General features: G+C 45.8%; 1 protein-coding gene across 2 annotated transcripts; it reads right to left on the bottom strand.

Annotated features, from left to right (window-relative positions):
* Positions 1 to 892: 892 nt before the first annotated feature.
* ptpn23a (protein tyrosine phosphatase, non-receptor type 23, a) lies at positions 893 to 118,318 on the bottom strand. Of its 2 annotated transcripts, XM_038808854.1 has the most exons (25): positions 118,167 to 118,311; positions 97,545 to 97,619; positions 89,515 to 89,642; positions 82,106 to 82,182; positions 81,112 to 81,161; positions 80,865 to 80,996; positions 75,950 to 76,030; positions 72,573 to 72,704; positions 71,469 to 71,516; positions 71,275 to 71,331; positions 62,808 to 62,866; positions 55,234 to 55,313; positions 54,759 to 54,873; positions 53,408 to 53,473; positions 52,449 to 52,594; positions 51,806 to 52,102; positions 50,904 to 51,058; positions 50,021 to 50,172; positions 45,039 to 45,218; positions 42,165 to 44,652; positions 22,875 to 23,059; positions 16,770 to 16,874; positions 14,340 to 14,478; positions 5,727 to 5,840; positions 893 to 2,160 (listed from the first exon to the last, which is right to left on the bottom strand). In XM_038808854.1, the coding sequence occupies exons 1-25, from the start codon at positions 118,248 to 118,250 to the stop codon at positions 1,537 to 1,539; spliced, it is 5,769 nt and encodes a 1,922-aa protein (XP_038664782.1). In that variant the 5' UTR covers positions 118,251 to 118,311; the 3' UTR covers positions 893 to 1,536. The 2 variants fall into 2 exon arrangements, with proteins under 2 accessions (XP_038664782.1, XP_038664783.1); XM_038808855.1 differs by lacking the exons at positions 893 to 2,160; positions 5,727 to 5,840; positions 14,340 to 14,478; positions 16,770 to 16,874 and having other exon boundaries at positions 22,881 to 23,031; positions 118,167 to 118,318.
* Positions 118,319 to 121,896: the final 3,578 nt, after the last annotated feature.

The raw sequence follows: 121,896 nt of genomic DNA, 5'->3' as shown, positions 1-121,896 counted from the left end.
TCATACTAATTACCAAACTCACAAATGTAATGCATCTATCATACTGGCTGGGTTGAAAAAGAACAGAAGAGGGGCAGGAGCCATTCATCAGTCAGTGAGCCTCATTGCAAGGGTGACAGGATTGACAAGTGCAGTAGCACCGTCAGTCAGCAAGACTCTGACATTGTTTAGTTCACATCCTGTGTGTTTAAGTGACCTCTTGACACAAGTGGAAAGTGAAATTAAAACTCAGGCTGAGGCAGTGAGAGTTGGTGCTTAAATAACAAGAGATTCTTGGCAGCAACAAATATCGCTACTAAAAGATTATCTGATGGCAGACTAATTATCCACTGGACATTGGAACAAGGCTGGAAGATTCTGCACCTCACAATGGCGTCAGAACACAGATCATTGACCTAAGGAAAGATCAGACAATCCACTCATCTGGGAGAGCTGATCTCTTAGGCCACCTACAAAACATTGAGCTGGTCAGCAAAATGACTGAACTAGTAGCACAAGACAGGTATGAAACTGCAAGCCTGTAAACTGGGAAGCACCACCCCAGCAGAAACGGTCACATTCAACTCCCTCAGTGAAGTAGAATGCAGATACTCACTGTCTGGGTTCAACACAGGAAGGATGCAGATTGAGGGAGGTACTGTAGAATGACCAGAAACCATGGAACCACACCAGAGTACGGGTCAGTGCACTCAGGAAGAGTATTTGAGAAAACAAAAGGATTTTAAATGGAACTGTGTCATCTAATAAAGTCCCCAAATAAAATCAGTTGCTGAAATTCTACTAGAGAGCAGAGTCAACTGGTACTTCAGCTAAAACAACCGTTCAAATAATGGGGAAGGCATTAAGCACGACTGTGGGGACTCGACATTTAAGATGCTTGGGGGGGGGGGGGGGGGGGGGGGGGGGATCTTAGGATCTTAATCAGCAGGGACAAATTCCAGAATGGGCAAAATTGTCACAAAGTTAGGTGTCTGGATTAGGACTATAGGTCAGAGACCACACAAACAACAGGAATAAACACAGTGGGTGGAACAATTTCCCAAGGCCACAAAGGAGGACATGCAAGCTTTTCAGACTATTACATTTTGAGGATCTTTAAAACTCCTGTGCGGGATATCTGAAGCACATCCTGAGCAAGAATCAGTCTCAACACGCCAAAGCTCCTTCTGTGTCAACAGGTAAACAAATGTTGACAGTTGGAAATAATATTTTGGCTCAATTCAGTGGGGAAGGGATGGTTTAAATATACTCAAGCAAGTAAGTATGAATTTATCCACCATCTGCACCAATGCTAGGTTTGAAAGAAATGGGCAATCCTAATCTTTGTACATTCAGCGTTTGGTTATGATACAAGACTGGGCACTGTTCTTTCCAGTTTAAATGCAACTAGCTTGCAATTTACTGTCGCCATTGTGCAGAATTCGAAATGAAGCTGATCAAACTTTGTTGTCCTGCCTTTCTTTCAAGAAATGCATCCTCCAAATCCCAAAGGCTCTGGTCCATTATCCCGGGAGAGGTTTTTCTTAGACCAATTGATCATGTTTTGTTTAGAGTCCACAGTGGATCCAGAAGGCTCAGGGGGTCTTCGCCGGTGTGAGTAGCCTGAAGGCCCTGGCCATCCTGGGGCTGCAAGAAGTTGTGTTTGCTGATTTTCTGCCTGTTCCGAGGATTGGTGTCTAGGGTAAAGGCCTCTGCAGTCAAGGAGGCCAAAAGATCCAGTGAGGTGGCCTTGCTGTCCGTGTCCATAATATGATTGGTGGTGGCTGGTTGAGAGGTGACTGGGTGATTCTCTAGGCTCACTTTCATTTTATCTAGCTCTTGGGTTGAATCACACGTGTCTGAGCTTGTGTAGTCTGTTTCTGCGGCCAGTAGTCGACTTGGTGTCATTTGTGATGGTGTAGGCAGTTCTGTCACGGCACTGGTAACCTCAACCATGAGGTCCTGCTGTAGGAGATTATCTGCAGGCAATGGTACGGTAGCAGTCTGAGAATCAGACCACATACCAAAGCTGGGGTCAACTGAAGGCAATGAGTTCAATTTGCCATCTCCAATGGTCCCAGCAGATGTCTTAATGCTGAGCTTTGCAATGGTGGCCTGGATGGAGCTAATTGGCAAATCGCCTCCAAGTATCAAGTCCTGGGACTCTTGGCGGGTATAAACCTGCAGGGCAGAAAACAAAATTGAATGAAATAAAGAGCAAACACAAAAATCAAAGGATGCTGGCAATCTCAAATAAAATCGGAAAGTACTGAACAAACTCTCCAAATTTGACAGCGCCTGTGCTGAGAGAAATGGAATTAATGTTGAGACTATGATTCTCATATGGAGTTACAAAATTATATTGGAGGTGAAATGTCAACTATTTCTCTCTGCACAGGCGCTGCCAGACCTGAAACTTCCTGGCACTTTCTGTTTTTATTATATTAGAGAGAAACCAGCTCTCTAACAAAACAAATGCACTCTTCTCGTACACACAATCACAATGTTAACACCTTTCTCCCACATAAGCCATGATCTACAGTAACGGCCACTAAAGTAATAGAGGATAGGCAAATTAGGGAACAGTGATACTAAATGTAGGTTTTAGAACCCTGCAGATTGAGGGAAGAAAAGAGAGAAAGCAAGTTTAACAGTTTTAAGATTCAGGAAATGAATCAAGTGCAGAAGACTTCAATAAGGGAGAGCAGGGAATGTGAGGGGAAAATACTTCTCCACTCCCCTGACCTCAAGTAGCTGTGCAATAGCAGTTAACTTGTCTCAAAGCAATTGAATTGGATTTCTTTATTGTCACGTGTACGGAGGTATTTTTGCGTGCAGCTCGAACAGATCATTTAGTACATGGAAAGAAAAGAAAATACATAATAGGGCAACACAAGGTACAATCTTCACCTCCCTTTAGCTGCTAAGTTTCCTGAGGCCTGTGAAACCCAGTCACTCACTATTAAATGGACAGCACAATAGTTAGTACTTTTTCTTCACAGCGCCAGGGACACAGGTTCGATTCCCAGCTTGGGTCACTGTCTTGTGTCGAGTCTGCACATTTTCCCCGTGTCTGCGTGGGTTTCCTCTGGGTGCTCTGGTTTCCTCCCACAAGTCCCAAAAGACACGCTGTTAGGTGAATTCAACACTCTGAATTCTCCGTCAGTGTACCCGAACCGGCACCAGAGTTTGTTGACAAGGGGATTTTCACAGTAACCTCACTGCAGTGTTAATGTAAGCCTACTTGTGACACTAATAAAGATTATTATTATTAAATCTGAAAAGAGAGTTCAATCAAAGGCTGCCAACGCTCATTTAAATGCTTCAAACTACCAACTCTACTGGAAACAGGTTAGTTGCCTGTCACTTGACCCAACTACTTTATCCTTGAAGTGGACAGGGGTCCACCCAACCTGGTAGCCCTAAACTCTGAGAACTCTAAACTCCTCTAATTCTGACCTCTTGCACATCTCTGATCTTCAGCAGTCCATGTTGCCAACGTTGTTCAGTTGTTAGGTCCTATGTTCTGAAATTTCTTCTCTACTAATATCCCTTGACAATGCTGCTTCAAACCAAGTTCTGGTAAAGCTTTTGGTCCACTAGCCTAACAGTTTATGCAGTTTGGTGGCAAAAACATTTTGATAACCATCCTGTGAAGCGCCTTCGGATATTTTACTACGTTACCATTGGTGGCTGGTCTTTCAGTTGCCTAGGCTCTGGAATTCCATCCCTGCACCTTGCTACTTCCCTTTCCTCTCCTTCAACAGGCTCCTCAAAACCTACTTTTGACCAGCATCTTGGACTTCTTGTAAAATATTTTTATTCTCCATTTTCACATTTTCTCCAGAATTTACACCCCACCCACAAGCAGTAAATGGTAACAAATACAAAGTCAATTTCCTTATCAACAACAACGACCCCATCCTCCCACCACCCCAAGCAACGACCCACCTGACAATATAAGCATCAAATAGAACAAACCCTCCCACGGTGGGGACAAACAAAGGCGAAATAAAAGAGAAATGAAATAGGAATCGCCTATGGTCACCATTAACCTATAGAGTCCCCTCCCCCCCCAACATTCAATGCCATCCAATCCCCAAGAGTACCGTAGATGACACCCATGCATTGCAAGCCCCTCCCCTCAACCTCCCCTCCATTTCCTCTTACAAAAATCCTCCCCCCAACCTCTGTTCCTTCCCCCCATCTTTCCACTCCAGCTAGACTTATCAGGACCCATTCTGCCAGGCTCCGATGGCCACAGCCTCTACGCCCACCTCACCCGCATTCACTGGCCGGCTTACACTGGCCAGCGTGGAGGCCCCCGCCCGGGTCTCTTTCCCCCTTGCCTGGCCCCGCATACACCCCCAAGCTCGAAAGAACCATCATTGCAAGTGAAAGTCCCCTCTCTTCCCTTGTCCAAGTATATACTTTGGCCCATTTAGCACATACGCCTGCCACAGTGAAAAAACACAGCTACATGAGGTGACATCGGTACATGACCACGTCTCAATTCAGCTACAGTCCTTCTGGCTTTGCAAACTCCTCCGCTGCTTCCGCCGTCCCAAAATAAAAGTACTTGGATTTGTAGGTCACCCTCAACTTAGCTGGGTATACTATGCCGCACCGCATCTTACTGATGTACAGTGCCTTCTTCACCCAGCTGAAGGCAGCCCGCCTCCTCCACCGTAAAGTCCTGATATATGCGTATACCAGCTCCAGCCCACTGCACCACCCGCTTCTGCTTTGCCCAGCACAGGACCTTCTCCTTCACACTGTACCTATGAGAACACAGAGTCACTACTCTTGGCGGTTCACTCTCCTTTGGTATAGGCCTCCACGACCGATGAGCCCGATCCAGTTCATATCGGGAGGGATCCTCCCCCTCCCCCAATAGTTTCATCAACATCGTGGCAAAATACTCAGTCTGCCTTGGACCTTCCACTCCTTCGGGAAGACCCACAATCCTCAGATTATGTCGCCTGGATCTGTTTTCCAAGTCATCCATTTTGGCTCGCAGGCCCTTGTTGATCTCTATCACCTTCCGCATCCCCTTCCCCATCGAGGTAAATTGATCGCTGTGCTGCAATAATGTCTCTTCCACTTCCTTCAGTGCCTCGCCTTGATCCCGTACCTCCGCCACTGCGCTCAATACCGCCGCCCTCACCGGGGAAATCGCCACCTCCACTAGCACTTTCAATACCATCCCCATCTCCTTCCTCATCGCCTCCATATGTTTTGTGAACTGCCTTTCGAGCTCCGCAGCCATCACCCTAGTCATTTCTTCAGCCGTGGGCAATGCGGCCTCCCCTGATGCTCCAGCCTCCATTTTACTTGCCGTCCCCGCGGTGACCTTTCCACTCCCCGACGGACTTTCAGCTGCTTTTTTCATGGCTGTTTTTTTTTTTTACTTGTTCTCGACATCTTCCTTCACTGTGCCTTCTCCCTGCTTTTGCCACCTCTGTTACCCCTGGGACCGGGCGTTACACCCCAAAAATGATATTCCTGAGTGGGAGCCCTCCGTCACCGGAAGTCCCAAATTCTTGGATTTCTGATCTAATATCGCCCATGTGGTTCAATGTCATTTGGTAGTTTATAATGTTCCTGGCAATCACTGTAGGATGTTTTTGTACATTAAAAGTGTTAAATAAATATGAATTGTTAAAGACAACATATAAATGCAAGACATCACTGCAGTAGTTTCAATAATATAATGAAGCACCACAAATATAAGTATGCTTGTGTACCTTTTGAGATGAACTGCTGGGTGCTTTGTTGGAAAAGTTAGTGATAACTCCATGCCTCAGTAAGACCAACTCGACATGATTGAGGATGGCTTCAAAGCAGAACTTCAGGTTGAGCTAAAATGATAAACCACAATGTAGATCATAAAAGCAATGGTCTCCAATGGTTGCATTTTTAAAAAAATCATACTTTCAAGATATGTGGGCTTTCACTGGCTAAGCCAGCATTCATTGCCCATCCCTAATTGCCCAAGGTGGTGGTGAGCTGTCTTCTTGAACCACTGCAGTCCATGTGGTGTAGCTACACAGTACTGTTAGGGAATGTTCCAGGATTTTGACCTAGCAATGGTGAGAGAATGGCAATATATTTCCAAGTCAGGATGGTGAGTGGCTTGGAAGGCAATTCCAAGGTGGTGGTGTTCCTATGTATCTGCTGCCCTTGTCCTTCTAAATGGAAGCTGTCACGGATTGTGATGGTGCTGGATATTTATACATTGACATCCCTTCCGCTAACCACAGAAATACAAAAAGAAAGTGTACTTCAACAAACCATACGGTAAATTATACGAGTACACAAGGTTTCTATGGAGCATAATATTTCCCTGCATGGATGAGGTGTTCAGGCAGCTTCAAAGTGTGTAAGTGTGTGTGTGTGTGTGTGTGTGTGTGGGGGGGGGGGGGGGGGGGGGGGGGCGCAATGTAGACAGTGTATGTAGAAAAGCAGGTTAAAATAGTTTTAACGGGTACATCACTCGAGTGACTATGGTGAGCTGGCGCAGTGAATGCATGCAGACAATTTGATCACGTTCGGGGCCATAGCCAAACCAATCCTGCCGTTCTCCAAAATCCATTCATGTATACCTTCCAGAAGTATCTATTTGTTAGAAAATGCCAAGGGGGTGGGGTGATAAGAAAGAAGGGGTGATAATAGAACTTTAATTAAATTGTTTATATTAAGATACACAAGTAATGGAAATTGCTTAATTATATACTTTGATGACATATAAATAGGGTGCAGCTAGGTCACGGGGGGTGGAAGGTGGGTAAGATACTGAACAAAATCAAGAAACTTTCTCAGTAAAGAAAAACTGGCTGTTCTGGTTTTGACTTCCCCAACTGATTTGGATTCTGTAAAAAAAAAGGAGATTTGGGGGGAATAGAAGGGAGATATCAACTCCGAACGTAGTCCACAGCAGCAATCACTGACTGCCATGGACAGTGGCTTTCATGAATAAATAGTGAGTCATCAGTTTGTAAAAACAAACTTAATTTTAGATTATTTGGCACAACAGATAGAAATAAAGTTTCCTGATCAATGGATAATTTGAATGGGAAATTAGTGAGGTCATTTGCAGGATGGGACATGATGCAATATATTTGGTAAACTACACCTGCACACATTTTACAGATTATATACAAGTCTAATCAAAAAATTTAAATAAACGTAGTCGAATGAGGTATTTTGTCAAGATTGGCGTCACATTCAAACGAAAGCCCTTAAAAATTTACCGACAATGTCATTTAGATGTCACAAGGTGGCTGAAGCGTTGGAAAATCAGGAAAAATCCTCACAAAGAACAAAGAAAAGTACAGCACAGGAACAGGCCCTTCGGCCCTCCAAGCCTGCGCCGACCATGCTGCCCGTCTAAACTAAAATCTTCTACACTTCCGGGGTCCATATCCCTCTATTCCCATCCTATTCATTATTTGTCAAGATGCCCCTTAAACGTCACTATCGTCCCTGCTTCCACCATCTCCTCCGGCAGCGAGTTCCAGGCACCCACTACCCTCAGTGTACAAAACGTGCCTCGTACATTTCCTCTAAACCTTGCCACTCGCACCTTAAACCTATGCCCTCTAGTAATTGACCCCTCTGCCCTGGGAAAAAGTCTGACTATCCACTCTGTCTATGCCCCTCCTAATTTTGTAGACCTCTATCAGATCGCCCCTCAACCTCCGTCGTTCCAGTGAGAACAAACCAAGTTTATTCAACCGCTCCTCATAGCTAATGCCCTCCATACCAGGCAACATCCTGGTAAATCTCTTCTGCACCCTCTCTAAAGCCACCACATTCTTCTGGTAGTGTGGCGACCAGAATTGAACACTATACTCCAAATGTGGTCTAACTAAGGTTCTATACAGCTGCAACATGACTTGCCAACTGTTATACTCAATGCCCCGGCCAATGAAGGCAAACATTCTGTATGCCTTCTTGACTACCTTCTCCAACTGTGTTGCCCCTTTCAGCGACCTGTGGACCTGTACACCTAGATCTCCCTGACTGTCAATCCTCTTGAGGGTTCGACCATTCACTGCTGGGACGTTTTGGGGCCTCCAGTGTGTGTACTTGTATATTTTTAGGGCTACACCCGATTGGAAAATGGAAAGCAAATATGTTGGGATTTAGAGTCTTAGATTATGATTAGCCAGTTGCACATCTAACAAATTACACATCTATTAGTTCCAAACGAATTACAGCACTTGCAAAATCTTAGTTAATGATTTGGGTTTGTGAGATTGGAAAATGAAAATATGCATATGGTTTTCAGACAGATTGTCAACCTCAATTTCCTGGCACCACATTTCGGTTCTGCTGATTACACCTCCTTTTGGCTATCGCCACAACAGCATTAGAATAGTTTTAGTTAGTTGCAGTAGATTTTTTTCCCCAATGGGTGCAATACTAATCCATCCGGATTAGAAGATCCCAGGCATAGTCTCAGTTTTATGCTGTTAATTTGAGGATGGTATTGGTAAGGCCCACAAACAACTGGCTATTTGGCCAAGGTATCAGAGGTCTGCTGCAACTCATGTCACACTCACGCAATATAGATTCATGTACAATGGACACTATTTGTATCAAAATGGAGGTTGGGCAAAAAGGAGTCAAGATGTCAGGTAACCTTTTCCCTTTGCTGTCAATATACAGGAACTACAAAAGGCCCTGGAAGATAGGCAGCATGTCTGAACATAACATTAAAATGCAAATAACCTTTCAGGACAGGTCACTAAGAAGGCATCAAAATGCAGCAAACTTTTCCTGTCGATTAATGGCTGTCAATATCCAAATAGTTACAGAAATTTATTCATAATGGAATTGCAGACGTCTTGGCTTTAGAGTGGAATTCCAAACAACGGGTGTGAGAAGAATCCCATTCAGTATCAAGGATACCTAAGTGGGTGAATGTCAAACACTGCCAATGGATTAGGTGTCAGGGACAGGGTTTGACCACACTTAAACTGGAATGAAACCAGAGAAATCTGCTACTGCAAGCAGTAAGCCACTATGAATCTGTCTTCATAAACCTGCAACCACTGTTTCGACAGTGGACAAAAATGGGATCACAGGCTTGCAATGTTTCATATTTTCATTTCGAGAAGATCATGGGGTGACAATGAATTTTGGACCTTTACGAACCCAATGCACGTTAACTCTTTGCAGTTGCCTTGTGTGTTTGCATACGTTTATGACTGTGAGCTGACGCTACAGCAAAAACACTGGGTGTTGAGTAATAAATATGGATTCCTCCTATTTAAAACCCCATCAGAAAATCTGTCATTTGCCTGTTCTTAAGAGTAAAAGCACTCAGGGGGTTAAACACTTTTCTTTTAAAACACCTATAGAGATAGAGAAATACAGCACAGAACAGGCCCTTCGGCCCACGATGTTGCGCCGAACTTTTGTCCTAGGTTAATCATAGAATTTTGGACAATTTGTCATGGCCAATCCACCCAACCTGCACATCTTTGGACTGTGGGAGGAAACCGGAGCACCCGGAGGAAACCCACGCAGTCACGGGGAGGATGTGCAGACTCCACACAGACAGTGACCCAAGTCGAAATCGAACTTGGGACCCTGGAGCTGTGAAGCAATTGTGCTATCCACAATGCTACTGTGCTGCCCTTAAGAAGTTAACCTACACTCCCTTATTCTACCCTAATCCAAGTACCTATCCAATAGCCGCTTGAAGGTCCATAAATTTTCCGACTCAACTACTACCACAGGCAGTGCATTCCATGCCCCCACTACTCTCTGGGTAAAGAACCTACCTCTGACATCCCCTCTATATCTTCCACCATTTATCTTAAATTTATGTCCCCTTGTAATGGTGTGTTCCACCCGGGGAAAAAGTCTCTGACTGTCTACTCTATCTATTCCCCTGATCATCTTATAAACCTCTATCAAGTCGCCCCTCATCCTTCTCCGTTCTAATGAGAAAAGGCCTAACACCCTCAATCTTTCCTCGTATGACCTACTCTCCATTCCAGGCAACATCCTGGTAAATCTCCTTTGCACCTTTTCCAAAGCTTCCACATCCTTCCTAAAATGAGGTGACCAGAACTGCACACAGTACTCCAAATGTGGCCTGACCAAGGTTTTGTACAGCTGCATCATCACCTCACGGCTCTTAAATTCAATCCCTCTGCTAATGAACGCTAGCACACCATAGGCCTTCTTCACAGCTCTATCCACTTGAGTGGCAACTTTCAAAGAACAATGAACATAGACCCCAAGATCTCTCTGCTCCTCCACATTGCCAAGAACCCTACCATTAACCCTGTATTCCGCATTCAGATTTGTCCTTCCAAAATGGACAACCTCACACTTGTCAGGGTTAAACTCCATCTGCCACTTCTCAGCCCAGCTCTGCATTCTATCTATGTCTCTTTGAAGCCGACAACAGCCCTCCTCACTATCCACAACTCCACCAATCTTCGTATCATCTGCAAATTTACTGACCCACCCTTCAACTCCCTCATCCAAGTCGTTAATGAAAATCACAAACAGCAGAGGACCCAGAACTGATCCCTGCGGTACGCCACTGATAACTGGGCTCCAGGCTGAATATTTGCCATCCACCACAACTCTCTGTCTTCTATCGGTTAGCCAGTTTGTTATCCAACTGGCCAAATTTCCCACTATCCCATGCCTCCTTACTTTCTGCATAAGCCTACCATGGGGAACCTTATCAAATGCCTTACTAAAATCCATGTACACTACATCCACTGCTTTACCTTCATCCACATGCTTGGTCACCTCCTCAAAGAATTCAATAAGACTTGTAAGGCAAGACCTACCCCTCACAAATCCGTGCTGACTATCCCTAATCAAGCAATGCCTTTCCAGATGCTCAGAAATCCTATCCCTCAGTACCCTTTCCATTACTTTGCCTACCACCGAAGTAAGACTAACTGGCCTGTAATTCCCAGGGTTATCCCTATTCCCTTTTTTGAACAGGGGCACGACATTCGCCACTCTCCAATCCTCTGGTACCACCCCTGTTGACAGCGAGGACGAAAAGATCATTGCCAACGGCTCTGCAATTTCATTTCTTGCTTCCCAGAGAATCCTTGGATATATCCCGTCAGGCCCGGGGGACTTGTCTATCCTCAAGTTTTTCAAAACGCGCAACACATCTTCCTTCCTGACAAGTATCTCCTCAAGCTTATCAGTCTGCTTCACGCTGTCCTCTCCAACAATATGGCCCCTCTCATTTGTAAATACTGAAGAAAAATACTTGTTCAAGACCTCTCCTATCTCTTCAGACTCAATACACAATCTCCCGCTACTGTCCTTAATCGGACCTACTCTCACTCTAGTCATTCTCATATTTCTCACGTATGTGTAAAAGGCCTTGGGGTTTTCCTTGATCCTACCCGCCAAAGATTTTTCATGCCCTCTCTTAGCTCTCCTAATCCCTTTCTTCAGTTCCCTCCTGGCTATCTTGTATCCCTCCAGCGCACTGTCTGAACCTTGTTTCTTCAGCCTTACATAAGTCTCCTTCTTCCTCTTAACAAGACATTCAACCTCTCTTGTCAACCATGGTTCCCTCACTCGACCATCTCTTCCCTGCCTGACAGGGACATACATATCAAAGACACGCAGTACCTGATCCTTGAACAAGTTCCACATTTCACTTGTGTCCTTCCCTGACAGCCTATGTTCCCAACTTCTGCACTTCAATTCTTGTCTGACAGCATTGTATTTACCCTTCCCCCAATTATAAACCTTGCCCTGTTGCTCGCACCTATCCCTCTCCATTACTAAAGTGAAAGTCAGAGAATTGTGGTCACTACCTCCAAAATGCTCCCCCACTAACAAATCTATCACCTGCCCTGGTTCATTACCAAGTACTAAATCCAATATGGCCTCCCCTCTGGTCGGACAATCTACATACTGTGTTAGAAAAGCTTCCTGGACACACTGCACAAACACTACCCCATCCAAACTATTTGATCTAAAGAGTTTCCACTCAATGTTTGGGAAGTTGAAGTCGCCCATGACTACTACCCTGTGACTTCTGCACCTTTCCAGAATCTGTTTCCCAATCTGTTCCTCCACATCTCTGCTGCTATTGGGGGGCCTATAGAACACTCCCAACAAGGTGACTGCTCCTTTCCTATTTCTAACTTCAACCCATATTACCTCAGTAGGCAGATCCCCCTCGAACTGCCTTTCTGCAGCTGTTATACTATCTCTAATTAACAATGCCACCCCCCCACCTCTTTTACCATCCTCCCTAATCTTGTTGAAACATCTATAACCAGGGACCTCCAACAACCATTTCTGCCCCTCTTCTATCCAAGTTTCCGTGATGGCCACCACATCGTAGTCCCAAGTACCGATCCATGCATTAAGTTCACCCACCTTATTCCTGATGCTTCTTGCATTAAAGTATACACACTTCAACCCATCTCCTTGCCTGCAAGTACTCTCCTTTGTCATTGTTACCTTCCCCACTGCATCACTACGTGCTTTGGCGTCCTGACTATCGTCTACCTTAGTTGCTGGACTACAGATCCGGTTCCCATTCCCCTGCCAAATTAGTTTAAACCCTCCCGAAGAGTACTAGAAAACCTCCCCCCCAGGATATTGGTGCCCCTCTGGTTCAGATGCAACCCGTCCTGCTTGTACAGGTCCCACCTTCCCCAGAATGCGCTCCAATTATCCAAATACCTGAAGCCCTCCCTCCTACACCATTCCTGCAGCCACGTGTTCAACTGCACTCTCTCCCTATTCCTAGCCTCGCTATCACGTGGCACCGGCAACAAACCAGAGATGACAACTCTGTCTGTCCTGGCCCTTAACTTCCAGCCTAACTCCCTAAACTTGTTTATTACCTCCACACCCTTTTTCCTACCTACATCGTTGGTACCAATGTGCACCACGACTTCTGGCTGCTCACCCTCCCCCTTCAGGATCCTGAAGACACGATCAGAGACATCCCTGGCCCTGGCACCCGGGAGGCAACATACCTTACGGGAGTCTCGCTCGCGACCACAGAATCTCCTATCTATTCCCCTAACCATTGAATCTCCTATTACTATTGCTTTTCTATGCTCCCCCCTTCCCTTCTGAGCCCCAGAGCCAGACTCAGTGCCAGAGACCTGGCCGCTGGGGCCTTCCCCCGGTAGGTCATCCCCCCCAACAGCATCCAAAACGGTATACTTGTTTTGAAGGGGAATGGCCACGAGGGATCCCTGCACTGTCTGCCTGTTAGTTTTCTTTCCCCTGACTGTAACCCAGCTACTCTTGTCCAGTATCTTTGGTGTGGCTACCTCCCTGTAACTCTTCTCTATGACCCCCTCTGCCTCCCGGATGATCCGAAGTTCATCCAGCTCCAGCTCCAGTACCTTAACACGGTCTCTGAGGAGCTGGAGTTGGGTGCACTTCCCGCAGGTATAGTCAGCGGGGACACCAGTGGTATCCCTCACCACCCACATCCTACAGGAGGAGCATGCAACTGCCCTAGCCTCCATCCCCTCTTACTTTACAGAATTAGCTGCCCTGTGGACCAACTGGACCTCCGCCCTCCGACTCTGCTCCCAGTCAGCTGTACTCTAAACTCCTGGTTCCCTTCACGCTCTTTGATAAATATAGGAAATTAAATGAAAGGAGTACCTTACTCCCTCCTCACCTAACTCCCTCAGTCACCAAACTCTCACTGTAGCACTCAAATGCCACAAGCTCAGCACTCAGTGCAAACAAAGTCTGCACTGTATCTAGCCCCTATTTATACTGTGACTCTAGCTTCTAAAAACTGGCCTAATGCAATTAACTAATTAACAAGCTCCAGCTGCAAGTAAGTCCAAGTAGAACCTTGTTTAAAGCTGATTCAAAATTCACCTTCTTATAGACCAAACAGCAACTTTTAAGTTAATTAACTAAATAAAAGAAATACTAGACTTTAAATAACCCTTTTACTCCCTCAGTCACCAAACTCTCACTGTAGCACTCAAATGCCACAAGCTCAGCACTCAGTGCAAAACCTATGTCTTTGGTCAGTTGAAAGGTGGAAAAGGGAGGACCATCCGACCATTGCTCCCCTATCTATGACACTCAGCAAACGGAATTTCTTCAGAACGGAATGAAAAAGAAGGAAAAGATGAGGGGAAAGGCGTGGAGGCAAAATAAATACATAAAAGTGGAGAACTTTATAAAAGCACACAATCTTGATTTAGGTGTTTCACACTCTCCAATATGTAGCATTCTCGTTTAACTTTGGATATTCAACAGAAGGCTTTGGAATCTTGTTAGAGGAAAGAGATTGAAAGAATTTCGTATTCTCTTCTCAAGAAGCTTGATTCACAGGAAAATGCTCCTCACTTGCTCACCTTGTCTTGAAGCATGTGTTTCCTCTGCTGCCTCATTTTCCGAACAATTTGAGATAGGTCAGGGATCCCGTTACCAGCCTCTACTTCCTGTACAGCTGCGTAGACAAGACAGAAAGCACCAGTTCTTCTAACTCCGGAGCTGAAAGAGTCAGTATCAGACAACACTTATTTTTAGTGAGTCAGGTATCTGACAAACATGGAAAGCCAGCACCACATTTAAGACATAGGAACAGGAGTAGGCCATAGAGCCCCACGAGCCTGCTCCACCATTCAATAGGATCATGGCTGATCCAACATTCCTCATGTCCACAGAAGGAGCTAAGAAAGCTACATCCTAAGCTGCACATCCCTAGATACTAAGGGGCAATTTAGCATAACCAATCCCTGTAGGCTGAACACCTTTGGACTGTGGGAGGAAACCAAAGCACTGGAGGAAACCCACAAAACACGGGGAAAAACTTCAAACTCCATAGTCACCCAAGGCGGAATTGAACCCGGCTCTCTGACGTGATGAAGCAGTAGTGCTGCCCATAACCTGTGTGTGCTAATTAGTTGCTGGATTTAGCTCGTAGAGTTATATAGTATTGGATGTTGTTTGGGAAGAAAGGGGCATCTCAGAGTTTAGGAAACATAGGTAGTTGGAACCAAGGGATAATTTCCTATAATACTGTGTGTATAACCATTAGTGTATGTACGTGTTGTAGTCAATTATAGTCCTTGTAGTGTGTTTTTTGTCTTTTAAATTAACAAATATTCTTTATTAATTGTTCGCACAACGACTGGGCTATCCTCCCTGGTTCATATGTCTTCTCACAATAAACCAAATTTGAAATTTACATCATTAAGAACCGATGTTCCAAGGTGCCCTTCTGAACTTTGGGACACTCTCACATTTAGCAACTGTGGGGTTCTTAAAAGTGCCACTGCCTGGCATGGTGGGTATGAGGGGGCATGGAGAGTGGATAGAGGGGCATAGTTTGGCATGAGTATGACCTTTTAATCTTGCCTTTCAAAAGGTTCACCCATTCAGATCATGGTTCATGAAACCCCTGAGGTGCAGTGAACAATAGTCCTGTAAAAGCTGGCCTAACCTCACAAAAATTGGGAGGGCTAGGTCATGCCAATCCCCATAATGGCATTGGAGGGCAGAGTGTGGACTCACAATCTGCACCAGCCCACATCTTTAACCTGCGGCGCTTAAAATTTGGGGCATCCAGAATGGGGTCCTAGCTACCATTTTTATACCTCCATGAAAATCCAGTACACTGAGGAAATGTTGCACTGCACTGCTGGTGATGCCGTCTTTTGAAGAGATGTTAACCCAGGACCCTACCCCCTCGGATTGTTGCAAAAGATCCCATGACACTATCTGATCCAGTGGTTGAGACAACTAGTTATAGTCCACAAAGGACCATTGGCATCTCTCTCCATTAGAGATATAATTGGTTATATTTCACTTGAGAGGCAATACTCTGCAAGCGTGGCAAGCCCAGGTGCAGGCCTCCACAAACACAGCCGATATGGGGATTGAATCCACACTTTTGGGGACATTTTGCATCACACTCTCACAACCTAACCAACTAAGCTAATTGTCACCTAGTTACAGTGATCAGGAGAGGAACTTGGAGAGGAACTTTGAAAGGAACTTGCAGGCAGAGGTGTCCCCCTGAACCTGCTACTATTGTTCTTCTAGGTGGCAGAGGTCAAGGTAGCTGTCAAAGGTGCCGTGGCAAGTTGGAGTGAAAATTCTAAATAATGCACATTGAAGCCACAGTGGGGTGATGGTGGGAGTTCATGTTTGAGGTGGTATCATGAGGCGCCAATCAAGTGGTACGCTTTGTCCTAAATGGTGTTAAACTTCTCAAGTTGTTGGAGCCACATTCATCCAGGCAAGCGGAAAGTATTCCAGCACACTACCCTGACGAGTGCCTTGAAGATAGTGAACAGACATTGAGAGAGCCAGGAGGGGAGTTACTCTGCAGAATTCCCAGCCTCTGATCTGCTCTTGTAGTCACAGCATTTATATAGCAAGGCTAATTCCATTTCTGGCCAATGGAAGTGCATGTTGATTGTGGGGATTCAGCAATGGTAATGCCTCAGCACTACTTTGCTTCAGACTTTTCTTCCTCTTATAAAAATCCAAGTCAGTCATGTAATCGGTAGTTCTGACTAAGTGCATTCACTTTCTTTTTTCAACTTCCTTGGATGTCATCCCATTTTAAGAGGGCAGGGAAATGAGATTAACCTGATAGTTCTTGCAGAGAACCTGTATATGACATACAGGCTGTATAGGCTTCTTCTGTGCTGCAAATCCCCAATATTCATCAAGATTTTTCAATTCAAAAAAATTAAGTTGAGGCATTTAAATTCTTCAACACAATATTCCACACAACCATTCTTATTCTCGATGAGGTCAGAAAAAAGGGCTACCTGCAGTGAACAACAATGGGTGTATGAAGTGGACGCTGATGTAGATAGTGTCCATGTACCTCCTGAATGAAACGCAGCAAGTTACTTTTACTGTCTGGCAAACCCCTACGGAGAAAATAAAAATAATTTCAGATCTTTATTTATACTTTTAAGTACATATTTCATATAAGTTATGTAGCATAACTACAGGTCAGACCCTCATAACAATGCATGTTACACTCAAAATGACTGCACCGACTTCCGGTGGCGGCAATGACGTAGGAAGCCGCACATTTGGGAGCTCCCGATTCAAACAGACTTTTCGGCTCTTTTTAGAGCCCAAAACGGAATTTTTTCGACGTCTCCCAGTGGGAGAAGGTGTGGTGATCAACTTTCTCCACATTTAACGCCTCGAACTCGGAGCGGAAAGCGGGAAAAAACGGCAGCAGCTCCCTAGAAAAAACGGGGGAAGGATTCCAAAATGGCGGCCGGCGGAGCACCAGAGGAGTGGAGGCTGTGGGCGCAGGAGCAGCAAGCTGCTCTCCTGCGCTGTTTTGCAGATTTTAAGGCTGAGGTGCTGAGCTCTCTGCAGGAAACGAATAAAAAGCTTTTGGAGATTCAGACGACCCAGGGTGCTGCCATCCAGGCATTGCAGAAGCAGGCCGCTGAACGAGAGGAGGAGGCCGTGGTCCTCGTGAGTAAGGTGGAGGGGCACGAGGCACTCCATAAGAAGTGGCAAGACAGCTTCGAGGAGCTTGATCTCCGCATGAGGCAGAAGAATCTGAGGATCTTGGGCCTTGCGGAGGGGCTGGAGGGGTCGGATCTGACAACCTACGTGGCCACGATGCTGAACTCGCTAGTGGGGGCAGGATCTTTCCATCTGCCCCTGGAGCTGGGGGGAGCCCACTGAGTACTGGCCAGGAGGCCTAAGGAGAATGAACCCCCGCGTGCAGTGCTGGTGAGGTTCCACCGGTTCAGTGATCGGGAGTGTGTGCTGCGCTGGGCCAAGAGGGTGAAGAGCAGCAATTGAGAGAATGGGGTAGTACAGATCTACCAGGATTGGAGTGCGGAGGTGGCTAAGCGGCGGTCTGGGTTTAATCGGACGAAGGAGGTGCTCTATAAGAAAATAAAGTTTGGAATGTTGCAGCCTGCGCGCTTGTGGGTAACTTATTTGGAGCGGCATTATTATTTTGATTCCCCGGAGGAGGCGAGGGCCTTTGTGCGGACGGAGAAGCTGGACTCGAACTAGGGGTTGGGGGTTGCGGGGTTGGTTGTAATGCTTTATTGCTGGTTTCTGCTGCTGCTGTGTTTTTTCTGTACTTTTGTAATTTTGATATGGTTATTTATTGGGGTGTTGTTCTGTTTTTTGTTGGGGGGCATTGTTTGAGTTTTGTATTTTGCGGGGGGGGTGTTGGGGGGTTTGTTGTATTCTGTATAGGGTTGGGGGTATGGAGTGGTGCTGGTATTTGGGAGCTGCGTCAGAAGGGTGTGGTGGGGCAGTGCGAAAGCACGGGCTTTCCTCTGGTTTCCCGCGTTGCGGGGCTGGGGGGGTGGAGATGATGACAGGGGGGGGGGGGGGGGCCTTAACTGGTTCCTCCCCGCGCTGGAGCGGTGCCTTGAGGAGTGACAGGATGGGGAACGATCCCACTTTGGAAGAGGTCGGGTTTTTGGTGGGAGTTTCCGGGGTCAGCAGAAGTTAGCTGACCCACGGAAGTACAATGGAGGACGGGTCGCGGCTAGGAGGGTTCCTAGCCGGGGGGGGGGGGACTGGGGACACGCCCTCTGATCCAGTTGGTCACCTGGAATGCGAGAGGACTGAATGGGCCGGTGAAGCGGTCTAGGGTACTTGCTCATCTGAAGGGGCTAAAGGCAGATATGGCAATGCTTCAGGAGACCCACCTGAAGGTGGCGGACCAGGTCCGTCTGAGGAAGGGGTGGGTGGGGCAGGTTTTCCACTCCGGGTTGGATGTGAAGAACCGGGGAGTGGCGATTCTGGTGGAGAAAATTGTGTCGTTTGAGGCATCCGAGGTGGTGGCGGATAAGGGGGGTAGGTTTGTTATGGTAAGGGGCAGGCTACAGGGAGAGAAGGTGGTACTTGCTAGTGTGTATGCCCCAAATTGGGATGATGCGGGCTTTATGAGGCGTATGCTGGGACGGGTCCCGGATCTAGAGGCGGGAGGTCTGATTATGGGGGGGGGGGGGGGGGGGGGGGGGGACTTCAATACGGCGTTGGATCCTTCACTGGATCGGTCCAGTTCAAGGACGGGTAGGAGGCCGGCGGCGGCCAAGGTGCTGAGGGGGTTTATGGACCAGATGGGAGGGGTGGACCCATGGAGGTTTGTGAGGCCGATGGCACGGGAGTACTCTTTCTTCTCCCATGTACATAGGGTTTATTCTCGGATAGACTTCTTCGTGGTGAGTAGGGGACTGATTCCGAGAGTGGAGGAGGCCGAATATTCGGCCATTGCAATCTCCGACCAAGCTCCGCATTGGATGGAGTTGGAGATGGGGGAGGTGCGGGACCAGCGCCCGTTGTGGCGGTTGGATGTGGGGTTGTTGGCGGAGGAGGAGGTGTGCAGGAGGGTCTGGGAAAGTATTGAGGGGTACCTCGAGGTGAATGATACGGGGGAGGTCCGGGTGGGGATGGTCTGGGAAGCCCTGAAGGCAGTGATTCGTGGGGAGCTGATATCCATCCGGGCACACGGGGAGAGGAGCGAGAGGGATAGACTGGTGGGGAAGATCCTGGAGGTAGATAGGAGGTACGCGGAGGCACCAGAGGAGGGATTGTTGGGGGAGAGGCGCAGCCTACAGGCTAAATTTGATTTGTTGACCACTAGAAAGGCGGAGGCACAGTGGAGGAAGGCTCAAGGGGCAGTGTATGAACATGGTGAAAAGGCGAGTAGGATGCTGGCTCATCAGCTCCGCAAGCAGGATGCGGCTAGGGAAATTGCTGGAGTGAGAGATAAGAGTGGGAATGTGGTACGGAAGGGGGTAGAGGTGAATGAGGCACTTTTACGGGGAACTGTACCGGTCGGAGCCAACGGTGGAGAGGAGGGGAATGGAGAGTTTTCTCGATGGGCTATCTTTCCCGAAGGTGCAGGGAGGAGCAGGTGGAGAGGTTGGGGGCGCCGATTGAGCTGGTTAAGGGGATCGGGCAGATGCAGTCAGGGAAGGCACCGGGGCCGGATGGGTTCCCGGTGGAGTTTTATAAAACGTTTGTGGACCTAGTGGGCCTCCTGCTGGTGCGGACACTTAATGAGGCGTGGGAAGGGGGGGACTTTGCCCCCGACGATGTCGCGGGCGCTGATTTCTTTCATCTTAAAGAGGGACAAGGACCCCCAGCAGTGTGGTTCATACAGGCCCATATGTCTCCTAATGTGGATGCCAAGGTGCTGGCAAAGATCCTGGCCACCAGGACTGTGTGCCAGGGGTTGTACACGAGGACCAGACAGGTTTTGTTAAGGGAAGGCAGTTAAACATGAATGTGCGGTGATTGTTGAATGTCATCATGATGCCGGCGATTGAGGGGGAGGCAGAGATAGTGGTGGCGCTGGATGCGGAGAAGGCCTTCGATAGAGTGGAGTGGGGGTACTTATGGGAGGTGTTGGGGAGGTTTGGATTGGTGAAGGGTTTATTAGATGGGTGAGGCTGCTATATGAGGCCCCAATGGCGTGTGCGGCCACGAATGGGAGGAGGTCGGTGTACTTCCGGCTTTACTGAGGGACCAGGCAGGGTTGCCCCCTGTCCCCCCCTGTTGTTTACAATGGCAAACGAACCGTTGGCGATGGCGTTGAGGGATTCAGGAAGGTGGAGGGGTTTGGTGCGGGGTGGGGAGGAACATAGGGTGTCGTTGTATGCCGATGACCTGCTACTGTATGTGGCGGACCCGGTGGGAGGGATGCCGGGGGTGATGGAGCTGCTAGCTGAGTTTGGGACCTTTTCAGGCTATAAACTAAATCTAGGCAAGAGTGAGGTGTTTGTGGTGCACCCTGGGGACCAGGAGGAGGGAATTGGTAGGCTCCTGCTTAGGAGGGCAGGGGAGAGTTTTAGGTACCTGGGGGTGCAGGTGGCCAGGGAGACTCTTCACAAGCATAATTTCACCAGGCTTGTGGATCAGATGGAGGAGGAGTTCAAGAGGTGGGACATGCTGCCATTGTCGTTGGCGGAGAGGGTGCAGTCCGTCAAAATGACGGTGCTTCCGAGGTTCTTGTTCCTCTTTCAGTGCCTGCCCATCTTCATCCCCAGGGCCTTCTTTAGGAGGGTGACTAGCAGTATTTTGAGCTTTGTGTGGGCACATGGGACTCCGAGAGTGAAGAGGGTTTTCCTGGAGCGAGGGAGAGATAGAGGCGGGCTGGCGTTGCCCAACCTCTTGGGGTACTATTGGGCGGCCAATGTGTCAATGGTGCGTAAATGGGTGATGGGGGGGGGGGGGCGTGGAAAAGAATGGAGATGGCGTCTTGTAGAGGTACGAGCCTGGGTGCCCTGGTAACGGCGCCGTTGCCGCTCTCTCCGAAGAGGTATACCACGAGCCCGGTGGTGGCGGCGACCCTAAGAATCTGGAGACAGTGGAGACGGCATAGGGGGAAAACAGGGGGCTCGATGGCGGCTCCATTAGGTGGAAATCATCGGTTCATCCCGGGGAACACTGATGGGGGATTTAGGGGGTGGTATAGGGTGGGCATCAGTAAATTGAGGGACCTGTTTATTGGCGGGAGGTTTGCGGGCATGGGGGAACTGGAAGATAAATTTGGGCTCCCCCAAGGGAACATGTTCAGATACTTGCAAGTAAAGGCGTTTGCTAGGCAACAGGTGGAGGAATTTCCTTTGCTGCCCTCGCGGGGGGCGATGGACAGAGTGCTTTCGTGGGTGTGGGTCGGAGAGGGGAAGGTGTCTGACATTTATAAGGTAATGCAGGAGGTGGAGGAGTCGTCAGTGGATGAGCTGAAGGCTAAATGGGAGGGGGAACTAGGGGAGCAGATAGAGGACGGGACTTGGGCGGATGCCTTGAAGAGAGTCAACTCTTCCTCTTCATGTGCGAGGCTTAGTCTCATCCAATTTAAGGTGCTGCATCGGGCCCAAATGTCTGTGACTCGGATGAGTAGGTTCTTTAGGGGTGAGGACAGATGCACCAGGCGTTCGGGGAGTCCAGCGAATCATGCCCATATGTTCTGGGCATGCCCAGCACTGGAAGAATTCTGGAAGGGGGTGGCGGGGACGGTGTCGAGGGTGGTTGGATCCAGGGTCAAACCAGGGTGGGGACTCGATTTTTGGAGTTGCGGCGGAGCCGGGAGTGCAGGAGGCGAAAGAGGCCGGTGTCCTGGCCTTTGCGTCCCTAGTAGCCCGGCGGAGGATCTTGATGCAGTGGAAAGATGCGAGGCCCCCAAGTGTGGAGACCTGGATCAGTGACATGGCGGGATTTATAAAATTGGAGAGGGTCAAATTTGCTCAGAGGATCAGTACAAGGGTTCTATAAAAGGTGGCAGCCTTTTCCTGACTTCCTGGCTCAAAGATAGGTATCTTGGTCAATAGCAGCAGCAACCGGGGGGGGGGGGGGGGGGGGGGGGTATTGTTGGTATTTTATTGCGGTTCGTTGTTATATAAATACAAAATTTTTCAATAAAAGTTATTTTTTTTTAAAATGACTGCACCAAAAGGGATGCAATGCAGGTGAAGCCCGGTTTCATGGATGCCAGCAGTCCGCCTATATATTACATGGTGCTGTTTAGCTCACTGTGCTAAATCAAAGCAGATTTGGCTTTGAAAGCAGACCAAGGCAAGCCAGCAGCACGGTTCGATTCCCATAACAGCCTCCCCGAACAGGTGCCGGAATGTGGCGACTAGGGGCTTTTCACAGTAACTTCATTGGAAGCCTACTCGTGACAATAAGTGATTTTCATTTTTCATTTCATTTTTCATATTATCCAAATTTCAAGACAAGTTGGTGAGCATTGATAGTCCATTGACAAATGCAGTAAAGAAATTGCTGCTCCAGCTTAAGACCAAGCAACTCACCACAGATTGGGAGTCAAACTTGGGACTTTCCCCAATCGGTGTAATTTAGTGGATCTAGATATTTTCAACATTAGATTAGCGTATGGAGTATGAACGAACAAATAGTTAACTTACAGCTCAGGCCATGTTGTAAACTGCAAGTGAATGATTGTTCGTTTCAGGCTCTGATCTCGATACTGCAGCCCAATCATCCGCTCCACGTGAGTCTGTGTTATTTTCTGTGTTGTCAGAGTCAAAGTGATTGGTCCGTGTACTATCTGTTGGCCTCGCTCTGTTGGGAAGTAACGGATTACCTTTTGCTGTAACAGGAGGAGATTAAATAACTGATGAGAGAAATGTTGCCCTGCTCAAGATAAATTTATTTCACAAAGTGAATCCTCCTCAGTACCATTTCTATTTTTCAAGCACTGCTAACCTGTAATTTCTGGTTGAGGGCCACAATCCAAGATGTTTTGGACAAAAGCTTCTCTGAAAAATATCCCAAGGCACTACAGATCAGATAGTTAGATCTGGATCCAATGACCCACAGTAAGCTCCTAATTTCAATCATCCCATCATGGGTAGTTGCTGAGGAGATACCAGATAGTCAGCCAAAGAAAGAATAAAGGCAGAATATCCAAAACCGTGATAGCGGCAGTTCTCCTGGTATGGCTGAATTAATCACTTGGACCAGTTAAGAGGTAATCATGTTGGTGTGGAACTGAAGTCACATATAGATCACACGAGCTATGGACAGGTTTTCTTTATTCTTTAGAAATAGAAAACCAAATGGGTTTTGCAACCTTCTGACAACTTCATGGCCATTTTTACTGATACTGTATAAACTGCTTTCATACAATCTTCAAATGTTCTCAAATTTTAATATTCACTTTGAGGGACTCAAACTGTCCTTCAACTCTTGTTCTGGGATTGAACCCATCCTCAGACTACAACCCCACCCATGAAGATTCTCTCCCCTGCCTTGTCTGAATAGCATTGTTGCTGAGCAACAGGAGTATTGGTTTTGGTTGCTCAAGTAACTATGCTTCATGTGAAGATCAAAAGCTATTTGATCACAGCATATCAGTTTATGAAAAGGCCACTAAATAATGAGTAGGAACTGGGATCGATTTCACCTTCCCTAATCCAAGGATTGTCAATTGTAAAACTCATCAATACTAGCCCAGCTAAGATAAGCTACGCCTTAAGAGTGGAGATGAAACCGGTCAATTTTATTTGGTTCACATAGCATACCTAATACCCAAATGTGGAGCTGAAAGGTGAACACCAAAATCATTTTTAATGTGCAAGTACTCTACAGTACAACACTGCCCACAATTTATATTATTCAGCATGGCCACAATATTAGTTAATTGAAACAATGCCATTGTCATACTAAAGCAATGGAAGATGTTTTTCTGAAAATGCCATTAAGGTAAAGTCTTGATCGACTTCCGGTGCCGGTCATGGTGCGAGCGGTCACACATTTGGCTGCTCCCTCTTAAGACTTTTTATTTCAGACCTTTTCCCCTTTCGGAGGATGGAGGCGTGGTTGAAAAAGGTTTAGGGCTGGCCAGAGGGAAGTCTGACTCCACTGGTGGGACTAGTGGATGGATTCACGGACCAGAAGTGGGTCGAGAAGGGAGCAGGAGAATCATCGTGCGCCACAGCTTAAGATGGCAGAGTGTAAAGGACCTGCGCTGCCTACCCAATGGTCGATAATCCAACTAGTGGACTTCCTAAACGAGAAGAGGAGAAAGGCCCATGAGGACCTAGCCAAGGCTATAGATCTGAAGTTGGGAATCAATTGAGTGGAGCAGAGGCTGGAGTCCCAGGGCCAAGCTATCGGGAATGTGGAGGAGGTGGTGGGGGAGCACGAGGAGCAGTTGGCGGCTGAGGTAGAAGTAATGCGGGAGACCCAGAAGCGGCTACAGTAGAAGGTTGAGGACTTTGACAACCGCACCGCTCCAGTAGGCAGAACGTGAGAATTGTAGGGATGCCTGAAGGCACCGAGGGAGCGGGCGCTGCCATATATGTGGCCAAAATGCTGGAAAAACTAATAGAACAGAGGGCCTTTGACCGGCCCCTGGAGGTCGACCGAGCACACAGGGCACTGATGAGGACAAGGAAAAGATTCTGAGATGGGCGAGGCAGACGAAGAGATGCACCTGGGAGGGGAGTGAGCTGCGATTGTATCATGACCTGGGCCCGGATCTAGTGAAAAGGAGGGCCGGGTTTAACCGGGTGAAGGCTGCCCTCTTTAAAAAGGGGGTGAAGTTCGTGATGTTGTACCCAGTTCGCCTCTGGGTGACTTTTAACAACAGAGAGAACTACTTTGGAATGCCAGGGGAGGCAATGGAGTTTTTGAGAGACAATGGACTGGCAGGTGAAGGAGGACATTGAACTGTGGAGATGAATGTTGGGTGTCCCCCCCACCGTTTTTTGGTAGTCCCTGTATCTTTTGTTCTGTTGGTGCTTGGGGGGGGGGGGGGAGAAGAAGGTGAGTGCACCGTTTGTGCTTTCTTTCTCTTTTGTTTTTTCTTGTTGCATGTTGGTTGCGAGGAGTGCGAGCCGGGGGAGAGGAATCAGTGGGGGTAAGAGGTTGAGGCGCCTTGGGCGGGGGCTGCCAGGTTAGCTGGGTGGGCTAGTTAATGGGAACGCAGTGCGGGGTGAGCGGTTGGTAGTGAAGTAGAGGGGGATACGGGTGTTGTTGCTGTGGCATTATATGGGAGTGGTGACAGTGGACAATCGGTGGTGGGCCTTGAGGGTCGTATGGCACAGTTGGTTGGGGGGGGGGGTTCCCTCTGACCAGATTGGTCATGTGGAACGTGAGGGGCCTGAATGGGCAAGTCAAACGGTCGTGTGTTTTCGTGCACCTGAGGGAACTGAAAGCAGATGTGGCCTCTTTACAAGAAACACATTTGAAGATTGGGGACCAGACAAGGCTAACAAAAGGGTGGTTAGGGCACAGTTTCCATTCGTGGTTAAATATGAAGACGTGTGGGGTGGCAGTGCTGGTCAATAAGTGTGTGCCATCTGAGGTGGGAATATAGTAGTGAATACCAGGGGGTTCGCGATGGTAAGTTGGAGGGAATGCCAGTGGTCCTGGTAAATGTTTGTGCCCCAAACTGGGATGATGCGGAGTTCATGAGGCGAATTTCGGGGAAGATTCCGGACTTGGACTCACACCGGCTGATTATGGTTGGGGACTTTAACACGGTCATTGATCCAAAGTTGGACCGGTTGAGCCCGAGGTCGGGGAGAGTATCGGTGGTGGCGAACGAGCTGAAGGGGTTTATGGGGCGCATGGGAGGAGTGGACCCATGGAGAGGTTTGGGAAAGCTGAGGGAGTTTTCATACTTCTCCCATTTGCACAGGGTTACGGGGGAGGGGGGGGGGGGTGTCTCCCATTTGCACAGGATTACGAGGGGGGGGGGGGATGTGAACGCAGGATACTCAGCAATCGTGGTCTCAGACCACGTGGTGCATTGGGTGAACTTGCGAGTGGATTGGGGTGGGATCTAGCGTTGACAGTGGAGGCTGGATGTAGGATTACTAGTGGAGGAGGAGGTTTATGAGCGGTTGAGGGCCACCATCTGGGGGTACATGGAACTAAACGGCAGGTGAGGTCTCGGCCACTGCACTGTGGGAAGCATTCAAGGCAGTGATGAGGGAGGAATTTATTCGGGCGCACAGGTAGAAGGAGGAGAGAGGAGAGAGCAGAGATTGCAAGGTTGGTGGACAAGATCTTGGGGGTGGAAAGGAGGTACTCGAAGGCAGGATTGTTGGAGGAAAGGCAGAAGCTCCAGAAGGTATCCACAAGGCAGGCAGTGGGGCAGTTGGGGAGGGCCAAGGGGGCAGTGTAGGAGTATGGTGAGAAGGCCGGCCCACCAGATCAGGAAGCAAAAGGTGGTGAGGGAGATTGGTAGGGTGAAGGATGACAAGGGTGGAGTGGTATTAGACTCGGTGGAGGTGAATGGGGTATTTGAGGAGTTCTCCAGAAGGCTTTATGAATCGGAACCCTCAAGCCTTTTGGGGGGCGGGGGCGGTATTTTTTGGATGGACTGGATTACCCCGGGTGGAGTAGGGCCTGGAAACACACACTGGACTGGTGGTGGTGACGGAGGTCACAAGGGCAATGCAGGCAGGGAAGGCCACGGGAAGGCTTCCCAATAGAATTTTATATAAGGTTTTCAGGAGATCTGGGGCCAATGCTGGCCAGGGCATTTAATGAGGCGAGGGAGTAGGGGGAGCTCCCCTATGTTATCGCAGGCCTCAATATCTCTGATCCTGAAGAAAGATAAGGACCCGGAGCAGGGTGGGTTCTACCGCCCAAAATCACAACTGAATAAATGTAGATGCCAAGTTGTTGGCTAAGATTTTGATCTCGCGGAGTGAGGACTGTGTGCGGGGGTGTTATGAGAGGACCAGTCAGGATTTGTAAGAGGGTGATATATGTCGGCTAACATAAGGCACCTGTTCAACATCATGATGATGCCCTCGGAGGGACGGAATGTGGAGGTGGTTGTCACAATGGATGCGGAGAAGGCCTTCGATCGGGTAGAGATGGAGTATTTGTGGGAAGTATGTGGCGGTTCGGGTTTGGGCAAGGGTTTGTGTATTGGATTTGATTGTTGTACCAGGTGCCGGTGGCAGGTGCAACAAAGAATCGGGTGGGTTTGGGGTATTTTAGGCTGTATCGTAGGATGAGGCAGGGATGCTCACTCTTCCCGTTGCTCTTCGCCTTGGTGTTGGAGCCACTGGCAATGGCACTGTAAGCATCAAGGGGTTGGAGAGGCATTGTGCCGGGTGGTGGGGGTGGAAGCATAGGGTTCCGCTATATGCGGACGACTATTGCTGTATATATCGGACCCACTGGAAAGCATAGGGGATATTATGGACATCTTGGTGGAGGGCCAAGGGGATAGTGTAGGAGTATTTTGTGCGGCAACTTGTTGAATGCCTTCTGGAAATTCAGATACACCACATTCACGGTTCCCCATTATCCACGTGCTCATAATGTCCTCAAAGAATTCCAGTACATTAATCAAACATGGCCTGCCTTTCATGAACCCATGCTGCGTCTGTCCAATGGGACAATTTCTATCCAGATGTCTCGCAATTTCTTCCTTGATGATAGATTCAAGCATTTTCCCCACTACACAAGTTATGCTAATGGGCCAACAGTTACCTGCCTTTTGTCTCCCTCCTTTTGTAAACAGTGGTGTCACATTTGCTGTTTTCCAATTTGCCGGGACCGCCCAGAGCCAAGCAAATTTTGGTAAATTACCACGAGCGCATTTACTATTTCCCCCACCAACTCTTTTAGTCCCCTGGGATGCATTCCATCAGGGTTAGGGTTAGGGCTAGGAGACTTGTCTACCTTTAGCCCCATTAGCTTGCCCAACACTACATCCTTACTGACAACCATAGACTGATCCAGAGGGCAACGAAACGCACATAGTCAGTTAAACAAAGGACAAACTAAACATCTATGTATAACAAAGGAAATTAGCGCGGCGAGAAAAAATGTGACGTGTATATATACACAACTGTTTATAAATATGGGAAATGCCAATTAAAAGATTGCCTGTCTAAGAGTCGCTTAAATGTCCCCAATGACTCTGACCCACCCTGGGGGCCCTGGTAACGGCGCCGTGGCCGCTCCCTCCCACGAGGTATACCACGAGTCCGGTGGTGGCGGCTACCCTCAAGATTTGGGGGCAGTGGAGGCGACATAGGGGAGAAGTGGGGGGCTCGATGGAGGCTCCGTTAAGGGGGAACCATAGGTTCGTCCCGGGGAACATGGATGGGGGATTTCGGGGATGGTATAGAGCGGGCATTAGACAGCTGAAGGACCTGTTTATCGACGGAAGGTTTGCGAGCCTGGGGGAGTTGGAAGAGAAATTTGGGCTCCCGCCGGGAAACATGTTTAGATATCTGCAGGTAAAGGCATTTGCTAGACGGCAGGTGGAGGGATTCCCTGCGCTCCCCGCGAAGGGGGTGAGTGACAGGGTGCTCTCGGGGGTCTGGTCGGGGAGGGGAAGATATCCGATATCTACAAGCTTATGCAGGAGAAGGAAGAGGCGTCAGTAGAGGAGCTGAAAACGAAGTGGGAGGGGGAACTGGGGGAACAGATCGAAGACGGGACATGGGCTGATGCCCTGGAGAGGGTAAATTCTTCCTCCTCGTGTGCGCGGCTTAGCCTCATCCAATTCAAGGTGCTGCATAGGGCCCACATGACTGGGACGAGGATGAATAGGTTCTTTGGGGGTGAAGATAGGTGTGCCAGGTGCTCGGGGAGTCCAGCGAACATGCCCATATGTTCTGGGCATGCCCGGCATTGGAGGAGTTCTGGAAGGGGGTGGCGAGGACGGTGTCAAGGGTGGTGGGATCCAGGGTCAAGCCAGGATGGGGACTCGCGATCTTTGGGGTTGGGGTAGAGCCGGGAGTGCAGGAGGCGGAAAGAGGCCGGTGTGCTGGCCTTTGCGTCCCTAGTAGCCCGGCGAAGGATTTTGCTACAGTGGAAGGACGCGAGGCCCCCAAGCGTGGAGACCTGGATCAATGACATGGCGGGCTTTATTAAGCTTGAGAAGGTTAAATTCGCCCTGAGAGGATCGGTGCAAGGGTTCTTTAAACGGTGGCAACCTTTCCTCGACTTTCTGGCTCAACGATAGGGTACTGGGACAGTAGCAGCAGCAACCCGGGGGGGGGGGGGGGGGGGTGGGTGGGTGGGTGGGTGGGTGGGGGGGGGGGGGGGGCGTTGATTATGTTAGCTTATTTTATTTAAATTTGATTTATCTAATTTTAATTTATGGTTAAGTTCTCTTGTTTGGGGGGGGGGGGTGGGGGAATGTGATACATGTGATGTTACGGTATGGGGGGAATTGTGGGTGTTATGGGACTGTTAGTTGCATATTACTGCTTTTTGCTATACTTTTTGTTATATTTTCTGCAAAAAATTCCAATAAAAAAATTTAAAAAAAAAAAAAAAAAAAAAAATGACTCTGACCCACCACTTCTGCTGGCAGTGCATTCCACACACCCACCACTCTCTGTGTAAAGAACCGACCTCTGACATCTCCCCGATATCTTCCTTCAATCACCTTAAAATTATGTCCCTCGTGACAGCCATTTCCACCCTGGCTATCCACTCTATCCATGCCTCTCATCACTTTGTGCACCTCTATCAAGTCACCTCTCTGCCTTCTTCGCTCCAGTTAGAAAAGCCCTAGCTCCCTCAACCTTTCTTCATAAGACATGCTCTCCATTCCAGGCAGCATCCTGGTAAATCTCCTCTGCATCCTCTCCAAAGCATCCACATCCTTCCTATGATGAGGCGACCAGAACTGGACACAATATTCCAAGTGTGGTCTAACTAGAGTTTTATAAAGCTGCAGCAAAACCTTGCGGCTCTTAAACTCAATCCCCCTGTTAATGAAAGCCAACACACCATACGCCTTCTAACAACTCTATCAACCTGGGTGGCAACTTTGAGGGATCTATGTACGTGGACTCCAAGATCCCTCTGTTCCTCCACACTTCCAAGAATCCTGCCTTTAAACCTGTATTCTGCATTCAACTTCGACTTTCCAAAATTAATCATTTTACATTTATCTAGGTTGAACTCCATCTGCCACTTCTCAGCCCAGCTCTGCATCCTGTCAATGTCCTGTTGTAACCTGCAACAACCCTCAACACTATCTACAACTCCCCCAACCTTTGTGTCATCAGCAAACTTACTAACCCACCCTTCCACTTCCTCATCCAAGTCATTTATAAAAACCACAAAGAGCAGAGGTCCCAGAACAGATCCTTGCAGGACACCACTGGTCACCCGCACCCAGGTGGAATACTTTCCATCCACTACCACTCGCTGTCTTCTTTCGGCCAGCCAATTCTGTATCCAGACAGCCAAATTTCCCTGTATCCCATGCCCCCTAACTTTCTGAATGAGCCTAGCATGGGGAACCTTATCAAATGCCTTACTGAAATCCATATACACCACATCCATTGCCCAACCTTCATCAACGTGTCTCGTCACATCCTCAAAGAATTCAATGAAGCTTGTGAGGTATGACCTGCCCCTCACAAAGCCATGCTGACTATCTTTAATCAAACTGTGTTTTTCTAAATAATCATAAATCCTGTCTTTCAGAATCCTTTCCAATATTTTGCTCACCACAGACGCAAGACTTGAACAGGGGAACAACATTCACCTCCCTCCAATCATCTGGTACTACTCCATGGAGAGTGAGGACGCAAAGATCATCGCCAACAGCGCAGCAATCTCTCCCTCGCCTCCCGTAGTAACCTTGGGTATATCCTGTCAGGCCCAGGGGACTTATCTATCCTGATGCTTTTCAAAATATCCGGCACATCCTCCTTCTTAATATCAACCTGTTTGAGTCTATTAACCTGATTCACACTGTTCTCATGGGCAACAAGGTCCCTCTCTAGTGAATACTGAAGTAAAGTATTCATTTAGGGCCTCCCCCATCTCCTCAGACTCTAGGCACAAGTTCCCTCCACTATCCCTGATCGGCCCAACTCTCATTCTGATCATCCTCTTACTTTTCACAAGTGTAGAACACCTTGGGGTTTTCCCTAATCCTTCCCGCCAGGGCTTTTTCATGCCGCCTTCTAGCTCTCCTCAGTCCATTTTGGAGTTCCTTCCTGGCTACCTTGTAATCCTCTAGAGCCGAGTCAGATCCTTACTTCTTCAACCGTATGCAAGTTTCCTTCTTCCTCTTGACTAGAAGCTCCAGTTCTCGTCATCCAAGGCTCCTTCACCTTACCATTCCTTCCTCGTCTCAGTGGGAGAAAACTATTCAGCACTCGCAGCAAGCGCTCCTTAAACAATCCCCACATTACTGTTGTGCATTTCCCCAAGAACAATTGTTCCCATTTTATGCTCCTCAGCTCCTGTCTAATAGCAGTATAATTTCCCCTCCCCCAATTAAATACCTTCCCATACTGTGTGTTCCTATCGCTCTCCATGACTATGGTAAAGGTCAAGGAGTTGTGGTCAATGTCACCGAAATGCTCTCCAACTGAGACATCTGACACCTGGCCTGGTTCGTTGCCGAGCACTAAGTCCAATATGGCCTCCCCCCTAGTCGGCCTATCTACATATTGAGTCAGGAATCCTTCCTGTACAACCTGACAAAAACTGCTCCATCCAAACCATTTGCACCAAGGAGTTTCCAGTCAATATTAGGGAAGTCGGTCACCAATGACAACTCTGTTACTTCTGCACTTTTCCAAGATCTGCCGTCCAATCTGTTCCTCTATCTCTCTGCTGCTATTGGGGGTCTATAGAAAACTCCCAATAAAGTGACTGCTCCTTTCTTGTTTCTGACTTGCATCCAAATTGACTCAGTAGACAAACCATCCTCAACTACCTCCTTTTCTGCAGCTGTGGTGCACTCCCTAATTAACAGTGCCACTCCCCCTCCTATTTTACCACCCTCCCTATTCTTCTGAAAACATCTAAACCCCGGAACATCTAACAACCATTCCTGCCCCTGTGAATTCCATGTCTCCGTAATAGCCACAACATCGTAGTTCCAAGTACTGATCCATGCATAAGTTCATCTCCCTTATTCCTGACACTCCTTGCATTGAGGAGTTTGTTCCCTAGCCGATATTTATCCTCAATTAAAATCATATCAGAGGGGTGGCACAGTGGCGCACGACACCGAGAACCCTTGTTTGATCCCAGCCCCGGGTCACTATCTATGTGGAGTTTGCACATTCTCCCCGTGTCTGCGTGGACCTCACCTCCACAACCCAAAGATATGCAGGGTACGTGGATTGGCCATGCTAAATTGCTCCTAATTGTAAAAAGAATCACATCATAGAAACAGATTATCTGGACATTTATCATATTGCTATTTATGAGAATTTGCCATACATAAAATGGCTGCTGCTTTTCCTCCAGTACAATGATAGGCTGTAAAGCACTTTGGGTCATCGGGTGGTTATGAAAATTCATGATCTCTTGTTGAGTGGTACTAAGAAAATTGGATAATTTAAAAAAGGTCAATCTAAACTAAACCTGCCCATACAATTCAGTAAATTTGAAAAAAAGTGAAATTTAAGGAAACAATAAATCGCAGCCAATTAAAATCTCATTGTACCTACCAGTTAGAGCAATGAAGAATTTTTCAGGAATATTTATTTTTATTCATTTGTGGGATGTGGATGTCACTGGCTGAGCCAGCATGTGTTTCCCACCCCTAATTGCCCTCGAGAAGGTGGTGAGGAGCTATTTCCTGAATCACTGCAGTCCATGTGGTGTAGGTACACCCACAGTGATCGAGTGGAAGTTTCAGAAAGTTAACCCAGTGACAGTGAAGGAACGGTAATATGTTGCCGTTGCGGGACACTGTGCTGCAGGTAGGACAGCTGGAAAATTGAAAAAAATACCCGGTAAAGTGACGTCACAAGAGACTGTGACCTGATTGGCTGAAAGGTAGACCGGGCTACATTTCAATATTTGTGGAGTTACTAGTTTTAATTTGATTCAAATTACTATTTTTAAGTTGATTTGAATTACTATTTCTTAAATTTTAAATCTCACTTAAATAAATATTTTGGGTTGATTTAAGTAGTTATTTAATTGAAATTTAAAAAGTTATTTAATGAAAATTTAAAAAATTATTTAAATCAACTTAAAAAAACTTTTTAAATTTCAATTAAATAACTATTTAATTTGTTGTAAGATCAAACAAGATAAATACTCAGGGATAAAGCTAATTAAATAGTACACGGGGATTGGATTTAATCTGACACAAAAACATCTTAAGTTTAATTTTAAAGGTTTAATTTAAAGGAAAAATTCATGGCACGACTGCTCCAAGGCGCGGACTGCTCCTCTTGCTCCATGTGATAGGCTGGGGACAGTTCCAGTCCCCAAGGTCAGCATGTGTGCAGGAAGCGTCTCCAGTTACAGCTCCTGGAAGCTCGAGTTTCAGAGCCGGAGCGGCGGCTGGAGACACTGTGGAGCATCCGCGAGTCGGAGAGCATCGTGGATACCACGTACAGAGAGGTGGTCACATCGTAGGTTCAGGCTCCGCAGGCAGGAACGGAAAGGGTGACCACTAGACGGAGCAAGAGAGCGAGGCAGGTAGTGCAGGAATCTCCTGTGGCCATTCCCCTGCAGAACAGATATACCGCTTTGGATACTGTTGAGGGGAATGGCCTCAGGGGAAAACAGCAACAGCCAAACTTGTGGCACCACGGTTGGTTCTGCTGCAGGGGGGGGGGGGAGATAAGTGTGACAGTGCAATAGTTACAGGGGATTCAATTGTAAAGGGAATAGACAGGCGTTTCTGTGGCCCCAAACGAGACTCCAGGATGGTATGTTGCCTCCCTGGTGCTAGGGTCAAGGATGTCTCGGAGCTGCTAAAGGAGCGGTGGAGACTGCAGGCGGAGTTTGATCTGTTGACCACAGGGAAGGCGGAGGTGCAGCTGAGGAAGGTGAAAGGGACAGTCTACGAGTATGGGGAAAAAGCTAGGAGGATGCTGGCGCACCAACTTCGCAGGAGAGAGGCGGCCAGGGAAATTGGGGGAGTTAGGGATAAGGCAGGTAACACGGTCTTGGGCCCAGAGAAGATCAACAAAGTCTTCAAGGAGTTTTATTGTAAGCTGTACGAGTCAGATTCATAGGGTGGGCCCGTATCAGGCCCCTGTATCAGGCCCCCGTAGAAAGTGCGTCTACGAACTGGCTGAGGTTGGAGTATTTTAGGTTACACGGGGGACGAGACAGGGGTGCCCCCTATCCCCGCTGCTATTTGCCCTTACAATTGAGCCGTTGGCCATAGCGCTGAGGACTTCTAGGAACTGGGAGGGGCTGGTTGTTAGGGGGGGGGGGGGGGAAGAGAGAGAGAACGAGAGAGAGAGCGAGAGAGAGCGAGAGAGAGCGAGAGAGAGCGAGAGAGAGCGAGAGAGAGCGAGCGGAGAGCGAGAGCGAGAGCGAGAGCGAGAGCGAGAGCGAGAGCGAGAGAGAGCGAGCGAGAGCGAGAGCGAGAGAGCGAGAGCGAGAGCGAGAGCGAGAGCGAGAGCGAGAGAGCGAGAGCGAGAGAGAGAGAGAGAGAGAGAGAGAGAGAGAGGAGCACTGGGTTTCGCTCTATGCAGACGACCTGCTCCTGTATATTTTGGACCCGCTAGAGGGGATGGGGGAAGTCATGCAGATCTTAATGGACGTCGGGAGTTTCTCGGGGTACAAGTTGAACGTGGGGAAAAGTGAGCTTTTCGTGATTCACGCTAGGGGTCAGAAGAGACTGGGAGAACTCCCGCTCAAGATGGTGGAGAGGAGCTTTCGGTACCTGGGCATACAGGTGGCTAGGAATTGGGATGCCCTACACAGGCTCAATCTACCTCGGCTTGTAGAGCAGATGGAGGGAGACTTTAAAAGGTGGGACATGCTCCCGCTTTTACTGGCGGGAAGAGTGAAGACTGTGAAGATGACGGTTCTTCCCAGATTCCTGTTCGTTTTTAAGTACCTCCCCAAATCCTTCTTTAAGCGGGTGAACAGGATTATCACGGGATTTGCGTGGGCAAACAAGACCCCGCGAGTTAAAAGACTGTTTTTGGACTGCAGTCGGGGAGGGGGAGGGTTGGCGCTACCGAACGTCTGTAGCTACTACTGGGCGGCAAATGTAGCAATGATTAGGAAATGGGTAATGGAGGTGTCGGCGTGGGGGCGGCATCATGCAAAGGCACCAGCGTAGAGGCACTGGTAATGGCACCGCTGCTGTTCTCACTGGCACGAGTTGGTACAGGGCATGGGAGACGTGTTCATAGATGGGACTTTCCCTAGCTTGAAGGCGCTAGAGGAGAAATACAGTCTGCCCCCTGGAAATGCTTTCGGATATCTCCAAATCCAAGTCTTTCTCAAAAAGCAGATGGGGACATTCCCGTTGCTACCCCCTCGCAGGATACAGGACAGGGTGGTCTCTGGCATCTGGTAGGGATGGGGAAGTGTCGGACATCTACCAAGAACTGCAGGAGGCGGAGGACGCCCCAGTGGAGGAACTGAAAGGAGGAGCAGCTGGATGAGGGTCTGTGGGCTGATGCGCTAGGCAGGGTGAATTCCTCCTCATCGTGTGCCAGGCTCAGCTTAATTCAGTTTAAGGTGGTACATCGGGCACACATGACGACGACGAGAATGAGCAAGCTCTTTGGGGTTGAGGACAGATGTGCGAGAGGTTCAGGAAGCCCAGCAAGCCATGTCCATCTGTTCTGGGTATGCCCGGCGCTTAAATAATTCTGGCAGGGCTTTGCAAAGGCTATGTCCAAGGTCTTGGACGCTCGGGTAAAGCCAAGTCCAGAGATAGCGATATTTGGGGTGTCAGAAAATCAGGGAGTGCAGGAAGCGAAGGAGGCCGACATCCTGGCCTTTGCCTCCCTGATAGCCTGGAGACGGATCTTGTTAATGTGGAGAGACGAAAAATAACTTAGGAGAGGTTACTGATCGGGCATCACGGTGGCGCAGTGGGTTAGCCCTGCGGCCTCACGGCGCCGAGGTCCCAGGTTTGATCCCGGCTCTGGGTCACTGTCTGTGTGGAGTTTGCACATTCTCCCCGTGTTTGCGTGGGTTTCGCCCCCACAACCCAAAAACGTGCAAGCTAGGTGGATTGGCCATTCTAAATTGCCCCTTAATTGGAAAAAAAAACATTTTTTCTTTTTTTTTTATAAATTTAGATTACCCAATTATTTTTTCTATTAAGGGGCAATTTAGCATGGCCAATCCACCTACTCTGCACATTTTTGGGTTGTGGGGGCGAAACCCACGCAGACACGGGGAGAATGTGCAAACTCCACACGGACAGTGACCCAGAGCCGGGATCGAACCTGGGACCTCAGCGCCGTGAGGTGGTTGTGCTAACCACTAGGCCACCGTGCTGCCCCTTAATTGGAAAAATGATTGGGAACCCTAAATTTATTTTTTAAAAAGGAGGTTACTGATCAAGGTGTTAAGATTCAAAACAGAGGTATAAAAGCAAACACAAGTTTACTTTACCTGAATGCTCGTAGTATTCGGAATAAGGTAAATGAGTTGATGCCGCAAACCCTCGTGAATGAATATGATTTAGTGGCCATTACTGAAACATGGTTAAAGGGTGGTCACGACTGGGAGTTAAATATCCGACGGTATCAAACTATTCAGGACAGAGTGGATGGTAAGGGAGGTGGTGTAGCTCTGTTATTTAAGGATGACATCCGGGCAATAGTAAGGGATGACATCCGTGCTATGGAAGATAAGGTTGTATCCATTTGGGTGGAAATCAGGAATAGCAAGGCGAAAAAGTCATTGATAGGAGTAGTCTATAGGCCACCAAATAGTAACATTATGGTGGGGCAGGCAATAAACAAAGAAATAACTGACTCATGTAGAAATGGTGCAGCAGTTATCATGGGGGATTTTAATCTACATGTCGATTGGTTTAACCAGGTTGGTCAAGGCAGCCTTGAGGTGGTGTTTATAGAATGTATCTGCGATAGTTTCCTAGAACAGGATGTAATGGAATCTACGAGGGAACAAGCGGTCCTAGATCTGGTCCTGTGTAATGAGACAGGGTTGATTAATGATCTCATAGTTAGGGATCCTCTCGGAAGGAGCGATCACAATATGGTGGAATTTAAAATACAGATGGAGGGTGAGAAGGTAAAATCAGAGCTAGCTAAGGTAGACTGGGAGCAAAGACTTTATGGTGAAACAGTTGAGGAACAGTGGAGAACCTTCCAAACGATTTTTCACAGTGCTCAGCAAAGGTTTATACCAACAAAAAGGAAGGACGGTAGAAAGAGGGCAAATCGACCGTGGATATCTGAGGAAATAAGAGAGTATCAAATTGAAGGAAAAAGCATACAAAGTGACAAAGATTAGTGGGAGACTAGAGGACTGGGAAATCTTTAGGGGGCAACAGAAAGCTGCTAAAAGAGCTGTAAAGAAGAGTAAGATAGATTATGAGAGTAAACTTGCTCAGAATATAAAAACAGACAGTAAAAGATTCTACAAATATATCAAACAAAAAAAGTGTGGCTACGGTAAATATTGGTCCTTTAGAGGATGAGGAGGGAGATTTAATAATGGGAGATGAGGAAATGGCTGACGAACTGAACAGGATTTTGGGGTCGGTCTTCACAGTGGAAGACAAATAACATGCCAGTGACTGATGGAAATGAGGCTATGACAGCTGAGGACCTTGAGATGATTGTTATCACTAAGGAAGTAGTGATGGGCAAGCTGATGGGGCTAAAGGTAGACGAGTCTCCTGGCCCTGATGGAATGCATCCCAGAGTGCTAAAAGAGATGGCTAGGGAAATTGCAAATGCACTCATGATAATTTACCAAGATTCACTAGACTCTGGGGTGGTCCCGGCGAATTGGAAATTAGCAAACGTGACATCACTGTTTAAAAAAGGAGGTAGGCATAGAGCAGGAAATTATAGGCCAGTTAGCTTAACGTCGGTAGTAGGGAAGATGCTGGAATCTATCATCAAGGAAGAAATAACGAGGCATCTGGATAGAAACTGTCCCATTGGGCAGACGCAGCATGGGTTCATAAAGGGCAGGTCGTGCCTAACTAATTTAGTGGAATTTTTTTGAGGGCATTACCAGTGCAGTAGATAACAGGGAGCCAATGGATGTGGAGCTGAGTCCACAAAAGATCAACCATGATCTAATTGAATGGTGGAGCAGGCCCGAGGGGACAGATGGCCTACTCCTGCTCCTAGTTCTTATGTATATCTGGATTTCCAGAAAGCTTTTGACAAGGTGCCACACAAAAGATTGCTGCATAGGATAAAGATGCATGGCATGATGGGTAAAGTAGTAGCATGGGGATAGAGGATTGGTTAATTAATAGAAAGCAAAGAATGGGGATTAATGGGTGTTTCTCTGGTTGGCAATCAGTTTCTAGTGGTGTCTCTCAGGGTTCAGTGTTGGGCCCACAATTCATTTCACAATTGTTCACAATTTACATAGATGATTTGGAGTTGGGGACCAAGTTCAATGGGCGCGATTCTCCGATGCCACGTGGCATTGGGTAAGCCGTTGTGAACTCGGCCGAGTTTCACGACGGCGTCGGAGGCCGTCCCCCCCCCCCCCTAGAGGGCTAGGAGTGGTGTTGCGAAAAACTCAGCCGCCGGGCCTTGACGCTTGCGTCAAAGCGGCGCGCCGAGAATGACGTGATGGCAGCGCCTAAGTGACGTCAGCCGCGCATGCGCAGGTTGGCAGGCTCCAACCCACGCATGCGTGGTTGCCGTCTTCCCCTCCGCTGCCCTGCAAGACATGGCTGCTTAATCCTGCGGGGCGGCGGAGGGGAAAGAGTGCGTCTCTTAGAGACGCCGGCCCGACGATCGGTGGGCATCGATCGCGGGCCAGTCACCTCCTGAGCACGCCCGTGGTGCTCGATCCTCCCTCCGCCCCCCACAGGCCCCACACTTATCTGTCGCGCGATGTTCACGCCGTCAGCGACCAAGTGTGGTTGGCACCGGCGTGAACCGGTAGGGTTCGTCAGGCCGCTCGGCCCATCCGGGCTGGAGATGCGGCAGTCGCCGTGAAAAGCGGCAAGCGGCGATTCCGCGACACGCCATTTTGGGGGGGGGGGGGGGGGGGGGAGGTGGGAGAACCGCGGGGGGTGCCAGGGCGGCGTGTCGTGATTCGCCCGGCCCTCCCGCTTTTCTCCCACCCGGCGTAGGGAGCGGAGAATCGCGCCCAATGTGTCTCACGTTTGCAGACAACACTACGATGAGTGGCAAAGCAAAAAGTGCAGAGGATACCAGAAGGGATTTGGATAGGTTAAGTGAATGGGCTAGGGTCTGGCAGAATGTTGACAAATGTGAGGTTATCCATTTTGGTAGGAATAATAGCAAACGGGATTATTATTTAAATGATAAAATATTAAAACATGCCGCTGTGCAGAGACCTGGGTGTGCTTGTGCAGGAATCACAAAAAGTTGGTTTACAGGTGCAACAGGTGATTAAGGCGGCAAATGGAATTTTGTCCTTCATTGCTAGAGGGATGGAGTTTAAGACTAGTGAGGTTATGCTGCAATTGTATAAGGTGTTAGTGAGGCCACACCTGGAGTATTGTATTCAGTTTTGCTCTCCTTACCTGAGAAAGGACGTACTGGCGCTGGAGGGTGTGCAGAGGAAGTTCACTAGGTTAATCCCACAGCTGAAGGGGTTGGATTATGAGAGGTTGAGTAGACTGTGACTGTACTCGTTGGAATTTGACACAATCAAGGACAAAGATGCCCACTTGATTCCTACCCCTTCCACAGACATTCAATCTCCCCACCATGACGCATTGTGGCAGCAGTGTGTACCACCCATTAAATGCACTGTAGGAATCCGGCAAGCCTCCTTCAACAGCACCTTCCAAACCCACAACCAGTACCATCTGGAAGGACAAGGGCAGCAGACATATGGAAACACTACCGCTAGGAAGATACCCTCTAAGCCACTCACCATCCTGATTTACATAAGAACTAGGAGCAGGAGTAGGCCATCTGGCCCCTCGAGCCTGCTCCACCATTCAATGAGATCATGGCTGATCTTTTTTGGACTCAGCTCCACTTTCCGGCCCGAACACCATAACCCTTAATCCCTTTATTCTTCAAAAAACTATCTTTATCTTAAAAACATTTAATGAAGGAGCCTCAACTGCTTCACTGGGCAAGGAATTCCATAGATTCACAACCCTTTGGGTGAAAAAGTTCCTCTTAAACTCAGTCCTAAATCTACTTCCCCTTATTTTGAGGCTATGCCCCTTAGTTCTGCTTTCACCCACCAGTGGAAACAAGCTGCCCACATCGATCCTATCTATTCCCTTCATAATTTTCTAAGTTTCTATAAGATCCCCTCGCATCCTTCTAAATTCCAACGAGTACAGTCCCAGTCTACTCAACCTCTCCTCGTAATCCAACCCCTTCAGCTATGGGATTAACCTAGTGAATATCCTCTGCACACCCTCCAGCGCCAGTACGTCCTTTCTCAGGTAAGGAGAGCAAAACTGAATACAATACTCCAGGTGTGGCCTCACTAACACCTTATACAATTGCAGCATGACCTCACTAGTCTTAAACTCCATTCCTCTAGCAATGAAGTTGTTGGAGCTGCACTCATCCAGGCAAGAGAAGGGTATTCCATTATACTTCTGACTTGTAGGTGGTGGGCAGGCTTTGGAAAGTCAGGAGGTGAGGTACATGCTGCAGGATTCCTAACCTCTGACCTACTCTTACAGCCACAGTATTTATATGACTAGCCCCGATCAATTTCTGGACAATGGTAACTCCCAGCAGGTTGATGGAGAGGGGTTCAGAGGTGATAATGATGTTGAATGTCAAGGGGCAATGATTGGATTCTCTCTTATTGGAGATGGTCATTGCCTGGCACTTGTGTGGTGCGAATGCCACTTGCCCCATGTCAGTCCAGGCCTGGGTATTGTCCAGGTCTTGTTGCATTTGGGCATGGACTGCTTTAATATCGGAGTCATCGTGAATGTGCTGAACACTGTGCAGTCATCAGTTAACATCCCCACTCAGACCTCATGACGAAAGGAAGGTAATTGAAGAAGCAGCTGAAGGTGGTTAGGCCTAGGCATGACCGCAAGGACCTCCTGCAGTGATCTCCTAGAACTGAGCTGATTGACCGCTAACAACGACAACCATCTTCCTATGTGCTAGGTATGACTCCAACCAGCGGAAAGTTTGCCCAAGATTCCCATGGACTCTAGTTTTGCTCAGTTTCCTTTATGCCATATTCAATCAATTGCTGCATTGGTGTCAAGGGCATTCACTCTGACCTCTCATTGTTTATGTATTTGCAGATTCTATTTAAAATAAGACGGATTAAATTAATTAAATATATGAAGGAGCAACAAACAATTCAGACATGAAAGGATCTGGAAAGGATAATAAAGTGGCACCGTGATAGTTCCCCAATTAAACCATAGGATCCATCTATAGTTGGCTATAGTATTGCCAAGGTACAAGTAACTGCAGGGCATTAACTGCTGTTGTGATTGGAGGTCAAGTTTGGACCCTGGGATTTCACCAACTGGGAAAAGTATAACAGTTATTGCTTAAAGTTGGGATAGGTACAGGGGCAAATAAAATTGAACACGTGCCTGAGGCAAACAATTGGGATGACCACCTACCCCTGAATTGTGTTTTTGAATCAAATATGTCCTCCACAGACTTTTGGGCCACAATAGTATAGGCCCACAGCACTCACTGGAGGATGCTGAGAGTGAAGGAAAGTTAACATTGAGCTTCAGCTAGTTGGTGCTTACGCAAGGTATAAAAAGTGAAAATTGCTCATTTCCCAAACACTGGTGTTTTCCTCAATGAGTACACACTTAATAACCTTGTTCCGTATCTAACCAAATATTCATCATCATAACATACCTTCTCTACTTCCTGTTCAGAAACGAGCATAACCACAAGTGACACCTTTTGCTCATAAATCATTAGCCAAAAGTCTGCTGCAGTTCCCACCAATGGAGCTTGTGTAGCTATGATTCTCGGACAGTAAGAGGACAAGTCCTCAATCATACTGGCATTGATGTAGTCATCTTTTCCTGACTGGATTATAATTCTATTTTTGTCATAAGGCATGATATCTTGATGACGGTTTTTCATGGTGTAGCAGCGGGCAACGGCAATTGATAGTTGTCTGACATCTTTTTCTTGAGCATCCTGCAAGTCCTTCCATTTACAATCTAACTCAGTCAAGGTTCCATATGATGGCCTGTCCATGGAGTCAACAATAGTTTTAAAGTTTTCCAACTCATTTAGCAACATTTTCACATGTTCTGGTTTCTCATATGGATCTTTCTCTATGATTTGAATTCCCTTTGGTTTTTGCCCTTCCTTTGAGTCGACTTTGGTAGGCAAAAGGAGGGGCTGAGTCACAGTTGTCTGGGGCCCTCCATGCTGGCTCTCTGGACTGGATGACAGGAGATCATCAGTTGAAGAGTTTTGTCTCTGAAAAGGTACGTCTGAGACAGATTGGGTTGCAGCAGTTGCTCCAGGTGTAAGAGATGGCGGTGGTCTCTGTAAGATGGTGGTGGATCCAGGCATTGCAGAGGGCAAGATTGCAGCAGGAAGAGTACCAACCTGCCCTTGGGGAGGCTGTGGAGAAGGAGCTGGTGGAGGTGGCAATGGAGATCCAGGTACAACCGCATTTGGTTGTATTTGGCCAACAGCTGAACTTGGCACAGGTTGGACGGGATGCACAACATGATGTCCTGTCGAGACAGGCTGAAGTGCTCCAATTTGATTCGGCAAAACTGCAGGTTGTGGTCCAGCATGCAGGTGAGGCGGTGTAGATGTGAATGGCATGGGTGAGACCCCTTGAGCCGATGAACCAGGCAGCAATGTCACTGGATGTGATTCTGTGGCAGATGGTAGCGTATGACATTGTGGAAGCATTGCAGCAGGAATGTTCTGTCCTAGTTGTTGAATGTTACTTGGAGAAGCTGGAAAAACATTGCCTGAATGAGCTGGAATCCCTGGTGCAGCCACTTTATCTTGAGAAGGATGCTGATACAGATGGGGTCTTAAATGTGGCTGCATCGGAGGCTGAACCTGAAGCTGAGGTGGGACGGGAAGTGGGATTGGGGAATGGGGTGGGATTTGTGCTGCATTTTGAGGTCTTGGTTGAGTCTGCTGTGGTCTTGTCGGAGGAAAAAAATGAGTTGGATAAGGCTGTTGGGTGTGCATTTGAGGCCTAATGTGAAGTTCAGGATTTGGATGCACCTGATTAGGATGCTGGAACATATGTCGAGGTCCTGGAGCAGGATGAACAAATGAAGGCGGCACATTAGTGAATTGCGATTGGGATGGCTGGCTGAATGGTTGACCACCAGAATGATATGGATATTGACCAACTGCAGGTCCAGGAGGAACTCCAATTCCACCTGGTAAAGGGACACTGGGCTGCGGTCTCATTCTTGTATCATAGATTGGCTGCCTATTCATGTGCCCACTTACTGATTGTGGATCTGGTGTAAAGCTAGAAATTGGAGTCTGAATACTGTCCACAGTTGTGGTTGAAGTGTTTGGTTGTGGAACAATATTTCCTCCTGGCATCTGACCACAGAACTGACCAGGATAGGCAAGTGTAGGACCAACACTTGGAGCAGGTGTATGCAAACCAGTGTTAACAGGTACAGGCACAGTTGAGGAAATTTGATGCCTCATTCCATAAGAAGTGGGAATGGGCACAGAATTTGGCATGTGTTGTGGTGAAGCCCCTCTTGGAGGCAAGTGACCAGGTGTAAAACGGGGCTGACCTGGATTGGGATCTCGAATCATGCTAACAGCAGGATAGGCTGGAGGAGGTGAAGAGGCAGATATGTGTCGAGGGAGTACCGGGCAGGATACAGATGGACCCATTCCGTGAGTAGGGAATCCGGATGAACCACTAACTGACGGAGGCCCTGAATGGCTGATTCCCACATAAGGTCCTTGTGCAATACCACCAGATGGGCCTGGTGGTGGAATTGCTCCTCCATGAAAATACGGATGTATGAAACGAGATGTTGAAGCAGGGTCTGGGAACTGTTGAACATGCAATGGTGGTTGTAGCTGTGCACCGGTAGAACTAGCAGATATAAAACCCTCAGGTTCTGAATGTCTCATCCTCGGAAAACCAGCAGGCTCCATGGGATATGGTCCAATGCCATCTACAGACATCCCACTTATGTGTGCAGCTAAATTGTTTGGGGGCAAGCTTTTCAATTCATTGGGAAGATCATTAAAATTAAGTGCTGCATTAAATATCTGCATATCTAGATCTTCGACACTGGACAAGGATTCACGGTCTGCATCAGATGTTTTACGCAGCGGTTTTGGTGCAGTAGGTCTTGGTGGCGGTTTCTTTTTCAATTCCCTGAAAAATATAAAGTACGTTGCACGATGTTTTACAGCAGTATAGTGAAAATTGTGCTTTTCCCAAGTGCATTATGTACATCCTCATTATAATCTTTGAATATTGCTGAAAATGTCAACAGGTGAAGCTGTTTCACGCTGCCCGCCGCCCACGCCAGGGCCAGCCACCCACGCCACGGCTGGTTACTATTGCGGCTACACCAAAGCAAGGCTGTAAAAGCAGCTTAGAATGCCCTCAGGTCACAAAAAGCAAAATAAAATATTTCTACTTTAACTCGTTCTTTCCCAGGAACTTAAAACTGTGTGTGGTTTCTTCACTGATGGTTCTAATTACAGATTTTAACAATTTAAAAATCAGTTTCTCAGTTAAAAATCAAACAAACTTACTGTTCTAGCATTAGGTGTCTTTGGTCTTCCTGAGATTTACAGATGTCTTTCATTTTATCCAGCAGCCTTGTTACTTTGTTTTCTAGGTCTGCATAGAACTCTTTTCCTTCCTGAGACTTCTTCATCAGGTCTTCATACGCTTCATACGAAGCTACTAGCATCTGGATGGTCATGTTCCATCTATTGAAAAAGAGATAGAAGAAATATCCCCTTTCTTCAACTGGCACAAAATCTTAAGTAACATCACCCAAATGCACAAAAATCAGCAAATGAAACTGAACAAGAACAGACAAAAAGAGAAGATGCCTGGAAATAGGCTTCATCTGTGGAGACAAAGTTAATATTCCAGAATGACAATTTTTCAACAGTTCTGCCTGACCTTCTGAGTACTTGCAGCATTGGTTTTTATTTCAGATTGCTAGCATCATAGTATTTTGTTTTTGTATAAGGATAACAAAGGCTCAGTGCCAAAAAATTTGGCCAAACTTACAATTTGTGGATTTATTTGCACAAGAGGTACAATAACATGGTGGTTATATTACTCGAGTAGTACACTACAGGCCTGGCCTATTAATCTGAAGGCGCAAGTTCAAATCCCACCTGGCGGCCAGGGAATTTAAATCAAGTTAATTAAATCTTGAACAAAAGTAAGTTTTCAGTAATTGTAATCACGAAACTACCAGATTGTCATTAAAAGCCAACCTGGCCCAATTGGGCAGCACGGTAGCCCAGTGGTTAGCACTGTTGCTTAACAGCGCCAGGGCCCCAGGTTCGATTCCCGGCTTGGGTCACTGCCTGTGTGGAATCTGCTCATTCTCCCCGTGTCTGCATGGGTTTACTCTGGGTGCTCCGGTTTCCTCCCACAAGTCCCGAAAGACGTGCTGTTAATCTGGACATTCTAAATTTTCTCTCAGGTGCCGGAATGTGGTGACTAGGGGATTTTCACAGTTACATCATTGCAGCGTTAATGTAAGCCTACTTGTGACAATAATAAAGATTATTATCCTTGAAGGAAGAAAATCCCATTTTTTATAGTCTGGCTGGCCTATATGTGACTGCAGACACATAGTAACATGGTCAATTCTTTTTTTATTTTTTATTTATTTTATTTTTTTTCCCTCCCTAAACCCCCCTCCCCTGGCCCCTAACCCCCCCCCCGCGACTGACCGCAGCCCCTCCCCCCTCCGGGCCCCTCCCCCCCCCCCCCCGGGACTGACCGCGGCCCCTCCCCCTCCCCCCCCGGGACTGACTGCAGCCCCTCCCCCCGGGACTGACTGCAGCCCCTCCCCCCGGGACTGAACGCGACCCCTCCCCCCTCCCAGGCCCCACCCTAACCCCCCCCCCCGTGACTGACCTCGGCCCCTCCCCCGGGCTCCTCCCCCAGGGACTGACCGCGGCCCCTCCCCCCCGGGACTGACCGCGGCCCCTCCCCCCCGGGACTGACCGCGACCCCTCCCCCCTCCCAGGCCCCACCCTAACCCCCCCCCCGTGACTGACCTCGGCCCCTCCCCCGGGCTCCTCCCCCCCGGGACTGACCGTGGCCCCTCCCCCCCGGGACTGACCGCGGCCCCTCCCCCTCCCCCCCGGGACTGACCGCGGCCCCTCCCCCCCGGGACTGACCGCGGCCCCTCCCCCCCGGGACTGACCGCGGCCCCTCCACCTCCCCTCCGGGACTGACCGCGGCCCCTCCCCACTCCCCGAGCCCCTCCCTAAACCCCCCTCCCCTGGCCCCTAACCCTCCCCGGGACTGACCGCAGCCCCTCCCCCCTCCGGGCCCCTCCCCCACCCGGGACTGACCGTGGCCCCTCCCCCTCCCCCCCGGGACTGACCGCAGCCCCTCCCCCCTCCGGGCCCCTCCCCCCCCCGGGACTGACCGCGGCCCCTCCCCCTCCCCCCCGGGACTGACCGCAGCCCCTCCCCCCCGGGACTGACCGCAGCCCCTCCCCCCTCCGGGCCCCTCCCCCCCCCGGGACTGACCGCGGCCCATCCCCCTCCCCCCCGGGACTGACCGCAGCCCCTCCCCCCGGGACTGACCGCGACCCCTCCCCCCTCCCAGGCCCCACCCTAACCCCCCCCGTGACTGACCTCGGCCCCTCCCTCGGGCTCCTCACCCCCGGGACTGACCGCGGCCCCTCCCCCCCGGGACTGACCGCGGCCCCTCCCCACTCCCCGAGCCCCTCCCTAACCCCCCCTCTCCAGGCCCCTAACCCCCCCTCCCCTCCCCGGGACTGACCGCGGCCCCTCCCCACTCCCCGAGCCCTCCCTAAACCCCCCTCCCCTGGCCCCTAACCCCCCCCGGGACTGACCGCAGCCCCTCCCCCCTCCGGGCCCCTCCCCCCCGGGACAGACCGCAGCCCCTCCCCCCTCCGGGCCCCTCCCCCCCGGGACAGACCGCAGCCCCTCCCCCCTCCGGGCCCCTCCCCCCCGGGACAGACCGCAGCCCCTCCCCCCTCCGGGCCCCTCCCCCCTGGGACAGACCGCAGCCCCTCCCCCCTCCGGGCCCCTCCCCCCTCCGGGCCCCTCCCCCCGGGACAGACCGCAGCCCCTCCCCCCTCCGGGTCCCTCCCCCCGGGGACAGACCGCAGCCCCTCCCCCCTCCGGGCCCCTCCCCCCCGGGACTGACCGCAGCCCCTCCCCCCTCCCTAACCCCCCCCCTGTCCCCTCCCCCCCCGGGACTGACCGCAGCCCCTCCCCCCTCCGGCCGCGCTCTCTCTCCGGGACTTCCCGCCAGCGGCGCGCACACCACGCGCTCCAACCGCCCTCCATCCGGGCCTCTGCCACATGGTCAATTCTTAACTGGCTTCGGAAATGGCCAAGCAAGCCACTTGGTATATTAAAGAAGGTGACTCACCACAAGCAATACAAGGAGCAATTAGGGATAGGCAATAAATGCTGACCTTGACAGCAATGCCCACTTCCTGCAAGTCAATAAACTAAAACCCTGCAAACTATTAATGTTCTGCAAATACAATGAATCAATCCTGTGATTACTCAATTACTCAACTAATATTGGGCTTCATCATTCTAATTTGCCCTGTGTTTAAAGGAATGGGATTCTGATTATTTTGAAATGCTAATTTTGACTGTGTCCACTACATAAGCATGATACATTTCATACCGTTATCATTCTCCATTCAAATCACTATCAATTAAAAACTTTTCAGAAAAGTAACACTTAGAATGATTTCTCAGAATAACACCTACAATCTTTGCAATATCCACTACATTTGAAAAACTATTTAATGAACTAATAAAGTAATGTTATTTCTATGAAATTATAAATAAGACAGGTTTTCTATTTCATTCAACTTTATCTTTAACCAGGTTGGGCCTATACCCATTGGTGTTTAGAAGAATGAGAGGTGACTTTATTGAAACACAGATAATGTTGAGGGGACTTGACAAGGTGGATGTGGGAAGAATGTTTCCTCTGCTGGTGGAATCTAGAACTATGGTACACAGATTATTAATTAGGGGTCTCCAAAGTTAAGACTGATTAAGGATTCCTTTTTTCCTCAATAAGGTCTTTAGTTTGTAGAATTCTCTTCTCCAAAGAGTAGTGAAGGCTGTGCCATTGAATATGTTCAATGCAGAATTACAGTTTCTTGATTGACAAGGGAGTCAAAGGTTATAGAGAGTAGACAGTAGAGTTGAGGTCACAATCAGATGATTAAAGATCTTATCAAGTAGTGGAGCAGGCTCGAGGGGTTGAATGTCCTAATCCTGTTCCCAATTTATATGTACGTTAACACAATTAAATTCCTCAATTGTTTGCCAATATTCCTTTTTCATGGTTCACTTCTGTGGCGCCATGCAATTATGTTTCCATTCCTTTCTACCCAAGAGATTAAGTACATCCACTTCAACAGCTTGCCTGTCCTCCCCAGCAATTTTTAAAACTTCATTCATGGGATCTGGGCATAGCTGGCCAGGCCAGCATTTGCTGCCTATCCCCAATTGTCCTCGAGAAGGTAGCGGTGAGCTGCCTTCTTGAACTTCTGTAGCTCATCCATGGTGTTGTTAGGGAGGGAGTTCCAGGATTTTGACCCAATGCCCCTTCGCTCTACAATTTTCACAGTCCTACATGTTGTTATTCAACGTCTGCTCTTCCAAGTCTAGTTAGTGCCCTCCCTTCTGATGCAGATTCATCAACAGCAAAGCCTCAGAAATCATGCCCATGAAGTCCAGAACTTCTTTCCTGAACCTCCTTTCCCAAACTCATTGGGACACATCATTTCGCTCCTCACCTTAAAATGTCTCCTTAGAGCCCACATCTTTTTAAAAAATATATAAATTGAGTATCCGATTACCTTTTTCCAATTAAGGGGCAATTTAGCGTGGTCAATCCACTTACCCTGCACAGTTTGGGTTGTGGGGGCGAAACCCACGCAAACACGGTGAGAATGTGCAAACTCCAGACGGACTGTGACCCAGGGCCGGGATCGAACCTGGCAACTCGGCACTGTGAGGCAGCAATGCTAACCACTGTGCCACCGTGCTGCCCCTTAAAGCCTACCTCTGACCTTAAGCTTGTTCTACCAGATTCCCCCAACCCCGTAATTTGCTGCTCAATGTCCTCCGATTTCCTGTATAGAGCTGACAGATATTTCTTGCATGATAGGCACCAAGTGAATGCAATTGTTACTTCACTTTCATATCATACAGAAAATAAATAACTTATGGGCTCAACTATTTGAAACGTGAGTTACAAATGTTATTTTTAAAAATGGTATTAATTGTTTTACTTGTAATTATAAGAGTAAATTTCAGTTGGTAGCTTACAATCTCTTTGGTTTCCCTTAATTGGTAGTTTTGTTTTATCGTTGCTTTGTGTTCACTCATGAGCTCTCCAAGGAGCTGAAGTTCATAACCATTGCACAAACTGGGGATTAAACATGGTTTGTATGCTGCACCACCTGGTACATTTTGCAAAGAAACTGTTTCAATAAACACAAACACCTCTACCTTGATCAGCTACTTACTTATGTTCTGCTTCAGTGAGAGTCTTCCTAACTGCAGCATACTTGACATTAGCATCTGTCAAGGCCTTCAAGATGTTTTCCTGGGCAGCAAGGTTTTGATCAATGTACACTTTTAGTTGATCATATTTCTTTAGCTGTTCTTCAAAAAGTTTCTGAAATTACATTTTTCGAAGAAAATGATACATGATGTACTGAATACATCATTATGAATATTGTGTATTGCCATGCCTGATATCAAAAGTAAATTATCTTTCAACCACAAACCAACTATCCTAAAATCAGTCTTCATACAACTGAAGTATTCAATTAAGCAGCAATCAGCTCTCTTAGGCAAGTCTTTGCTAACTTCGGAGCAAGGGCCAAGAGACTGAACGAGGAGAAATATAAAAACAGAATTACTACAATAAAACACGCATGCATGAAAATGAAATGAAATGAAATGAAAATTAAAATCGCTTATCGTCAAGAGTAGGCTTCAATGAAGTTACTGTGAAAAGCCCCTAGTCGCCACATTCCGGCGCCTGTCCAGGGAAGCTGGTACGGGAATCGAACCGTGCTGCTGGCCTGCTTGGTCTCCTATAAAAGCCAGCAATTTAGCCCAGTGAGCTAAACCAGCCCCTCCAGTGAGCTAAACCAGCCTCTGGTGCATTAAACATAATAATGTTGCTAATATTTAGACCAAGCAGCCACTGGACTGTACAGCAAAACACTTACAGTCCCAGTTTTTGATCTGACATAAGCAATTTGGTCAGAGGTTAGAGTGTAAGCTGCAGGATCCTGTTATCATTTGTTGGACTCGTGAAGGTTGTTTACAACATTGTTTTGAAACTGCCCTGAACTTCACTATTCATTACACATTTATGTGCTGCAGTTGTTAATCAACCTTCATTTCTGAATGGTCTGTTGTCACTAGGGTTGTAGTGATGTCATCCTTCTGAATGGTATCTCTGAGCTGCTGGATGAGTGAGGAGCGCTGGTCTCTCATTTCCTCAACTTTCAACAGAATTCGCTTCATATTCTGGAGAATGCCCTTTTCCTCTGAAAAACATGGGACCAAAAGCACTGTGCATTACTGTACATTAAGGTAAGGGTGCTGAAAACTATGCAATGCCACTGGTCACTGCCAGCATTCCCAACTAACATGTAGCAAAAATTTAACCCAGGACTGAGGATAGTGCAAGACAAGCCAAAGAATTACACAAAAACAGAAGATTGGAAATTTCTGATCTGGAACAGCTTTACTTTTGAATACTGAGTACTGCAGATGATACAAATAAAGAAAAGAACGAGGAGAGCAACTACAGTGTCTGTTAGGAATAAATGTAACAGATACGGTGTGGATTACTCTTTTGAGAATGGGTTGGTAAGGAAGGGTGAAGTAAAAATTAAATAGGAAAGCATGTTTCCAAATTGTCTGGAAGCTATTTGACCTGAAAGAATTTAAAGCCAGGTGGCATGCGTAGAATATCCCATGTTTCTTTACAGTTTAACATCATGTACATTTTCTGCAGGAAAGAGGCTGGGGGTGTGGGGCATAGAGGTACCCTGTGTCCCGTGTATGGAAACCAGACTAGCTCAAACATGTCTATGAAGTCCTGCAGTGGAATAGCCGAGCAACACCCCAGCGAAAGTGAGCACATAATAAATGACTGTACGATCTAAAAGGTGAAGGGCAAGTGAAACAATAACTCAACAGGCTGACAGTGACTCCAAGGCATAAAACTTGTAAAAACGTATCTTTTACACAAATGATATACTCAAATAGATAGGAAATAACTTCAATACCATCAGAGACAGTAGGAGTTGGCAAAGCAGCACGAAGATCTTCCAAGGGTCCACTTAGCAGCCGTAAGTTACTGATGTGTAAATTCATTGCTTTGTGCAGCTCAGTATTGGTGAAGCTGGCTTTCTCGTGTACTTCCATGTACTTAGACCATTCCTTGCTGAGTTCAGTCATTCCACTTGGTGCGGTCCTTTTTCCAATGGCCTCTTGAAATTTCTGCTCTGTTAATTCATCCTGGTCTATAAGATCCTTAAACTCTCGCAGTGATGCTTCAACATCAGTGTATACTCCAGATAGAACTGGAGGGGGAAATCAACCAGTTAAACAAATGTCATCAATATGCACAACTCAATGAACCTCAATCAACAATTTGTGCTGAATTGGCCATTCTCAGCTCGACAGTTGGCCAATAGAAATTGCTGACTAGCTATAAATGTGATAACAGTGACATTGTTTTAGTCATATATACTCCTTTGTTTCTGATAAAAATACACTATATGCATAAACACAAACAACAGAGGTTACATTAGGTTACATTATTGAATATATGCCACGAAAAGCAAACCATGTGAACTTTGGAGAAAATAGGAATTTCAATAGCACCTGAGATTCACTGGAAAGTGAAAGGTTTACATTGGAGCATACCTTGCATAGATTGAACCAAATTTTTCACAGTATCTGGGCGGACGCTCAGCGCTGCACACTTTTCCATTAGGGCTGGCGGGATATGATTATACATATCTAAATTATCTATCGACTCTGGGTCTATCCTCAAAGAATCCATGAACTGCCTGTTTTAAAAGAAAATAAGACAAATCAGATTTCAAAACAGTCCAAATTCGCTTCTTCCCATTAGACAATCTGCTCAATTCACAATATTAAGATGGGTACTATCAAAATGCGTTTTCACCTCAAAATTGAGGCCGTGCGGGAAGCAGCCTTTAACGACCTCAACGGGGGCAAGGGCCATCTAAAGCCAAGTTCGTCCCATGAAAAATTGCTGACAATCAGGGTCAAGAGCAAGGGTGGCGGGAAGATCCTTCCCAACATCCATTCGCAAGTTCCTGCCTTTTATCAGCTGGATCAGCGTTTAGCTTTTAACATAATTTTAACAATATGGGTTTTCTAGTGACATATTCCAATTTCTCAAAACCCTTCATACAATAAATTACGTTTTAAACTAGGGTAGCAATTGTGCAAGTAAACACAAAAGGTATATGAACATACAAACAAGGAGTCGGCCATTCAGCCCCTCAAGCTTGTTCCTCCATTAAACATTATGGCTGATCGGTTGGTAACTTCAAATCCCGCCTACCCCTGATAACCTCCTTGCTTGAATCTATCCATCACTGCCTTAAAAATATTCAAAGACCCTGTTTCTACCACCTGTGCAGGGAGAGTTCCAAAGTCTCATAACCCTCAAAAGAATAAAATACGCCTCATCCCTATTTGAAATGGGTGGTCCCTTATTTTTAAAGTGTCCCCCTAGTTCTAGACTCGCTCACCAGAGGAAACATTCTCACACATCCACCCTGTCAACAGTGGATCCACAGGATCTCGTATGTTTCAATCATCTATTTCAATCATTTTGTCACAATACTTACTCTAATACTTCATTTTTGCCATCTATTTTAGCCATCACATCTCGTAACAATTTTGCCTTTTCTTCACTAGAAAACCAGAATGAGAAAATTGGTGTGACATGGCAGAGGATACAGTTTCAAAGATTATAATGTTTCAAAATATTTACAACATTTATTCTGTGCAAAACTATAACACACAAGGTAGAACAAAGTGCTTCCAAAGCTATAGAGCTAAAAAGAAAATCTGCAACTACAGCAGATAATTCAAATAGGTTTGTTCACAAAATTTAGATTAAATTACAAGTTAAAATCATTGCATAATAAAAATAGGACAAGCATTTTTTGGCACAATTTTAATTCAAATAACGGAACAAAGAGCAGACTGCATTATAAACTTGAATTAACAGAACATAAACAATATCAGTGTCGTGAAAGAGGACATAGAAAGAAAGGTTAACATCCCACAGAGGAGAACATTGCCAGACAAAACCCGAAACCCTAATTCGTCCTTTTCTCGTTTTAAAGTTAAAATACTGATAGAAATTGTTTTGGTAAGCAGTTCACTAAGAGTCTTGATCATTCATTATTTTTCCAATAGATAGAGGTCTACATGGTGCCAAGCTCTGTTCTCCAATCACAAGTTAATTGAATCTTGAATATATTTTTATCACATTCATATCAATTTGCTGGTAACTTATTCAACAGCTCTCACTATGGAAAGTAGTTTTATTTACCTATTTATCTGCCTCAGTTTCAATCGGAGATCCCTGGTATTTGATCCCTCAGCCCGTATCAGCTTTGGGAACCCCCTTCAACCTTGCAAGCCTGTGATTTCCACTATCTAGAAGGAGAAAAATAGCGGGTGCTTGAAAACACCATCACCTCCAAGTCACACACCATCCTGACTTGGACGTATACTGTTGCTCCTTCATTGGCACTGGGTCAAAATCAAAGAATTCTCTAACAGCATTGTGGGAGTACCTTCACCTTATGGTCTGCAGCATTTCAAGGCGGTGGATCACCACCACCGTTTCACGGACAATTGGGGATGGATAATACATTTGTGCCTTGCCAGCAGCACACTTATCTCAAGAATGAAAAAAACAAGTATGAAAAACTTCAATTTGGTCATCTCAAAGTCTTCCCTTTTCCAAAGAGAACAAGGTCAAATTTCTATAACTTCTCTCGTGACATACATACTGTATCTACGAATTATTGTGTGTAACCAGCAAAATGGCCCTTTTCTTTTTGTTTTAGAAAGAAGCAAAGAAACCCCTTGCTGGTGGTGCATTAATGTTGAAAAGGACTAATTTGAAAGATCCTGTGCTTTGCAGAAATGAAGCTTCCCAGAAGCTGCAAGCCTCAGACTCACCTGTACAGGGACGAGGCCTCATGGGCTTCCATAGGCACCAATTTGGCAAAAATGTCAGGACCAGTCACATTTGGATCAGTTGGGTTGACAGGAAGGGCTTTTACTAGAGATGCTCCTATTAAAAAATAGGTTAGCAGAAGAGTTAAAATGTACGCACTTCCTTCCAGAAATAAAATTGCACTTAACGAACTTGAACATGCACAAAAATACCCTAAAATTGTATTGTACTTTTATTAAATTAAGCAGCCGAGTTGATGGGCCAAAGGCCATACTGGATGCCAGAAAGTTGTATTTGAGCAGGGGAGATAAGATTAGGGCTGCAGGAAACAAAACTGAAGGAAACAAGGATTCTAGAGTTTTGAATTCTGGAACAAAGGGGTTAGGTTATAAGCCAGTATTAGTTATAGGCAATATCCCATACAGCAATAAAGGAACAAATAGATCAAATAAATGCTCAAAATCTTTGAAAACCTGCCTTTTACAGATGAAAGCGAATCCAGAGGCGGCACAGCTTCATGGTAGATGAAGTCATTATCCTTCTTGGCAGAATTATACCTAAATGTAAGATAGATCAGGACTGTAGAATAAATGTAAACATTTTATTGTAAGTTCATCTCACAGTGATCCTGTCTGAATTGTTTCAGCTGAGCTAAGGTGGAACACAAAGGGAAGAAATTGTGCTTCAGATGTACAGAAACCCTTGGTTGGATCTAATTTGAAATACTGCTTTTAGTTTTCAGCACCGTATATAAGGATATTAATAATCTTTATTGTGACAAGTAGGCTTACATTAACACTGCAATGAAGTTACTGTGAAAAGTCCCTAGTCACCACATTCCGACACCTGTTTGGGTACACAGAGGGAGAATTCAGAATGTCCAATTCACCTAACAGCACGTCTTTCAGGACTTGTGGGAGGAAACTGGAGCACCTGGAGGAAACCCATGCAGACACAGGGAGAACGTGCAAACTTCGCACAGACAGTGACCCAAGCCGGGAATCGAACCTGGGACTCTGGTGCCGAGAAGCAACAGTGCTAACCGCTCTGTGGCCGTGATATTGGCCTTGGAGAGAGTGTAATGCAAATGTACCAGAAAATAATTCAATTATGAGATTAGGTTGTTTTAGGTTTGCATTCACTTTAGTTTAGATTGCTGAGGGATAATCTAATATGATTAAAATATGGTGTGTGATGTTATCCTTGGATTTTGTGGAACAAAGGTTTGCCTGAATGGCCAGAAACCACACTATGTCCCTGGAAGGATGTCTTTGCTAACGGTAGGAGGCGGGTCAAGCAGATTTGTGAGAGAATTATCCCCACAGTGGACGGAAGGGATATGCCATTCAGGTTCCCACAAATCAAATTATAATGTTCCTTGAAGAGTGAAACAATGATGGCACTGCAGAAATTCATAGAGTCACTGCAGTGCAGAAGGAGGCCATTCAGCCCATTGTGTCTGCACCAGCCACCAAAGAGCATTCCACCAGGTGGGGTTATCCTCATAACCCCACGTTGGGATAATTTAGCATAACCAATCCACCTAACCTGCACATCTTTGGACTGTGGGAGGAAACTGGAGCACCCGGAGCAAACCCCACACAGACACGGGGAGAACGTGAAAATTCCACACACAGTCACCTGAGATCGGAATCAAACCCCGGTCTCTGGTGCTCTGACGCTGCAGTACCAACCACTGTGCCACCCTGGGGGAGGTACGGGAAGATAGTCATTTTTCTCAGGTTTTTGTAAAAAGATCTGAGAGTTTGAGTGAAAGTTCAGGACCACAAGCTTTTTAGTTCCCGGCAGGAAACGTTACCTGGACTACCAAGCTACTCATACTCCCTCAGCAGAACATCTTTCCTTGTTCTACCTATATCATTGATACCTACTTGGATCACAATCACTAGATCTTCCCCTCCCACTGCAAGTTCCCCTCCAGCCCAGAGCAGATGCCATGAAGCCTGGCACCAGCTAGACAACACAGCTATTGGGACGCCCCCTCTCAACTGTTTCTATCCCCTTAACTATACAATCCCCGATTACCACTACATTTCTATTAACTCCACCTGCTTGAATGGTCTCCTGTACCGTCAGTTTGTTCATCCAGTCTGAAGCTACGCTTTCATTCAAACAGATTGCAAGACTCTCAAACCTGTTGGGACAATTGAAAAGACTGAGGCTCCTCACTTCTACCTCTGAGTCCCCATACCTGCCTCACTCGTTATCACATTCTTTTATCCCTGTCTAAATCAGAAGACCCTATCCTAAGAGATGTGACTACCACCTGGTACAAAGTGTCCAGGCAACTTTCCCCCTCCTAGATGCATCGCAGTGTCTGCAAATTGGCCTCCAATTCAATAACTGAGCCAAAGCCCCTCAAGCCACTCTTACCTACTGCAGACCTGCTTGCCCTGGATCACAACAGCATCCAGGAGCCCCCACATTCTGCAACACATCTGCTCTGTCATCTTTATTATGTGTTAATTCATTTATTTTTCTTAATTTATAAATAGTAAACACTAACTCCCAGTAACTTTACTACTGCTAGTTAACCTTACTGCAACTAATAACACCGTACAATTAGTAATTAATTACGAGTTATGAAGATAAACCAGCAAAATATTCACCAACCAATCATTGACCTGTTTTCCTCTGTTGTCACACTTCAAATTCCCTCAGAACCCAACCACTATGCTCTGGAACCACAGATTGGACTGGATAGTTCTTCAAGATGCTGCTGTCTGTCGCCTGGTCCTCTTTTAACCTGCTCTTCAAGGTGCTGCTGTCTGTCTCCTGGTCCTCTTTTAACCTGCTCTTCAAGGTGCTGCTGTCTGTCTCCTGGTCCTCTTTTAACCTGCTCTTCAAGGTGCTGCTGTCTGTCTCCTGGTCCTCTTTTAACCTGCTCTTCAAGGTGCTGCTGTCTGTCTCCTGGTCCTCTTTTAACCTGCTCTTCAAGGTGCTGCTGTCTGTCTCCTGGTCCTCTTTTAACCTGCTCTTCAAGGTGCTGCTGTCTGTCTCCTGGTCCTCTTTTAACCTGCTCTTCAAGGTGCTGCTGTCTGTCTCCTGGTCCTCTTTTAACCTGCTCTTCAAGGTGCTGCTATATGTCTCCTGGTCCTCTTTTAACCTGCTCTTCAAGGTGCTGCTGTCTGTCTCCTGGTCCTGCTCTTCAAGGTAATAATAATGATAATCGCTTATTGTCGCAAGTAAGTTTCAATGAAGTTACTGTGCTCTTTAAGGTGCTGCTTGCTGTCTGTCTCCTGGTCCTCTTTTAATCTGCTCTTCTAGGTGCTGTTGTCTGTCTCAGAGTCTTCTTTGCCCACTATTGTTATTGATTGAGGGGATTTTAGATGTCGCAACATTTCCCAGATCTCAGCAGCTACCTCTCTCGAAAGGTTGCCATCGAAGAGAGGATTCAGCACAGAACCAGCAGTGCAGCGCAGCATTCCAAAAATTGCTCAACCAGGGGCGGAATTCTCTCTGATGCCGGCTGCCCTATTCTCCGGCAGGGGCGGGGAACACGCCAAGCCGGTCGGGGGCCGTTGGCAGTGCCCCCCCTCCACCCCCCCCAAAGCAATTCTCCAGGCCCCGATGGGCCGAGCGGCCGTTGGTTTCTGGCCAGTCCCGCCAGTGCGGATTGGACATGGTCCCACATGGCGGGACATGGCTGGTAGGCTGGCTGGTGCAGTCCTCCGGGGGGGGGTTCTGGCCCACAATCGGGGCCCACCGATCTGCGGGCGGACCTGTGCCGTGGGGGCACTCCTACCTTCCGCGCCAGCCCCTGTAGGGCTCCGCCATTGCCGGCGCAGAGAAGACAACCCCTGCGCATGCGGCAGAATATGACGGCTGGTCTGCGCATGCGCTAACTCGCGCAGTCCCTTCGGCACCGGTTGGCGCGGCACCAACCGCTCGGTCACCGGCCTGGCCGCCGGAAGTGCAGAGAATTTCTCAACCTCCGGTTGGCCCGACGCCGGAGTGGTTTGTGCAGTTCTTAGCGCCGATGTCGGGCCAATTCGCTGATTGCGGTGAATACCGCCCCAGATCTCCATACCAGGGCGAAGGCTTTTGTCTACAAAGCTGTTGTTTCCACCACCACTACTATGGCAGCGAGATTATCAAAAACACTTTGGAGACTTTTCATCAGTGGTGTCTCTGCAGGATATTTAAAATCAACTGGGAAGACAGGCGAACAAACTCCAGCAAGCCTCAATGTAGTCAATTCCTCAAGCATCGTAACCATGACCATCCGAAAACAGTTCCACGGGCCTTGACACTGCATCTGTGTTCAACAGCATAAGCATGGCACCCAATCTCAAGGAAAATAGACAAAATGCTTTAAGGACACTGAAGGCTTCATTAAAAAAGGGATAAATTGACATTAGTACATGGGAGGAACCTACCACAAATTGTACCATGTGGCAGCATCTCATCCAGCAAGCCACAACGTAGTCAGAACTGACCACAAACTCTGCTGCAAAGAAGCAACAAAAGTAGGAGAGAGAGAGAGAGAGCGCCCCCCCTTCCTCCAGTGCACCTCCAGCCCTCTCTGCTCAAAGACCTGTGGCTCCAGGATTGACCTGACCGAAGGACAAATAATCATGAAGCCTGGCAGTTGTTACCTTCGTTTCAAGGGACCGATGCCTATGCGTGACGGCATTAAAGTAAATATATTCAAAGAGGATTTCAGTGGTTTTTTGATGTGGAGTAATCCAATGTGGCCAGTTGTGTTGAGACACTCAAAACTCAATGCATGAGAATGTCAGACTATTCTGAGATTGGAGTTAAGGCACATTCTTGGGTCAGAATTGCAGGACCCACATTCTGTAACAAGCCCTGGTAGAACTGACCGAGGAGTGCTCAACACTGGGTACGAATCACTAAGGGTGGTGAGAACGGGCATCCAGCTCCATATGGGAGTGTGAGTAAATTAACACAAATGGATTCAGTTGGCAGTTAGAAAGGCAAATGCAATGTTAGCATTCATTTCGAGAGGGCTAGGATACAAGAGCAGGGATGTTCTGCTCAGGCTGTGGTCAGACCCCAATTGGAACATTGCGAGCAGCTTTGGGCCCTGTATCGAAGGATGTGCCCACCTTGGAGGGGGTCCCGAGGAGGTTCACAAGAATGATCACAGAAATGAAGAGCTTGTCCTATGAGGAGCGGTTGAGGACTCTGGGTCTGTACACGATGGAGTTTAGAAGGATGACGGGGGAAATCTCATTAAAACTTACAGAATACTGAGGCGCCAAATAGGGTGGGTGCGGAGAGGATGTTTCCATTAGTAGGAGAGGCTAGAACCAGAGGACACAGCCTTAGACAGAAGGGACAATCTTTTAAAACTGAGATGAGGAATTTCTTCAGCCAGAATCTGTGGGACGCATTTCCGCAGAAGGCTGTGGAGACCAAGTCACTGAATGTCTTTAAGACATAGATAGATAGATTCTTGATTAATAAGGAGATCAGTGGTTATAGAGAAAAGGCAAGAGAAGGGGAATGAAAAACATATCAGCCATGATTGAATGGCGGAACAGACTTGATGGGCTGAATGGCCAAATTCTGATCCAATATCTTCTGGTCTATGGAAACAAAAGTTATAAAGAAAATTATGTCTGATCAAGATCCTTATTCATGAGTTTGCAGTGCAATCCAAGATAATAGATGAGCATAGTCATTCATCCAGAAAGAAGTTACAGGCAGCTTCTTAAATCATTTTGATGACACTTCCACTACTGTACCCACTGGAAAACATCCCAACAGCAGTCGCGGAACTGTAAGCGACCATGTTTCCAAGAACTTTTGGCCCAAGACATTTGTTGACGAACTAGTACCTTCCGAAGTAAATTCGCTGCCTAAGTTGTTGACAGAAAACAGTTTAATTTTTAACCAAGAGGCAGAGTGGTCCACATTCCAGTACCAGACCTTTGTCTGGTTGTGCCTGGAATAACCAGGTCGAATTTCTGACGCCGTTTGCTGGAAGACATTTGCTGTTTGCCTACATCTACTAAAACACGACATCTTATAAAGAGCACAGTAACACTCAAGTTCTACTCACAGCAACTTTATTGTAATAAAACATCCCAAGGAGCAAATAGGGGCATTATAAAACAAAATATGGCACCGCGACAAATATGACAAGACGGTATTCAGGCAAATGACTAACAGCTTGGTTGAAAAGGTTAGTTTTCAGGAGCATCTTATAGAAGGAAAATATGGTAGAGAGGCAGAGGGGTTTAGGGAGGAAATTCCAGAACTTAAGAGCCCAAACACAAAGACATGGCCACAAAAGTTGGAATGATGATTACTAACCAATGTATAAAGGGAAAGAATATTGTAAAAACATTCAAGAAAGTGAACAACCACCAGATGAAGTAGTGGTTTATAATACAGACCGTATACCTTTGAGACCCTGAATCAACTGTCGTCCAGATAATAAAATGAAAGATTTCTCTCTTCCAGCTACCAGTAGCTTTGCTCAGTGCATAGTGTTAACCCAATTTGCAGCAAGTACACGCTCATGGTACAAGACTGCCAATTAGTCTTAATCTGTCAAGTAGCAAAGCATGAGAAAATAGGAATGTAACACTGCTGTGGCTGCATGCACTTCTGAGGCTGCACTCTTTTGGGGCAGTACACAGGGTTACAGCTCTGCATTTGACCAATGAATACTAAACTTGGCGATCCACAATGCTAAAGACACAAAAGGAAAAAAATCTTGCCATTCCCTTGCTAATGTCTGCTATGTATAAAATTGATTCAACTATCTGGATATTTAACTTTAAAAGGAACTTACTTTCACATAATGCAATTACAAGCCAAAAACACATTAATTAAACCAAGCAATTTCATAAATCATGGTAGCCATGATGTGGAGATGCCGGCGTTGGACTGGGGTGAGCACAGTAAGAAGTCTTACAACACCAGGTTAAAGTCCAACAGGTTTGTTTCAAACACGAGCTTTCGGAGCACGGCTCCTTCATTCACCTGAAGAAGGAGCCGTGCTCCGAAAGCTCGTGTTTGAAACAAACCTGTTGGACTTTAACCTGGTGTTGTAAGACTTCTAACTGTACATAAATCATGGTGACATGTGCAAAGTGGCAGATGAAATTAAATGCAAAGCTGTGTGGAGTGATTAATTTTGGTATGAAAATTGACTGGCAATATCAAATAAAATGTACAATTCTAAAGGGACAAGGGAGCAGAGGGACTTGTGGGGTATATATGTGCACCAATCATTGAAGGTGGCAGAGCAGGTTGAGAAAGCAGTTAATAATGCGTATGAGGGCAGCACGGTGGCCTAGTGGTTAGCATAACCGCCTCACGGCGCTGAGGTCCCAGGTTCGATCCCGGCTCTGGGTCACTGTCCGTGTGGAGTTTGCACATTCTCCCCGTGTCTGCGTGGGTTTCGCCCCCACAACCCAAAAAATGTGCAGAGTAGGTGGATTGGCCACGCTAAATTGCCCCTTAATAGAAAAAATAATTGGGTAATCTAAATTTATAAAAAAAAAAAAAAATAATGCGTATGACATGCTGGACTTTATAAATAAGGACACAGAATTCAAAAAAATGTTATGATAAACTTGTATAAAACAAAGGTTAGCCTCAACTGGAGTATTATGACCAGTCCAGGGACCACACTTTAGGAAGGATATAAAGAGCCATCAAAGAGAGTGTAGAAAAATATCATGAGAATGGTTCCGGAAATGAGGAACTTCAGTTACCTCGATAGATCGAAGAAGCTGAGGTTGTTCTCCATGGAAGAGAGAAAATTAAGAGGAGATCTAACAGGGGTGTTCAAATCATGCGCCTTGACAGAATAGATAGGGAGAAACTGTTTCCGTTGGCAGAATGAGAACCAGAGGACACTGAATTAAGGTGATTGCCAAAAGAAGCAACAGCATAATGTGGAAAAATTATTTTACACCGAGTGATTCAGATCTGGAATGCACTGCCTGGGAGTGTGGCAGAGGCAGGTTCAAAAGGGCTTTCAAAAGGAAATTGGATACAAAAGGGCAAATGGGCCCTCTGATTCAAAATCTCTTTTGATTACTTACTTTCCTCCAATTACATCCATAGTAAATCGCAGGGCTTCTTGAACAGTCTCAGGCTGACCCTAAAGAAAACAAAAATTGTGAGTCCACAATCTCCTTTGGTACTGGATACGCCACACACAGGTAAAATAATCGACAATTACTTCTCCCTCTCACCTAGCTTAAGCATACTTTCGAGTTGTCACATTTACTCAAGTCTTTCTTCCCATTTTCTCATACCAGGCAACATCCTAGTAAATAGATTCTTGTTAATGCCACCAGATCCTCCTATAGTATGAAGCCTAATAATGTAACTGTGGTCTTAACACTTTACACATACTTGCCATTACCTTTCAACTTTTATATTCCACAATATCCAGTATTCCATTAGATTATTCAATTGGCCCCAAGATGCTAATTTTGTTATTGTTGTTATTGATGTTATTTACAGCACAGAAGGAGGCCATTTGGCCAATCGTGTCTGCACCAGCACCCAAAAGAGCAAACTATTCCCCAGCCCCATCTCCGTAGCCCTCTAAATTCGTCACTATCAAACATATATTCAGCTCTCTTTTAAAACCACCTATGGAATCCACCTCCACCACTTTCCCAGGCAGCGCATTCCAAACCCCAACAACTCTGAGTAAAGGAGTTTCTCCTCATCTCACTCCGAGCTCTCTTGCTGACCATCTTGAAATTGTGACCCCCTAGTCACTGACATACCAACTAGTGGAAACAGAATATCCTTCTTTACCCTGTCAAAATTGGTCAATAAGGTCGCCTTTTAATCTTCTCTGCTCCAAGGATAGCAAACCCAATTTCTCCAATCTTTCCTTGCATCTACAATTCCTCATTCCTTTTTTTCATAAATTTAGAGCACCCAATTATTATCTTTTTCCCCAATTCGGGAACAATTTAATGTGGCCCATCCACCTACCCTGCACATCTTTGGGTTGTGTAGGTGAAACCCACGCAACACGGGAAGAATGTGCAAACTCTACAAGGACAGTGACCCAGGGCCAGGATTCGAACCCGGGTCCTCAGGACCGTAGGCAGCATTGCTAACCACTACTCCACATGCTGCCCTACAATTCCTCATTCCTGATATAATAGTAGTAAATCTCCTCTGTACTCTCTCCAGGGCTTTAACATGCTTCCTTAAATAAAGTGCCAAGAACTGAACAAAATACTCCAAATTTGGTCTGACCAATGATTTGTGGAGGTGTAGAATCACTTCTTTGCTTTTATACGCTATGCCTCTACTTATAAACCCAAGGATGCTATAAGCCTTGTTTTGTCAGAAACTGGAAATAAAAATTGCTCTGCTCTTCCACATCATCCAACCTTCCATAAAGTAGAAGTACACCAGCTGTCCAGAAATGGTTTGAGTATCCCTAGTGTATTTGGATTAGCGCCTTAGTTTTATTACTATTGTTTCACGTAAAGAGTTATTTAATGCAGAGAAGTGAAGTGAAACAGGAAATTCCATTTGACAAATGTGTAAGAGTTTCTTGAAGATGTAAATGTTGGGTAGGTAAACCTGGATTTCCAAAAGGCTTTCAATAAGGTGCCAAACAAAAGGTTAGGCAAGACAAGGACTCATACATAGAACATAGAACAGTACAGCACAGAACAGGCCCTTCGGCCCTCGATGTTGTGCCGAGCAATGATCACCCTACTCAAACCCACGTATCAACCCTATACCCGTAACCCAACCCCCCCCCCCCCCCCCCCCCCCCCCCCCCCCCCATAACCTTACTTTTTAGGACACTACGGGCAATTTAGCATGGCCAATCCACCTAACCCGCACATCTTTGGACTGTGGGAGGAAACTGGAGCACCCGGAGGAAACCCACGCACACACGGGGAGGACGTGCAGACAGTTGACGGTAATACATTAACATTGATACCGGATCAGTTAATAGACAGGAAGCAGAGTGGGCATAAGCAGGGCATTTTGAAGTTGATACGCTGTGACTTGTGGAGTGTCCAAAGGATCAGCGCTGGTGCCTCACTGATGGCTTAGTTGAGAGACAGATAGTAATGGGCCTAATTTTGACGTTACAAGGCTACGTAGAAAGGTAATCTGTGGTGAACTGCAAGAGATATGGACAGGTTAGGTGACATCATCGTGGGTTTCCAATGCATCCTACCTTGCATTATCAAAAATAAACAGGGACCTGCTTCCTGACCATCACAATATCTAGCTCTTCCTTTAATGAATCCAAGTTTTCTCATTCACTACTCTGCCCAGAAGTCCTTCCAGCAATGACGAATCCTCTAATGAAGTCACACTTCCTGATTTCTGCGATTCAAGTCTGAACTAAAAATAAGCCTATGTATTTCCCTTTCCCAGACTGCAATGGACAAATTCCTTGTGCTTGACAAATAATCCAAACTCAATGCTTCAGTCGATGCTATTTTTAAGTACTGCAAGAGGCCAGTTCAATCTTGCTTCAGTTAGAGGTTTAAAGATGTACAATGACATCAAATATTACATGATTTATAAAAATGGATATTTTGTTTCTCTTAACTTGCAGTGAAACCATGTCCTCAGGAACAAAAATAGTAACACTTACCAAAACAAAAAATATTAATCTCGGAGTACATCCAGTGTTTACACAGAAGAGGAAATATAACAAATAAATCATTCTCTATTCCCCTATAAACTTCTCCAAGTATAATTTGTCTAATGCAGCACGACAAACCCCATAACCTGATTACATGATCAATACACTTGGGAGCAGATTTGTTTATTTTTTTAATCTTCTGATTAATTAGAAGCTACGTTTAAAGGCCTAAGTGTTTGACTTTCTGTTTCAAAGGAAAATCAAACATATTCAGTCATTTAACCTTAGCCAGAGAAATGGAAGCAATTGTCCTCTCTACGACTTAATTCAGGGCAAGAAAGAATGCACGATGAAAAAGAAAATTGAGCTAAGCCCGATAATTCATACCATCAGGTGGCCTGTCAAAACCCACTGTTACAATTTCCGAATGATGAACAGATAATTAGTTGGATGGTTTGGAGAGATTGAACAGCTTAGGCCTATACTCTCTAGAGTTTAGAAGAATGACGGGAGATGTAATTGAGGTGTAAAAGATGCTAAAAGGTATGGATAAAGTGACGTGGAGCTGATGCTTCCTCTTGTGGGGCATTCTAAAACGAGAGTTCATAATCTTAGAATAAGAGGTAGCAAATTTAAAACAGATTTGAGGAAAAATTACTTCTCCCAAAGGGTTGTGAATCTGTGGAATTCGCTCTCCCAGAGTGTGGTGGATGCAGGGACAGTGAGTAAATTTAAGATGTTAGATAGATTTTTAATTGTTAATGGGTTGAAGGGTTATGGAGAAGGGGTAGGACAGTGGAGTATAGGCCAGGATGGGATCAGCCATGATCACATTGAGGGTGTTAGGCTCAGGAGGCTAAATTGCCACTCCCACTCCTTGGTCATGTGTTCTAGGGAGGAGATGCTCTGGCTGATTCCACAATCCAGCTCTTGGTCTGTAACATTGCAGGTAGCAGATGACGAATATATCAGCCATCATAAAATGGCAGAGCAGACCCGATGGGCCGAATGGCCCAATTCTGCTCCGATATCTTCTGAAATTAGGGCGGCATGGTAGCAGTGGTTAGCACTGTTGCTTCACAGAGCCAGGGTCCCGGGTTTGAATCCAGAGGGTCACTGTCTGTGCGGAGTCTGCACGTTCTCCCAGTGTCTGCGTGGGTTTTCTCCGGGTGGTCCGGTTTCCTCCCACAATTCCCTTAAGACGTGCTTGTTAGCTGAATTGGACATTCTGAATTCTCCCTCCGTGTACCTGAACAGGCACCGGAATGTGGCGACTATGGGAATTTCACAGTGGCTTCATTGAAGTGTTAATGTAAGCCTACTTGTGACACTAATAAAGATCATTATTATTAATCAGAAGGGGCAGCACGGTGACGCAGTGGGTTAACCCTGTTGCCTCACGGCGCCGAGGTCCCAGGTTCGATCCCAGATCTGGGTCACGGTCTGTGTGGAGTTTGCACATTCTCCCCGTGTTTGTATGGGTTTCGCCCCCACAACCTAAAGATGTGCAAGGTAGGTGGATTGAACACGTTAAATTGCCCCTTAATTGGAAATAAATGAATTGGGTACACAAAATTTATTTTTAAAAACATTGTTAATCAGAAGACAAAAAGAAAATAATTGGGAAACAAAAGATAGTATGTATAATCAAGGTAACTGGAGCATATGTAGGTTTTTCAGGCCAGTAGGATGTGAGCAGCAGCATGCCCTAAGTATGTGAACTGGGTGCAATCAAGAAATATGTTGGTATCAAATTTTAAGGAATTGAAATTAACAAGGAAGTATGCAGATTGGGATGCTGCTCAATACAGAGAAATAGTATTTTGGAAGAGAAAACAATGATAGATAAATCTTGAATAGTTGAGTTACCATGGTGGACAGAAGGTCATAAATTTAGCGGTGCAGATGCATAGATCTTCAGAAGGTAAAATCACAGGCACAAAAGGCATTTTAAAAAGGTAAGCAGGATTCTATATTTCGCCTATGGTAGAAGATAAATATAAAAGTCATCAGCTGACTTTGAAAAGAACAAATGTTATGGCAGATTTGGAGTTTCGTATGTCTTTCTGGGTAGCCCATTATAGAAAGGGCAGTAAGAGCCATGGGAGAAGGACAGTGAAGGTTTACTGGAATCATATGAGGAAGCAGTTGTTACAATATAGAAAGATTTGAATATGGAGGCGGGCAGAAGAACCATTGCTGTAGTTGCATTGGCTATGTTCACACAGGTGACAACAGGACAATACAACAACTCCAGAGATCTGAAGAAGTGAAGAGGAGGGACATGACAAGTTGCAGAGGTGGAGAGGGCCATATGGGGCACAGAGGAAGGATTCAGTTGTCCCAGATAATAAAGAACATAAGGACTTGGTGAAAAAGATCTTGGGCTGGATTCTCCGCTCCCCGACATCGAAATCGTGTTCGGCGACGGGCGGAAAATCCGTTTTGGCCCCAAAATTGGGAGCGGCGCCAGTTTTTCAATTCTCTGCCCGCTGAAAATCAGCATGCACCGAGTATCTACAGCGTCAGGCCATTGCCTGAAGCCTGCCCTGCGATGCTCTGTTGCAAACCAGCCGAATTCCCAACGTTGTGGCTTACGTGTGCTCACACCGTCCGGGATCCTCGTGTGGCGGCTGTGGACTCAGCTCAGATGCTGCCACAGTCAGGGGAGGGCCGATCAGCGGGCAAGCGGTCCGGGGCAAGTGCGTGGCTGATGCGGGGAACTACTTTGGTGTCCAGGTTCACGGGCTGAGTCCGCCATGGAGCATGGCACGGCCACTGCAGGCCGCCGCCCTGCACATGCGTGGCTTCTGAACCGGAAGTGCTGGGGGCTGTATTGGCAGCTAGAGCTGCGAGCTCTATGATGGCTCCCTGCTAGCCCCCAGCAAAACAGGGAATCGGTGGCCTTTTGACGCCAGTAGTCCTGCCGTAAAAGACCACAGTTTTCACAACGGTGTCAGTGCTAAGTCTCAAAATCGAAGAATCCAGCCTCTTGTCTCACAAGATCAGGAGGTCGCATCAATGTGGGTGGAGATTAGGAAAAAAAAAGTCAGAAAATGCTGGTGGCAGTAGTTTATAGACCCCAGAAATAATCATACCATTGGACAGCGCTTTTAGCAAAAAATAATTGGAGACTGTATCAAAGTCAATATAATAATTGGAGGAGACTTCAGTCTTCATATAGACTGGACAACTGAAATTGGCAATTAGTCTGGAAGGTAAGTTTGCAGAAAGCTTTTGTGGCATTTTCCTACAATATATCATGGAACCAACGAGGCACAACGCTACCTTAGGTCCAGCATTGTATAATGAGACAGGTTTAAATAGTAATCTCATAGTAAAAGATCCTCGGCGGGGGGGCTCCAGTTCCAAACTAGAATTTTAAGCTTAGAGAGAGAGAGAGAGAGAGAGAGAGAGTGTCCTGGTTAATAGACTACAATGAATGGCGGTAAATGGCCAGAGGAAACATTTAAAGAAAGAATACAAAACGTTCAACTAAAATAGATTCCATTATAAAAAAAAATCCACAAGATCCATCCAAAGCTTACTGTGAAGTTAGGATTGTAAGAATGAAAAAGAGGCGTATAATATTGTAAAGAATAATAATAAACTGGAGGATTGGTAATGCTTTAGAAAACAGTAAAGGGTGATCAATAAGTTTTAAAATGGGAAAAAATATAATTGGCATAAATGAGCTAGGAATAGGTCACAGTAGTAGAATAGCTAAAGACAACAGCAGACGAAATCAAGGGAATGAAGAAATGGGAGGGATGTTAAACAGTTGAAGACATTGTTGCATATCAGACATTGCTGGTAGCTAAAGGGCTAATAACAGTGAGGAATGTAAAGTAATTAATATCAGCAGAGAAAAAGTAGTGGAGAAACACAAGGGTCTGAAAGCTGACAAATCCTCAGGTTCTGATGACCTGCAACCTCAGGCTCTAAAGGAGTTGGCTGAGAGATAGTAGATGCACTGGTTGTTATTTTCCTACATTCCCTATTCTAGAATGGTGCAAGTTGGTCAGAAGTTAGCAAATATAACTTTGTTGCTCAAGAAAGGAAGGAAAGAGAGAACAGGGAACTACAGGCCAGTTAGCCTGACATCAGTTGTGGTGAAAAAGCTGGAATCTATTATTAAGGAAGACTTAACAATACACTTGGAAAAACATAGTACACTCAGACAAAGTCAACATGGTTTTACGAAAGGGAAATTGTGTTTGCTAAATTTATCAGAGTTTCTTTGAGGATGTAACTGGTAGGTAGGTAAAAGAGAATCAATAAGTATAGTATACTTGGATTTCTAAAAGGTATTCAGTAACATGCCATACAAGATTAATAAGCAAGGTAAAGGTTCATAAAACTGGAGGAACACATTGGAATGGACAGAGGTTTGGTTATTTGGCAGGAAGCAAAGAGTGCAGATAAAGAGGACATTTTCAAGTTGGCAGGTTGTAACTAGTGGAGCTCCACAAGATTAGAGCTGGGGCCTCAGCTGTTTAAAAATCTATATATTGTGTGCTTAAGACAACCAGACCAAGAGTAGCCAGTTTGCTGGCAATACAAAGCTGTGTGAGGACATAGCGTATGGGAGGATGCAAAGGGGCTGCAATGATGGAGACACGGTGGCACAGTGTTTAACACTGTTGCCTCACAGCGTCAGGGACATGAGTTTGATTCAGAACTCGGGTGACTGTCTGCGTGGAGTTTGCAGTCTCTCCTCGTCTGCGTGGGTTTCCTCCGGATGCTCCGGTTTTCTCCGACAATCCAAAGACGTGCTGGTTAGATCGATTGGCCATGCTAAATTGCCCCTCAGGATTGAGTTGCGGGGTAGGACAGAGTTTGGGCCTAGGTAGAGTGGTCTTTCAGAGGCTCTGTGCAGACTCAATGGACCGAATGGCATTCTTCTGCGCTGTAGGGATTCTAGGAGATATGGGCATGTTAAATGAATGGGCAATAAGGTGACAGATGGAGGATAATTTGGGGAAGCATGTGGTAATTCACTTTGACCCTAATAATTCTAAGAGGAGACAAACCAAATTTATTTTTAAAAGATACGCAACATCATTCAGAGAAACTTGAGTGTACTTATACAAGGACACAGAAACTTAGCATACAGGTACAGTAAGCAATTAGGAAGGCAAGTGGCATGTTGGCCTTTATTGCAAGGGGACTGTAATGCAAAAACAAAGAAGTCTTGTTATAATTGTACATGGTTTTATTTAGACCATATTTTAGGAAAGATATGGGCATTGGATGTGGTACATCAAAGGTTTATTATATGGTTCCAGGATGAGAGGATTGTCCTACTAGGAAAGGATTAGAGGCTAAATAAATTGGACATATAAAATACAAGATTCTGAAGACAGGGAGACACAGAGGTCGTTTCCTGGAACACAGTCTCAGGGTAAGAGTCAATCATTTTAGGACAGAGATGGGGAGAAATTTCTTCACTATTGTAATTCTTTGGAATTGTCTATCCCAAAGAGTTGTGGATGATAGCTCATTACGTTTATTTAATGTAGGAGATGGACAGATTTTTGGTCTCTAAGAGAATCATGGGACTTCAAGAGCAGATGGGGAAGTGAGCTGAGGTCAAAGAAGGCAAGCAGGCTCGGGTGGGGGGCAATGGGCTACTCCTGTTCTGATTTCTTCTGTTCCGATGAAAACAACATTTGAGTCACAACCCTTCATTGTACTTAAAAAGGATAAAGTAAAACCATGTCGACTTTGTCTGAGTGTACTATGTTTTTCTAAGTGTATTGTTAAGTCTTCCTTCATAATAGATTCCAGCTTTTTCACCACAACTGATGCCAGGGAACTAACTCATACTTTTATATAATCTGTACATGTGATTTTTAAACATCCTTCAATTGCTTTATGTTACACTAAAGTGGAAAAATTCTGCATAAATCAAAACTCACCTTTGCATACTTGATCGCTTCGTTCAACTTGTCCAATGAACTTTGAAAGTAAGCAAGCTGCAATAATAGAAAATCCACATGATTTTATCATACCGCAGCCCAGACAGACAAACAATACACTAATTTAAACCCAAATACAAGCTCACTTCACAAATTCAAGGTGAAAATAATGAAGAAGAATACTTTCTACTCACTCTTTCTCCATATTTCTGTTGTTCTTCCGATTGCTTACCCATATGAAGCTGCAATAAAGTATAAAGAAAAGTCTTGAGACTGGCAATTACCAGGTGGAGCTAGAAAGCTCTGGCAACTAGAAACAAACAATAATTGTCAGAACTTCTGCGAAAAAACTATAATGCTAGACAACGACACTGATGTTTTTTTTTAAATCAGGTACTTCTTTCAGGTTTGGTGCCAAAGTGCATTTTGCCAGAGAAAACTTTCAACTGCACAAGATCTAAGTTACTATAGCCAGTACAGGAGTTCAACAGAAATGCCACGTGCAAACACTGTGACTTTGGAAAGATACAAAACAAACACATTCAGCTAGAGTTACAAAGGACAGAAAAATTCAGTAAGTAAGAGAATGGCACCAAAAGTACCAATTCATTCCTCCTTTGTGCCTGGAAGAGTTCAATTGAAACATTCAAGAGGACATTTGATGATTACTTGAACAGAAACATTATGCAGGGGTCCAGGGAAAATTCAGGGGAATGTCACCAAGTCATAATACTCATTTGGAGAGCCAGTGCAGGCATGATGGGCCAAATGGTCTCCTTCAGCATCTAACAATTCTTTGATTCTGTGAAGAACACAATACCTTCTGGTCCTAAGTTGGAGCGTGACAGTTGAATAGATATACAGAGACAAGTCTCATATTTTCATACATCGCTTAAAAGAATTTAGTATAATTATCTTTCACAGAAGTTCTCTCTTTACTTCCAACATATATATTGCAGAAATTTGAAGACACTCATTCAAAAACAGTGCCTTTTGAGTTCAATTGTCCGGTAGTTAAAGCACTAATTGTGTTATTCCACACAGACCAAAAAAGATTCCCCTACATTGATCCACAATTTGGCTCAGGCCAAGATGTCATTCATGACAGAATAACGCATTTTGACTGCTTGGGTGTACTCTTCAAAAACTGGTACTTCACTGAAGTGCAAGAGGCAGCAGGTCTTTTGGAATGAAATAGAAGAAAACTCAGAGGTGAGGATTGAACAGGAAAAGGGAAGCGTGTTCTTGGAGAACACCAGAAATTCAGAGTCTTACATTTTCCACAAGATTCTACTTACATGTGCGACTGCAGCATAGTAATAAATCTTCATTTGCACCAGCTTCTTCCAGTCTTTCTGAAATTTCCCAATAAGTGAAGCAGTCTCTGAGTTTTCCAGGGCACGACACGCTTCTTTATAATAATCAACCACCTGGCAACAATGCAAACTATAAATCTCTCATCCAGTCAGTATAATACCAAGATGCAACCTTTTCCTTGTCTTGTCAAATTTAAAACAAGTGAAATTTCTAAGAATGAAAACAAATACTTGTACATGCAGCCAAACTTGTTAGTTTTCCCTTCCTCCTTTAAGTCTGGACCAAACTGTTCTGAAGGTAGTTTTTAAACTCTTTAAAAAAAATAAAGTATCCAATTCTTTTTTGTTTCAATAAAGGACAATTTAGCGTGGCCAATCCACCTACCCTGCACATCTTTGGGTTGTGGGGGGTGAGAGCCATGCAGACACGTGAATGTGCAAACTTCACACGGTGACCCAGGGCTGGAATCGAAGCTGGGGTCCTTGGCGCCGCGAGGTAGCAGTGCTAACCACTGCGCCACCATGCCTCCGCAGGTACTTGTTAACTCAATAAACTAAAAGTAAGCTGTAGACTAAAGAAACTGGTGATGGGAGAAATTTTGGAGAAGATTCAAAGGCACTTACTCATCATGTCTTTTCAGAATTAAAATGAAGTTACTTGCTCCAGGTATTATCAAGACATCATTTGAAATAATTGTGAATAAGGCAAATCCAGAAATGTAGTATATCTGGAGTGCACCAGTCTGATCAAGATACAACATATAGGTCACATTCCCATAAAAAGGATGATGTACCGTGTCTGCATAGGTCTCACTCCCACAACCCAAAGATGTGCAGGCTAGGTGGATTGGCTACACTAAATTGCCCCTTAATTGGAAAAATTTATAACTGGATACACTAAATTTTTTTTATTTTTAAAAGGATGATGTTAAAGATTGCAGGCATCTCTATTATTAGTACTCAGTCTACTGAACTCATTGTGACTGGAAAAAAGACAACGGTGACACAACATGGTCATTACAACAAGAACAATACTGAGGTCGAAGTCGGAAATTTAATTGAGAATACAATTTCAAAAGTCACAAGTCTCAAACTGAAACGGTAGAGTAAGTTTTTAACACAATAGTTAAAAGAAAGGTTGTGGATCAGAAGATGGGAAAACTGACAATTTAGTGGAAGAGTCAAGAACAGCTCTCCTTGGAACTAGATTAAAAGATTTTTTTCACTACCCCTCTGAGATGTGGAACAGATTAACAGAAAAACTTCATCTCTAGGCAATCAACATCTTTAATAAAGAAGTTCCGTCAAAACTGCTGTGAGATAGATGAACAAATAGATTTGAGAGGTAACAAGATGTTTGGTTGGGATGAAAGAAATCCAAATTAGCAAATTTGGTTACAGGAGTGGGCTTTATGTATCCAATATTTCTTTAACTCTATGTTCTTGGAATAATGTAGAAATTGTTCCTCATCACAAAATTTATTCATTTTTTTTTAAACAAACAATTTTATTGAGGTATTTTAGGCATATAGAAACAGTGACATTGTACAGTACAAAAAAAAACTCAAGACACAAATTAAACATAGTGCAAACCACGGCTGTTGACGCAGGGACCTGCCTCAATATCCCCCTCCTCTATTCTCCCCCCCCTGCTGACGCTTACACCTCTGTGAAGAAGTCAATAAATGGTTGCCACCTTCGGGCAAACCCTGGTAGCGAACCTGTCAAGGCGAACTTGACGTCTCTAGGCCAAGAAAGCTCGCCATGTCCGATAGCCATACCTCAGCCCTCGGGGGCTTTGAGTCCCTCCATGCTAACAGTATTCGTCGCCGGGCTACCAGGGAAGCAAAGGCCAGAACGTCGGCCTCTCTCTCTTCCTCGACTCCCGGGTCCCCCGAACCCCCAAAGATTGCCACCTCAGAGCTCTTTACCACCCCAGTTTTCAATACCCGGGACACGACATCAGCGAATCCCTGCCAATACCCCCCGGGTTTAGGGCACGACCAGAACATATGTACATGGTTAGCCGGCCCTCCGGCGCATCTAGCACACTTGTCCTCCAGCCCGAAGAATTCGCTCAACCGGTCCACCGTCATGTGGGCCCGGTGGACGACCTTAAACTGGATCAGGCTGAGTCTGGCGCATGTTGCAGTCGTGTTTACTCTGCTCAGGGCTTCTGCCCAGACGCCATCCTCCATCATCATCCCCCCCTCGTCGCTGCTGCCTCGGTGTGCCCTGTCCACCACCGGCGGGTGCTGGAACACCTCATTCCCCAGCAACTTCTCAAAACATACCTTCCACATATACGGCAGCGTCTAGCCCAGGGGTGGGCAAACTTTTCCGTGCAAGGGCCACATTCAGAAATTCACAATTCACAAAGGGCCGCATAGTATATTAAGTAAAATAATTACTTCACCCGGTTATGATTCTGGGCGCCTCATATAGAACATAGAACAGCACAGAACAGGCCCTTCGGCCCTCGACGTTGTGCCAAGCAATGATCACCCTACTCAATTCAACGTATCCACCCTATACCAGTAAGTAACCCAACAGCCCCCCCGCATTAACCTTAAAAAAAATTTAAAAAAAAAAATTAAAAAAAATTTAAAAAAAAATTTTTTTTTTTTTTTTTTTTAATGACTTGGTGGGCCGCAGAAATACCTTTGGCGGGCCGCATGCGGCCCGCGGGCCGTAGTTTGCCCACCCCTGGTCTAGCCCCTCTGCCCCCTCCGGGAGGCCCACGATTCTCACGTTCTGCCGGCGAGATCTGTTGTCCAGGTCCTGCAGCCTTTCCAGAAGCACTTTTTGCTGGTCCCTCAGCCTCTGAATCTCCACATCTGCTACCGTTTGAAAGTCAGCCTGCTCCTCCACGGACTTCTCCAACTGCTGGAGCTTCTCAGCCTGATCATCCAGTCTTTTTTCCATCCAGTCAATCGACTTCTGTAGCGGCTCCAAGTTCTCGCTTCAGAGCCAAAAAGCCCTCCTGCATAGTCTGCAGCAGCTGCTCCATTGTGGGCTGGGCTGTCGGCTCGTTGCTCTGAACACCAGTCATGCTGGTCTCTCTCACAGCTTCCACTGTACCCTTACTCAACCACTTCTGCTGTTTACGGTCTCTCCGGCTTCTTAGATCCATACAATTCTGTATGGGTTCTGTGCACGAGTACTATTGCTTTCCAGTTCCAAACTCAAAAGCGCAAAAAAAGTCGGGGGAAAAGGTCCAAAAGTCCGACCTAAGCGGAAGCCACCAAATGTGCGACCTATTCCCTCATAGACGCCTCCGGAAGTGATCACAAAATTTTTCATAAAGAAACAACACTCAGTCCAATAAACATACAATATTAAGGCACATGGTTACACACCTGGGCACTGATTCTTGCTACTAGAAAACTTTTTCGATTGTCCAACATGGATTTTTCCAGCAGACACTCCTGAGCTTGTCCCTAAAGTAATGAAACAGCAGACAAGTGTGATCATTAAAAAATGTGGCATCTGTTCTGACATAAACCATTACATGAGCCATTAAGAAGTAATCCATTAATATAACTAAAAACAAGAATCATTTTGCAATTTGTCATTTGGGAATGCAGTTGATGAGGTGATTTCTTTAATTAATGCTATGTCTCTTAAATATGTACGGTATCAACACAATAAATCCATTTTCATCCATACCAGAGGGCAGCATGGTGGCACAGTGGTTAGCATTGCTGCCTATGGCGCTGAGGACCCGGGTTCGAATCCTGGTCCTGGGTCACTGTCCATGTGGAGTTTGCACATTCTCCCCGTATCTGCGTGGGTTTCACCCCCACAACCCAAAGATGTGCAGGTTAGGTGGATTGGCCACGCTAAAGGGGGCCTCACGGTAGCATGGTGGTTAGCATCAATGCTTCACAGCTCCAGGGTCCCAGGTTCGATTCCCGGCTGGGTCACTGTCTGTGTGGAGTCTACACATCCTCCCCGTGTGTGCGTGGGTTTCCTCCGGGTGCTCCGGTTTCCTCCCACAGTCCAAAGATGTGCGGGTTAGGTGGATTGGCCATGCTAAATTGCCCGTAGTGTAAGGTTAATGGGGGGATTGTTGGGATACGGGTTACGTGGGTTTAAGTAGGGTGATCATTGTTCGGCACAACATCGAGGGCCGAAGGGCCTGTTCTGTGCTGTACTGTTCTGTGCTTCTGTGCAGAGAGCGATATAATGGCTTTCAACAGGGGAAGTCCCTCTGCCAAACTTCACTGGTTGCCTGAGTTTCAGCAGTAACATCTTTGAAGAAAGATGGTCACTTCTTTATCATTGTTTGAGTCTAACTCTGTAGGCTTCTCCAGCCCTATGGCAACATCAGTTTCCTATTCAACATGCAGCTGAAGATCAATTCTGTATGGTCTCCATCACTAAAATAGCTTGCATAACAAATTACCCACCTTTGCCCCCCAATGCCTTTTACCTATAATTATTTTGTTTCCATCACTCCAAATAGTGTAGTTTTCCTCAGCGGTACTATCTTACTCGCCGCTCAGACTCTTGACCTCTTGTGCATTTCTACGCCCTTCACCAGACCACAGGTGGTCCTACATTCTTAAATTTCCTAGTTCTCCAGTGATTTTTTGTTTGTACTCATCTGCTTTGGGACATTGTTAGGCATGAAGACATTGCTTAATTACAAGTTACTTTTGTCACATGCACAGGGTTTACTCTCCATGATCTGGCTCAAATGTCTCTCACCATCACAACTGCCGGTATAGCCATCAAACTACTATGCCCCTGCATTCTAGAATTTGTTTGCAGCATCTGTATCGACATTCTGAAAGTTTACCATTTTGGCTGTTTATGATCACATTAACTAATCTCTCTCTTGCAGTTTAGTGGCCAGCAGTCTCCCTACAAAGAACTTTAAGACATTTGACTGCATGAAAGACACTTAAAAACTGTGCTCTGTTAATGAGACAGAATTTTAAATAAATCAGATGCAGCATTATGCCATTCAACGAGCTGAATTATTTTCAGATTCTGGCCAGATGTCCAACTAGAAACTGAAAATAAAATCCAGTTCCTTTTTCTAAATGGAGGTATTTTGCCAGCTAATGCACTTTGGCCAGGGTGAACTTGGATACCTTCTGCTTCCTCATAAAAAAACTTGAATAATCAAAGTGCAAATTCCTCCTGAACTTGTGCCTCATTAACATTGTCATTGCTGCAGGAACACCTCAACGAAAGTCAGCTGATGGGGTTGGTCACTTTCGTCACCTTCTCAGTGCTGGCATGTGCAATAACATAAATTCTCCTTTATAATTTCCTTCAATAGCCAGACATATACCATGATGGTTCAGTGACTTAACCACCTTCAGTTCCACTAAATTTTCCAGAATAAATTATTTTTCACAGCAACTTCATTGCAGTGTTAATATAAGCCTACTTGTGACAATAATAAAGATTATTATAATATCTCTTCATAATTGAGCATAGACTGTTTAACAAAAATAAAGGAAAGCCATGAGGCAAATCCAGATATAGGTATGAACAGATGTGATATTACGGCTCAAATGTGGCACTCCTCTCTATATTGTCAAATATTTACTCTAAGCATGTTGACACCTATTAAACAGTAGAATGTTCAACACAGTCAGCATTTTTATGATTATATTGCAGTCGCTAGTTGGTTTATATTTTTTGTAAGACCCAAACTCATAATTAAGATACCTAGGTTTTGTACAGCATCATTAAAAGAACACATCAAACCTCTGTTTACACAACATTGTATCTGTCTCGGACCTTTACTAGCATTGCCAACTTGCCGTGGAGGAAAGGCTCGAATGGTCTGTTGTTCGCAAGAGCAATGCCTTTGGGAGTCTTACAGGGTCACCCATGACAGAGGAGAGGAACCAAGACGCAATCCAAAACAACAGCGGATCAGGAAGATGATACATTTATGGTGTCAACGGTTGCAAAAGGGGATGAAGGCTGCAGCAGTAGCGGGATTCCCCCAGTCGCCAAGGAACCTATGCCACTGGAACTAGATCTACCCTCTGTCAAAGACCATGTCTGCTGATGTGCAATGGTATACCCACATTAAAAGATGCCGTGTCTGAAGAAATCCCAACTCGCCGTCAAAGATGATCTTGGACTCCCATCAAGCATGGATGAAGTCGAAGTCACCATTAAACACATGAAGAATGGAAAAGCCGCAGAAGTGGATGGGATCCTAGCAGAGATTTTCAAACTTTGAGAAGAGTTTCCCCATCATCTCCATCAGCTGTTGCTGAAACTCTGGGATGGAGAAGAAATTCTTACCGACCTCAGGAATGCCGTCATCATCACTATCTTCAAGGAAAGAGAAAGCGGACTGTGGGAACTACCGAGCAACCTCCCTACTCTCCATCGCCGGGAAAATCGTTGCCTGAATCCTCATTAGCTGCCTTCTCCCGGTCTCTGAAAAAATCCTTCCGAAAAGCCATTATAGCTTCTAACCGAACCATGGAACAATGGACATGATTCTGCACTGCTTAGCAACAAGAGAAATGCCAGGAGCATCATCAACCATGCCACATGGCCTTCATCGAACTGACCAAGGATTTTGATTCATTTGTCAGGAAGTGCTGAGGAAGACCTTGTCAAAGGCCAGCTGTCAAGAGAAACTCATCACCACCTTCCGACTCTTCCATGACATGATGCCAGCTACAGTCCTCACAGAGAGAAATAAGACTGCAACCTTAGAAGTCAATGCTGGAGTCAAGCAGGGATGAGTCATCGCCCCCACACTTTTCTCCATCTTCATCGCCACAATCCTTCACCTTGCCAAGAACAAGCTTCCTAGTGGAGTGGACATTGTCTACAGGGTGGATGGAAAACATTTCAACCTCAACCAGTTGATATCCAAAATGAAATTACACTGACATCGCTCGTGGAACTTCAGTATGTGGATGACATCATCATTTCCACTCTCTCACAAAGGAATGCCCAAGCCATGTTTGACACATTCGTGGAAGCATACCAAGGATCTGTCTCAGCCTCAACCTCTAGAAGACTCAAGTCCTTTACCAACCGGCTCCAGAGCAAGATCCAGTCTCTCCCTCCATCAAGATCAAAGGAGCAACCCTACCAAATGTGGAACATTTCCCATGCCTGGGGTGCCACCTCTCCTCCAAGGCTGATATCGATGCGGAGATCCAACATCGTAGCGAATCTGCGAGCGCCTCCTTTAGACGCCCAAGGGCGAGAGTCTTTGATGCCTGCAACATCCATGCTGACACACCAAGATCCTAGTGTACAAGGTGGTGACCCTCCCAACCCTTGAATCTGTCTTAGATACTTGGACTATGTACAAACGCCACCACAAGGCCCTGGAGAGGTACCATCAACGCTGTCTGAGACAGATTCACCAAATCAGCTGGGGGGAAACGTGTTACCAACATCAGTGTCCTTGAAGGAGGCAAGAGCACCAGCATCGAGGCCTTGATCATCCGAAACCAACATGGGTTGGCCATGTGCATAGGATGTCATAGTCCTGATTGCCAAAGCAAATCTTCTTTGCCCAGCTCAAGAGAGGCTTCCGAACAAGAGGATGGCAGAAGCAGTTCAAAGATACCCTAAGGCATACCTCAACATAGATGACAACACCTGGGAGACCCTAGCTCAGAAGAGACCTACTTGGAGGAATCTCCTAATTGAAGGGACACAATTCTTCGAGGACACCTGATGGCAGAGGAGGCTCAGCGATCTAGAGTCCAAGGACCAATGGGAAACACGTGCCACGGTACGGTCAAAGATGTGACTCTAGGATCTGGCTCATCAGCCATGCAAGTACCCATGACCAGTAATACTGAGTTTCTTAGGTGGATAATCGTACTAGATAACGAGTGATCAACGAAGAAAGCGATGATGACAACTGCCTGGTTAATTAGTTCCTTTCCATCAACACATTTTGCCCTGGCCCCAAATCTGCTTTTCTGCTGTGGAAAGGAGAATACAGGACCAATAGGCAGATAAAACATGATAGCACTAATTGCAAAACGCATAATTTTCCAAGGTTCTATACATTGTAAGAGACAAAATAATCATATATTATGTGACATACCACAATAGTGTGACACAAACTCCCCCCCCGCGCCAACCATCTCTCCAGCAGGTGCCAACTAAGATAAGCTAATGCAATGCAGACTTAGAAAGAAACCTCCAGCATCTGGACTGCATGGTTTAGTTCCACATTGCATTACCAGTTCAGCAACGGGGAGGTGGTAGAAGGCAGCTTTGCAAAACTTTAATCGGCAACTTGAATCGTGCCCTTACCAGCATGAGGTTAATGTTTAGATTGAGGATTTGATGGCTCATGTCTACACTGTAAGAGTGACTGAAGTGATCCCGTAGGTAGGAGAATGCTCCCGCTGAACACTGAAAGTGTGTACAAGAAACCTTCATTCCCTGCAAAGAAGGAACAGATATACAGTGACTGGATTGTCTTTAAACAAAAAATCATCAACGGCAAAAATGGTGAGAATAGCTCATTTTGCAGCTACTTTATTATATTATTACCCACCTCCTCAGTCACCCTGTTATCCACAGCTCCAAGCATTGAATGAAGGGCCCCTGGGAGAATAAAAAGCATCAACAATTCAATAATCTACTAATGCAGAGAATTGGCTTTTGCAGGTGCAAGCCACAGAATGATTCATGTTGGAATTTGAAAAGGGCTCCATCAAGCCAAATGGTAAAATGCAGTTAACTGTTCCCAAAATGAATGGTTTGGAATATAATTATGGAGCTTAGCCTAAATCACTTGTATATACTTTGTGACGTCCTAATTTCTTTTTAAAAGTCTGCATCAGTCATTTTTGGGAGGGACAAGGTGGATAGTACAAAGAACACTCAGGATCGATGACACAGCGATTCTATGCCGGTGTTTATACACCACACGAGCCTCCTCCCATTTTTTCTCATAGAGGCGATTCAGACTGAATATGATAATCTAGCACCACAAGCATGAAGTTATCAATCCACTGTTCATTTGACATTTATCTATAGCAGCAAACTACTTAATCAATTAGACTAATAATGAAGAGGAGTCTGGTCTAGTAATTCAACAAATGTGACTTCAAAATTCCCAATTGGTTTTTAAAAAGTTTTGAACTTAAAACAAAAGCTAGACCGTTAAGTAGCGATAAAGCTATTGAATTGTCGTAAAAACCAAACTACTTTATTAATGTCCTATATATGATTCTAATTACATACATGATTGACTCTTACCTCCCCTTAAAAGTGGCCAAGTACGACACAGTTTATTAAACTATATGCTACTTTCTCAAAGGCAAGAAATCCCAGGCTCGCAAGTGATGTTAAGATTATAAAAGTTAATTTAAAAAGCAAGATGTAGGAATTTAAAAGTAACACTTATTTAACAAGTGAAAGTAGAAGCTAAAAAGTTATTGTTGCAAATGCAATTTTTAAAAATGTTTTCAGGGGCGAGAATAAAAGATTATCGCCTCAGGCATTTTGTTGTACAAGCCTATAACTGAATAATTATAACTACTTACCCAGATTATATAGAATACAGGCCTGTTCATAGCAAATCTCATCAATAGTTACTGTCTTGCCAGAAAAAATCTCGGTCCTGTAATTTCAGCAAACACACCAGGTTGTCACTACATACATCCCATTAATTCTAACTGATTAATACAGCACAGCAGACTGAAGATCAATGTGAACTGAGAAGGCTTGAATAGTTCATACTTAAGATGATTAGTGCTTATAGTGGGCGTGCTGTTCCTAGATGGGCAGTTTACCACTCGAGAGGAAAAGTCAAGTTCATTCAGATATCTCCAAGTTGGTAACTTTGCGAGACGGATTTTCCTGACATTCCCCATGGCACCGCCAACATCTCTAATGGAAGGGGTCCTTTCGTTCGCGGGGTCAGAGGAAGGGGGCACTTCTGGTATTTATGGATGGATGTCAGAAGATTCGGTGTCAGTGGAGAGGGTTACGGTTAGGTGGGAGGAGTTGGGGTCCATATTGGATGATGATGCGTGGAGTGAGGCCCTTCACAGAGTGAACGTCATATCCTCGTGCACAAGGCTTGGTTTGATCCAACTTAAGTAGTTTTTAGGGTGTACATGGCCAACTTCAGAATGAGTCGCTTCTTTTTCAGGGTGGAGAACAGGCGCGAGCGCTGCTCAGGAGGTCTGGCTAACCACGTGCACATGTTCTGGTCTTGTCCCAAGCTAGTGGGTTTTTGGGTCTCCTTCTTTAGCATCATGTCAGCGATTCTGAAGATTGAGCTATATATATTTATTAGGTTTTTTTCCCCCCATTTCGCGACAAATAACAATGATGCAAAATGGGTACAGACAGAACTCAAGTTATTGCCAGTGTAAATACAAGCAAAACAATAAATAACAGATTCAGAACTTCAGAAGATGTCAGTTGAGGAACCAGAACATCTAATTTAAATAGAAGATACCACAGTGAGGAGGGCAGCATGGTGGCGCAGTGGGTTAGCACTGCGGCCTCACAGCGCCGAGGTCCCAGGTTCGATCCTGGCTCTGGGTCACTGTCCGTGTGGAGTTTGCACATTCTCCCCGTGTTTGTGTGGGTTTCGCCCCCACAACCCAAAAAAAGATGTGCAAGCTAGGTGGATTGGCCACGCTGAATTGCACCTTAATTGGAAAAAAAATGAATTGGGTACTCTAAATTTATATTGAAAAAAATATACTGATACAGAAGGATAACATGACAGGTTGCACACCCCAAAGTATAGCGATTTATAATAATAAGAATCTTTATTGTCACACATTAACACTGCAATGAAGTTACTGTAAAAAGCCCCTAGTCAGCACATTCTGGCGCCTGTTCGGGTACACAGAGGGCGAATTCAGAATGTCCAAATTACCTAACAGCACATCTTTTGGGACTTGTGGGAGGAAACCGGAGCACCCGGAGGAAACCCACACAGACACAGGGAGAACGTGCAGACTCCGAATAGACAGTGATCCAAGTCGGGAATTGAACCTGGGATCCAGTGCTAACCACTGTGCTACCGTGCCACCCATTTAGACCATTTAAGATTAATTAAGTTGAAATAAGAGGAATTCACTCATGGAAAGCCCAGCAAAAGCAAGTCAGCCAAAGTGGCGCCTATCAATTTAAGATAGGAGTCCTATACTTTATAGAACAGATGTCAAAGGTTCCATGGGGATGCATTCCATAATCAGCCAATGGCAGTGTTGGATAGAAGGACATGTCACTAATCCAGGAGCATAGTCTTATGAGTAGCAACGGTCAGAATATTATATAGCCTTATTTCATTAGAAGCCGTGATTCTTCCGTCTGGGAGACTCAACGAGAAATAGGCTTTCTCAAAAATCCTCTCCAGTTCCCAGACCATACCTGACCAATAGGATTGAATCTTGACATAGGCCCGTAGATAATGTGTATCGTCGCCATCGACTACCATGCACTTTAGGCACGATGGGGTAAATCAGGAAGACTAGGCGTAATATAAATACAGTGTAGTACCTTAAACTTCATCTTATTGCAAAGTAAATTTACCTCTATAGTCCCATATGTTACCCCACGTTTCTTCATCAATCTTGATAGCCAAGTCCTTTTCCCCGCTAGGCATGGAACATGGTGATGCAGGCCTTGGAGTTCAAAACATTATAGAACTTGCTAATCAATTGTTTCGGCTTCACAGAATTCAGGATTTGTTCCACCAGAGAAATTGAGGAGTCAAACCACAGAAGTCTTGTGAAGGATAAAGTCTCTAAGCTGTTAATACTTAAAAAAGGATCGTCTTAGGATGCCAAATTGCTGACATAGCTACTGAAAGGATGACAAGGTGGCATCTCTGAGCATGCCTCCACCTCTCACGGTCAATTAGACAGGGTGGAAAGTCTGGACTGCCCTTGATAGGCGAGAAAGCGGAAGTCAGTTTAGATCTCCCTTTTAGTTGGTGTACCAACCTCCAAGAGTATTATTAATAATAGGATTATCACACTTAGGAGAGCCTGCCTTAATATCACCATAAAACAACAAGGGGCGAAATTCTCCGGTGACTGTCGCAATGCCCGGGACCTGGCGCCAAAAACGGCGCTTATGACTCTGGTGTCGGGCCCCGCGAAACATTGCGTATTCTCCGGGCCCGAATGGACCAGCAGCAGCGTTACGCCATTCACATCGGTGTCACCTGATGACGTCGGGCGACGTAATCAACGTCTCACTCTGTGATCTCTCTCCCAACCCACCGGCACTCGCACTCTGTGATCTCTCTCTCCCTCTCCCCCCCAACCCACCGGCACTCACACTCTGTGATCTCTCCCTCCCCCCCCCCCCCCCCCCCCCCCTTCGGGCCTGTCACCCACCTCCACGATGAACGGCGTCAACCATCAGCACTGGTTGACACCGTTAAATACCTGTTGTGATTAACGCCGACGTGACCAGTGGCCAGAAACCCGTAGCCTCCCGCCGGCCCCCGCCATTCTCCGAGGCGGGCGGCGGGATTGGCAGCACGCCGACGTTGTGCGGGCGGGAGAATTCTGGACATGGCGGGGGCGGGATTTCCGGCGGCCCCAGGCGGTTCTCCAACCCTGCTGGGGGTTGGAGAATTTCGCCCAAGACCTGTAGATGGAAAATGGACTTATTCTGCTTCAATTTAAAGCACCTAAACTAGTCTTTGATGAGTCTTAGGTGAGAGGCCTCTTTTTGTTCCAAATAAATGCACTAATCATTCCATTAATTTCTAGCTGACAAAGTAATCAGCTTTTGCAAATGATATAACGATCTGGGCAATACGTTCATTTTAATTAGAGCAATTCTCCCAAGCCATGAAATTGGGAGTGCCGACCACCAAGCAAGATCCCATCTTATAGCCACAATCTGGGCAGCACGGTAGCATGGTGGTTAGCATAAATGCTTCACAGCTCCAGGGTCCCAGGTTCGATTCCCGGCTGGGTCACTGTCTGTGTGGAGTCTGCACGTCCTCCCCGTGTGTGCGTGGGTTTCCTCCGGGTGCTCCGGTTTCCTCCCACAGTCCAAAGATGTGCGGGTTAGGTGGATTGGCCATGCTAAATTGCCCATAGTGTCCTATAAAGTAAGGTTTAAGGGGGGGGGGGGGGGTTGTTGGGTTACGGGTATAGGGTGGATATATGGATTTGAGTGGGGTGATCATTGCTCGGCACAACATCGAGGGCCGAAGGGCCTGTTCTGTGCTGTACTGTTCTATGTTCTATCAATTGGGGAATTTGGCCCCATATAACTGTCTGAAAGAATGAGTAATGGAGACCTCACGATATTTAAATCCCATGGGGACCATTTAATGGGGAAATTAGCAAAGGTTTAGACCCCAGTCCCCCCACTGGCCTGGCCTCAGACTTAGCAAAAAAATGTTTTGTTTTCAATTTAGAGTACCCAATTCATTTTTTCCAATTAAGGGGCAATCTAGTGTGTTCAATCCACCTACCCGACACATCTTTTTGGGTTGTGGGTGCGAAACACACGCAAACAGGGGAGAATGTGCAAACTCCACATGGATAGTGACCCAGAGCCAGGATTGAACCTGGGACCTCAGCGCCGTGAGGCAGTAATGCTAACCACTGCGCCAAAGTGCTGCCCTAGACTTATCAAAATTAATCTTGTAACCAGAAAGGCACTAAAACTTTTCACCAATCCAATAATGGCAGGGACCAAGGCACCAGAATTCAACACGAACTAAAAAAAAAAATTGGTACTCTAAATTTATTTTTAAAAATAATTCAACACGAACAGCAGCACAGCGTCCTCATTAAGCATGATCTTGTGTTACTTCATCCCACTCAATGGCCAGTGCAAGCAACAAGAGGGACAGAAGGCGGCCCGGCCAATCCCCCTCTGAAGCCCAATGTTTGACAACCTTAAACCAATTGTGAGCACTGTTACTATAGGTCTATGATTCAATAATTGAATTCACTTAACATAATCCTCCCCAATCCAAAACCTCACAATGTATAAACCAGTCATTTCCACTCAACTCGGTCAAAAGCTTTCTCTGCATCTAAAGAAATAATGATCCCATCAAGTGTACGCTTCTGAAAAGCCTACATCACTTCAACTGCCTTCTGATGTTATTACTCAAAAATCTTCCCCTAATAAACCCAGTTTGGTCCTCTCGCATATTTGTTGGAAGGATGTCCTCCAGCCTTTCGGCCAGAACCTTAGATAGCAGTTTCAAGTGAACATTTAGAAGAACTATTGGCTTATAGGAGGCACACTCCGCTGGGATCTTGCCCACCTTCAAAATCAAAGAAATATTAGCCTCACGTAGAGTCAGTGGCGATATCCTCGACTCAAGAGTGACAATACATACCCACCCAAGGATTGAACAGCAAATTCTTAAACGCCCTATAAATCTCACAGCCAAAGCCACTCGGTCCAGTGCTTTACCTGGCTGAAGCTCTTCCTAAGAAAGAGCATTGGCTTTCCAGGATCTCCGGGAGGTTCAAGAAAAGAAATGCTTCATACCCACCAATTCATCACCAGATACCCGCCAACTCATCACCAGATTGCCCAGACATGTATAATCCTGCATAGAATTCCTTAAAAGCCCCATTTATCTCCACTGTCTTCATAATCCTTGCTCTTCCCTTTTGAGAGAGCTGACTGGTGGTGATTTAACCCAGCATTATTACCACAGCTGAATTTCCCAGCATCAACATCTGATCAGTAATTTAACTGGACCAACCATATAAATGCTATAGCTACAAAAGTAGACCAGAGGCTGGGTATTTTCCAATATGTAACTCACCTCCTGACTCCCCAATACCTGCCCTCCATCTAAAAGATACAAGTCAGGAAATTGATGGAATATTCCCCATTTTCCTGAATGAGCACAGCTCCAAAAACACTCAAGCAGTTTGAGACCATCCAGGACAAAACATCTCACTTGATTGGCACCTCATTCATCACCTTAAACATTCACTTCATCCATCAATGGTCTTCAGTGGCAGCAGTGCACCATCTACAAGATAAAATGCAGCAACTTGCCAAGGCTCCTTTGACAGCACCTCCCAAACCCACAACTGCTATCGACTAGGGCGACAGGCACACACTCATCCTGACTTGGAATTTCTTTTTTTTTCCAAATATATCGTCATTCTTTCAGTGTTGCTGTGTCAAAATTCTTGACTGTCCATGACATCAAGGCAGCTGTTACCTAAATGTGACATCAAGGAGCCCTAGCAAAACTGAATTCAATTCAAGGGCCAAACCTTCCACAGGTTGGAGTCATCCCTGCACAAAGAAAGACGATTGTGGTTGTTGGAGGTCAAACATCTCAGTTCCAGGACATTGCTGCAGAGATCCTTAAGGTGGCACCCTAGACCCAACCATCTTCAGCTGCTTCATCAATGACCTTCCCTGTATCATATGGTCAAAAGTGGGAATGTACACTGATAATTGCGCCATATGCAGTACCATTCGCAAGTCCTCATATGTTGAATCAGTACATGCCCATATGTAGGGAGACTTGGACAACATTCAGACTTGGAACGATAAGTGGCAAGTAACGTTTACAACACACACGTGCCAGGCAATGACCATCGCCAACAAGAGTGAATCGAACCATCATCCCTTGACATTCAATGGTGTTACTATTGCTGAATCGTCTAAATCGCTGGCTTTGAAAGCAGACCAAGGCAGGCCAGCAGCACGGTTCAATTCCCGAACCAGCCTCCCCGAACAGGTGCTGGAATGTGGCGACTAGGGGCTTTTCACAGTAACTTTGTTTGAAGCCTACTCGTGATAATAAGCGATTTTCATTTCATTTTCATTTCATTACCATCCTGAGGGTTACCATTGACCAGAAACTGACTGGACAAGGCAGACAATATTGTGGCTACATAAGATGATCAAAAGCTGGGAACTCTGCAGCAAGTAACCTAATACTTGGCTGCCCAAAGCCAGTTCACTATTACCAAGGCATAAGTCAAAAGTACGATGTGCGGAATCTGCATGTTCTCCCAGTGTCTGTGTGGGTTTCCTCCGGGTGCTCCGGTTTCCTCCCACACGTCCTGCAAGACATGCTATTAGGTAATCTGGACATTCTGAATTCTCCCTCTGTGTACCCGAACAGGCACCGGAATGTGGCAACTAGGGGCTTTCCACAGTAACTTCATTGCAGTGTTAATGTAAACCTACTTGTGACAATAAAGATTATATCCTCCACTTGCCTGGATGAGTGCAGTTCCAGCAAGACTTAAGAAGCTCAACATATAAAGGACCCGGCAGTCCGGACAATCAGCACCCATTCTTCAGGTTGTGCATTCTCCCCCTCCAGTATTGGCACATAGTGACAACATTGAGTATAGTCTACAGGCTGCACTGCAGCAACTTGACAAGGCTCCTATGACAGCACCTTCCAAAACCATGACCTCTATCACCTAGAAGGGCACACTAACACCTTCAAGTTCTCCTCCAAGCCACGCATCATCCTGATTTGGAATTATAGCACCATTTCCACTGTAACTGGGTGAAAAATATAGAATTCGCCCCCTAACAGCTTTGAGGGTGTAGATACACTAGATCGACTTTAGCAATTTAAGATGGCAGCTTACCATCATCTTCTATCAAACAATTCTTTCAGGCATTAAAGTCCTGGCCTTGCCAATGATCGTCAAATTTCAGAAAAATCAAACAAACAAAAAGTCCGCGAGCTAATCTAAGAGCAAGACAGCAAAAGAGCAAAAATTAGCTACAGCATATTTGGGCTACAGACGTTTTTTATTTAAATTAATCAAGGTTGCCACTTCTAAACTTTATCTGCTGATCCTTGCTGAAAAGTGGAAGTGAGTATAGGACTGGACATGGCTATGAGAGTCTCCATTCAACGGGGAACTAGATCCCAGCAGAAGGCAGGGCCTTCAAGCGCAGAGAAATCAAAAGAAACAAAAGTCCTGGAAGGAAAAACTAATCTTACCATGTAACCGGGGCAGCTGCCTCTTCTCCTGACCCCATGGGAATGCGACTCTGCAGATAGTGAAGCTGGCCAAAGTACTTCCTCAATGTACTGCATCCTTCAAAGTCTCTTGTAACATTCACAGCACTCTGCAATAGAATATCATTGGTTCAATTACCACCGGACAATTTTTTTTTGAAAAACATTTTATTGAGGCATTCCTATATACACATCAAACACACCCACCCCACCGCCCCGGGCCATCTCCAGGCAAACCTCTCCATAGACCCTCTTAAAGCGAACTTCATCTTCTCCAGCCTGAGGAACCAAGTTGCTCACCCAAACCCCCGGTTTCAGTGGCCACGATTCCCACCATTCCAATAAGATCTGTCTACGGGCTACCAAGGAGGCAATGGCCAAGACATCGGCCTCTCTCGCCCCCTGGATTCCCAGGTCTTCTGAGACGCCAAAGATCACCACTTCTGAACTCAGGACCACCTTCACCCTCAAGACTTCCAACACATCAGCAAATCCCTGCCAGAATCCCCCAAGCTTTGGACAGGTCCAAAACATGTGGACATGATTTGTGGGCCCACCCACACACTGCTCCCACCTATCCTCCACCCCTTCAAAAAACCTGCTTATCCTAGCCACAGTCATGTGTGCCCTACAAACAATGAATACGGCTAAGCCTAGCACATGAAGAGGATACATTCACCCTCTTCAAATCCTCCTCCCATAGCTCAGCCTCCACCTCCCTCTAACTCTTCCTCCCACTTCTGCTCCACTACCCCAATCGGGACTCTCTCCCAGTCCATCAACTCCTTATAAATTTACGAAACTCTACAACTCTACCCTCATTTGATTTGATTTGTTTATTGTCACATGTACCGAAGTACAGTGAAAGGTACTTTTTTTTCATCTACCCCTGTTTTTGACACCACCTTGTCCTGCAGACCCTGGGACAGCAGGTAGGAAAAGGTCGGCACCTGGTTCCTGACAAAACCCTTCACCTGTAATTACTGGAACCCATTCCCGGCGGGCAGCTCAAATTCCTCCACCAATCCCTCCAAGCTCAAAAAGCTGCCTCCCACGAATAGATCCCCAAACCTCTCAAACCCTGCCCGTTGCCAGCCCCAAAACCCTCCTTCCAGGCCCTGCCCCCCACCCCCGCATCCCCCTCCCCAGGGCAAACGTATGATTCCCACAGAGGCCCAAACCTAGGCCTCCCTCAAGTCTCAGGTGCTGCTGCCACTGTCCCCACACCCTCAGGGTCGCCATCACTGCCGGGCTTATGGAGTAGCTGGCCGGCGAGAACAGTAGAGGCGCCATCAACCACGAGTCCTTGCAAGAGGCTGCTTCCATCCACTCCCATACCGACCACTCCCCCACAACCCACCCTGACCATGCCTATATTCGCCACCCAGTAATAATTCAATAAGTTTGGGAGAGCTAGCCCCCCCTCCTCTCGATCCCACTCAAGCAGCACTTTCTTCACCCACAGGGCTTTACCTGCTCAAACAAACCCCAATATCAGTGCATTCACCCTGCTAAAAAACGCCTTTGGAATGGAGTTCGGGAGATCCTGGAACAGAAATAAGAACCTCGGGAGAACCATCATCTGAACCGATTGCACCGACTCGCCAACGACAGCAGGAGCACATCTCACCTCCTAAAATCCCTCTTCGTCTGTTCCACCAACTGAGCCAGATTCAACCTATGCAGCTGCTCCCACCCCCATGCCACCTGAATGCCCAAATATTGAAACCTCGCCCCCACTACTGTAAAAGGCAACTCCCCCAACCTCCTCTCCTGCACCCTCACTTGGATCGGATAAATCTCGCTCTTCCCCATATTCAATTTGTACCCCGGGAACTGACCAAATTCTTCCAATATGTCCATAATCCCCCCCCCCCCCCGGCCAACAACTTCCAAAATATTTGATATATAGAGCAATAAATCATCCGCTTACAACAAGACCCTATGCTTAACGCCAACCACCCCCCCCCCCCCCAAACTTTTAAAGCTCTCAACAGCATTGCCAATGGCTCTATAGCCAAGGCAAAGAGCAATGGGGAGAGTGGGCATCCTGCCTTGTACCCTGATGCTACTGGAAATACTCTGAACTCACCCGGTTCGTTTGCACACGCACAATCGGCGCCCTGTACATTTTTTGTAAAGAGACAGGTTTGTCACCTGTACAGCACATCTTGCTTTACCCTAGCTTCTCTTTCCTTGTTGTATCTTGTACCATGACACCTCATCTAAGATTCTCAATCTCGGTGGGGTGGGGGGGACGTACTTCAATTATAATTTGAGGTGTTGTGGGCATCACAGAGGCATGGCTGCAAGGGGATCAGGGCTGTGTTCTAAATATCAAGGATATGTATACTATCGAAAGGACAGGCAGATGGGCAAAGGAGCTGGGTTGCATTGTTCGTAAAGAATGAAGTTAAATCGATAGCAAGGAGCGATATAGAATCAGAAGGTATAGAATCTCTGTGGGTAGAGTTGGGGAATCGCAATGGTAAAAAAAACTGATGGGAGTTATGTACAGGCCCCCTAACAGTAGTCAGGATGTAGAGCAGAAAATAAATCGGGAGCAGTGACCACAATATGATAGCATTTACCCTGCAATTTGAGAGGGAGAAGCTGCACTCAGATGTAACGGTATTGCAATTAAATAAAGGTAACTACAAAGACATGAGGGAGGAGCTGGCCAGAGTTGATTGGAAAGGGAGCCTGGCACAGAAAACAGTGGAACAGCAATGGCAGGATTTTTTGGGGAGTTATTTGGGAGGCACAGCAAAAATTGAAATGAAAATCGCTTGTCACAAGTAGGCTTCAAATGAAGTTACTGTGAAAAGTCCCGAGTCGCCACATTCCGTCGCCTGTTCGGGGAGGCTGGTACGAGAATTGAACCGTGCTGCTGGCCTGCCTTGGTCTGCTTTAAAAGCCAGCTATTTAGCCTGTGCTAAACCAGCCCATTATAATTCATCCCAAAGAGGACGAAACATGCCAAGAGGAAGACGAGGCATCCATGGCTGACGAGGGAAGTCAAAGACAGCATAAAAGCAAAAGAAAAAGCATACAAAGTTGCGAGGATTAGTGGGAAGCCAGAGGTTTGGGAAGCCTTTAAACGCAAGCAGAGGACAACTAAAAAGGTAATAAGGGGGAAGAAGATGAAATAGGAGTGTAAGCTAGGTAGTAATATAAAAGGAGAGGAAGAGTTTTTTCAATACATAAAAGGTAAGAGAGGCAAAAATAGACATTGGACCATTGGAAAATGAGGCTGGTGAATTAATAATAAGAAACAAAGAAATGGCAGTGGAACTGGATAGTTACTTTGCATCAGTCTTCACGGTGGAAGACACCAGTGGGATACCAGGCTTCAGGAGAATCAGAGGGCGCAGGTGAGTGTAGTGACCATGACTAAGGAGAAAGTTCTGGGGAAACAAAGGTTTGAAGGTGGATAAATCAGCTGGACCAGATGGACGACACCCCCAGGGTCCTAAAAGAGATAGCTGAGGAAATGTGGAGGCATTGGTGGTGATCTTTCAGGAATCTCTGGAGGCAGGAAGGGTCCCAGGGGACTGGAAAGGGGCTAACGTAACACCACTGAGGGAGGCAGAAGACAGGAAATTATAGGCCTGTTAGCCTGACTTTGGTCATTGGTAAGATTTTAAGAGTCGATTATTAAAGAATAGATTGCAGAGTACGTGGGGCAGCATGGTAGCACAAGTGATTAGCATTGTGGCTTCACAGCGCCAGGGTCCCAGGTTCCATTCCCTGCTGGGTCACTGTCTGTGTGGAGTCTGCACGTTCTCCCAGTGTCTGCGTGGGTTTCCTCCAGGTGCTCCGGTTTCCTCCCACAAGTCCAAAGACGTGCAGGTTAGGTGGATTGGCCATGATAAATTGGCCTTAGTGACCAAAAAAAGTTAGGAGTGGTTATTGGGTTACGGGGATAGGGCTTAAGTGGGTCGGTGCAGACTCGATGGGCCGAATTGTCTCCTTCTGCACTGTATTTTCTATGTTCTAAGTGCATGATGAAATAGGACTGAGTCAGCACGGCTTTGTCAAGGGGAGATCATGTCTGACAAATCTGTTAGAGTTCTTTAAGGAGGCAACAAGGAAGTTAGACAAAGGAGAACCAGTGGACACGATTTATTTAGATTTCCAGAAGACCTCTGACAAGGTGCCACATAGGAGACTGTTCAATAAGTTAAGAGCCCATGGTGTTCAGGACAAGATCCTGGCATGGATAGAGGATTAGCTGACTGGCAGAAATAACGGGGTCTTTTTCAGGATGGCAGTCAGTGACTAGTGATGTACCTCAGGGGTCGGTGCTGGGACCACAACTTTTCACAATATACATTAACGATCTCGAAGAAGGAACTGAAGGCACTATTACTACGTTTGCAGATGATACAAAGCTATGTAGAGGGACTGGTAGTATTGAGTAAACAGGGGGCTGCGGCGTGGGCAAAGTGGCAGATGGAATACAATGTGGAAAAGTGTGAGGTTATGCACTTCGGAAGGAGGAATGGAGTCATAGACTATTTTCTAAATGGGGAAATGCTTAGGAAATCAGAAGCACAAAAGGACTTGGGAATCTTTGTTCAAGATTCTCTTCAGGTTAACTTGCAGGTTCAGACGGCAGTTAGGAAGGCAAATGCAACGCTGGCATTCATGTCGAGAGGGCTAAAATACAAGAGCAGGGATGTACTTCCGAGGCTATATAAGGCTTTGGTAAAACCCCATTTGGAGTATCGTGAACAGTTTTGGGCCCCGTATCTAAGGAAGGACATGCTGGCCTTGGAAAGGGTCCAGAGGAGGTTCACAAAATTGATCCCTGGAATGTCGTATGGGGAAAAGTTGAGGACTCTGGGTCTGTTGTACTCGTTGGGAGTTTAGAAGGATATGGGGGAGGAATCTTATTGAAACTTACAGGATACCGCGAGGCCTGGATAGAATGCACGTGGAGAGGATGTTTCCACTTGTAAGAAAAACTAGAACCAGAGGACCCAATCTCAAACGAAGGGACGATCCTTTCAAACAGAGAGATGGAGGAATTTCTTCACCCAGAGAGTGGTGAATCTGTGGCACTCTTTGCTGCAGTAGGCTGTGGAGGCCAAATCACTAAGTGTCTTTAAGACAGAGATAGATAGATTCTTGATTAATAAGGGGGTCAGGGGTTATAGGGAGAAGGCAGGAGAATGGCGATAAGAAAAACATCAGTCATGATTGAATGGCGGAGCAGACTCGATGGGCCGAGTGCTCTAATTCTGCTTCTATGTCTTATGATTAAGGCCCCTCCCCGGAAGTCCTCATGCAAGGGCTGCATGGGAATTGTCAGAAAGTTCAAACGTCTGGCAGGCAATTAGCCTGCACCTAAATCATCCAATACTCCAATTTAAATTGAAGACTTTGGGTGCTTCTGACTGTCTTGACAGAATAGTTACCCAGGAAAGGTTACAAAAATTAAAATTATTTCTAACTCCTGGGTATGTATAGTACTGACCCCCATGATACCTGTCGACTACCCTCCCAACCCCCTGACTACCCTCCCCCAACCCCTGACTACCCTCAAAAATCCCTCACTGAGCACTTGACCCCATCCCCCACTCAGCACCCATCACATTCTTCACAGTGCCATAAAAACGGGTCTGCTTCCTTTCTCTCCCGGCTCTGTTGCACTCGACTGAAGGATTCGGGAACCTGCTGCACTGCACTCTTATCATTAAGCCTGAGTCAGAAGGTCATACATGAAAGGTGCAGTTGTTTTCCAGTTTAAGTAAATAGGAGCGGAGTGGCAATCCAATTTTTATTTCTGCTCCTTGGGAGTTCTGGCCCATTAATTATTTTGATTGATAGGCAAATTGAACCAGTCAAACCTATTACTTCAAGATAAGAAAATAAATGAGAAGCAAAGTTTTGTGCAGTTTTTGGAATGAAGAAAGAATGCCTCAAGTGCCTCTATTGACTATAGCATTCAAAGTGATACTGGATAATTTAGAAATAGAGACGGAAGAAAGAAAAATAGGATTACTTGTGAAGAAAACATGCAAAGACAAAACATGTGTAAATTATTCCCCAGATTTCCTAAATTTGGTGCAATCAAGAAATGTTGAATGGCCTATATCTTGTTAAAATATCTTGAGTTTCCACAGCAGTCACTAATCCTCTCAAGTGCTCCCAACCACACCACGCCACACAAGTTTAAAAATTAATAAAGAAACAGAAATAACATTGCAATGCATTTAACTAACACAACCACATCAAGCAGTGCTCCGGTGATGACAGTATTCTGCTGATTTGAAACACAATCCGAATTCTGTAGCACTGCAACTGATAAACTCTACAGTAGTTTCGACACTGTGATTCGTGACTTTGTTTCTGCCAGATCAATTAGGGAAAGTACCTATGTAGACAGTGAGAACAATATCCACTTCAATGGCTTTTAACAGTTGAGTTACCACCACTGTTGAACCTTTTTCTATCAGAACTGCATTTGAAGCTGCTCTGGAAAACAAATCACCTCTCTTAGGATGGGCCACACCTGCTGAAGGCAGCTATGCCACCTTGTTTACTGCTTGGCAAAGGTGGCTGGCAACATAACAGCGAATGAAAAATTGCACTAGATACAAAACATAATTTATTTTAATCCAGTTTAGTGTAGATTACTAATTTAGGGTTGCGACCACAGCTAGTGCTCTTAGCTGAGCAACTCAAATCCCAGAGAACATTATATAATTTTGTAACATTTTGTATTCTGAGAACTAGAAGAAACCCAAGCCCAGAAGCTTAGAATTCCAGTAACTCTTTTGGGATTTTAAAAATGAAAAGATATATTCACAAGAAGAAAATGTAAGTACACAAAATTAAAGGTACGCAGTTAAAACAAAACCTCACCAGAAGAAACCACATGGTCAGGACGCACAAACAAACACTTTCTTTATCCAAAACAAAACTGCTGTCGCTATAGTAAAGGTATGTCAGAAGACTTCTCAAACCTTCCCACTTTTGCTGTGGGAATCCCAAGAAAATTGAGACACAAATCTGCTTTCTGAAACAAAGACTTTCCTGGTTTCGGGGGCAGCTGCTTCAGATTTCACACGTTCCCTCAGCACAAAGCTGGTCTCTGGACATCTTCTCCACACAGCCAACACAACTCAGCTCAATATCTTTTCTTAAATATCCTTTATTCCTCTCATCTTCAATCCATTTTCCTCAACACACCTTTGAATTCAATTTTTCGAAAATATAAAAATATTTCATGTTTTCGTGTTGTTTCCCCATTGATGACATATTTAATAATCTTCCTTTGTTTACTTATAAAACCTTTGAGTTGTAAAAGTCCCTTACTCTCCTTTGAAATTTAATAATTGAAAAGCCAAGTATTTATCTACTTCCTAATGCAAATTTCTAAACCTAACCTATTTACTTATAAATCCACTTCACCATGGCCTCTTATTAGTTTGGCAACTTTACCCCTTTATTTCTCAATTCTCCAAACCAAGTTGTCTCTATTAACCTATCCCCAGTTTAATTCAATCTTTTATGCTCACTCACTCGGCCTTCTTTACAGAATAACACTATATTCCCAAAAAGTATAATAATAATCGCTTATTGTCACGAGTAGGCTTCAATGAAGTTAGTGTGAGAAGCCCCTAGTCGCCACATTCCAGCGCCTCTTCGGGGAGGCTGGTACAGGAATTGAACCCTCACTGCTGGCATTGTTCTGTATTATAAGCCAATGATTTAGCCCACTGTGCTAAACCAGCCCCTATATGTTATATAAATAACATCTATCGACACAATAGTTGAAACTATGGTCACAGATTCCATTTTCTACCTTTGGCAAGAAGGCCAAAGAAGTGTATTTGAGTTTCTACTGTATCATTAATGTGAATTAAACTAAAAGTAGTTACACAGGCAGGAGCATAATATGCACAAAACTGTCCTGAGTATACAAACATTGGGTTTTTGAGCTTCAACGGTCAAAAGAAGTACTTTAAAGCTCCAGCAGCAATCTGGTTTTAGGTACCTACCTGTCTGAGCTGTTCGAGTTTCTTCAGTTCCTCACTGTAGTTGTCAGGATTTTCACCATAATGCTTCAAAATATACTGAGAAATAAGTAATAACAATTTTAGAGCACAACAAAATAATCTTTCTTAATAACAATATAATACTGTTGCTTTTTAATTACAATATAATGTTAGCTGTGGCGCATACAAATCCCCAAAGGTCACCATAGCCCCAGTAACACAACTTTCAGAACCTTTTTCTTACGCACATTAGATTTAAAGAAAAACGGAAGGTTATGTAAATAGGATTATGAAAGATTGAGCATCTGGTTTCCTGTTCTATAGAACTGACATTGCATGTTTCCTTTCCTATCTATTTGATTGCAGCAAAAACACCTCCTGTTATCATGTGGGAAGGAAAGAGAAGCTATCAGCTCCATAGTCCACCCCTGCGAGGAATCTTCCTCTGAACCCCGCTCCAGGTGTGATGAAGTTAATAAAGGATGATCTTTTCAATACAATCACTACTTTAAAAAATATATAACCACACAACAGCTTGCTAATCTATTTGGGATACAGGCCTGCTTCCTTTGGAGCTCCCCAATAATTCTCACAATCCCTCTCCACCATTGAAATCTCAACTCATTGCTGACCAAATAATTGGTCACTTTTAATCTCTCCCTTCTAGCTCAGTATTTATTTTCCTCACCTCCACTTTTGGAAATGATGTATCTTACATTAAAGACATCATGCAAAATGGAAGCTGCCACTGCTTTGTAGTGGACCGGTGTTGATGAATCAGTGCACAAGCCACAAAAGAGTGGGAAGTTGGAAAATTCCATCCATGGCCCACAACATCGCATTCTGAGGGTCTGATCACAGTTTTACCAGAATAATAATGGATGGGGGAAATATTTTTAGCTTCTAAAAGGTTACAGTGTCACTGTTCAGTGTCAGCTATGGCTCTTTCCTTGCTTGCACTGTTTCCTCTATGCTTTGACAACAGGGAAACGTTGGACGGATGATATGCTGGATACTCAATATGTAATTATTGCAGATTCTATGATTATGAAGAAATGTTCTCTAATCCAGTTATTTATTCCAATGAGAATTTAACATGAAAGCAATGAACTTGGAAAGATACCCACATCCACAATTTTCAAATCTTCATCTTAAGTGCACAGTGAACTGCCACCTTCTCAATTAGGGAGGAGTAACAATTGCCATCTTTGCCAGAGATATCCATATTCATGAAATAATACAAAAAAATTGCAATAGGCTGGTCAATCTAACCAGCAATTTTAGGTGAATGTTTAATTTGCCCGCATGTGGGCTATATTCTGGACATTTTACACTAGAGGTGATAGCAATCATGCAGTATGATCATCAGTCACATCATTAGCATCTCTAGCTGAGCCACATTGTCAGATACAAAATGTCATCTAATCCTTTACATCAGAAAATGTTGAAACCACTCGCACACTACACCTCCCGAAGGTCCCCACCAGCAATTTTAAATAGCAACCCAAGTTTCAGATACTTTAAAGGAAAATAGCAAAATATATAGCAAATAATATTAGGCCCATTAGTGAATGAAACAAAATTTTAGGCTCCAGTAACTAAATATGGTACACATTCAAAATAAAAACCTGAAGGGTGTATGCGTGGGATGGGGTATGAACATCTGTAAGTACTTTTGCCATTAAATAGAAAAGTATTAATTATACTGACTTAAACTTGCATGAAAACATAAGGCAACCTGCTAGCTATACAATTCCACCACACCTGAGCTTTTACCAAGCAAGTGGAGTTGCTTTGTCAATCTTAGTGACATTGGGTAGGGGGTTCGATGATATAGGGAAGAAAATGAAAATGTGTATAATTCGAAATCTGTGCTTACGAGACTCCAAGCTATCTTTCTATTAGGGTTGATCTAAGCCAGTCATTTTCAAACTCAAGGTCGTGACCTGCGGGTGGGTCATGAGCGGGTGACCGGGAGGATCGTTGGGCCATTGGTCACGGCATCCCCTATTGCAGAAAGTGCCCAATGGCCACGACAAGCTTTTAAAAATGCCGGCCATGACTGGCCTCCAGAATGATGGCAGTCCTGCGCATGCATGCTCCCGTAGCAGTGCGCTGGCCTGGAGCCCAGCGAGTCAGACCGCCTCCTCCTGAAGTCAGCGGGGTGACCCAGGTGCAGATTCTTTTTTTTTTTTAAATTGAGGAAGTCTTCTCGCCAGAAGCAGTGGCAGACAGTAGGTCACGTACTCCGTACACTGATGGCACATGCTCAGGAAGCGAGAGATTCCTCCATTTTGCAGCTGGAATAATGCTGGTGGACCTCCAGATCCTCTGGTGAACAACCCATTAAGAAGCTGAAATCAGGAGACGGGAGAAAGCAGACGGGGATACACAACCCTATGGGGAAGGGGAGAGAAAGAGAGGAGGAAACTCAGGGGAACTACAGGGAGAAGCATGGGGAGGGGAGGAGGCAGAAAGGCCCCTCCCCCGAACCCACAAGGCCGGCAACAGAAAACATAAAGGGGGGGGGGGGGGGGAGAATAATAGCTAGAGGACAGAACACCAAGAACGATTGTATGTACATAAGAACTGCATGTGCTGTAAATATTTATTTTTTTTAAAACATTTTTAGATTACCCAATTATATTTTTTCCAATTAAGGTGCAATTTAGCGTGGCCAATCTACCTTACTTGCCCATCTTTGGGTCGTGGGGGTGAAACCCACGCAGACATGGGGAGAATGTGCAAACTCCACACGGACAGTAACCCAGGGCCGGGATTTGAACCCGGGTCCTCAGCGCCGTCGTCCCAGCACTAACCACTGTGCCACATGCCACCCCTCCGTGCTGTTAATATTGAACATAAAGTTTCACTGTGTATAATTGAAAATGCCAAAAAAAAAAAATTCTTTTAAAAGTTGAAATCAGGAACAAAGCAGTATAAAAATGATTTTCATGGGGTATGGGTTCATTAATTGTGCCAATGCAAATCAGGATTCAACGCTCATGTGTATTATATGCACAGAAGTACTGGCAAATGAAAGATTTAAACTCTCAACACTTCAAAGGCATTTGAAGACTAAGCATGGTGAATTCGAGGATAAACCTCTTGATTTATTTCAAAGGATGTAATGAGAACCTAAAACATCAGCTGAAGTCACTATCAGAAATGTAACATTGAATAACAAAGCAAGTGAAATCATGAGGACCAAGCAGGCTCACCTGTCACATTAAAGGTAAGTGAAAATGGTGGGTCGCGAAGGTCGGCTGGCGTGGGTCGCAAAGGTTGGTAAAAATGGGTCACGGGCAAAAAACTTTGAAAAACACTGATTTAAGCAATGTAACTAACTGTGGCTAATGGAAAGAGTCTTTAATGTCTGTGGGAGTGTGGTTTGACCATCAGCACCAGGAAGAAAAATATTATGGTCCAGCATGTGGCCAGACCGCCATCTATCGACACTGACAATGGAACACTGGAGGTTGTTGATAATTTCACATATCTAGATTTCACCATCTGTCATTTGATGATGAAATCAACAGGCTCATCACAAGCTGAATACGAGTATGGAACAAGAGCCTGGCTTAGAACACCAAACTGCCATGTCCGCATCTTCAGTGCACTCTTCTACAGACAAGAGTCACAAAATATCTCCTTAAATGTCAGCCACCGTTTCTCCACCATCTTACATTTTAACCTATTTTCCTAGTCCTCTTGGTGATTGGTTGGAAAGTCTAACTGGCCGATGCACTACCACGAAGAAACGAACGAGAAACCATATCCTACCCAGGCTCCCAGGTATGCCGTATCTCTAAAGCATAAGAGCTCAAGTGATTTTTAAAAATTATTTCAAGTGGTGTAGCCGCTGGCGAGAGCAGTATTTACTGTCCATCCCTAATTGCCCTCAAGAAAGTGGTGTGAGCACCCTTCTTGAACCACTGCAGTCCATGTGGTGTAAGTACAGCTGTGGTGGGCTGAACATCTTTTTGGACTGAAAACAACGCAGCATTCGCCACTGTAAAATATCAGCGTGAAACAGCTCCCTTAACCTGTTAAAATTTGAGATACTTTAAGTCTTTCCATGTAGATCAGGCACTTTTCAGGTGTGAAAGTGGCAGCCTTGGGCTTTGGGTTGAAAGTTTGCACGATACACAGCATCAGGACAGTCATTGTCTCAGGACAGTCATTGTCTCAAGACATTCTCCCTACCACACAACTGAGCAACATTGCGTTATGAATTTCAGTGCCAGTGTGATACCATATACATAGCCCACACGTCCCGCAGTTGGCTGATAGGAACATGCTATTTGATTCTTTGGAAGTTCATAATAGGCAGAGTACACACCATACTCAATCAGTCTGAGTTTGCAAAATCTGGAACAACATGTCTACTGTTGGATGTGATTTCACTATTAGGTAATACTGCAGATTGCAATTTCTGGATTGACATGCCTACCTCTCCCACAGTCACACCTTCTTGTCTCTGAACATGGACCAAATCTGAGGCATTTAGCCTAAGGGATATGGTTGCCTCCTGGAACAAGTGTCCAAGTAACTTTCACCCCCCCCCCCCCCCCCCCCCCCACCCCCCCCCCCCACCCCCTTAGTGCATCACAATGTCTGAAGCTGCGACTCATCAACTCAGAGCCAAAGTTCCTCGAGCTGCAGACACTTCTTGCAGATGTGGTTGCCATGGATAACTATTTAAACATTTTCCTTGTGTCTTATCTTTCAATTCCACAGTTCTTTTCCTCTCCATATTTCTCCCTTTATACTTGAATCGACATTGAATTAAATATTCGACCTGACACGTCCTGGTTCAAACGCTGCATTGCACATTGACACTTCTTAAATCAAATTGGTTTGGTAGAACCAAAGGTTCAGCCAAGTCCCAGATCTCTTCTAAGGGGTGCTGCACCATTTTGGCTCTCTGAACCAAAATATGTTACATTGCAAAATTCCATAGGTCTGTGGGCAAGTACAGAAAGAGGCCTTTTGAAAAAAGTGGTCGAACACTGGTGTTTATGTTCAAATTGAATTACATCATCCCACTCTTTCCTATTAACTCCTCCCTCATATACAGGTCAAAGTCTCCTTCTAAATGCATCAATGTCATCTGAGTTCCAAATTCTCACCAGTGTTGCTTTAACAAAATTATTCCTAAATTCTTGATTTACGAACATAAGAACAAAGAGCACAGAACAAGAATAGGGCATTCAGCCCCTCGAGCCTACTCCGCCATGTGATTGGATCGCAGTTGATCCGACAATCTCAAATCCGCACTCCATCTACATCCAATAACCTATCACAACCTTGCTTACCAAGAATCTATCCACCACTGCCATAAAACTTGATCTGTCTAACACAGGGGTGGGCAAACTTTTCGGTGCAAAGGCCACATTCAGAAATTCACAATTTTAAAGGGCCGCATAGTATATTAAGTAAAATAATTACTTCACCCGGTTATGATTCTGGGCGCCTCATATAGAACATAGAACAGTACAGCACAGAACAAACCCTTCGGCCCTCGACGTTGTGCCGAGCAATGATCACCCTACTCAAGTCAACGTATCCACCCTATACCAGTAAGTAACCCAACAGCCACCCCCCCCATTAACCTTAAAAAAATAATTTTAAAAATTTAAAAAAAAAATTTTTTTTTTTTTAATGACTTGGTGGGCCGCATTAAGACCTTTGGCGGGCCGCATGCGGCCCGCGGGCCGTAGTTTGCCACCCCTAGTCTAACATTTAGGCCCATTGCTCTGCAGTCACTCGAGTGGAAACAGTTTACCTCATCCACGATTGAACTCTATCCTAATTTTAAAACTTGTACCAGGACTAATTTCCAGAAAAAGGAGCCCTCGCCTTCTCAGGTTTTACTGATAGTTCACCCTTTCAATTATGGCAACCATATAAATCTTCTCCTTAACTTCCCCTAATGCTAAAATATCACTGTTGTAGAATGAAGACTAGTACAATCCCCAATGCTCCAAGCATCGACTAATTTAGACAAGGCAAAATACCGCAGATTCTGGAAATCTGAAATAGCGGCAGAAAATGCAGGATAAACTCAGCAGTTCTGACAGAATCGGTGAAGACAGAAACAGGGTTAACGTTTTAAGTCTGTAATACTCTTCATCAGATCAAAGAGAGGGAGAAACGTGGTGGATTTTAAATCATAAGAGAGAGGAGGTGGACCAAATTGGTCAGTGAAAGGGGTGAGCTAGTTGAGATTGCACAAAGGTGTTTAGGGCATAAGACAAAGGAAGTGTTAATGGCAGTGTTAAGGACTATAGAGGGTGCTGATAGTGGCACAAAGGCAAGATAAGAAACAGTATGTGAAAATAGCAGAACAAAGGTCAGTACTCCGTGAAAGCAAAACCGAAGAACAAGTGATAGATGGCCCTGTGGGGGTTGCATTGGGACACAAGAAAAATCTAGTTTAAAAAAAAGATGGAGGAGAAATGTTCACAATCTCAAAACATTGTAAGGTGCCCAATCAGAAGATGAGGTGCTGTTCCTCCAGTTTGTCTGGGGTTCCCCAGGACATTGCAGCATTCCAAGGACAGACACATTTGCAAGGGAGCAAGTTGCCCAGTTGAAATGGCAAGTGACAGGAAGGTTGGGGTCTTGCTTGCGGATTGAGCAAAGTGCTCCACAAAGCAGTCATCTAGTCTGTGTTTAGTCTCCCCAGTGAAGAGATGATCGCATTGGGAGCAGCGAATACAGTAGACCAAATTGAAGAAGTGTATGTGAAATGTTGCTTTAAGTGAAAGAAGTGTTTGGGGCCTTGGACAATGAGGAGGGAGGTAAAGGAGCAGGTATTGCACCTATAGTGATTGCATGGAATGGTGCTGTGGGAAGGGGATCAGAGGTTGGGGGTGATGGAAGAATGGACCAGGGTGTCATGGAGGGAGAGCTCCCTGCCAAATTCTGACAAGGGGAGGCGAGGGAAAGGTGTGCTTCATGGTGGCATCATGCTGGAATTGGGGGAAATGGCGGAGGATGATTCTCTGAATGCGGAGGCTGGTGGGGTGAAAATTAAGGACCCTATCATGGTGCTAGGAGGGAGGGGAGAAAGCCACATCTCTGCGTGGGTTTCCTCCAGGTGCTCCGGTTTCCTCCCACAGTCCAAAGATGTGCAGGTTAGGTGGATTGGACATGCTAAATTGCCCTTAGTGTCCAAAAAGGTTAGGTGGGGTTACAGGGATAGGGTGGAGGCGTGGGACTTAAGTGGGGTGCTCTTTCCAAGGGCCGGTGTAGACTCGATAGGATGAATGGCTTATTTCTGCACTGTAAATTCTATGTTCTGTCACTTGTTCTTTGGTTTAGGTTTCACTGAGCACTGACCTTTTTTTTTCTATTAACACACATCTTACCTTTATGTCACTATCAGCACCTTCTATAGTCCTTAACACTGCCATTAACACTTGCTTTGTCTTGTGCCATGAACATCTTTGTGCAATCTCTCCTAGCTCAAACCTCTCCCAGACCTTCTATTTTGCTCTACCTGCTCCACCCCTTCTCAAACAGTATAAAATAAAGAACATTTCCCCTCTTTAGTTATGAAGTCAGGCACTCAAAACGGCAACTCAGTTCCTCTCTCTACAGATGCTGCCAGATCTGCTGAGTTTATCCACCATTTCTGCTTTTATTGTTGTCGAATTTAGGAACCAGTTCACTTTTCCTACATTATGCTCCATCTGACAGTTGTTTTCCCACTTATGTAACCTATCTGTATCCCGTTGTAGAATCTTCACTTGTCTTGACAACGTACTTTCCCACTTATCTTGGTATCATTGACAAATTTAGGTACCAAACATTCGGTCCCCTCATCCACGCCATTGATGTAGATTGCAATTAGTTGAGGACCCACCACTGACCCCTGTGGCACTCACCAGCTACAGCTTGTCAACCTGAAATGACCCATTTATCCCAACACTCTGCTTCTTGTTAGCTAACCAATCCTCTAATCAGCCTAGTGCTACCCCATCCACCATGAGCTATTTTATTGTACAACAACCTTTGATGCGGCGTCTTATCAAATGCCATGTGTAAATTCTGTTACAACAGTTCTACAGGTTCCCCTTTATACAACTTGATTGTTACTTCCTCAATTAACTCAAATAAATTAGCTAAAACTGATTTCCCCTTCACAAAGCCTTGTTAATTCTGCCTGATCCCAATATGATCTAGGTATCGTGTTAGAAGCTCCTTAATAATGGATTCTAGCAATTTCCTATGACAGATGTTACGCAAACTGACCTATAAGCCAGTACCTATAGGCCAGAATTCTCCGGTCATTAGGATTCTCTTTTCCCATTGGCCGCGCTCCCCTGCATGTCTATTTCCCAGTGACGTTGGGTGGATTCAGTGGGAAATCCCACTGACAAGCGCCGGGGAGAATCCCTCCAGCAGCGAACAGTGCGCCACTGAGAAACACGTGGCTGGGGGAAGGAGGAAAGCCACTGTCATGATATGCAGATAATTATATACAGACAGGCAGCAAATGAAAACAGAGAACAGGACATGACCAATGAGCAGGCAGGACACTCGGGGGTGGTATCTCACTATAAAAGGCACGAGGCTCTCACACTCCGCCTCTTTCCACTGATGAACATCTACAGAGCGAGTCAGGGTGTATGTACAGTACAAATTGAAAATCATCTCCCTGATTTATGTTTTATTACTCTTGGAATTAACTCCAATACTTCATTTGCATGGTTCATGGTATTATCAACTTCTGTTGCTACTTATAATGATTTATGTATGTGAACTATAGATCTATTTGGTTTTCTATCCTTTGTAGATTATCCAACTAATTTGAATAGTTTGGATGGAGCTGTTTTTATCCAGTGTGTGCAGGAGGGTTTCCTCACACAATATGTGGACAGACCGACAAGAGGCTGGGCCACGTTGGATTTGGTACTGGGTAATGAACCGGGCCACGTGTTAGATTTGGTTGTGGGAGAGCACTTTGGAGATAGTGACCACAATTCGGTGACTTTCACTATAGCAATGGAGAGGGATAGGAACATACAGCAGGGCAAGGTTTATAACTGGGGGAAGGGTAATTACAATGCGATTAGGCAAGAATTGGGGAGCATAAGATGGAAACAGGAACTGTCAGGGATAGGCACAATTGAGATGTGGAGCTTGTCCAAGGAGCAAATACTGCGTGTCCTTGATATGTATGTCTCTGTCAGGCAGGGAGGAAATGGTCGAGTGAGGGAACCATGGTTTACAAAAGAGGTTGAGTGTCTTGTCAAGAGGAAGGGGGCTTATGTAAGGATGAGAAAACAAGGTACAGTTAGGGCACTTGAGGGATACACGATAGCTAGGAAGGAGCTCAAGAAAGGGCTTAGGAGAGCTAGGAGAGGGCATGAGAAGTCCTTGGTGGGTAGGATCAAGGAAAACCCCAAGGCTTTTACACTTATGTGAGGAATAAAAGAATGACCAAGGTGAAGTTAGGGCCGGTCAAGAACACTAGTGGGAAAGTGCGCATGGAGTCTGAAGATTTAGGAGGCCCTAAATGAATACTTTTCTTCAGTGTTCACAAAGGAGAGGGGCCATGTTGTTGAGGAGGATAGTGCAATACAGGCTGGTGAACTGGAGGAGGTAGATATTCAGAAGGAAGATGTGTTAGAAATTTTGAGACGCCCGAGGATGGATATATACCGTGGGCCTGATGGGATATATCCTAGGATTCTTTGGGAGGCAAGGGATGAGATTGCAGAGCATTTAGCTTTGATCTTTATGTGATCACTGTCTACAGGAATAGTGCCAGAAGACTGGAGAGAGGCGAATGTTGTCCCCTTGTTCAACAAAGGGAATAGATATAACCCTGGGAATTATAGGCCGTTTAGTCTCACTTCGGTCATAGGTAAATTATTGGAAAGGGTCCGGAGGGATACAATTTATGATCATTTGGAAAGATACAGCTTAATCCAGGATAGTCAGCACGGATTTGTGAGGGGTAAGTCTTGCCTCACAAGTTTGATTGCATTCTTTGAGGAGGTAATGAAGTACATAGATGAAGATAGAGCAATTGATGTTGTATACATGGATTTTGTAAGGCGTTTAATAAGGTGTCCCATGGTTGGCTCATGCAGAAAGTAAGGAGGCATGGCATGGAGGGAAATTTGGCCAATTGGATCAGTAACTGGCTGTCACATAGAAGACAGAGGGTGGTGGGAGATGCTAAATTTTCATCCTGGAACCCAGTCACCAGCGGTGTACCACAGGGATCAGTGCTGGGTCCTCTGCTATTCGTGATTTTTATCAATGATTTGGATGATGCAGTTGAAGGTTGGGTTAGTAAATTTGCTGATGACACCAAGATTGGTGGAGTAGTGGATAATGTGGAGGGCTGTTGTAAGCTGCAAAGACATTGATAGGATGCACAGCTGGGTTGAAAAGTGGCAGATGGAGTTTAACCCTGATAAGTGTGAGGTGATTCATTTTGGTAGAACAAATTTGAATGCAGATTACAGGGTTAACGACAGGGTTCTGAAGAATGTAGAGGAGCAGAGAGATCTCGGAGTTCACGTACATAGATCTCTGAAAGTTGCCACCCAAGTGGATAGAGCTGTGAAGAAAGCCTATAGTGTGCCAGCATTTATTAACATGGGATTGAGTTTAAGAGCCATAAAGTTATGCTGCAACTGTACAAGACCTTGGTTAGACCACATTTGGAGTATCATTATAGGAAGGATGTGGAAGCATTGGAAAGGGTGCAAAGGAGATTTACCAGGATGCTGCCTGGATTGGAGGGTAGATCTTATGAGGAAAGGTTGAGGGAGCTAGGGCTTTTCTCACTGGAGCGAAGGAGGATGAGAGGTGACTTAATGGAGGTGTATAAGATGATGAGAGGGATAGATAGAGTGGACATTCAGCTACTTTTTCCTCGGGTGGATGTAGATGTTACAAGGGGGCATAACTTTATGGTTCATGGTGCAAGATATTAGGAGGGATGTCAGAGGTAGATTCTTTACTCAGAGTGGTTGGGGCATGGAATGCACTCCCAGCTATGGTAGTGGAATCGGACACTTTAGGAACTTTCAAGCGGTTATTGGATAAGCATATGGAGAGCACTAGAATGATTGGGAGTAGGCTGATTTGATCTTAGTTTCAGACTAGTTCAGCACAACATCGTGGGCCGAAGGGCCTGTACTGTGCTGTACAGTTCTTTGTAAAGAACTTTAATCTCCCAACCAAAATGGAGCTCATATACTTTGCTACATTGAATTTTATTTCCCGTTATATGCCCATCCTATTTGGGTGTTTAGTTTTGCGCTGCCCTCGGCATTATTAGTCATTCTTCCAATTTTCTGCCATCAGACATTAGTAAATTCAAATTATTGTTCATTATCCAACATTAGTCACAAGGGCGATGAACTTTGAGACCATCAAAACCTGGAACTTTAGCAGGACAGAGAATAACCCAAAGGCTAACATGCAATGCCATTCCACAAGGAGCAGTCATTAACGTCAGTCTATGGTGTCAGATAAATTGCACACTCATCATGGCCCCAAGGGTCATAGAATTTACAGTGCAGAAGGAGGCCACTCGGCTCATCGAGTCTGCACCGGCTCTTGGAAAGAGCACCCTACCCAAGGTCAACACCTCCACCCTATCCCCATAACCCAATAACCCCACCCAACACTAAGGGCAATTTATCATGGCCAATCCACCTAACCTGCACATCTTTGGACTGTGGGAGGAAACCGGAGCACCCGGAGGAAACCCACGCACACACGGGGAGGATGTGCAGACTCCCTACAGACAGTGACCCAAGCCGGAATTGAACCTGGGCCCTGGAGCAGCGAAGCAATTGCGCTATCCACAATGCTACCTTGAGTCCATAATAAGCAAACAAAAGGGTGGGAGAGGAAAGGTTAAATGTCAGCCCTCCATTTTACAGCCTTGCATGATCAAGAATTTCTAATTTCATGCTTCTTCTAGCTTGCATTTTAATTCTAATTCTCATCTTCCTAACAACTTAAAGATCAAAGAGCCCTGTCCATTATGCTTGCAAAAGAATTCTAGAAATGCATCCATCAGTTAACAGGTTCACTCTGCTAAGATGAGCATGAGGTCAGGTGCAATGCCTGGATCTAGTATGCCTCTCTTGTTGGGACCATGAATTGGATTCAATTTGAATTGTTTTTTGGAGCAGACATGGAGCTGGATTAGGGGTTTGCCCCTGTCCACACTCTGAGCTCTGGCTTTGTAACTCTGATAAAGTAATAAAAAAAAACAGAAAGTTGGATTCAATTACAGTTTTCAAGTAGTTTACAATGGAAGCACATCAGCAGAAGCATGCTCCTATCACCGCAATCAGTACAAGGGAAGTGGATACTATCTCCAGTGGCTAAGACGCCATTTTTCTTGGGGTCGGTGGTGGATGGAGAGAGCCAAAAGCAGCAACTTTTCTCTTGGACCTTCAAAAGCTCAATAGGGGCCAGGAATAAATTACTGTTGATAAAATTAACCTTTTGTAGGTGTGGGTAGTGGGACCCTAGCACCCTGCTTTGCAATTCACCACCTGCAAGATCCCCTCCAAGCCACACACCGTGCTGACTTGGAATTATATCACCGTTCCTTCACTGTCAAAATCCTGGACCTCCATTCCTAAGAGCACTCTGGGTGTTCCTACAACATAAGGATTGCAGCAGTTCAAGAAAGCAGCTCTCCCACCTCTCATGGGAAATTAGGGATGGACAATAAATGCTAGTCGGTGACACCCAAATCCCACCGACGAATTTAACAGACAGTAGATACTCTTACCATGCAAATTCATTAAAATATACTGAAAAATCAGAAATACCAAGGAGAAGAAGAAGTTATAACTCAGCAGAATCTAGAAACTCAAAAGGATAGGAATGAATGGAATTTACACTCATTTTTCATGTTGGTCACCAATACATTTTCCAAAATGCAGTTTAAAAAGTGCCTTCCTAGGCAATGCTAAAGTGTACTTTTATATACTGTCCCTCGTGAGACAGTGGGCCACTTGTGCGGAGTCAGAACGTTCTCCTCTTATGAGCATGGGTTTCGTCCGGTGCTCCAATTTACTCCCACAGTCCAAATATTTTCAGGTTAGGTGGATTGGTCATCCTAAATTGCCCTTTGTGTCCAAAGAAAAAAAGGTTAGGTGGGGTTACTGGGATAGGGTGGAGTGTGGGCTTAAGTAGGGCGCTCTTTTCCCGGGCCGGAGCAGACTTCTGCACTGCAAATGCCATGATTCTATGATTGTCACGGCGAGAGTTGCAGACTGGCATATTTCAAGGTCCAGGGCTAAGGGCAAGGTATCAAAATATATACCTCGCCCGCACATTACTTGTCGATTTTCGTGGGTTTTCAGGGACTCTTTTTCTTGGTTCTTATCGAAGCTTTTATTAGATATTGTAGTTACATAGTAACATTACTTCTGCATTCCAAATCGGGGCTGGTTTAGGTCAGTGGACTAGACTGCTGGTTTGTGGTGCAGCGTGGGTTCAATTCCCATACTGGCTGAGATTATTAGTGAAGGCCTGCCTTCTCAACCTTCCCCTCAAAGGGGAAAGCAGCCTTTGGTTATCTGGGACTGTGGCAATTTTACCTTTACTTCTGTATTTGAGTTGAATTCGTTCTAGGGTTGCCTTCTTTAGATAAGTATGGTAGCACAAAATAAAATGTTTTTTATTCATTGTAAATAAATCTCTCATACCTGGTTTCCAAAATGAAAATTCTAACTATTTGGTCCAAGGTAACTTATTTGAAAGGGATCCCCTATCTGCAGACACTTAAAAAACAATTGCGAACAATTAGCTCTCTCCAGAATTGTTTGGTTTAATTCTGCCAATTGCAAGTTTCTTTCCTCTGAATACTTCTGTTTAAACTAGTGTGTTGACAAACCGTCAGGATATTGACTTCCAACGGTCCAACTTTGCAACAAGTGTAATACACTTGTGTTCCTGGGTACAATTAATTCAGCAGTACCAAACTAACCATCAGAAATTTGCCCCAGCCTATGCAAACACATATATGGCAGAGCGGGAAAAGAGTGTACTTAAAAACTGTCCAAGGCTCCCTATGTGTTACTACAGAAAGTTAATATGAGGATTTGGATTTACAGAAGCAGAATTAGAATACTTAACCAATAATCATCACCCTTCCATTAAACTTAAAGCCACAACACAAGAAAATTTCCAAGATACATCAGTATTAACACTGGCACAAGAAAACAACAGGCATAAGCTAACAAGAGTTTTGTTTTAATCACGCAAACAAAAAGCCAATCTAATTGAACATCTTTCGGGAGAATATCATCAGAGATTTGGTTACCTGCATGGCAAACGCAGGACCGTTGCAGCTCCGATGTGGTGTATGCCCTGAAAAGGCAGGTAGGGAGGTGGCTTTGAGACCAGGAAGAGATCAGCAATGATCTGACTGGAGGCGGAGCAGGCTCGAAGTGCTGAATTGCCTACTTCTGCCCCTAATTCCTATGTTCCTAGCGCCTGCAGATAGTGACCAGCCAGAATAACTGTTCCAGTTCCTTCAATCACACGTTGCCACTCTCCCACCATAATTGTCCTCCAACCATAGATTCTATCTTTCAAGGGGCAGCAAGAGCGAGGAAAAGGGAAACTGATTGGAGGAGCTGAAGCAGCATGGGAGAGATAGAATTTGTGACTGGATTCTGTCTACCACATACTGGACCAATTTTTCTCTCACTTATCACCCCCATCATTGATTTTTTTATGGGCTTTCAAGGGCCAATGTATCCACTATCCCATGTATTTTGAACCCTACTCTATGTTGAGGAATGTACTCGAGCTTGGGGCAGCTGTTGCAAAGGCACAGTGCGGAAAGACCACCATCTAAGGCCTTCTAATGACTTCTAGTGGTGGCCATAGTGAGCGGTCGCACACAAGGCGGCTCCTGCGTGAAGGTGTTGGTTTTGGCCCTTTTTAATCGGGGCTTTGGGTAGATTCAGAGGAAAAGTGGAACGGAGAATGTCGGGGAAGAAGTTCCCCCCAGAATGGGCATGTTTACAAGCTAGCAGACCTGGCTGAAGTCAGTGAAGGACCTGAAAAAGCTGAGAGGAGACTCGTGGCGCAGTACCAATTAAGAAAATGGTCGAGGGGGAAGGCTCATTGTCGACGGGAAATCTGCAGATGGAGCAATTAATGAGCTTCAGGAAAGAGGAGTTTCAGTAGCAACGGAAGGAAATGTAGAGCAACTGGTTGAAAGTAATTGAGGGGGCAGTGGCCTTCTTCGCGAGTCCCTGGAATGGGTGCAAAAGTACGACGTGGCAGGTATGGTGGATAAGTGTGATCATGGCCGGACGGGGGACCGGCTTGGATAGACCCGGTTTGAGTGGCAATGGGCGGGGCGGAGCCCAAGGGTGGTGATGGCAGATGCTAGAGGGGGGTGGAGATACAAGCCTCTGGTGAGAATCGTGACAAGGAATGTCCGCTGGCTGAATGGGCCAGTCAAGAAGGCCCGGATGCTTGCACTGCTGAACAGTTTGAGAGCGGAGGTGATGTGTCCCTGCGTGAAAGATCAGATGAAGATGAGGAAGTGATGGATGGGACACATGTTTCGCTCGGGATTTGATTCAAAGTATGTGATAGTGAGTGGGTGTTAGAGGGGATGCCGGTAGCATTGGTAAACATGTATGCATCTAATTGGGACGATGTTGGTTTTATAAAGAGGTTACTGGGAGCGATTCCGGACCTGAACTCTCACCCATTGATCGTGGGGGGAGATTGTGTAATGGAGCAGAGGGTGGATAGGACTAGCCTTAAGTTGTGGGAAGGTCGAGAATGGTGAAAGAGCAGGGAAGGTTCATGGTATTAATGCGGATGGTGGATCCATGGAGATTCAGGAACTCAAGGGGAAGGGAGTATTCTTGCTTCTCACACGTCTATAGGGTGTATTCCTGGAGTAATTTTTTTCATGCTGAGCCAGGCAGTGCTGATGGGGGCAATCGGGGTGGAATATGCAGGAATTTTGATTTCAGACCACTGGTTACATGTGAGGCTTTGTTCGGGACAGGTGCAGAGGCCAGGTGGAGGTCGGACTCTGGACTTTTGGCTGATAAAGAGTTTTGTAGGAAGGTGAGAGTGGCGATTCAGAGGTATATGGACCACAACCAGAATGGTGAGGTGTGAGCAGCTACGTTTTGGGAGGCATTGAAGGCAGAGGGTCGAGGGAAAATTATTTTCTTCAAGGCCCAAAGGATGGGATGAGGAGCGAGGAGCACCGACGGTTATCAGACAAGATAGTTGAGGTGAACAAGAGATATTCGGCAGCCCCATGAAGGAACTGTTGGCAGACAGGAAGCGGTTGCAGGGGCAGTTTGACCGGTTGGCAACGGGTACGGTGGTGGGGCAGCTGCGGAGGGCGAGGAGAGTGCAGTATGAATATGGAGAGAAGGCGGGCTGTACGTTGGCCCACCAGTTGCGGCATCAGGCAGCATCCAGGGAAACTTTGCAGGTTAGGACAGAGAATGGGGAGGTGGTGTCAGAGCACAGAAGTGATGGGTGAATTTGGTAATATCAGATGTGAATAAATTTGCTGTTAAAGATAGCTTTGGATATACACATTACCCAATGTAATAGCTTAACTTCTCAAAATACAATTTATTACTGGAGAACAAAATCAGGTTTAAATTCAACATTTCCTAACAAATTCACTCCAAATCAAAATCTGAATTTGGCAAATAGATAAATTATATAAGACATATGGAAAATAAAATCCAACAAAATTAAACTAAAAAGTACATTGTCTTTTTTTTTTGTGTAATGGAGCAGAGGGTGGATAGGACTAGCCTTAAGTTGTGGGAAGGTCAAGAATGGTGAAAGAGCAGGGAAGGTTCATGGTATTAATGCGGATGGTGGATCCATGGAGATTCAGGAACTCAAGGGGAAGGGAGTATTCTTGCTTCTCACACGTCTATAGGGTGTATTCCTTGGGGAGGGGGGGGGGGGGGGGGGAGGAGAGAGAGATGTTAGGCAGATGAACAAAAGCTTTGTGAGTAAGTTTTCAGATGCAGCTGATCAGCAAGCAGGTAAGGCAGAGACTATTTGAAGCCTTGGGAGCTGATGGCCTGGCCGACAACATGAAGTGATTAAAATCAGGAATGCGCAAAGGCCATAATTTGAAAAATTGTATTCAGTGTCTGCACGATCATTTTACAGAGCACTTTGCAACCAATTAAGTACTTTTGAAATGTTGTCTCTGTTACAGTTTGGAAAAACTGAGCCAATTTTCACACAAGCTCCCACAACAGCAATGTGACGTTGATAAGGAATAAATATTCATCAGGATACCACGTAGAACTTCCCTGCTCTTCTTCAAAATAATATAGATCACGGCAAACTGACCGTTGAAGCTCCAAACAAAAAAAATCCTTCCAAAAATAGAGGTCAAACTTTAGGCAGAATATAAAATGTATCAAGCCAAAGAGCAAAAGGAATGTTAGTACTCGAGGGCAGCACGTGGCGCAGTGGTTAGCACTGGGACTACAGCGCTGAGGACCCGGGTTCGAAACCTGGCCCCGGGTCACTGTCCAGTGTCTGCGTGGGTTTCACCCCCACAACCCAAAGATGTGCAGGGTAGGTGGATTGGCCACACTAAATTGCCCCTTAATTGGAAAAGAATAATAATTGGGTATTCTAAATTTATTATTTAAAAAATGTTTATAAAGGAATGTTAGTACTTGAATTAATATCTATTGAGAAGGACTGAAGAATTATACACTGTTCATGTGGGAAAAAACAACGCCAAACTCTATTATTTTCTGGCATGGACAAATATTCTCAATATTTTATTTGATAATCCAGTTTCTTTTGGTGCCTTGCAATATTATGCAGAAAGAAAATAAATCACTTGTCCATCTATTTGCACCCAGGAAAGGAAATGTGAGATGAACTGAACATACATTAAATTCTATGGTCAAATTCGAGCTTTTCCTCCCGCTCCAATTTTAGTCTACCAATAGAAAAGCAATATAGGAGGGCGATCAATAATGAGTTTTGTCCACTGGATATTGTATACGGGTCACACAAAACAATAAGGAAAATGTCAGTAACCAGTATGGAATATGTAACATTTTATTCTAAATTCTCTTTCATTTGATTTATTATTGTCACATGTATTAGTATACAGTGAAAAGTATGCTGTACAAACAATGCATAGCGTAAATAAGGAAGGAAGGAGAGACTGCAGAATATAATGTTACAGTTATAGCAAGATGTAGAGAAAAGTTCAACTTAATACGAGGTAGGTCCATTCAAAAGTCTGATGACAATAGAGAAGAAGCTGTTCTTGAGTCGGTTGGTGCATGACCTCAAACTTTGGTATCTTTTTCCTGACGGAAGGAGGTGGAAGAGAGTATGTCCGGGATGCATGGGGTCCTTAATTATGCTGGCTACCTTTCTGAGGCAGCGGGTATTATAGATAGAGTCAATGGATGGGAGGCTGGTTTGTGTGATGGGCTGGGCTACATTCACAAACTTTTGTAGTTTCCTGCGATCTTGGCCACACAGTCATAGGTGTATAAGGAGTATAGTAGGGGCTGAGGATACACCTTGTGGGGCACCGATGTTGAGGATGATCGTGGAGGAGGTGTTGTTGCCTATCTTTACTGATTGTGGTCTGTGGATTAGAAAGTTCAGGATCCAGTCGCAGAGGGAAGAGCTGAGGCCAAGGCCATGGAGTTTGGAGATGAGTTTCGTAGGAATGAAGGTTTTGAAGGCTGAGCTGTCGTCGACAAATAGGAGTCTGACATAGGTATCTTTGTGATCTAGGTGTTCCAGGGTAGAGTGCAGGGCCATGGAGATGGCGTCTGCTGTGGATCTGTTGCAGCGGTAGGCAAACTATAGTGGATCAAGGCAATCTGGGAGGCTGGAGTTGATTCGTGCCATGACTAACCTTTCGAAGCACTTCATGATGATGGATGTCAGAGCCACTGGACGATAGTCATTAAGGCACCCTGCTTGATTTTTTTTCCCAACAAGGTTTCAATAAAGTATCCCTTTTAAAGCTTTAGATCATCCTTTTTCCATGTAACAATAAAGTTCAGTGATGGTTCCCCATGAATTCATATGATTAAAGTGGATTTAAACATTTTCAAAACAACGATGCTTTTGAAACTGGTATAATCCTGGTGATTACAATTGACCAGAAACTAAACGAGAGCAGCCATATTAATACTGTGTCTAGAAGAGCAGGTCAGATACTGGCAATTCTGGGGTGAGTAACTCACCGCCTGACTGTCCAATGCCTGTCCACCATCTACTTGGCACACCAATGGCAACTATGTGCTCTACATACAAGAGGCACTTGGCAACTCAACAAGGCTCCTTTGACAGCACTTTCCAAACCCATGATCTCTACCACCTAAAAGGACATGGACCACAGTTGCATGGGAACACCACAATATTCAGATTTCCCTCCAGGTCACACACTCCTTCCTGACTTGGAACTAAATTGCCGTTCCTTCACTGCATTCTTTTCTGGATCAAAATCCTGGAACTTCCTCAACAGCAATGTGGATGTACCCACACCACAGATTGCAACCATTCTAGAAGCCAGTTCACCACCACCTTCTCAAACGCAGTTAGAGATGGGCAAGAAATGTTGGCCTTGCCAATGATGCCTACATCCCATGAATGAATTAAAACAAAAGGTCTATTAAATCCAGAGGGGCTGGACCGGGCTTCAATTTAACGTCAGTCACAAGACTACACCTCCATAGTACTACAATGGAGCGCCAGCCTTAATTTTTCTGCTCAAGTTCTATGGCGCAGCACGGTAGCATAGTGGTTAGCTCTATGGCTTCACAGCAGCAGGGTCCCAGATTCAATTCCCGGCTTGGGTCACTGTCTATGCGGAGTCTGCAAGTTCTCCCCATGTCTGCGTGGGTTTTTCTCTAGGTGCTCCGGTTTCCTTCCACAAGTCCGGAAAGATGCGTTATTAGGTAATTTGGACATTCTGAATTCTCCCTCTGTGTGCCCAAACAAGCGCTGGAGTGTGTCGACTAGGGGCTTTTCACAGTAACTTCATTGCTGTGTTAATGTAGGCCTACTTGTGACACTAATAAAGATTATTATTAGTAGTATTATTATGGAGTGGGGTTTGAACCAACACCCAAATGACTCAGCGTGCTACCAGCTGACCCTCAGCTGGCACAGGAGCCAGTGTGATGGTGTAAATGTTACCTATCTCGCATCAAGTCTTAACACCCCAAGGTTTCAAACAGGCTGGTTCAGCGTCAGTTGCCAGGAAGAGGGCTAGAGTCAAGGTGACGTGAAGACAATCAAGAAGGCACAGTGAACGAACTTGGGTTGGTTTTTTTTAAACTAAAACTTTACATGGTGTGTCATAGGTGGAAACATGCACACAGAAATATCGGATTGTGTGTAAGCTACCAGGAGTTGTGCTGAAGGAGAGCAACAGAGAGGCGCCGAGCCTGAATCAGGCCGTTGGGAGTCACTCAGCAGAAGCACACAGAGGCCTGAAGTGACACAAGCTCCTTCCTCCCTGCCAGCCTGGCCTCAGCAGTGTTCAAAATAATGCGACCCGGGTGGAAGACACCGAGTGCGCTCTCCCTGTTCTCCGTTCTTGTTATTTACCTGTCGGACGGCGTTGGCGAAAGGAAACTCCCCAGCTTCCTTCAAGTCGAGCCAAATCATCGGCATCCGCGGCACGGCCTCCATGTTGAGAGGGCGACCAGGACCAACCGGATGTCGGGCGCCCGCGGCGGATGTGACATCTGGTCGAGGCCGGGGGCGTTCTGGGAGCTGTAGTTCAGCCCGATGGTGGCTGGGAACAGCTCCTGCCTCCACCAAACCACAGGGAAAGGGTTGTTCCAATTGCAAAACGTTACCGCTGAAATGGAGCCATGCCTCTCAAACCCCCTCATTTTATTTTTAAATTTAGAGTACCCAATTATTTTTTTTCTAATTAAGGGGCAATTTAGTGTGGACAATCCACCTACCTTGCACATCTTTGGGTTGTGGGGGTAAAACCCACGCAGACACGGTGAGAATATGCAAACGCCACACAGACAGTGACCCAGGGCCGGGATTCGAACCTGGGTCCTCAGTGCCATAGTCCCGGTTTAACCATTGCACCACCGTGCTGCCCTCAAGCCCCCCTCATAAATCAAAATTTTGAACATTGGCTAACCTGTTTTATAATAAAATTAAGGCGATTTGGCATAAAAATTGTGAGTTGCTATTTCACTTCAATTTTTTGCCAACCAAAAATACCACAGATGCTGGAAATCTGCGATAAAACAGAAAATGCCAGGAATTTTCAGAAAGTTTATATTGACAGGATCTGTGGAGAGAAAAGCAGTGTTCATGTTTGAGCTGTGTGGCCTTCAATCAGAACTGGCAAAAGTTAGGAAAGTAATAGGTTTAGAGCATATTAATTTTCATTATCATTTGTAATCTCATGAGTCGTTTATTTAATCAAAGAGGTCAGAGCTCTTTATGAAAAAATTACAAGTGACTTGTGTCTTGTAGATTGAGTAGCTTTGGGGACACACAAGGTGAGTTTCTTGCAGAAATCCTAGCCTCTGACTACCCACGTATTTATATGTCTGGTCCATGTGGTAGTCACCACTGATGTATTATACTGTATATATGGGTTTTACTGTAGGCTCCTGTACTACAGGGTTGGGGTAGATCCCTGCCTGCTGGCTCCGCCCAGTAGGCAGAGTATAAATATGTGTGCTCTCCATACAGCAGCCATTTCATCAGCTGCTGTAGGAGGCCACATATCTCTGCATAATAAAGCCTCGATTACATTCTACTCTCATCTCGTTGTAATTGATGGTGCATTAATTTATTACACAGAGATTTTTCAGAGATGGACCTCTGCATCAAGCCGGATTGCATGCAGCTGCATCTTCAAGCAGACAACGGCAAAAAGACTTTGAACATTGGCTAACCTGTTTTGAAGCATACATCGGGTCTGTGCCAGACCCAATCCCAGAAGCTCCATATTCTGTACATGCGGCTGAGCTCCAACGTTTTTCCCCTCGTCCAGGATGCGCTGACCTATGCAGAAGCCATGGTGCTACTGAAGAAGAATTATGCTCAGCGGACCAACAAAATCTACGCCAGGCATCTCCTATCCACGCGGCACCAACTTTCCGGTGAATCTGTGGAAGAATTCTGTCGTGCCCTGCTCGCGCTAGTGAAAGACTGTGACTGCCAGGACATTTCAGCCACTGAACATTCGAACCTGCTGATGAGAGACGTGTTCGTTACGGGCATAGGGTCTCACTACATCCGCCACCGCCTCTTAGAAGGGGCCACGCTTGACCTAGCGGTGACCAAAAAACGAGTACTCTCGCTTACGGTTGCCTCGCGCAACGTACAGGCCTATTCCCCCGACTGCACGGCACACTCCCCCTGTGCATCGTGCACCCCGCTGATGGCCACCCCATTCTAGCCACCTGGGGTGGCCACTGCCCAACACAAAATGAAAGATTGCAAGGAATGCAGGGAAAATGGACATGTTGTAAAGCAAGCAGTTTTGACTGCTGCAGAAACCAGACAGCACTGTGAAAAGAAACCAGTTAACGTACTAATGAGGCGATACCGGGCGATCCCCAGATACAATGGAAACAAGTTAAACACAGATCGATACATTGAATGGAAGGCCAGACCTTTCGGAACAATAAGTCCCAAGAACCGTCCCAGTGACCGAGGAACTGCCCCATGATTTGGGGGTTCAAACATAATCGATTGGGAAGAGACCCAATCGATTCCAAGCAGGTAAGGGAGTCCGCCCAAAGGGGCGCGGATCCCCTGGGACCTATAAAAGACAGGTTCCACACATGGTTCAGTCTTCTGATCCAGCCCTCCAACCCTTCTCCCTCTTTGACCAACACTCCTCCGTGGACCAGCTTTTGCCAAGAAGATCTTGAACGAGAGAGAGGAGAGGGTTCGGACAGCAGCCGCCAACAAGTAAGTGCCTCACAACGATCGCTACCAGAGATAGGCAGTCCTGACCGCTTTTAACTTATACCAACCTGAAGTCTGCAGACCAGAGCAGAGCAAGAGGCCTTGTTCCCTGACCCGGCAGTTCCTTCGAGATAAGTATTAGTTTATTTAGCGGTAGGAGTAAGTTTAATCATTTTAGCGTGTGCATGGGTAGTTATTATAATTGTATTATAATAAACTTAGTTGTTTGGACTTATAAATTGGTGTATGGTTTTATTGCTTTGAACTTCACCTTGAAGCTTGTGGCGGTGTCTTAACGACACCTGGCGACTCCAGAGCTAAGTACAGAAACAGAGCCAAATTGAGTGTTAAGCACACTCACCCAGAACGACCAACACCATCATGGACCTCAACGGCGACCGCCCAAAGCCAACCCCACGCCTGCACCGCGCGGCAGCCAAGCAACCCCGGGGGACCCAAATGCTACTTCTGAGATCAGTCAAAACACGCCCAACACTGCTGCCCGGCGCGGAGCGCACTCTGCAAGGCCTGTGGCAAGAAGGGACATTTTGCTGCAGTGTGCCAGGCCCGCTCAGTCGCCGCTATTGTCCCGGCACCCCCACGTGCGACCAGTGGGTGCTGCCATCTTCCCCTCCTGGGACAACGTGCGGCCCGTGGGCGGCGCCATCTTACACTTCTCAGGATCGCTGCCCATCGGGCACCTCATCAGGCCGCTCATCGCCTGCAACCGCTGACGACGGGCCGTGTCTCGCCTCGGTCACGATTGACCAGTCTTGACCACACAACCTCGCAACCACTTCGACAAAGGTGAAAGTCGACGGGCACGAGATAGCCTGCCTTCTGGACTCCAGGAGCAATGAGAGCTTCATCCACCCCAATACGGTAAGGCACTGCTCCCTCGCAGTACACCCTGCTAACTAGAGAATCTCCCTGGTCTCCGGATCCCACTCTGTGGCGATCCGGGTGTACTGCATCACCACCCTCACCGACCAGGGCATAGAGTTCAGCGGCTTCCGCCTCTACGTCCTCCCCAACCTCTGCGCTGCCTTGCTACTCGGCCTGGACTTCCAGTGCAACCTCCAGAGTCTAACCCTGAAATTCGGCAGGCCCCTACCACCCCTTACCGTGTGCAGCCTCGTGACCCTTACGGTCGACCCACCTTCCCTTTTTGCAAACCTAACCCTGGATTGCAAACCCGTCGCCACCAAGAGCAGATGGTACAGCGCCCAGGACAGGACCTTCATCAGGTCTGAGGTCCAGCGACTGCTGCGGGAGCCCAAGTGGTAGTGATGAAAACCGGGGAGAAAAACAGGATGGTCATTGACTACAGTCAGAGCATCAACCGGTACACACAGCTCGACGCGTACCCCCTCCCATGCATATC

The sequence above is a fragment of the Scyliorhinus canicula genome, chromosome 10, assembly GCF_902713615.1.
Source record: "Scyliorhinus canicula chromosome 10, sScyCan1.1, whole genome shotgun sequence".
NCBI lineage: Eukaryota > Metazoa > Chordata > Chondrichthyes > Carcharhiniformes > Scyliorhinidae > Scyliorhinus > Scyliorhinus canicula.
Note: the sequence above shows the minus strand (reverse complement) of the source record. Positions and strands in the feature narration are given on the sequence as shown.

Coding starts and splice junctions, on each gene's coding strand:
- ptpn23a (XM_038808854.1), bottom strand. CDS start 118,250: ATGGAGGCCGTGCCGCGGATGCCGATGATTTGGCTCGACTTGAAGGAA. Junction 72,705..75,949: donor TAGCAAGAATCAGTGCCCAG/GTGTGTAACCAT, acceptor CATTGTTGCCAG/GTGGTTGATTATTATAAAGA. Junction 54,874..55,233: donor TTCGCTTTCATCTGTAAAAG/GCAGGTTTTCAA, acceptor ATTTTTTAATAG/GAGCATCTCTAGTAAAAGCC.